Genomic DNA, 144,179 nt, shown 5'->3' on the forward strand with positions numbered 1-144,179 from the left:
GTCTAATTCTGGCATGGGAGGTGGTAGGGCAGGGACCCTGTGTGTGTGTGTGTGCGTGCGTGTGTGTGCGTGCGTGTGCGTGTGTCTAAATATCAACGTCCCCCCCAGCCAGCCAGTCTGCAGTGGGTTCACAGAGAGAGGTCTGATTGATTCACCCCTGCCAAGCATTGAAATATTATATAATCATGATTGGCATTCACGCTCAATTAGTTTTATGGTGGTGTTGCCAATTAGTTTGATTACTGTGATGACCTTATATAAATTGTTCCTTCGGGCAGGCTGCGTTGCTACTGGTTGGTAAAACCTAAGTGGTCTAACGGTCTGGAACACACATCCCCATCAATCAACTTCATTACGACAGTACTGCATTCATACTTGTGTGTCTTATGTACTGTTCATGAATCAATCTGCATGAATGTAATTTGTTATGGGGGGCGGGGGGATAAAGTTACCCCATTTATATTGTAATGTAAATGAGCCTCATGAGCCTCATATCTATATTCAAATAGAAATAGGTCACTTTATGCTCTGACTGTTCCTCTCCTTTTGGAATGTAATGTCTTGAGGTGCTCCTAATTGATCGGCTGTTGTTCTTATCCACAAGGGACATGACTTGTTATGACATCACGCACCTTTACACGGCATGACTCCTGCTCTCTATCAAAGTTGTGTACGTTTTTCTGCCTACCTCCTCCATATTAATGGGAAGAGTTTTGTATGTGTGTGTGTGTTTGTGAGTGTGTGCGTGCGTGCGTGTGTGTGTGTACGCATGTTTGTGTGTGTCTCGGGAGGGGAGGGAGAGGGGAATGGATTAAAGCGTGGTGCATGAATAGATTTTTATGCATCAAAGTGTCTGCCGGCTGTCTCCACTCCAGAGGTCAGATCAATTTGTTACCGTGGTAACTGCAGAGAGGGTCTTGCTTTCAACCCAGCGCCTTGAGCAGGCTCAGTAGTCGCATGCCGCCTCGCGCCACGGAGTGCCGGTATTCTTTGCTTTGATGGTGCAATTAGCGTGGCTGGGTGACACTTGTGTGGGGTAAACCAAATGGCACCGACAGCTTAGTGGAGGATCTATCAGGGCATAGGATCTATCAGGGCATCAACATACAGTCAAGCTGTGAAGTCCGCATGGGATACAGACATCACTATGGAGTCGAGCCCTATCTGTCTCAGGGGGAGATGGATGGAGATGCTGCCACACTGTGATTGTTAGTAACTGAGCTGCATGTGAGCAGTTATTTAGAGCATCTGTGATCTATTGCTGGAGCTCATAAAGTCATACTGATCTTCTGTGATCCGCGGAGGCAAACATTATAGGCTGAGGATTGAAATACTGCACGTTCTTTACCACAGGATTGTTCACAATGACGACAGCGGTGGCATTTGAAATACTTAGCGCTTGTATCGTATCGGCGTGCTGTTTGCTGTGCTTTCAACTGTCGGCGGTATACCTGTACATTCCTGTCATTTCTTTCATAGAAGCAAGATAAAAGTGGCCAACAGTCACAGGGTTATTCTTTCCTTGCTTTCCTCAACTGTCACTGCTGGAGCTCAATTGGACTAGACGACAGAGTGAATGGTCTAGAATGAGACCCATTGTGTCTAGAATAAGTCTGTCCCTCTTACAGCACTCACAGGTGAGAGTATACCGCTTCTTAGTCTTGGTTTCAATGAGAGTGACAGATCTACAACTCACAGTTCTATGTGAATTTGGTTCGGGTCGCCCAAAAAGTGATATGTTGCAGCCTTGAGACAATTAAGACATGGATTGTGCATGTCAAAATCAAATCAAATCAAATTGTATTTGTCACATGCGCCGAATGCAACAGGTAGACCTTACAATGAAATGCTTACTTACAAGCCCTTAACCAACAATGCTGTAATGCTGTTTTAAGAAAATAGAGTTGAAAAAATATTTACTAAATAAACTAAAGTAAAAAATGCAAAATACAACAAAAATGGGGTACCGGTTCCTGAGTCAATGTTCGGGGGAACAGGTTAGTCGAGGTAATGTGTACGTGTAGGTAAGGGTAAAGTGACTATGCATAGATAATAAACAGTGAGTAGCAGCAGTGTCAAAACAAGGGGGTGGGGGGTTGTAAAATGCAAATAGTCCGGGTGGCCATTTGATTCATTGTTCAGCAGTCTTATGGCTTAGGGGTAGAAGCTGTTAAGGAGCCTTTTGGACCTAGACTTGGCGCCCCAGTGATGTACTGGGCCGTACGCACAACCCTGTAGCGCCTTATGGTCGGATGCCGAGCAGTTGCCATACCAGGCGGTGATGCTCTCGATTGTGCCGCTGTATAACTTTTTGAGTATCTGGGGACCCATGCCAAATCTTTTCACTCTCCTGAGGGGGAAAAGGCATTGTCGTGCCCTCTTCATGACTGTGTTGGTATTTTTGGACCATGGTAGTTTGTTGGTGATGTGGACACCAAGGAACTCTTGACCCGCTCCTCTACTGCCCCGTCGATGTGAATGGGGGCGTGTTTGGCCCTCCTTTTCCGGTAGTCCACGATCATCTCCTTTGTCTTGCTCAAGTTGAGATGTTGTTGCCCTGCCAGGTCTCTCACCTCCTCCCTATAGGCTGTCTCATTGCTATCGGTGATCAGGCCTACCACCGTTGTGTTGTCAGCAAACTGAATGATGGTGTTAGAGTGGCGCTTCGCCACACAGTCGTGGGTGAACAGGAAGTACAGTAGGGGACTAAGCACGCACCCCTGAGATTCCACCGCGTTGAGGATCAGCATGGTAGATGTGTTGTTGCCTACCCTTACCACCTGGGGGGCGGCCTGCCAGGAAGTCCAGGATCCAGTTGCAGAGGGAGGTGTTTGTTCCAATGGTCCTTAGCGTAGTGATGAGCTTTGAGGGCACTATGGTGTTGAACGCTGAGCAGTAGTCAATTAGCAGCATTCTCACACAGGTGTTCCATTTGTCCAGGTGGGAAATGGCAGAGTGGAGTGTGATTGAGATTGCGCCATCTGTGCATCTGCTGGGGCGGTATGCGAATTGGAGTGGGTCTAGTTCTGTTGCACATTTTGATCCTGTAATGAGATGTTCCCTCTGGAACCCTAGCTGTGCCATGGGTTATTTCTTAAATTGCACCCTATTCCCTATATGCTTTCTATCGGCCCAGGTCAAAAGCAGTGCACTACATAGGGAAGAGGGTTCCATTTGGGACACATATTTCCTCCCAGTGGTATCCTGTGGTATCTTGACAATTCTCTGCCAGCTAATTGTCAGCTAATTTATGCTGCTTTGACATATGGATATGGATCGGAAGCTTTCACATTTTAATATCTGCTACTCTCTCTCTCTCTCTCTGTTTTTCTCTCATTCTCTCTTGGTCTTGACCCCCCCAACACCTCTCTCTCTCTCTCTCTCTCTCTCTCTCTCTCTCTCTCTCTCTCACTCTCTCACTCTCTCTCTATGCAGGAGCCACGATGTCAGCGTTTTAGAGCAAATAGTTATGCAGAAAGTTGTGAGTCATTTATTATTAAAAGCTTTTAAATCCCCAGCACATCATTCTCATTACTCATCAGCAGGTACACTGGCCAGGATTATTTTACTATCATTGTCATCAGTAGAACATTCTCACCCAGTGTCTTCTTGTTTAGAGAATGTTTCACTTCTCCATCACTCTATTCTATTGTTCTGCTTTCACTCACTCACTCACTCACTCACTCACTCACTCACTCACTCACTCACTCACTCACTCACTCACTCACTCACTTTAATAATGGGACTACAAAGGATTAATAAACTGAACATTAAGAAGGCACTCCATAAGAGTGCAATTATTTGCCAAAGATCTGAGCTTTCCTCTGAGGGTTTTATGTTTGTGGTAAAGAGTGATTCGGGGCCGACCTTTGCCTCCTAGCGGAGATGAGGCAGTGTGTCTTGGGTAAGAGGTGACCTTTGCAGAACAAATTGTAGCGTCTCAGCAGTGTGAGCTGAAAGCATTCGTGGGTGTCTGACGCCTTCCTCGGCTGAGGTGTGTGAGTGTGTGTCTGATGCTTGTGTGTGTGTGTGTTTGTGTGTCTGTGTGTGCATGTGTGTTTGTGTGTGTGTGTATGTGTGTGTATGTGTCCGTCGGTGTGTGTTTGTCTGAGGAGTGATTGTGTATGTATGTGCCCTCAGATCCTCAAAAAAGTCTACAGCTGCACCATTGAGAGCATCTTGACTGGCTGCATCACCGCTTGGTATGGCAACTGCTTGGCATCCGACTACAAGGTACCACAGAGGGTAGTGCATACGGCCCAGTACATCACTGGGCCCCGAGCTCCATGCCATCCAGGCCGTCTATACCAGGCGGTGTCAGAGGAAGGCCCTAAAAATTGTCAGACTTCAGCCATTCAATTCATAGACTGTTCTCTCTGCTACCGCATGGCAAGCAGTACCAATGCAAGTCTGAAACCTGAACAGCTTCTACCCCAAGACATAAAACTGCTAAATAGTTAACCAATTAGCTACCCGGACTATCTGCATTGACCCTTTTCGCACTAACTCTTTTGACTCATCACATACGTTGTTTCTACTGTTTGTTATCTATCCCGTTGCCTAGTCAGGCCCTCTCTCAGCCTTCTCTGTTTCTCTGTCTATCCGTCTTTCTCTCTCTCTCCTTCCCTTCCTCTCTCTTACTTGGGGGTCCATACCGTAAAAAGAAAATGTTGATTCAACGTACAAAATGTACAACGCAACCAGATGCAATAGGATCTCAAACTGGCTGCTTTACAATTGTATGTTGAATCAAGTGTTGTTTTATTTTACTAGAGCGTGCCCGGTCCAGTGGTGGGTACTGGTTGTATATGGTATTTTATGTGGCTGCAGGATGGGTAACATTTTTACTGTGAGTCACACACAGCGCTAGGCTAGCATGGCGGGCTGGATGCGACCCAAAGCTGCCTCCAATGTGGTACTGGGTCTAATGGGTAGTGTGGTGGCGTGGCGGCATGGTGTGGACTCATAGAGGGGCCTGAGACATGTCTCTAATTGCTCTCTGTGGAAAAACAGCCTCCTCAGACACACTAATGAGAGTCTAGGGAGTCAGATGCCTCTTGATGTCGGATGCTTCCCGAAGCACAAAGAACACATATTCTAATGTCTCCAAAAACAACCAGAAAACACACTTATGTGAGAGGAGTTCATTCCCGGGACCCATTACGGGAGCTCTTACTGTGTCGATAATTGGAAGGTAGGTGTATGGAGCTGCTTTTCGTCAGATCCTGTAATCAGTCAAGTATGCATAGTCACTTTGGGGGGGTACTACTCTACTCTCAACCGCTTGATTTGCATGTACTGCTATCCAGGAACTTCTTTGAGGCTTTTCACTTTTCATAGTGTTTAGGCAAGCAATCAGACAGACACGTTTGTTTTTAGAACACAGATGCTGAGGAGTTTCTTAGCGAGGAGGTACAGTACTCAATGTTTCAGATGCAGCAAACTCAAACTTCATGGCCCTAATTATTATATTTGCTAGCAGAGAGACTTCCGCTGTTTTTTTCTTTCTTGTCTCATTTGAATTTTTGTCTGAATAGCGACGGCTTGACAGTGTTAATTGTGATTGAAGATACCGATTCTGTTCAAGGCTGATGTCAGACCGATGTTAGAAAGCAGACAATAAGACTAAGCTTTCAACTCCCGACATAAAACAGAACTTTTCACTTGTCATTTAATCAAATCACATTCCATTTGTATCTCTTTTGCAAAGCCCTATTTCGTGTACACTTCACAGAGGAACCAGGTCTGAAATCCTTAAAGCAAACCAAGGACCAGGAGAGGACAGGCAGCGTCCTGTGAGGATAAACTCTGTTTGATATTTGTATGTTTTTAATGGTCAGACGATCGGTTGTCCGTTCAGGGACTGTCTGCACTTTTGTCAGTTGATGGAAATGTAGTGTTTGGAAGATTCCAATGGCACCTGTAGTGTTTTTCAGAGTTGAACTAAGGAGAGATTTAAAACCAGGACAGTGTTTGAGGCGAATAGGGAGGACTTTCGAAGAGGATGGGGCATTGTGTCATGTCTACAGTTCTAGACGGCGGAGGGTACATTAGTCTGGCTTGTTGCCCTCTAGACCTCTGAGGCTAAAATCGTACATGTGTATTCTATTCTACCCATTCGGAGTACTCCATTTGAACGTTCCAAAGTCCATTATTTTGGGGGGATTCTATTCTGACTGCTCTGATGCGGTCCATTTTATCCATATATTCAACTCTAAGTGTGCCGTCCATTCCAGTCAGGGTATTATGGCCTAAACAGAGCTATCTAATCTCATTGTAGTTCTGAAGCTACAGACCTGGACTGCAGCCCAGACAGAGAGCTGGCTGGTTGGCGGTCGGACAAACAGTCTCTCTCTCTCTTCCGCCAGGAGACTTCATTCCTACCCATCGTCTCTGTGCCCAACCTCTCTCTCTCTCTCTCTCTCTCTCTCTCTCTCTCTGTCTCTCTCTTCCTCTCCTGATCAGTCAGAAACTTATCTGCCCCACACACCCGCCCAGCCTGCCTTCACTGTCTTTACAGGTCGAATAACCCCTCCTACTTCACTGAAGGACGGCAACTTTAGAAACACAGGCAAGAGTCTTTATGAGTCCAGTAAAGTCCAAACTTCCTCCTGGACAGATGCCATAGCTAGCTTATCTGGGGAGGGGAAACGGCTGCGGTGTGATGCAGTAGCCAGTGTGATTGTAAGGAGGCTTCGTCATATAAAATAACTCCATCCAGATCCCTGGAGACCAGTGATAATAACACACGCGCAGGTAGATTTGTACAGTCGAAGACCAAAATAAGTACTTTAGATAACCATCCCGATCATATTCAGATTGAAGAAGAGCCATCACCACCTTAAGACAGTTTCAAAACACTTCTTGTGCAGATTTCCCTCTCTTTACTACACATACAGTGCCTTCGGAAAGAATTCAGACCCCTTGACTTTTTCCACATTTGGGTACATTACAGCCTTATTCGAACATTGATTAAATAGTTATTTTTCCTCATCAATCTACACACAATTCCACATAATGAAAAAAAATGAATAAAATACATATCACATTTACATAAGTATTCAGACCCTTTACTCAGTATTTTGTTGAAGCAACTTTGGCAGTGATTACAGCCTTGAGTCTTCTTGTGTATGACGCTACAATCTTGGCACAACTGTATTTGGGGAGTTACTCCCATTATTCTCTGTAGATCCTCTCAAGCTCTGTCAGGTTGAATGGGGAGCGTTACTGCACAGCTATTTTCAAGTCTCTCCAGAGATTTTCGATTGGGTTCAAGTCCAGGCTCTGCCTGGGCCACTCAGGGACATTCAGAGACTTGTCCCAAAGCCCCTCCCACGTTGTCTTGGCTGTGTGCTTAGGGTCGTTGTCCTTTTGGAAGGTGAACCTTCACCCCAGTCTGAGGTCCTGAGCACTCTGGAGCAGGTATTCATCAAGGATCTCTCTGTACTTTGCTCCATTCATCTTTGCCACGATCCTGACTAGTCTCCCAGTCCCTGCCGCTGAAAAACATCCCCACAGCATGATGCTGCCACCACCATGCTTCACCGTAGGGATGGTGCCAGGATTCCTCCAGACGTGATGTTTGGCATTCAGGCCAAAGAGTTCAATCTTGGTTTCATCAGACCACTCTACCATAAAGTCCTGATTGTTGGAGTGCTGCCAGAGTGACCATTGGGTTCTTGGTCACCTCCCTGCCCAAGGCCCTTCTCCCCTGATTGCTCAGTTTGGCCAGCTCTAGGAAGAGTCTTGGTGGTTCCAAACGTCTTCCATTTAAGAATTATGGAGGCCACAGTTTTCTTGGGGACCTTCAATGGTGCAGAAATGTTTTGGTACCCTTCCACAGATCTGGGCCTCAACACAATCCTGTCTCGGAGCTCTACGGACAATTCCTTCGACCTCATGGCTTGGTTTTTGCTCTGACATCCACTGTCAACTGTGGGACCTTATATAGACAGGTGTGTGCCTTTCCAAATCATGTCCAATCAATTGAATTTACCACAGGTGGACTCCAATGAAGTTATAGAAACATTTCAAGTATGATTAATGGAAACAGGATGCACCTGAGCTCAATTACGAGTCTAATAGGTCTGTATACTTATGTACATAAGGTATTTCTGTTTTAAAATGTTTTAATAAGCCAACATTTCTAAGAACCTGTTTTTGCTTTGTCGTTATAGGTATTGTGAGTAAATTGCTGAGGAAATGTTATTATATAATACATTTTAGAATAAGACTGTAATGTAACAAAGTGGGAGAAAAAAGGCACTGTATGTAGCAGCAGGACTGGGTACATAACAGTGAAGTCTCCTCAGAGGAGGAAGAGGACCTTTCTCAGTGAATTTCTGAGAAAAGAAATGAGTGAAACATTACAAAGGTTTTTATTTTTGAGATAAAACTATACTAAATATATTCACATGCAACCAAATAATTTATTAAAACACACTGTTTTGCAATGAAGGTCTATAGTAGCCTCAACAGCGCTCTCTAGGGTAGCACCATGGTTTAGCCGGAGGACAGCTAGTTTCCGTCCTTCTCTGGTTACATTGACTTCAATACTATCGTGTTTCAGGAGAAGACCCAGATAAAGACAGTGTCGAAGCAACAAAAGCTTATTACTAGAACAGGGGCCATGCAAAACGGTCAGTAATCCAGATCAGTCCATAAGGTACAGAACGGCAGGCAGGCTCAGGGTCAGGGCAGGTAGAATGGTTGAAACCGGGAAAACTAGAAAACAGGAACTAGAAAAAGACAGGTATGCTTGACGAACAAAATTAACTGGCAGCAGATAAACAGAGAACACTGGTATAAATACACAGGGGATAATGCGAAGATGGGCGACACTTGGAGGGGGGTGGAGACAAGCACAAAGACAGGTGAAACAGATCAGGGTGTGACAAATCCAAAACCTAGGAGGCTCGTGGTTCTCACCCCCTTCCATAGACTTACACAGTAATTATGACAACTTTCGGAGGACGTCCTCCAACCTATCAGAGCTCTTGCAGCATCAACTGACATGTTGTCCACTGAGTCAAAGGATCAGAGAATTAATCTAGAATTGAAGGCATAAGCTGAAGCTAGTTAGCACCGCAGTGCATAAAATGTTGTGAGTAGTTGAGACAATAGTTGAACAGTTTTGAACAAATGTATTTCTTCTAAAATGGGAGAGAGCGAGAAAGTGAGAGTGAGAGCGAGAGAACTAAACTTAGCAAAAAAGAAACATCCTCTCACTGACAACCGCGTTTATTTTCAGCAAACATAACATGTGTAAATATTTGTATGAACGTAACAAGATTCAACAACTGAGACATAAATTGTAGAAGTTCCACAGACATGTGACTAACTGAAATGGAATAATGTGTCCCTGAAGAAAGCAGGGTCAAAATCAAAAGTAACACTCAGTATCTGGTGTGGCCACCAGCTGCATAAAGCACTGCAGCGCATCTCCTCCTCACGGACTGCACCCGATTTGCCAGTTCTTGCTGTGAGATTGTTACCCCACTCTTCCACCAAGGCACCTGCCAGTTCCCGGACATTTCTGGGGGAATGGCCCTAGCCCTCACCCTCTGATCCAACAGGTCCCCGATGTACTCAATGGGTATTGAGATCCGGGCTCTTCACTGGTCATGGCAGAACACTGACATTCCTGTCTTGCAGGAAATCACGCACAGAACGAGCAGTATGGCTGGTGGCATTGTCATGCTGGAGGGTCATGTCAGGATGAGCCTGCAGGAAGGGTACCACATGAGGGAGGAGGATGTCTTCCCTGTAACGCACAGCGTTGAGATTGCCTGCAATGACAACCTGCTCAGTCCGATGATGCTGTGACACACACTGTAATCCGCCATCACCCCTGGTGAGACAAAACCCCGACTCATCAGTGAAGAGCATTTTTTGCCAGTCCTGTCTGGTCCAGCGCCGGTGGGTTTGTGACCATATGCGACATTGTTGCCGGTGCTGTCTGGTGAGGACTTGCGTTACAGCAGGCTACAAGCCCTCAGTCCAGCCTCCCTCAGCCAATTGCGGACAGTCTGAGCACTGATGGAGGGATTGTGCATTCCTGGTGTAACTTGGGCAGTTGTTGTTGCCATCCTGTACCTGTCCCACAGATGTGATGTTCGGATGTATTGATCCTGTGCAGGTGTTGTTACACGTGGTCTGCCGCTGCGAGGATGATCAGCTGTCCGGCCTGTCTCCCTGTAGTGCTGTCTTAGGCATCTCACAGTACGGACATTGCAATTTATTGCCCTGGCCACATCTGCAGTCCTCATGCCTCCTTGCAGTATGCCTAAGGCACGTTCACACGGATGAGCAGGGACCCTGAGCATCTTTCTTTTGATGTTTTTCAGAGTCAGTAGAAAGGCCTCTTTAGTGTCCTAAGTTTTCATAACTGTGACCTTAATTGCCTACCGTTTGTAAGCTGTTAGTGTCTTAACGACATGCATGGGAAACTGTGTTTAAGCCCTTTACAATGAAGATCTGTGAAGTTATTTGGATTTTTATGAATTATCTTTGAAAGACAGGGTCCTGAAAAAGGGACATTACTTTTTTTGCTGAGTTTAGCTATGCTTCATTTTATTTTCTTTCACTTACTTAGCTAGTGAATTCAGCTAGGTACTTTAGCCTACTTAAGCACCCGGCTCAAACAGAGAGGGATGCTATTTTAGCTAGCTGTCTATAGCTATCCAACATGGGAACTCTTCCAAGTCAAGGTAAGCTTTTGGTTTTATTAATGTATTGCCACTGGGGCCCGCCGGTGTAACTGCTAAACTGCTTGCTGACTGTACACTGTACTGCATGATTGTAATGGGTTTACTAAAGCATTAGTTTTAGTAGCTATGTTGAATATGATGTTAGCTATAATGGTAAAAAAAACGATGTAGGCTGTGTGTAGTGGTTAGAGGTTATGATACAAAGGCTTGGGTTGGAAAGGTTTTTTCGCCTTATCACAGACAGCTGATGTGTTGTGCACTGAAATCCACAAGCGAAGGGAAAAGGTAGGGGAGAGCACGTAAATGCTAGAAGGAATTATACAACAATCAAATGGATCATGCTGTTTGTATGTGGCTGCTATGAATGTCAACTGTGTTTTTGTGTAATCAGGGAGGTAATTCCTTCCATTTATTCTGTTGAAAAACGTTTCTTAAATGGAAGCAAACGGAACCAAACGGGGATAAACATACCTGAATTTGTCCAATAGAAGCTCTCGTTTGCAACTGTTGGACAAATGATTACACCCTTGACCAGCTAGATGCAGGCAAGACTGTGCAAGTTTGCGAACGACACAACAGTGGTAGGCTTGATTACCAACAACGACGAGACGGCCTACAGGGAGGAGGTGAGGGCCCTCGGAGTGTGGTGTCAGGAAAATAACCTCACACTCAACGTCAACAAAACTAAGGAGATGATTGTGGACTTCAGGAAACAGCAGAGGGAACACCCCCTATCCACATCGATGGAACAGTAGTGGAGAGGGTAGTAAGTTTTAAGTTCCTCGGCGTACACATCACAGACAAACTGAATTGGTCCACCCACACAGACAGCATCGTGAAGAAGGCGCAGCAGCGCCTCTTCAACCTCAGGAGGCTGAAGAAATTTGGCTTGTCACCAAAAGCACTCACAAACTTCTACAGATGTACAATCGAGAGCATCCTGTCGGGCTGTATCACCGCCTGGTACGGCAACTACTCCGCCCACAACCGTAAGGCTCTCCAGAAGGTAGTGAGGTCTGCACAACGCATCACCGGGGGCAAACTACCTGCCCTCCAGGACACCTACACCACCCGATGTCACAGGAAGGCCATAAAGATCATCAAGGACAACAACCACCCGAGCCACTGCCTGTTCACCCCGCTATCATCCAGAAGGTGAGGTCAGTACAGGTGCATCAAAGCTGGGACCGAGAGACTGAAAAACAGCTTCTATCTCAAGGCCATCAGACTGTTAAACAGCCACCACTAACATTGAGTGGCTGCTGCCAACACACTGACTCAACTCCAGCCACTTTAATAATGGGAATTGATGGGAAATGATGTAAAATATATCACTAGCCACTTTAAACAATGCTACCTAATATAATGTTTACTTACCCTACATTATTCATCTCATATGTATACGTATATACTGTACTCTATATCATCTACTGCATCTTTATGTAATACATGTATCACTAGCCACTTTAATTATGCCACTTTGTTTACATACTCATCTCATATGTATATACTGCACTCAATACCATCTACTGTATCTTGCCTATGCCGCTCTGTACCATCACTCATTCATATATCTTTATGTACATATTCTTTATCCCCTTACACTTGTGTCTATAAGGTAGTAGTTTTGGAATTGTTAGCTAGATTATTTGTTGGTTCTTACTGCATTGTCGGAACTAGAAGCACAAGCATTTCGCTACACTCACATTAACATCTGCTAACCATGTGTATGTGACAAATAAAATTTGATTTGATTGATTTGAATCTGTCACCTTGATTACTCAAATTTCTCTCAACTTGTGCCCCTACGCTGTAAACTTAAATTCATAGGCTAGGTTGTAGCAAACTAATGATGGGTATAGGGAACATGTTTGTATCATGTAGTAGCCTAAACGTATTGATGTTACATTGAGTTGGGTGAATGGATTATGATTGACAGCCATCCAATATGCTGTAATAGAAATAAGGCCATGCTCATAAACAATAATTGTCCTCCCTAATCTTAAACGGCACCGACAGCTACTGGTACCGAATGCATATAGGTGGTGTCTTGACAACCCCTCCAGAATAACAGTGGTTTTATTTGAATTGTATTTAACCTTTATTTAACTAGGCAAGTCAATTAAGAACAAATTGGTTAGTTCATGCATGCATGAATCTCATTGGGAAGCGTTTGATTAATCTTGGTTCCCACAACCATAGTTTATCAGTATTTTAGAGGTCATTTCTTATCTTGTAGGGCTCTACACTGAATCACAAGGGCGTATTGAGGAGAACTGGACTCTCTGTGACACTTCCATAACTCACAACCAGATTAGTTACCAGACCTCAGAAATCTGAAAAATATAAACATGACGTTATTTTCTATGTACATTTACTCCAAGATGTTCTAAAAACAGTCGGCTATGTCCTTTGTACGTGTAGTCTTCATTTTTTATTGAGGAAGCTACACTCATCCTGTTGTTTAGTGTAAACTTTACAATCATATTTTTATGTTGTAGGCAGGTTTCCAGAAGTGACAAGACATGTTAATCAGAGAAAAGGTCGCTGACCTCGGCACTGACACAATAAACACCGTGTGGAGGTAATATTATCGTGTTTTATTATGGCGTGTATAGAGGTAATATTATCATATGTGAGGAAGTTATCTTATTTCATCATGGGGTCATTGAATAAAATGATGAATGAGCATTTGATAGGGACCTTTAAACTGAATGTCAGACAGAAGTGCTTCTGTTTGCTTTTCATTATTGGACAGTCAAATTGACAGGCTTTGGGATTCGACTGGCAAGTAAATGTCATTCATTGAATTGCCGCCTGTATTCAATGTAGAATGAAGTTCTTTACAAAGTTAAACTATCTGCCTTGCCCTATCTATAAGTGTCAGTGTGCTTACATGTGTACTTTTACCTTGGTTGTATCAATGACAGGACAAGAAACAAACATTAATGTCCGTATCCAAAATCTGTCTTGCCTACTACTTATTTAAACTGCATACTGTGTACTAATCGTACTACATACTATTTAGAATGTTCTGGTTAGGAAAATGAACGCAGTAAGCAAGAAATATCAACATATTAGGCTCATCAATATTTAGAATGCCTCATCTAAATTTCACATAGTATAAAACGTTCTATTTTCGCATTCCCAAAATGCCTACTATTTAAAATGCAAGTACAGGTTTTCGGACACGGCCATTATACAGGTAAACTATCTGCCCTGATAGTTTCAGTGGGCTTGGATCTATTATCGATGGACAAAGAAAGACACTTTTGGCAATTCAACTGTATCAGGATAGATTAGAGTTAGATCTCTGCTCATTCTTTTCTCTCTTCTCTCTCCCTTTCTCTCTTTCCACCCCACACACTACATACACATACCCAGATCTTTTTATGGATCTAGAGAAGGTGTAAATGAGACTGCAGTGCATGTTTTTTTTTCTTCTTCTCTAACTGTTTTAAACAGTGGAGGATCCTCAGAGGAATCTGTGTTTGAAATTCACTACTAATGGGCCTTACATATATAATTGTATGTGTTGGGTACAGAGATGAGGTAGTTATTAAAAAATCATGTTCAACTCTATTCTTGCACAAGGAGTGAGTCCATGCAACTTATGTGACTTGTTAAACATATTTTTTTTTTATCTTTATCTTGTTTATCTTGTTGAATACTTATTGACTCAAGACATTTCAGCATTTCATTTTTTATTAATTTGTAAACATTTCTAAAAACATAATTCCACTTTGACATTATTGTGTGTAGGCCAGTGACAAAACATCTACATTTAATAAATTTTCAATTTAGGATGAAAACACAACAAAACATGGAAAAAGGTAAGGGGTGTGAATACTTTCTGAAGGCACTGTAAATAAATTTTTCATTTTCCATCAAAACAAATTGGAATAAGCAAATTATTTGATGTCTGGTCAAATAGATGGAAAAGGTGTATTAGAAAACATCTACCAGAAAATGTCTTAAAAGGTATTACCAACACATCAAAACACAATAATGTTGAAGTAAAGACCGCTGCCAACTAATATCAATACTTATATTTACTTTTGGAGAAATTGTTCTGCCAAGTGTAAGTTTAAGAAACATTGCCTTGTGCCTTCAAAATTCTGTTACCAAAAACCCACAAGATATTTTCTTATTTCTCTCCCAATGAAAGTTCACAGAAGTAAGAAGTACAGGTACTGTAGACCTATCAATTAGTTATAGTGTTTTTACTGATATAAATTTTGTTCATGAATTATTAAGTGATTATAACTCAAAATATTGTTACCAAATCATAGTAGTCACAAACCACAATTGAGTTCACAAGTTTGGACAACACAGTACAGCACAGGAAAGTACAGTAAAGAAAAGTACAGTACAGTTGTAACGATCGTCTGATGAAGAAAGATCGGACCAAAGCGCAGCGTGGTAAGTGTTCATGATTTTCATTAACACTGAACACTAGAACAAAATAACAAAGTGAGAAACAAAACCGAAACAGCCCTGTCAGGTGCAGAACACTAAACAGAAAACAACTACCCACAAAACTCAGGTGGGAAAAGGCTACCTAAGTATGGTTCCCAATCAGAGACAACGATAGACAGCTGTCCCTGATTGAGAACCATACCCAGCCAAACACAAAGAAATACAAAACATAGACAAATTAACATAGAATGCCCACCCAAATCACACCCTGACCAAACAAAAATAGAGACATAAACAGCTCTCTAAGGTCAGGGCGTGACAATAGTAGAGTACACAGTAGAGCACACTAGAATTGAGTACACTATAATGTACTGTATTGTACTGTAATCTACTGTACTGAACTCCACTGTACTGTAGTTGCCATTTTTTGTTTAATTCAACATGATTGCATTTTTATGTATTTCTAATATCCTTTAATACTTTCTGGTAGATGTTTTTTAAGACTCCTTTTCCATCTGTTTGACCAGAAATCAAAGCCTTTGCTTATTGTTGAAACATTTATTAACAGTGTCTTCACAAAGTATCCACAACCTTTGACTTTTTCCTGATTTTGTTGTGTTACCGCCTGAATTAAAAAATTATTACATGAAGATTTTACACTGGCCTAAACACAATACCCCATAATGTCAAAGTGGAATTCAAAACGAAAAGCCGAAATGTCTGGAGTCAAGTACTCAACCCCTTTGTCATGGCAAGATAAGTTCAGGAGTGCAAATGTGCTTTACAAGTCACATAATAAGTTGCATGGACTCACTCTGTGTGCAATAATAGTGTTTAACATGATTTTTGAATGACTACCTCATCTCTGTACCCCACACATTTAATTTTCTTTAAGGTCCCTCAGTCGAGCAGTGAATTTCAAACACAGATTAAACCGCAAAGACCAGTAAGGTTTTCCAATGCCTCGCAAAAAGGAGCACCTATTTGTAGATGGGTAAAAAAAAGAACCAGACATTGAATATCCCTTTGAGTATGGTGAAATTATGAATTACACTACACATGGTATAGTAATACACCCAGTCACTACAAAGATACAGGATTCCTTCCTAACTCAGTTTCCGGAAGAAGGAAACCGCTCAGGGATTTCATCAAGAATACACTTTTTTTTTGTCTTGAATACAAAGTGTTATGTTTGGGTCAAATTCAAAACAATACATCACTGAGTACCACTCTTTATATTTTCAAGCATGTTGGTGGCATCATGTTATGGGTATGCTTGTCATTGGCAAGTACTAGGGAGTTTCTTAGGATAAAAAAAGGGAATACAGCTATAAGCACAGGCAAAATCCTGGAGGAAAACCTGGTTCAGTCTGCTTTCCAACAGACACTGGGAGACAAATTCATCTTTCAGCAGGAAAATAACCTAAAACACAAGGCCAAATATACACTGGAGTTGCTTACCAAGATGACATTGGGAGTGGCCTGAGTGGCCTACCTACAGTTTTTACTTGAAAATGGCTGTCTAGCGATGATCAACAATCAACTTATTAAAAGAGCTTGAAGAAATAAAAAAATAACAATGGGCAAGTATTGTACAATCCAGGTGTGCAAAGCTCTTAGAGACTGTCATGGAAATGATAATTAAAAAGAAGAGAGACTGCAGACTATTCAAAATAAGAAATTTTATTATAAGATTTGCAAATCTGGAGCCGGGTTAACAACCCACGCAACAGTGCATTGTTAAGAGCCCCCCGAACCAGAGTTGGTTTGTCTACGTGGCAGTCTAGCAGGTGTGTGAGAGCATGGTGGGAACAAGTGATAACACCAGTTTTGTTACTCCTTTCCAGCTGACATCTAGGTGATGCTGCTCAAGCCAGCCTCTGTTCTCCTCGTATCTCCACAATGTGCCCTTGAAAGACACCAAGAAGGAACCGGATTAACCCAACTGGGGTCACCTTCATACAGCCCTTTGTCTTTGTCCGTGTGACTAAGTTGAACAGGTGCAAAGTGGGAAAATACCAGCTTCTTCTTACAAGACCTTCAAACAGACAGTGGAAATGTACAGGTTTAAGCCTCATATAGCACACGTGCATAACAGAGTTTGTAATTTTTCACCATAAGACTTACCCCCCAAAAAATTCACAGCTGTAATCGCCGCCAAAGGTGCTTCTACAAAAGTATTGACTCAGGGGTGTGAATACTTTTGCGAATTCGATATTTCTATATTTCATTTTCAATAAGTATATTTCATTTTCAATTTCAATTTCAATTTCAAATCAAATGTTATTTGTCACGTGCGCATAATACAACAGGTGAAATGCTTACTTTACAAGCCCTTAACCAAAAATGCGGTTTTAAGAAAAATAAGTGTTAATTAAGAAAGTATTTACTAAAATAAAGTGAAGTAAAAATTTAAAAAATAAAATTAAAATAAAGGCTATATACAGAGGGTACCAGTACAGAGTCAATATGCGTGGGCACAGGTTAGTCGAGGTAATATGTACATGTACGTAGAGGTCAAGTGACTATGCATAGATAATAAACAGAGACTTTGTTATTATGGGGTATTATTGTGTGTAGATGGGTGAGAATAAATAAATATATATTTAATCAATTTTGAATTCAGGCTGTAACACAACAAAATGTGGAATAAGTCAATGGATATGAATACTTTCTGAAGGCACTGTATGCACTGGTAAATCAAAATAAAAAATATATATATTATGTTTACCTTTTTTGTTGTTGTCCCACTTTACCAACCATAGTAGTAGCTAGCTAAAATAAGACCATTTCGTATCCGAAGCATGTGACAAATACAATTTGATTTGACACACACACGTGATACACAGACATACATATTATGAAGCAGTTCCTACTGAAGTAACACCCAAGCAGTGAGGATAGCATAGTAAGATATTCTACTCTGGAACCTCAGTGTGGATGATCCAAAACCAGAGGAAACATTTTATGCTTGGCTGAACCTGAGGTGAAACATCAACCTTGATTTCCTCACATGCCTTGTTCTGTAGGCTAATGTAGCAACCCCTTGTGTGGTTACTAAAAGAAAAATGATACAATTAATAGTTTTTTCAACCTGAGACTCATTGGCCTTGGCTCATTTTCTGTGAAGAACATTTTAAATGACACATTTTTATTGAGTGCACACTGTGCACCCCCCACATTTATTTTTACATACGTGGTATTTGGGTCCACTGCACAATGTTATTACAAAACATTATTTCGATACATTGTAAAAAAAAAACTGTCTTTTCCCACACTCTACCCCAGCCAGTTACAAATTGGGGGAGGGACACAACAAATAAATAGCTTTACATGTACGGCTCCTTACCACAAACAATCAGTATGGCAAAAATAATCTCTGCTCAGAGGGCCTTAGAAAATGATTTTGCAGAGAGAGAAGCTAGTGTGGAATGAGTGTCCTCCACTTTGGAAGATGAAGAATTTTCCGAATATGAGGATCATGTCTCTGTCAATTCCGAGTCTGACAGTGAGTTGCAAGAAGAGGATGAGATTGACCCTCAGCCAGCCCCAGAACAGCAAGCAGCTCATCAGCAGCCTGCAGGAGGAGAAATATGGATGTAAAAAAAAATTGAAACTGAATGGTCTTCTTGCCCAAGGAATGAGCCACCCCACATGGCTGCTAATGTGATAAGGATGCAACCAGGGCCGACGAGAATGGCGGTTACTCAAGAGCAGGACATAAAGTCTTATTTTGAACTGTTCATCCCAGATACCATCCAGAATATTATTCTAGACTCCACTAATTTGGATAGAAGGCATGTTTTTGGAGAGAGATGGACCAAACTCGTTTACATGCATACTTTGTGGTTCTTATTCTAGCTGGTGTTTTCAGAGCCAATGGGGAATCCACAGATTCCCTGTGGGATGTAGAAACTGGCAGATAACTTTTTCGTGCAACAATGTCTCTCAAAAACTTCCGCATTATTTCCAGGATTATCCGCTTCGATAACCGAGACACCAGACCAGCTCGGAGGCAGAGAGACAAGCTAGCTGCAATCAGGTCAGTGTTGGACAAGTGGGTGGACTGCCTTCCCCTGTTTTACAACCCTGGTTCCAATGTTACTGTTGATGACCAGCTTATGCCATTTAGGGGCTGCTGCCCCTTCAGGCAGTACATAGCGTCTATACCAGCAAAATATGGAATCAAGATCTGGGCTGCCTGTGATGCTGCTTCATCATATTTGTGGAACTCGCAAGTATATGCAGGTAAGCCAGATGAAGGAGCCCCTGAGAAGAACCAAGGGATGCAGGTTGTCCTTGACGTGACACAGTTCCCAAAACATCACATACAATAACTTTTTTTGCTTCACACAAGCTGGAATTGGAGCTCCTCAAGAGGAAGCTGACGATGGTAGGAAGAGTACGAAAAAACAAGCCAGAGCTCCCATCTCAGATGTTGAATACACACAACAGGCTTATCAAGTTTGCATTCACGGCCAACATGTCCCTAGTGTCCTACGTACCAAAGAAAGACAAAAATGTGATACTCATGAGTACACTGCGTAGGGATGGGAGAATCTGTGGCCAGAAACATAAAAAACTGAAATCGTAATGGATTATAATGCCACAAAAGGAGGGGTGGACAATTTAGACAAGCTGGTGACTGGCTACAGCTGCAAAAGAAGAACCTTACGCTGGCCACCTGTGTTATTCTTCAACATCTTGAACATCTCGGCATACATACAACACGTTTGTCATCTGGATGGTGTTGAACCAAGATTGGAACATAGAGAAGCCCAAGAGGAGATGGCTCTTTTTCGAGGAGCTGAGCAAGGCATTGGTAAGACCTCAAATCCAGAGGAGGCAACATATAACAAGGACCCCAGGATTGTCATTGTGTAGAGAGGTGTAGGCAGGAGGCAGTCACAGGTTTAGAACTACTGACTTCTAAACCTGTGCTCAAAATATATCTTCAGAAACAAGTGCAAAATATAAACTACTCAGGAAATAGTAGGAGAGATTCCTCTCAGGAAAACAAGTAACATTTGCAATAACTGACAAAGACAAATGGCAGAGGGTGTATATTTACAGTGATAGAGTGGGGATTGGAACCAGGTGTGTGTAATGATGACAAGACAAATCCGGGGTTGATGAGTGGACATCCCGCGCCGGAAACCCAGCAGCGCTCTTCGGGACCGTACCCCTCCCAGTCGACCAGGTACTGGAGTAGCACCCCACGATGCAGTGAGTCCAACAAGGCTGCAAACAGAGTAAGCCAGGGACCCCTCGATGTCCAAGGGAGGGGGAGGTGCGTTGTGGGGTCCCGCACCAGCCAAGGGATCAGCTGCCACCAGCCTGGGGAGAGATACATGAAATGAGGATGAGATACGGTAATTGACGGGGAGCTGTAATCTGTACATCAACTCATTGACTTTCCTCAGGACTTCAAACGGCCCCACAAACTGTGGGCTCAGCTTCCCGCAGGGCAGGCGGAGGGGAATGTCCTTCGTAGAAAGCCAGACCCTGTCACCGGGGGTGAAAGACCAGGGCCACACTGCGGTGACGATAGGCCTGTGCCTTCTGCTGGAGGGTGATGCGCTGGAGACGGGTGTGTGCGGTGTTCCATACCTCCTTGGCACGCCGGAACCAATCGTCCATAGCAGGAGCCTCGATCTGACTCCAGGGCCAGCCCACTCCCCCGGCCAGGCCTGACAGTAACTACGAAGGTACCTACTCAGTTCCTGATTTACCCTTTCCACCTTCCCATTAGATTGGGGACGGTACCCAGAGTTGAGGGTGACCGTGACCCCCAGTCGTTCCATGAAGGCCTTCCAGACACAGGAGGTGAACTGAGGACCATGGTCAGACACAATATCCTCCGGGATTCTGTAATGCCGGAAGACGTGAGAGAAGAGAGACTCTGCGGTCTGCAGGGCCATAGAGAGACCAGGCAGAGGAATCAAACGACAGGCTTTGGAAAACCGGTCCACAATGGCCAGGATTATGATATGCCCCTCCGAGGGGGGAAGGTCTGTGACAAAGTCCACGGAGAGATGGGACCAGGGTCGTTGTGTAACTGGTGGAGTTTTCCACAGGGGAGGTGTCTAGGTGTCTTGCTCTGTGCGCAGGTGGAGCAGGAAGAGCCGTAAACCCGGACGTCCCGGGCCAAGGTGGGCCACCAGTACTTGGCGGAGAGACAGTCGATAGTACGGGCTGTACCCGGGTGCCCTGGCACAGGCGCTATGTGTGCCCAGGTGAGGAGTCGGTCACGCACATCAGAGGGCACATAGATACGCCCCTCGGGACAATGGGCAGGTGAGGGCTCCTGTCGCAGGGCTCGACGGATGTCCGCGTCCACATTCTACATGACAGGAGCCACAATACAGGACAGGAGAATAATGGGCGTCACTTTCTCTCTCCGATCCTCTGTGTCATGCACCCGAGACAATGCATCGGCCTCAACGTTCTTTGATCCCAGCCGGTAGGAGAGGGTAAAGTCAAAGCTGGTGAAGAATAGGGCCCATCTGGCCTGACTCGGGTTCAACCTCTTCGCTGGTCGAATGTACTCCAAGTTCCTGTGGTCCGTCCAGACAGGGAGTGGGTGTTTAGCACCCTCCAGCCAGTGCCTCCATGCTTTCAGGACCTTCTTGACGGCCAACAACTCACAATCCCTAACGTCGTATTTCCGCTCGGCAGGAGACCGTTTCCGTGAGTAGAAGGCACATGGACGGAGTCCACGATGAAGGGCAGAGACGAGTCAGGGTGAGCCAGAACAGGTGCATTAGTAAAACGTTCCTGGAGCGCACGGAAGGCTTTGTTGGCCTCCTCAATCCAGCACAGCTGTCGAGGACCTCCCTTCAGGGGGGAGGTGAGAGGGGCCACCACTGTGCTGAAACCCCTAATGAAGCACCTGAAAAAGTTTGCAAAACCAAGGAAGCGCTGCACCTCCTTGATGTTGGATGGAACAGGCCACGACCGTACAGCACTGACCCTTTGCTCTTCCATCTCCACTCCCGCGGTGGATATCTGACAGCCCAGGAAGGAGACTGCCTGCTTAAAGAAAAGGCACTTCTCCGCCTTGGCTTACAGGTGATGCCCTATCAGCCTCTCCAAAACGGACCTGACATGAGAGACATGTTGCTCGCGTGTAGTGGAGTACACCAATATGTTGTCTATCTACACCAATACACAGCAACCCAACATGTCTCTAAACACCTCGTTAATGAATGATAGAAACACAGAGGGTGCATTTGTCAGGCCGTAGGGCATTACCATGTATTTGTAGTGCCCGGTGCTGGTGCTGAAGGCGGTCTTCCATTTATCCCCCTCTCTGACCTACACCAGGTTGTAGGCACTGCATAAAACAATTTGGTAAAGTACTTAGCACTGTGCATCTGTTCGATCACAGTGAGTATGAGAGGCAGAGGAAAATTTAACAGTAGCCGTATATAGCAGTGGCTAATTGAAGAATCTCAAATATAAAACATATTTTCACTTTTTTTGGTTACTTCATGATTCCATATGTGTTATTTCATAGTTTTGATATCTTCACTATTATTCTACAATGTAGAAAATAGTAAAAATAAAGAAAAACCCTTGGGCTGAGATCCCGCTAACGGGATCGATATGACAACAGCCAGTGAAAGTGCAGGGCGCCAAACTCAAACAACAGAAATCTCATAATGAAAATTCCTCAGACATACAAGTATTTCACACCATTTTAAAGATACACTTCTTGTTAATCCCACCACAGTGTCAGATTTCAAATAGGTTTTACGGTGAAAGCACCACAAATGATTACGTTAGGTCAGAGCCAAGTCACAGAAAAACACAGCCATTTTTCCAGCCAAAGAGAGAAGTCACAAAAATCAGAAATAGAGATAGAATTAATCACTAAGCTTTGATGATCTTCATCAGATGACACTCATAGGACTTCATGTTACACAATACATGTATGTTTTGTTCGATAAAGTTCATATTTATATAAAAAAATCTCAGTATACATTGGCGTCTTATGTTCAGTAGTTCCAAAAACATCCAGTGATTTTGCAGAGAGCCACATTAATTTACAGAAATACTGATCATAAATGTTTATGAAAATACAAGTGTTATACATGGAACTTTAGATACATTTCTCCTTAATGCAACCGCTGTGTCAGATTTCAAAAAAACTTTACGGAAAAAACAAACCATGCAATAATCTGAGTACGGCGCGCAGAGACCAAAACAACCCAAACAGATATCCGCCATGTTGGAGTCAACAGAAGTCAGAAATAACATTATAAATATTCACTTACCTTTGATGATCTTCATCAGAATGCACTCCCAGGAATCCCAGTTTGGTACAATAAATGTTATTTTGTTCGATAATGTCCAAATACCTCCTTTAGTTAGCGCGTTCAGTTCACAAATCAAAATTCATGACGCGCGTTCACTAGGAGCAGATGAAAAGTCCAAAAGTTCCGTTACAGTCCATAGAAACATGTCAAACGAAGTATAGAATCAATCTTTAGGACGTTTTTAATATAAATCTTCAATAATGTTCCAAACTGAGAATTTCTTTGTCTGTAGAAATGCAATGGAACAGAGCTCGCTCACACGTGAACAAGTGTGGTCAGTTTGTGGCTCTCTGGCAGACCTCTGACTCATTCCCCTCTCATTCGCCCCCACTTCATAGTAGAAGCATCAAACAAGGTTCTAAGACTGTTGACATCTAGTGGAAGCCTTAGGAAGTGCAACATGACCAATATCCCACTGTATCTTCAATAGGGAATGAGTTGAAAAACGACCAACCTCAGATTTCCCACTTCCTGGTTGGATTTTTTCTCAGGTTTTTGCCTGCCATATGAGTTCTGTTATGCTCACAGACATCATTCAAACAGTTTTAGAAACTTCGGAGTGTTTTCTAACTATAATATGCATATCTATCTAAATAATAATATGCATATCTTAGCTTCTGGGACTGAGTAGCAGGCAGTTTACTATGGGCACCTTATTCATCCAAGCTACTCAATACTGCCCCCAGCCATAAGAAGTTAATAAAAAAAACAATAGAGCTTTTATTGATAAATGTGATCAAGTAGAGGTAAATGGCAAATATTAACCATGTAATCTCTCTGTATTGCTTGTAATTGATATAAGTCAACATCTACGTATGAAGTATTTTTATGTAAATTGATATGACTGTATTGCTTTAAAAACTCTATGTTTTGGGTCCATCAGACCCACAAATATTGGGTGAATAACAAAAACACCACACAAGGGTTAAGCACATTACTTTGTATGACAAAGGCTGTCATACAGCAACAATTGTCACGCTCGTTTAGAGATGGATTGGACCAAGGTGCAGCGTTGGACCAAGGAACATTTACTTTTATTTAAATGACACCGAAAAAACAACAAAATACAAAAACGAACGTAAAGCTACATGCAGTGCAGAAAGCAACTACACACAAACAAGATCCCACAAACTAAAGGTGGAAAAAAGGCTGCCTACGTTTGATCCCCAATCAGAGACAACGATAGACTGCTGCCTCTGATTGGGAACCATACCCAGCCAACAAAGAAATAGAAAAACTAGAATGCCCACCCAAATCACACCCCGACCTAACGAAATAGAGAAATAAAAAGGCTCTAAGGTCAGGGCGTTACAACAATATTCATTATGTTTCCTTGCAATAAACCCGAGATTTATAGCTGGCCCTGTTGCAAACCTCTCTAGCTGTTCAATGGATTTCAAATAATGTCTATTTGTTTGGAGGTTCTGCACCAAAGAGCCACACCACTGAAGGACAAACATACTGTACATTCAGCAAATCTATGGAATTTATATCCAAATAAATGTATTAAAGGTTTTAGGAACTTTGGAAATGTGCTTGAGAGAGATGGTCATCTTCTAATGTTGTATCGATGGATAGCTAGCTAGCTTCTTAATTAAGCTTTTAATTAAAATACTGGCTTGATATCATATGATGTGGAATGGAAAGAATATTAAGCTCTATTCAAGTATAAATCCATGGAATCAAACAATTATTATTCTCTCCCCGAGGAAAGAAAATAATTATCAGCTAGAATGTTTTTCACTCAGACTACCAATTATGTGTATTGCAAGCAAAATCAATGTGAATATAAATAGAGATCTGATGACTTTTCCTGGAGTGACCCCAACATTAGAAAAAGTGAAACATCGCCTATGTTCATATTACCATGAAAGCTGTACACCACCAGGGTACAAAGATTGTCTTATAAAATAATTTACACACCACAATAACCACACACACACACACACACACACACACACACACACACACACACACACACACACACACACACACACACACACACACACACACACACACACACACACACACACACACACACACACACACACACACACACACACACAAAATTGTTTGCTAATGGGGAATGCAGTCAGAGGCTATAAAGGTGCTGCAGATGGCAGTCCCCCCCAGTTCTCTCTCTGCTGAAGACATGAGTGCACGTTTCAGTGTCCAACAGGTCGTAAATCAGATTTTTTTCAGATGTCCAGGAGGAACAAGAGAACAATGATTTAGAAGAGGAGGAGGTATCTGAAGAAGAAGATGGGGAAGAGGAAATCACCCAAGCTAAAAGAGAGACATTTTTGTCAAAGAACAGCAAAATAATATGGTCCTTGTCACCATATGACAGCCAGGGCAGGATGGCAGCACAACATGTCATAAGGATGACCCCAGGGCCCACAAGACATGCAGTTGCCCATGACCAGGACATCGCCTCAACATTCTACATGTTCATCACAACAGTAATCGAAAAAATCATCCTGGAGATTACAAGTTTGGAGGGTTTCCGTAAATGCCCATGGTTTTGCAATGAGATGTTTGACGAACAGGTGTCCACGTATTTTTGGTCATGTAGATTTACCCAGGTGACTAGAAAGGGAAAAATGTAATGTAGCACTTGAGAGTGGCTATTGTATTCCTAATACTTGTTCTTAAATAATGTATTTGTGTAGATCGGAATGAAGGTCATTCACCTTTTATTTATTTCTGGCATAGTGGTGTGGACAGAGAACCAGAGCTCTGAGCAGGACCAGTGAGTTGTGAGAGCAGTTCCCACCCAGGTAGATTGGTATCTGCAGACTAACCTGGTGGTCATCATGGATATAAAATTCCAGTACATCATACAAAACAAATTCACGTAGAACCAAATAAACATCACTGTGCTTGCTTAACAGTTCCTCATGCTCACTTACCAGGGCCGGAGTTATGGGCGGGCCCTAGGGGGCCTGGCCCGCCCTACCGTACCTCCTTGTCCGTCAAATAAAATGTTGAAATACTTATAATTTATTTGACCTAGACGCATGCCGACAGAAAGACACATCAATCTCAGATAAAGAATAGAGCGAGCAAAACAGCGTCCAGGGCTACTTATAGCATCAGCTACATATAGTAAGACAGAGGGGTGCTGTTTCACTTGCTAGTTTCAGCAGAGAGGAAGAGGCGAAGCGAGAGGGCTCACTCTCGCCAAAATCTGTCCTGAATAAGCCCAATGTGTTTCTATGGGCATAATAGGCAGACCTAAGCTTGTCACACAGATAGAACAATGAGAGAGATATTTCACTGGATGTATAAATGTGAAGCATCCACTTGGCTTTTCCACTCACTACCAAATATGGTAGCGAGAGGAAGCCCAATGGCGTGCAATGGGAGAAGATGGAACGAGATGGATTTTGTCCGACATTCTAAAAATGTTCTCATCGATGAAACATTTGCTCTCAATACAGTTTTCCATTCCCAAAACTAGAATCTGCTGTGAACAGAGTGGACAAAGTTTTGTAGACTTTACACTTCGTAAAATGTTTTTAAAAATTGCACTGTGTAGAAGTGCAAAGGCGAATTGAGTTATGGCACTCGCGTACTTCAAAGAGTAGTCGTTCCCTAACGGACATATGCAGATGCATGCTAGAATGTGCCAATAGGAAATCGCTAGCGCGTGCTTAGCGCTGCCAACCTCCTTGCTCCTTCTGCCCACTATGACTAATTTGTTCCCATTGGAAACGACAGTCTGTCTTGGTTTCGTTATAAATCTTTGCTTGTCACCCGCATCCCCACCTTTGGGACAATGACTAACATTGTTCGGGCGGAGACATGAGCATCTCCTCATACAGATCTCTGGTTTCAGCCACTTGTAAATGTGAAAGGAAAGTTGGCGGGTGCACAGTGCACTGTTCAGATACTGACTTCCCCTAAAGTAAATTGATGTTTTGCAAAAATGATATAATCACTCCTGACTAAATAAAATCATTCAAAATAATTAAAAAACAAAAAACAAATAGCTGTGGATTGTTTGAAAACCACGTGTGAATAGGCCTATGCTTATTTGGGAAGCAAGCAATTTGGTCAGGGAGTGTGGAAATAGGCCTAGCTGATTATTGAGTTGCGGCTGTCGGCGAAAAGCATCTAATATGTGTGAAGATAATGTGTCTGGAGTAGAACTTCAAATGTTGAGACAAGAAGAAGGGGAGGGGTGTGTGGTGAAGATACGGGGGTCTCTCTCCAGAATGCATGCACTCAGCTCTCCAGAAGGTGCTCCGCTAATTCTTTCACATTCATTGTTTCATTGTGTGAATCGAATAGCCTTTGACTGTTTATTGTTGATCAATTCCCCATTACATATGTAACCAGTAGGCCTAGTAAATGTACAGATAATCCCCGTCATTTGGTTACATTTATTACTCTGAATGCATGTGTTACAGTCATTCACGATTCTCATTCTCTGAGTGGAAACATTGTTTGCAGAGTTCAAAACCTGTTACATTTGTGAGAAACAAGTGTTGGTTCACTTCTTTAACCATCATTTAGGAGTTTGGTCAACAAAAAAAAACGATTGTTTTTTGTTTGGAGTGTTCCATGTGAGCAATGAGCATGTGTGTGGTTTCTCTGTTCTGAAACGTTGAGGGAGCGCTTGCGACTGAGCACGCCAACCTAGTGAGTTGAGTCAATGTTGAGCTTCACTAGCGATAGCTCAAGACGGATGGAAAGGGAAGCAGACAGGCGGAGAAGAGAGATTAATACGATTGAAAGAACCTGCATTTTCATCAGCATATTTTCTACTGTTTTTATTTGTCTGCTTTAAGCATGTATTTACTTAGTGGATGACAGAAGTTATAGGACTAGTGATGCATTGCCCTATAGCCTAGGCCAGGGTTTCCCAAACTTATTGAAATGAAACTACACCTATAAAATAATCACAACTAGCACACGGGCTGCCTATGGTCTTTATTATAACACCCATGAATAAGATTCTTGCACATGCAAGCGCGTACACACAGGAGGTCCTGTGGAGAAAACGGACCCGTCTATAGAAATCATATGCCCGTCTAACTGATTCGTTCTGGCCCCGGCCCCGTCTCTTACACGTCAACTACTGGGACTGATCTTGCAACCTCTGTCTCCCAAACACATAATGACTGATAATGACTTTAGCCAGGTACGCCACTGAAAACCCATTGGTTACACGTGCTATGCCTTACATTATACCATCCAAACAGCGTGTTCGTAGGTCAAAGTAATTATTTTAGGTGAGTCATTGATAGGGATGCTTTCTAAAGGCTACATGGGGTTTTGGCTGAGGGTGTGAGACCTCTCTCTCTCTCTCCCTCCCTCTCTCTCGCTCTCTCTCTCTCTCTCTCTCAGCTGAATAGTCCCCACAGAGCAGGGCTATACCTCGGCCTCCTAGGTGACCTTATCAACTCGCTCATATTATTCTTTCTTATGAGTTTAGCTGTCATCAGCCCAAAAACACCCTTTCTCTCCAACAGAAAAGAGACTATCAGGAATGAAGAGACAAATGGCAGGGAGTGGGGACTGTCTGCTCAGGAGCAGTGCAGAGAGGGAGAGAGGAAGATCGAGGGACTACAGCCACGTCTGAGATAAACAGCAGCCTTTTGAATGATTTCTCAGCCCACTATTTTGACACAGCATCCTGAATGTGAAATGGTTTATGAATTATGCATTCGTTCTTACAACTCCATTAGGCTTTATATATTCAACTTTAAGCAAGACACCATGAAATTATGCAGTTTAATGTAGCTTTAAAGGAGCATTTATCATGTTCAGATCATGGTGCTATGGGCTTTTTATTTCCAGGTAGGGATTTTTAGCAGGGAGAAAACACTCTAGGGACTCAGCAATGGATTCGAGCTAAATGGAGCCACAAAAGGTCACAGAATTTTAAATTGTCACAATAATCCTTTTGAAGATGGTAATTGTGGGGTGCGAGTGTTATCAGTTTTGTACGATTATACACTCTTTGGCATGCTGCAGAAAATAAAAATGTAGACACACACAGACACAACAGCTCAGGTGCCATTATATATTTGAGTCATACCAGCGTAGAAAGTTGTATCTTGTTGTGGCATCTTTGGCATCTTTCTGTCCTGCAGAAGTCAGCACTTTAAAAAAAGACGAATGAATGGCATAGCCTCATACATTTTCACTGCTATTATAGTCGATCATATTGTCAATTTCAGAGGTATTTTACAACTGATTAAGAGAAGCATATGCTGTATACTGTATATTCATTGATATGAGAAATGATGCATCCATTTCGTAGGCAAACATTCATCTATAAACTTTGTCTATTCACAGTCAGTATTCAATAGCAAACCCATCCACAAACTAACACGCTAGTGTTATGTCCCCAGGACTCCCTGGAAAACAGGGCAATTGTTACTGAGTGGACTATCTTGGCTAAACAGATAAAATAAATTGATCACTATATGATATAATGATATATGATATAATCAATTCATGGTGCTCTTATTGATTTTATAATAAGCTGAGTGGAGTCAAAAACCACAATAACAAACCGCTAATAACTCTGGGTAATTAGAGAAAATTAGGCGCCCCCATGCAGCTCCAGATCCTGTTGGACACCGAGACATTAATCACCATTAGTCTTCTCTCACACACACACACACACCCCTAGCCTCTGTGGCCCCGTGCCTGTATCAACCCCTCACCTCTCATGTAACTATGTAATACCACGCAACACTGGAGCGTCATGATGAATATCATATCACGCAGAGCGTTATACACTGTCAGAGCTTCAGAATGTTACCAAGTAGGCCATAGACTGCCAAATTCTAGCTGTCATCAACTCACAGAATTATCCCGTTAGTTACAAAAGCCTGAATGTTGGTTGCGTCTAAATATATGTGCTTTATGATGACTTATTTTTAGAGGCATAAATATGTGTGAAAAATTGCACAATTCATTATCCAATTTTTAAGCCTAATCCCCCTTCTTAGAATGATATTCTGTTGCACTGAAGAAGTGGTTTTCTAGTTTAAAGGAACGTTTTTCTAGTTTGTCTTGTTTATTTAACGCCCATGATTCTATCCCAGATGATGGGTATTTCTTATTATAGTACTATTTCCCTCTATACATAGCCCTATGACTCAACTATCCTGCTGAGCCTGTATTGGGGGCAACACAATCAGAAAAGACTGCAGCCTAGCGCCTCGTACAAATTCAGGTTGTACAACTGATATACAACACATTTGACAGAACTGTAGCAAATACAACAGATATTTTTGTGATACAACAGAGAGTTTGTCTGCAGAAAAATGGTTACACACCCATTGCGCGATGTCTCGATCAACCATTATGTAAAAACATTTGTGCAGACATACTCTCCTCTGTACTGAAAAAGTTGTGTCAAATGTGTTGTGCTTTAGTTGTGCAAATGGGAATTTATAGTAAGGTATAAGTAAAGCAGCAAACAAAGGAGCTCAGACAGTTTTCTTGTCACACTAGCCCTCTCAAGTGATCATTGGCAGTTGGCAATAACGCAAGTAGTGGAGACAAATCAATTTGCTTGTGTTGCAGGAATTCTCAACTCTCTCCAGCAGCAATTCAAGACTGAGGAAGGGAAATACAAAAGATGAGACCAACAATGCAAGGCTGGTATAGATTAAACCCGGCTATCCTGTCTTTTGGTCATTTCTTGTAGTTAAATGGATTTTTTACTCGGGGGATATACGAGAGATCACCATGATGTTACAACAGCAAGCAAATGTTGTTCTGGGTGGGGAAAGTTGCGTTCTGTGCATGGTTCTCCGCATAGTTTTGTTCTGTATTTACAAATCAGTAATCACATCATGCAGTCTGACAGTACGTTAACAGTGATTTTACACAGTGGTGGAAAAAGTATCCAATTGTAACGGCTTTGTAACTTGCCTCTGATTGAGAACCACTTCAGACAGCCATAGACTAAACTAGAACACCCCACTAGCTACAATCCCCATACATACACACCACATACAAAAACCCATGCCACACCCTGGCCTGACCAAATAAATAAAGATAAACACAAAATACTTCGACCAGGGCGTGACAGAACCCCCCCCCCCCCCCCCCTAAGGTGCGGACTCCCGAACGCACCTTAAAACAATAGGGAGGGTCCGGGTGGGCGTCTGTCCATGGTGGCGGCTCCGGCGCGGGACGTGGACCCCACTCAATCAATGTCTTAGTCCCCTCTCCTCGCGTCCTTAGATAGTCCACCCTCGCCGCCAACCATGGCCTAGTAGTCCTCACCCAGAACCCCACTGGACTGAGGAGCAGAGCGGGACTGAGGGGCAGCTCGGGACTGAGGGGCAGCTCAGGACTGAGAGGAAGCTCGGGAGTGAGAGGAAGCTCAGGAGTGAGAGGAAGCTCAGGAGTGAGAGGAAGCTCAGGAGTGAGAGGAAGCTCAGGCAGGTTGATGAATCTACCAGATCCTGGCTGACTGGCAGATCCTGGCTGACTGGCAGATCCTGGCTGACTGGCGGATCTGGCAGATCCTGGCCGACTGGCGGATCCTGGCCGACTGGCAGTTCTGGCAGATCCCGGCTGACTGGCGGATCTGGAAGAGCCTGGTTGACTGGCAGATCTGGAAGAGTCTGGTTGACTGGCAGATCTGGAAGAGTCTGGTTGACTGGCAGATCTGGAAGAGTCTGGTTGACTGGCAGATCTGGAAGAGTCTGGTTGACTGGCAGATCTGGAAGAGTCTGGTTGACTGGCAGATCTGGAAGAGTCTGGTTGACTGGCAGATCTGGAAGAGTCTGGCTGACTGGCAGATCTGGAAGAGTCTGGTTGACTGGCAGATCTGGAAGAGTCTGGCTGACTGGCAGATCTGGAAGAGTCTGGCTGACTGGCAGATCTGGAAGAGTCTGGCTGACTGGCAGTTCTGGCTGCTCCATGCTGACTGGCGGCTCTGGCTGCTCCATGCTGACTGGCGGCTCTGGCTGCTCCATGCTGACTGGCGGCTCTGGCTGTTCCATGCTGACTGGCAGCTCTGGCGGCATCCTGCAGACTGGCAGCTCTGGCGGCTCCTTGCAGACTGGCAGCTTCTTGCGGAATGGCAGCTCCTTGAAGACTGGCAGCTCAATGCAGACTGGCAGCTCCTTGCACACTGGCAGCTCCTTGTACACTGGCAGCTCCTTGCACACTGGCAGCTCCTTGCACACTGGCAGCTCCTTGCACACTGGCAGCTCTATGCACACTGGCAGCTCTATGCACACTGGCAGCTCTATGCACACTGGCAGCTCTATGCACACTGGCAGCTCCTTGCAGACTGGCAGCTCCTTGCAGACTGGCAGCTCCTTGCAGACTGGCAGTTCTGAACAGGCGGGAGACTCCGACAGCGCTGTAGAGGCGGAAGGCTCTGGCAGCGCTAAACAGGCGGGAGACTCCGGCAGCGCTGAAGAGGAGGAAGGCTCTGGCAGCGCTGAACAGGCGACGCGCACTGTAGGCCTGATGCGTGGTGCTGGCACTGGTGGTACTGGGCCGAGGACACGCACAGGAAGCCTGGTGCAGGGAGATGCTACCGGAGGGCTGGGGTGTGGAGGTGGTACTGGGTAGACCGGACCGTGCAGGCGCACTGGAGCTCTTGAGCACCGAGCCTGCCCAACCTTACCTGGTTGAATGCTCATGGTCGCCCTGCCAGTGCGGCGAGGTGGAATAGCCCGCACTGGGCTATGCAGGCGAACCGGAGACACCGAGCGCAAGGCTGGTGCCATGTAAGCCGGCCCAAGGAGACGCACTGGGGACCAGATGCGTAGAGCCGGCTTCATGGCACTTGGCTCGATGCTCACTCTAGCCCGGCCGATACACAGAGCTGGAATGTACCTCACCGGGCTATGCACCCGCACTGGAGACACCGTGCGCACCACAGCATAACATGGTGCCTGCCCGGTCTCTCTAGCCCCCCGGTAAGCACAGGGAGTTTGCGCAGGTCTCCTACCTGGCGTAGCCATACTCCCTGTTAGCCCCCCCCCCCCCCCCCCCCCAATACATTTTTGGGGCTGACTCTCGGGCTTCCGTCCGCGCCGCCGTGCTTGCTTTGCCAACTCCATTCTCCGATAACCTTCCGTGCACTGCTCCATCGAATCCCAGGCGGGCTCCGGCACTCTCCCTGGGTGGACCGCCCACCTGTCTATCTCCTCCCAAGAAGTATAGTCCATACTGTCCTCCTCTTTGGGCTGCTCCTGTTGCCTCTTCTCCTGCTGCACCTTTGGGCAGCTACACTCCCCTGGTTTAGCCCAGGGTCCTCTCCCGTCAAGGATTTCCTCCCATGTCCAGAAATCCTTATTGCGCATCTCCTCTTTTGGCTGCTCCTGCCTGTTGACACGCTTTCTTCTATCTCCTCCTCTGACGAAGAGGTGGAACAAGGATCGGACCAAAATGCAGCGTGTAGATTTCGATCCATGTTTAATGAACAAACGTAAACATGAATTAATACAAACACTACAAAACAAAAGAACGTAATGAAAGAAACGAAAACCGAAACAGCCTATACTTGTGTAAACTAACAAAGACAGGAACAAGGACACTAAGGACAATCACCCACGACAAACTCAAAGAATATGGCTGCCTAAATATGGTTCCCAATCAGAGACAACGATAAACACCTGCCTCTGATTGAGAACCACTTCAGACAGCCATAGACTAAACTAGAACACCCAACTAGCTACAATCCCCATACATACACACCACATACAAAAACCCATGCCACACCCTGGCCTGACCAAATAAATAAAGATAAACACAAAATACTTCGACCAGGGCGTGACACCAATTTTGATACTTCAGTAAAAGTATAGATACCTTAATAGAAAGTTACTCAAGTAAAAGTAAAATTCACCCAGTAAAATATTACTTGAGTAAAATGCATCATTATTTATTTCTTAATATACTGAAGTATCAAAAGTGAATGTAATTGCTAAAATATACTTAAATATCGAAAGTAAAAGTATAAGTAATGTCAATATTCCTTATATGAAGCAAAGCAGATGGCACCATTTTCTTGTTTTTAAAATGTATGGGTAGTCAAGGGCACACTCCAACACTCAGACATAATTTACAAATTATGCATTTGTGTTTAGTGAGTCTGCCAGATCAGAGGCAATGGGGATGACCAGGGATGTTATCTTGGTAAGTGCATGAATTGGACCATTTTCCTGTCCTGCCAAGCATTCAAAATGTAACGAGTACTTTTGGATGTCAGAGAAAATGTCTGGAGTAAAAAGTACATTATTTTCTTTAGGAATGTAGTGAAGTAAAAGTAAAAGTTGTCAAAAAAAGTTAAGTACTGATACACAAAAAAACTGCTTAAGTTGCACTTTACTTAAGTACTTTAAACCACAGCTTTTACACTAGGAAGCAGCATCGAATGATGAAACATAAGAAGCCATTCACTTTCAATGGAAGGAAAGCGAGGGACCATTGAGCGATGTAAGCATGGGTGAAGGAGCTGAACAGGGAGGGACTAAAGTTGGGGTACGCTGAACTTTATTCAAATATAGCGACACGAGTGAACAATCGAAGATCACCACTGGATTGGTTGACAAAGGCTGTTGATACGTAGCACTAGATAGCTTGCTTGAGGCACTACCTCCATTACCTGGCTATGTGAGGTTGTTTATTGTGTCCAAAACTGTTGGTTCGCAATAAAAATAAAAATAAATATTTTAAACAGAGGTTGTTATTTTCTGTGTATAACATTAGCAAGCAGACAACTAATCCAAACCTGGTAGCTAGATGGCTAGCAGAGGAAAACAACTCAATGATGAAACAATGCATGTCGACATGTAGACTATGGTTTATGCCAACCAAGTAGCTAGCTAAACTAGCCAGTATAGTTTATGATAACCTTGCTCAGCTCAGCAACTCATGTTTGGAACCAGCATTGGGTAAAGAAATATTTGTGTGCTGATGTAGAGACCAAATCTGCTTGTTCATTGAAAATGAGTGTTGTCTTCGCTTGCTAACATTACATGACTGACATCTGAATTCATCCCATGTGTACTGGCAAGATAGCTAATGCAATGGCTGAGACATAGATATCTACAGTAACTAGCTATCTACCACCCACTGGCTGGCAGCTTGTGGTCATTCTGTGTTCAAACGAGATAGCTGAAAAAGAACGAGAATATAACTGGAACTCTAGCCCACTAACCAGCTAGTTAGATAGGTAGTTGGGGGCTACAGATGGGCCAGCTAACATTAGCTAGCTAGCTACTGTTTTTGCATACATGCATGCTGCACAATGCCGGTGAGTGAAGTTGAAAGTTAAAATACTGTGAGATAATTGTCGCTATTTTCATAAATGGGACAAATTAGCTATATATCCAACTTTGCAATTTGAGCTAGCTGTCTGACTATGTATTTAGACCAAAATTCATACAAATACATGGTTCTGGCTGGCATAGTGCTGGCTCTGTAATAGCCATAAAAAAACACAGAAACACTTTTTAGAACCACTTCAAACAAGGTCTGTGGTCAAATAGGCTTTCCTTGATAACTGTATATATATGACTTTTACCAATATTCCCGGCTATATTTACTCTCAGATTCGAAAAAGCTTATCGGCATCAAAGTTGACATCATGCAAGACTACAAATTCCTGCAAGCTCCTGCACATCATCTCTAGCTGACACCTTTGCTGTCAGATTGCTAGTAACTAGATATATTGAACATTTTCATTTACTGGGCCATACTTTAACTAATATTTGTTGGAATGCATTTGGTCTTGTATCTTGTACAGAATACTATCCGAGTAGCAGTCAGATATTGACATTGTCCATGAATATTAGAATAGTTATTTACAAAGAAGCACATTAGCTACCAACCTACCTACAGTGCCTTGCGAAAGTATTCGGCCCCCTTGAACTTTGCGACCTTTTGCCACATTTCAGGCTTCAAACATAAAGATATAAAACTGCATTTTTTTGTGAAGAATCAACAACAAGTGGGACACAATCATGAAGTGGAACAACATTTATTGGATATTTCAAACTTTTTTAACAAATCAAAAACTGAAAAATTGGGCGTGCAAAATTATTCAGCCCCCTTAAGTTAATACTTTGTAGCGCCACCTTTTGCTGCGATTACAGCTGTAAGTCGCTTGGGGTATGTCTCTATCAGTTTTGCACATCGAGAGACTGACATTTTTTCCCATTCCTCCTTGCAAAACAGCTCGAGCTCAGTGAGGTTGGATGGAGAGCATTTGTGAACAGCAGTTTTCAGTTCTTTCCACAGATTCTCGATTGGATTCAGGTCTGGACTTTGACTTGGCCATTCTAACACCTGGATATGTTTATTTTTGAACCATTCCATTGTAGATTTTGCTTTATGTTTTGGATCATTGTCTTGTTGGAAGACAAATCTCTGTCCCAGTCTCAGGTCTTTTGCAGACTCCATCAGGTTTTCTTCCAGAATGGTCCTGTATTTGGCTCCATCCATCTTCCCATCAATTTTAACCATCTTCCCTGTCCCTGCTGAAGAAAAGCAGGCCCAAACCATGATGCTGACACAACCATGTTTGACAGTGGGGATGGTGTGTTCAGCTGTGTTGCTTTTACGCCAAACATAACGTCTTGCATTGTTGCCAAAAAGTTCAATTTTGGTTTCATCTGACCAGAGCACCTTCTTCCACATATTTGGTGTGTCTCCCAGGTGGCTTGTGGCAAACTTTAAACAACACTTTTTATGGATATCTTTAAGAAATGGCTTTCTTCTTGCCACTCTTCCATAAAGGCCAGATTTGTGCAATATACGACTGATTGTTGTCCTATGGACAGAGTCTCCCACCTCAGCTGTAGATCTCTTCAGTTCATCCAGAGTGATCATGGGCCTCTTGGCTGCATCTCTGATCAGTCTTCTCCTTGTATGAGCTGAAAGTTTAGAGGGACGGCCAGATCTTGGTAGATTTGCAGTGGTCTGATACTCCTTCCATTTCAATATTATCGCTTGCACAGTGCTCCTTGGGATGTTTAAAGCTTGGGAAATATTTTTGTATCCAAATCCGGCTTTAAACTTCTTCACAACAGTATCTCGGACCTGCCTGGTGTGTTCCTTGTTCTTCATGATGCTCTCTGCGCTTTTAACGGACTTCTGAGACTATCACAGTGCAGGTGCATTTATACGGAGACTTGATTACACACTTGTGAATTGTATTTATCATCATTAGTCATTTAGGTCAACATTGGATCATTCAGAGATCCTCACTGAACTTCTGGAGAGAGTTTGCTGCACTGAAAGTAAAGGGGCTGAATAATTTTGCACGCCCAATTTTTCAGTTTTTGATTTGTTAAAAAAGTTTGAAATATCCAATAAATGTCGTTCCACTTCAAGATTGTGTCCCACTTGTTGTTGATTCTTCACAAAAAAATACAGTTTTATATCTTTATGTTTGAAGCCTGAAATGTGGCAAAAGGTCGCAAAGTTCAAGGGGGCCGAATACTTTCGCAAGGCACTGTAGATACATGCAGCTTCTCTTTTATATGTTGACCAAGAAGACTAAATAAACTCTTGTTCAACAAAATAATGGAATGGATAGATAGAATGAGTGCTTCAATCTAGCTCTGTCATCTTCTTTCACGGAGCAAAGATGTTTAGTGATTGGGGAGAAAATGCAACCAAGGCCAAAAAAAACTGGAAATATTTTCAGTGCAAAATGACATCAGTTTGACCGGTTGTAAGGAAATAGAAAGTTGAGAAAACGACTTTCTTATATATTTTATGTGGTTGAAATACTATCAGCTTGTATGATGCCGACAGCGTCTCACGATGCAGAGACAAAGAAATCAGTTTCTCCACTCCTGTTCCCAAGTCCACATTTTCACTACATTTGGTATATTTTTTTCTGCAATAAATGCTTAAATCTGCAGGAATTATTATTAAGGCTATGTGAGAGGTTATAGACCTACAGTCAGTGTCCAGATTTCAGTTTCCATTTAACACATCTAAACAGAAGGTTACAGTTCCCTTTATGTGCCATAGGCCTATTTGAAGTCCCTTCTTGTGACTGTGGAATTTGATTTGCGCCTCACAATCATCACACATAGCACTGCTATAATCCTCTTTTACCAATTCACTTTCCCAGACATTACTTTTCTGGCCCTCCATTCTCTTTTCAACTCTCCTTTACAGCTTTTGTCTTATTGAATTAAACTTTGATTATATATTTTTTACCTCCGTGGATTGACGTTAACTTCTTCTGCCTGTTCCCAAAAGCATTATTTGACGATTGGTGTGTAGGCTATTTGGTACACATACAGTTGGCCTGAAATAAGAAAAGAAAAACCTCATTGTAGCTTACACACTACCAGTCAAAAGTTTTAGAACACCTACTCATTCAAGGGTTTTTCTTTATTTGTACTATTTTCTACATTGTAGAATAATTGTGAAGTCATCAAAACTATGAAATAACACATATGGAATCATGTAGTAACCAAAACAGTGTTAAACAAATCAAAATATATTTTATATTTGAGATTTTTCAAATAGCCACCATTTGCCTTGATGACAGCTTTGCAGTCTTGGCATTTTCTCAAATAGCTTCATGAGGTAGTCACCTGGAATACATTTCAATTAACAGGTGTGCCTTCTTAAAGGTTAATTTGTGGAATTTCTTTCCTTCTTTATGCGTTTGAGCCAATCAGTTGTGTTGTGACAAGGTAGGGGGGTATACAGAACATAGTCCTTATTATGGCAAGAACAGTTCAAATAAGCAAAGGAAACGAGTCCATCATTACTTTAAGACATGAAGGTCAGTCAATACGAAACATTTCAAGAACTTTTCTTCAAGTGCAGTCGCAAAAACCATCAAGCGCTATGATGAAACTGGCTCTCATGAGGACCACCACAGGAATGGAAGACCCAGAGTTACCTCTGCTGCAGAGGATACGTTCATTAGAGTTACCAGCCTCAGAAATTGCAGCCCAAATAAATGCTTCACAGAGTTCAAGTCACAGGCAACATCAACTGTTCAGAGGAGACTGTGTGAATCAGACCTTCACGGTCGAATTGCTGCAAAGAAACCACTACTAAAGCACACCCATGAGAAGAAGAGACTTGCTTGGGCCAAGAAACACCAGAAGTGGACATTAGACCAGTGGAAATTTGTTATTTGGTCTGGAGATTTTTGATTCCAACCGCAGTGTCTTTTTGAGACGAGGTGTGGGTGAACGGATGATCTCCGCATGTGTATTTCCCCCATAAAGCATGGAGGAGGAGGTGTTAAGGTGTGGGAGTGCTTTGCTGGTGCCACTGTCTGTGATTTATTTAGAATTCAAGGCACACTTAACCAGCATGGCTACCACAGCATTCTGCAGCTATACGCCATCCCATCTGGTTTGGGCTTAGTGGGAGTACCATTTGTTTTTTCAACAGGACAATGACCCAACACGCCTTCACGCTGTGTAAGGGCTATTTTACCAAGAATGAGAGTGATGGAGTGCTGCGTCAGATGACCTGGCCTCCACAATCCCCCGACCTCAACCAAATTAAGATGGTTTGGGATGAGTCGGACCACAGAGTGAAGGAAAAGCAACCAACAAATGCTCAGCATATGTGGGAACTCATTCAATACTGTTGGAAAAGCATTCCTGGTGAAGCTGGTTGAGAGAATGCCAAGAGTGTGGAATGCTGTCATCAAGGTCGAAGGGTGGCTATTTGAAGAATCTCAAATATGTTTTGATTTATTTAACACTTTTTTGTTCCTACATGATTCCATATGTGTTATTTCATAGTTTTGATGACTTCACTATTATTCTACAATGTAGAAAATAGTAAAAATGAAGAAAAACCCTTGAATGAGTAGGTGTTCTAAAATGTTTGACAGGAACTGCAGGTTTTGAGTCAACCCAAGCATCACTAATACAAGAATACTGGTACCGAGTCAATGTGCAGGGGTACAGGGTAGTCGAGGTAATTGTGGTAATACCCTATGTACATGTAGGAATGGGTAAAGTGACTATGCATCGATAATAAACAGAGAGTAGCACAGCAGGTGTGAAGGAGTGTGAGTGTGTGGTGTCAATATGCATGTGTGTGTGTGTTCGTGTGTGTGTGTTTGTTGGAGTGTCAGTGTGTTAGGTATTGGTGTGTGGTTAGAGTCCAGTGAGTGTACATTGAGCCTGTGCAAGAGAGTCAGTGCAAAAAAGAATAGATAAAAATAGTCCGGGGAGCCATTTGATTAACTGTTTAGCAGTCTTGTGGCTTGGGGGTGGAAGCTGTTGAGGAGCCTTTTGTCCCAGACTTGGTGCTCCATTACCGCTTGCCATACGTTAGCAGAGAGAACAATGTATGACTTGCGTGGCTGGAGTTTTTAGGGATTTCCTCTGACACCGCCTGGTATAGAGTTCCTGGATGGCAGAGTTGCTCTGCCACAGTGATGTACTGGGCCGTGTGCACTACCCTCTGTAGCGCCTTGCTGTCAGATGCCGAGCAGTTGTCATACCAAGCAGTGATCTAACCAGGGTGCTCTCAATAGTGCAGCTGTAGAACTGAGGACCAATGCCAAATATTTTCAGCCTCCTGAGGGGGACTAGGCGTTGCCGTGCCCTCCTCACGACTGTGTTGGTGTGTTTGGGCAATGATAGTTCCTTAGTGATGTGGACATCAAGGAACTTGAAGCTCTAGACCTTCTCTACTACAGTGCAATGTGAATGGAGACGTGCTCGGCCTTCCTTTTCCTGTAGTCCACTATCAGCATCTTTGTCTTGCTCACATTGAGGGAGAAGCTGTTGTCCTGGCACCACACTGGCAGGTCTCTGACCTCCTTCCTCAGGATGTCTCATCATTGTCTGTGATCAGGACTACCACCGCCATGTCGTCTGCAAACTTTATGATGGCGTTGGAGTCGTGCTTGGCCACGCAGTCGTGGGTGAACAGCCCATGTAATTGGATGTGTATAATTAAAATTTCCTCTCACATTAACAGTATGCCAGTCCTTAAAAAGTTTGAAAATTGGCTCCAATTTGAACCCCTGGATGATATATTAAAATGGCCTTGTTAAACAGGTAAGGGTTGTTTACCTCTTTTCTCCCAGATACTGGGAAAATGAGAGGCAGTCATTTGAATGATGTGTAAAGGTTCCTAAGGCTACATGATGATACTGTTTAAATTGGTCTGCAGCAGACTGTAACAGGAATTTAAATCAGAGGTGATTGAAGGCTTCAGTAGCCCCGGTAAGTAGTTTGGGGGTAGGGGTGCTGCAAAGGGGGGGGGGGGGGGGGGGGGATAATGCAGAGAGAAAAAAATTGCCTGCGCTGTAGATGTCTATATTGGTCCACTAATACAGGACCAGTAAAGGCCCAAAGGCACCACCTTTGTGATTTAGTTTTATCAAAATGTATGTCAGTGTTTACCAGCATTTGTAATTGGGGCAAAAAAGTATCTGTACAAAACAGCTAATCTGACAATACTTGTGGAATTAAAAAATACTTCCTTGATATAAGTTTTCCAGTTTCTTGATACTTTGTAAATGCAATACATTTTTACGTGAAAAGTGAAATGGTCTATTCATTCCTTTTCCATTTTAGTAGACTGTCATATCCAGAGCAATTTACAGCAGTGAGTACATACATTTTCATTTTTTTTTGTACTGGTCCCCTGTGGGAATCAAACCCACAGCCCTAACATTGCAAGTGCCATGCTCTACCAACTGAGCTACCAACTAAGCCACATCACATCAAACAAACCTCTTGATGCCTCAATGTACTCAATTACTGTATTGTGCATTGTTTTTCTCCACGGTGATGGAAAATCTAAAGGTACAAACCTAGTGGCTACCCATCATTCAGGGTAGGTGGGGCCAACCTGTTTTGATCCCCAACTTAGCTAAAGGTGCCTGTTTTTTTGTTATTTTGGCCTTCATATTTGTCACGTATCAGTTTGCAAACAATGAATATAGATATTTTTTTAAAGGAGTTATTAAAGGTGCATACAAACTTGGTCTCTATTTTGCTTTCTTGAGTAAGGCAGCTCCCACATGCAGGTGTTTCAGCCTAGCTCAGTGTTTTCTGTGGTGGTGGGACAGCCAGTGGAAAATACAGAGTGTAGTAATGTGTGTGTGGTAATGTTCCCTAGTTGTGCCATGATTGGCTCAGTGTTCTGTCATTCATGGGACCAAACTTCACTGCCAAATCTAAGGGTGGAGCTCGAAAATTCAAGCCCTTCGGGTGATGCCATAGAGTGACATTAGAAGTGCCCATCCAAGAAGGCTCAAGGTCATTGGCCACAGATAAAATTAAGTCAAATCACATTAAACAGCAGCTTTGATTGGACTGATCATGTCAACATCATACTTCAAAATCTTAGCTAGCAAGCTAGCAGTCAACATCATGAATCAAGTCGACAGTCTACCGACAAATCCTTTTTAATCTTTGTCAAATGAAGAGAAATAATGAAGAGAAATTGTAGATAAAACGTATCGGGGCTCATCGGCCATTGGACATAAATGTTAAACAACAAGTTGGAAATCGCAAATTCAACAATGAGTGGTTTGGAAGTAATCAGTGGCTAACTGCAAGAATTGCAAAGAAATCACTATCCTGCTATTCGTGGGTGTGTGGTCCCAAGTCTGGATTTAAGGGTCTATTTTCCAAGCTTTAAAGGATAAACATTCAACATTGGCAATGGTGTCAATCCAGCATGACTTCCGCAGCGCTCAAAACAACTGGAAACTCAGGAAATCTGGAAATCTGATTTCAGTTCAAGACTCCTGGGAACTCGGAGATAAACGAGCTCGGACTGTAAAAATATGTTTTGAACGGTCATCCAACTCGGAATTGAAAGTCGGGAACTCTGGCCTCTTTCTAGAGCTCCGTCCTGAAGATCACTGACATCATCATGATTCGACCGTGTTTTTTTCCCTAATTACCAGTTGTCTTGAAAGCACCATCAATCCAGAGTATGCCAGACTTTGATGACAAAGTTTGATGACAAAATTTGCCCATGAATGACCGCTGCGCCACCTTCCTGTTCAAGTGAGCACAGCACAACAAGGTGAGTCCAAAAATGTATTGCATGCTGCATAAATAATGTAATATACTGAAGCTAAGAAAGTAATACTAAGTTGTGTAGTAAGCTATTAGTAGCCCATGTGCCTAATTTCACCTAAATTCACCTTCCGTTCTGACTTGGTGCTTCACATGTAGCCTATAGCCTGTTTTAGAGAAATGTCATCATTGAATATTGTCTGCTTATATGCCTCCTTTATGTTTCCTACAGTTCTGACTTGGTTTACAGGGAGAATACTTTAAGAACGGCCCATGTTCTGAATTCTGTCGCTGTACATTTCAGAAGTGCTGAAGAAAGAGTTATATTGACAACGTTAGTCCTAGCTCGCTCATTAATATCCTCATCAACATTACGGATTGCCTCTTATCCGCTCATCGTCCACTTATGCCATAGTTTGTACATCTCAGTTATCAGTAGAAACCACTCTTAATGTAAATGTACATTACTGTATTGTACAGGCTGGTCATCTAGGTTTCAGTGCCGATTTGAGCTTGTAAATCTTGGTGGGGCAAACTGAAAATATATATTTTTAGACACAAGCCAGCAAACCCACTACACTACAGAACACAACACTAAACAATACATTAATTGCACTATAACGGTGACAAACGGTGCCCACAAACTGTTAGGGCCTACATAAAGCTGTCACAACAGCAGAGTCCCAACAGCAGGCCCAACACTTTATCACTGCTACACCTGGCTATCAGAGGAGCCTTGTTTGGTAGTGAAAGAGTTCATTCAGCCTCATTTACTGCCTTTAAAAAAAAACATAGCTGATATGGCTGACTTGCTTATTAAGTGTTTTGTAAGGATGATAAATGAATACTGCAAAAAGTGGTTGTTTTCCGTGTTATTTGATCAAGAAAAATATTTTTATTTGATGTGGATGTTTCGTGTCTTTGCCCATAACTTTGCTCCTTTTGATGTAAATGTTCGAGGACAGGGTTTTGTTCTTTCTGGATTCCATTAGGATGACAATTGCAGGGAGGAAAGGGCAACAACTCTTACAATTCCAATTATTGAGTCCTGCAAGACACTGTTCTGAATTATGCAACTCTACTTTTTTTTTGCCAAAACAGAGATGCTGAAAATGTTGGCCTGTGCTACAGAAATGTGAAAATAATATTGATTAAAAAATTAATATATATATACATACTCTTTTATATATATATATATATATATATATATATATATATATATATATATATATATATATATATATATATTTATTTTATTCTAACTTTTCAAGGGATGCTGCAGCCCTCTCAGGACTCCTACTTCCCGCGGCTATTTCAAATTTTGTCTTGTAGCAGCCAGTGTTCACAATTTATCATAGCTGTGAGATTTGAATCATTTTAAGGTGTACTGTCACCTGAAACTAATCTCCAGATAAATGGAGAGCGAACCCACTTTATGATGATATGAAAATGACTGAGGGCTTTATTTCCGGCTGCCGTTAAGTTGGCGCTACTTTCAAACGCACGTTAGTTTGCAATTTTGTAATCTTCTATCTGGCGCACAGGCATTTTCCAGCCCTAACTCCAGGTTTGGCAAATTACCTGTCTTATATAAATTCGCTCGAATATGGTGGACATATTTGAGGTGTATCCGTAAAAACATGATTTAAAGTGCTAATTTCAGGCAGTGCTGATAGGGATACTTAAGACCAACCAAAAGCCGGTTTTAGCGGTAAACGCAGTTGGTTATGGCATACATTTGTTAAGTGTATCCAGCTGTCCATATGCACATTACTGTATGTGCTTTTGGTGCCTGTATCCTTTCTATTTAGAAACATAAAAAACAAATGTTTTTTCCCATTTCGTTTTATTTGGTTAAAAACCAAGCATAGCCTGTCCTCCTCTCAATGAAGGCTTCCCCCCCCCTGCCCAATGCAATCGTGAAGTAGTTAAGACTGTCGATAAAGGGTTTGGCTCCTGAGACCATTTATAAATAAATATTAATCACCACATTTTTATTCAAATAAAAATTTGAGAGGAGTTAAACATTGAGCTGATATTCCCTTTTTATCTATGGATTGTAGCCAGGCCCACATTATTTTAGGCATGCTTGTCCATGCCCACCATGAAACGAGAGATGAGAACTTCAGTGAATATCGTTGAACCTCCTATATAGAAGTTATCTGTAACCTGTACCAATTGCTTGTTTTCCGTTTCATATGTTCCAAACCCACACTCTCTCCTTAGGTCTTCTATAACGAAAGGCTGGTTCATCGGCAGTGTGTGCCTTTTTTTATCCTGGCGAATTTATGACATCATTACATTTTGACATGTATTTATTGTCGTTGTTTATTTTATTTTATGACAACCAATCTTAGTAGAATGATTCAACTTCCTGGTTTTACGGTTACAATGTCCATGGCGTGCATGCAATGCAACTTCTGGAGATATGTGAATGCGATCTGATCTGATATATGTTCATAAAACACAGGCCTACTTGGGAGCAGTATAACGGTGAGTGGACATCCTCCCTTTCTCTTTATGTTCGGTCTTTGTCCAGTTATTTTGAAAAGTTTGGTGGTGCCATAAAACCCTCCAAAGTCTGCGTTGTTTTAAAATTATATGCCCACGGGAGAAATTATGGTGCTGTAAGTGTAAAATAGCTTGCTTAAAACAAGTTATTTCATTTTGGGCATGTCCATGCTGAGCCATAATGCAATTTACAGTAGGCCTACTGTAGCCCCTACATCAGTGAATGCTATTGAAGCCATGCAATTGCTTAAAACAAATGTGGACTGCAAATGGGTCATCTCAAGTGAAACTTCACATGTGCAGGCCGTAAAATCAAAGGCACCCCTGAAAATATAAAGTTGTTTTTGACGAAAATGAAAACATGTCAGTTTGTTACTTTCCCAAGGTTGGAGTATTAACAGGTTTAGCTGCATAAGGCATTGGTTCAAATCTACTTTCTGCCTTTAGAATTTTTCACTTCTCCCATTGACTTCCCAAACTCCCAAACCTCTGTCTGGTCTGTCGAGTCTGCTTCGCAAAGCGTTCCCGGAGGTATGGCTATGTTGGTCTTCTGGGTTTGAAAATTGTGATATCACAGTCCTCTCATCTCTGCTGCACCTGGCTTTCCATGCTTACTTTGCCTCCTGTTTTTTCCCTGCATTTTGCTTTCTGTAGCCGATATCTACACTGTAGAACTTTTCCCTGTAAAGGTACAATATTATACTGGCATCAGAGTTGCCAGCTTAATACTGTAATTTTCCTTTACAGCACAGATGCTGTCATATATTTTACTGTACTATTTTCTTTACTGTAAAATATATTACAGCATCTATGCTGCAAAACTAAATTACAGTATTAAACTGGCAACTCTGATGTCAGTATAATGTGTGCTCCCACTCCGGCCTCTAGGTCACCAGGCTGCTTGTTATGGCGCATAATGACCCTCACCTGGATTCCATCACCTCCTTAATTACCTGCCCTTTATATGTCACTCCCTTTGGTTCCTTCCCCAGGCATCATTGTTTCGGTTTCTGTTGCATGTCAAATAAAATAAAATGTTGTTAGTCACATGCACCGAATAAATTGTCAAATCACATAAAATGTTATTATTCACATGCACCGAACCGACAGTGCAGTTAAAAAAAATATGGATAAGAATAAGAGACAAATAACAAATAATTCAAGAGGAGCAGTAAAAAAATAGCAATATATTGGGGGGTGCCGGTGCAGAGTCAATATGCGGGGGCACCGGTTAGTTGAGGTAGTATGTACATGTAGGTAGAGTTAATTGAAGTGACTATGCATAGATGACAACAGAGAGTGGCAATGGTGTGGAGAGGGGACGGGGGGGTGGCAATGTGAATAGTCTCGGTAGCCATTTGACTAGATGTTCAGGAGTCCTATGGCTTGGGGGTAGAAGTTGTTTAGAAGCCTCTTTGACCTAGACTTGGCGATCCGGTACCGCTTGCCGTGTGGTAGCAGAAAGAACAGTCAATTTTCAGGCCTTTCTTGGACACCGCCTGGTATAGAGGTCCTGGATGGCAGGAAACTTGGCCCAAGTGATGCACTGGGCCGTTCGCACTAACCTCTGTAGTGCCTTGCGTTCGGAGGTTGAGCAGTTGCCATACCAGGCATTGATGCAACCAGTCTGGATGCTCTCAATGGTGCAGCTGTGGAACATTTTGAGGATCTGAGGACCCATGCCAAATCTTTTCAGTCTCCTGAGGGGGAATAGGTTTTGTCGTGCCCGCTTCACGACTGTCATGGTGTGCCTGGGCCATGTTAGTTTGTTGGTGATGTGGACGCAAAGGAACTTGAAGCTCTCAACCTGCTCCACTACAGCCCTGTCGATGAGAGTGAGGGCATGCTCGGTTCTCTTTTTCCTGTAGTCCACAATCATCTCCTTTGTCTTGATCACGTTGAGGGAGAGGTTGTTGTCCTGGCAACACACGGCCAGGTCTCTGACCTTCTCCCTATAGGCTGTCTCGTTGTTGTCGGTGATCAGGCCTACCACTGTTGTGTCATCGGCAAATATAATGATGTGCGTTGTCTGTACGTTGTTCGTGTTTCTAGTTTTGTATTATGTTTCATTTATTGATTAAATTATTCACTCCCTGAATTTGCTTCCCGACTCCCAGTGCACACGTTACGGTACCTGTCAATTATTATCTGGGTGATGTTTTTATAGGTCTCACTGCAGTATATTTACGAGCAATTTAGAGCAGACCAAAGTGGCTTGTGTTAACTAGTTAGCTAGGTTAGCTAAGAAAACATGCGGTAATTCAACGTTGGCTAGCAATAAAGATACTTAAATTGTTTATAAGGTACCTACCCAGCAGCTGCTGAAAATATTCTTCCATTTCACAGCTGCTTCACGAAGATATTTACTAAAATAGTCAGTTTCATGTTTCTCACCCGACAGCATGAGGTTGGCACCTGAAACTGATCATTTGAATCTACAGTAGGCTATTACTGTGAAGGAATACGATATGTTAGTCATTTTTACAGGAGGCTTCCAATTACAGTTAATAACAGTATTTTTCAGCATTAATGCATTCATTTACGGTATTTTACTGTGCATTCTACAGTGTTTTACTGTTGAAATGACATAAGTCTTACATTGTAACCCACAGGATCCATCACCAGGGGAAAAACAGATGAACCTCCTCACTGCAGCAGGATGTCACAGATATCATTACCTTCTATAGCCCAGGAAATCAGTCTGCAGAGCGAGAGAGAGAATGAGAGAGAGAGATATGAAAGCCATGGTACGGTACTGGTTCAGCAGAATCAGTAGTCAAATGTAGGCAGATGGTAGAATGGCCCGCCATATCAAGTCTCTGGCTGGCCCACTGCTTGTGAGGTTGTGTATGTGCATATATGTGTCTGCGTGTGTGTGTGAAATTGAGTGTGGGGGGGAATAGTGTGTGTGTGTGTGTGCGACCATGTGTTTGAGGTTGATGTTTGTATATCACAGGTCTCCAGGCCTTTCCTTTTTAGGATTTATAGCATATTGTATGGTGGCAGACAGACTATGTAAAACCCTTGTACAGTAGATAGGTATTTTTATTTCCTCTATCCCTTTGAGTAATGCCAGAAATGCAAACACATGGCATTCTTTATGTGATTTAGAGGACCTCGTAACACATCACCAGTTCCATAGATGTTCCATATAATGGCCGCATCTCTTTATGTATAAGTACAATTCCATGACCCTGTCCATCATTTCTCATCTGTATTGGTAACCAACGTTTAGGTGCCTGGATAGCTTGCCAATGGCGTTTCTCATATTTCATACCTTCTATATCTAAACAGATGTCATTCTCGTGTGCATTACTCCTCACAAAATACCTAACACCAGTAATACAATCCACTATTCTTCTGAACAGTAATTGATTGACTTCAATTCATTGTTACACCTTCTGTGTAACACATTTTCATGAGAATGCCCATCCTCTGAGCAGTGGTAGAGGAGAGTTTAATGTACTCTGGTGATATGTAATAGGGTTGACATGCATTACATATCTGTACTACATTAAACACAAAAGTAAATGAGCGAACGCCATATGATCCCCACTCCCCCGATACAGTTAGTGTGAAGACTGACAGGTTGATAGCTGAGAGATGATTACTCTAAAATTATTCAGCATGTGACTCCTCAGCTACAGTAATCAGGTTCAATGTGTTGCTCATTGACAGCACTTGCCTTTCCTTTTCTGCATTACACTTTTATTAATTAATTATTTTAGCAACCTTAGCCCTTGTTATTCAAAGTGTAGACTACAGATCAGTGTTCCATTAGTAAAATACAGTATTGTGTAGGAGACATACCAAGAAGCAATTTAACAGTTGCGTGATCAATTCTATCTAGCACTCTAAAATTACATGTTACACACTGTGTGCATGCTTTGTTTTGCATTCTCACTCATTGTCAACTGATGGGTTCTGACTTCTAAACTTTAAATATGCTTAATCAAGTAACTAAGGGATATAGGGGAATGAATGGACAGATGTCCTCGATAGCTGTGAAAAATAATCTACACTTGAACCATGCTGCTACCCCAGATTATATTCATCCTGGTCTCATAGACTAGACGTAACATAGTAAAAATATATCCGGGACACTCAAATTAATATAACATGTTACATTTGGTATGGTTACATAAGACAGAAGGTTACTTAAGGTGTAAACTAAAGTAAGGTGGTTGGTATGTAACCCAAATGTTGTGTGTTTGAATCTCATCACGGACAAATTTAGCATTTGCTTTCCACATGAACCCCTACATTCCCACAGACCCTCATTAACATTAAGCCATTCTGGAGTGGAGTTGACCGATAGGCCAGCAAAGCAAGGGAAGGGTCAACTGGTTTCTTGAGGAGGTTCTTCACCGTCTGAATGGTGCATTCCGCCTCTCCGTTGCTTTGCGGGAACTTTGGACCACTGGTGACCCTGCAGTGAAGTTGGAAAGGGGTCTTCCGGTGAACTGATGCCAATTGAATGTAAACAGGACCACAGGTACCTCATGGCAGGCGAAGATGGACTTCAGATGAACTACGACGTCTGCAGACTTTGTTAGTGACATGTTTGTGACATGTTTCCACATACCTTGAGAAGTAGTCCACCACTAGCAGGTAGGTGGTGCTTTTCAGAGTGAACAAGTCCGCTCCCAGTCTTTGCCAGGGTCTCTCAGAAAGTTGTGATGGTATGAGTGGTTCAGTATGGTTTGTGCACTCTTTGATGCATGTCGTTAAGCACAAGTTTCGTTCAGTTGTTGGCTGAGTCCAGGCCACCACTCAGCCTGTTGTGCACGTTCTCTGCACTTGACCACACTTTCATGACCCTTGTGCAGCTTAGTTAGGATGTCATTTCGTATAGCTGATGGAATGACAAGTCTTGTTCCTTTCAACAGAAGACCTTCGTGCTCTGTGAGAAAAGCGCGTTCTGCCCAGTACAGTTTTAGCGTTCCTTTACATCCGCTGAACTCCTGACACATTTCCATGTCTTTTGAGATCACGCTGTTGGCTTTGAGTTGTTCCCTCAGATTATATCTATATAGGAAACACTCAGTGGATGCTGTTCCATGATGGCATCCACATATATATTTGTGGTCTCCATGAGCTCATTTTCTGCAGCAGTAGCTATGGCTTTGCCTGGTGCACGTGACAGCGTGTCTGCAGTCCACAGGATCTTTCCAGGAACATGAGCAATCGTGTAGGAATTTCTCATAAGACTCATCCTGAAGCATTGTATTTGTGGGGGAAGGGTGTCCAAGGGTTGGTTCCCCAGAAGGCTCAGGAGCGGTTTGTGATCAGTTTCCAGCTGAAAGTGTTGACCAATGAGAAAGTCTCTAAATCTTTCACATGCCCATGTCAGCCCGAGAGCTTTTTCCACTTGAGCATATCTCTGCTCTGTCGGTGTGAGAGACCGGGAAGAAGAGGCAACAGGTCGCCAATCCTCGCTTTTCTTCTGCAGCTGTCAGGTTGGTGGGTGTAGCTGGTGTATAAAGTCAGGCGCAGGAGAGCAGAGATGAGTGAAACAACGCACTTTACTCGACAGCACAAAATAAACAATTTACAAAGTACAAAAAGAACGGTTGCCACAAAGCATGGGTGATAAACAGCACCCGGTACAAACCAGCCGGAACATACCGACCTGAACAAATAACAATCATACACAAAGACATGGGGGAAACAGAGGGTTAAATACATGACCAGTGATTGGGAAATGAAAACCAGGTGTGTGGGAAAACGAGACAAAACAAATGGAAAATGACAAATGGATCGGCGATGGCTAGAAGACCGGTGACGTCGACCGCCGAACACCACCCGAACAAGGAGCAGCATCCACTTCAGCCGAAGTCGTGACAGCAGCAGCACACCTCCTAGTCCATAGGAAGAAGCATCGGTGGACACCTTGAACTCTTTGATTGGGTCATACAGGACTAGCACAGGTGTGCTTCAGCTCTTTGAAGGCTCTGACTTGATCGGTCCCCCAGTACCAGTGGTTTTTCTTTGAGAGTAGGTTTCTGAGAGGTTTGTCCTTTTCTGCTAACTAAGGGATGAACTTTCCCAGTTGCTTCACCATTCCTAGAAAATTCCATAGCTTGCTGATGTTGGACGGCTCCACCATTTCCTTGACATCATTCGTCTTTGTTGGGTCAGGCTGTACTCCTTTGCCTGAGATAATGTGGTCCAGTAACTTTACTTCCTTCTTTGACAGGTCACATTTGTCCATGTTCAACGTTAAGCCTGCTTTTTCCATGTTCTGCATTGTGGCATGAAGTCTTGCATCATGCTCTTCCTGAGTTTGGCCCCAGACCAACACACCTTCCAGGCCTTCAGTGACCTCTGTCATCATTCTGTTCTGGAAGTGTTCGAAGTGCTGAAGCGATGCCAAAAGGCAGACGGTTGAAGTAGTAATGTCCGAAAGGTGTGGTGAATGTTGTTAGTTTAACTTGCTCCTCGACTGGCGGGATCTGCCAGAAGCCCATGTTCGCATCAAGCTAGCTGAAGATCTTCGAACAGACCCTTAGTGAGCCATGGGTCTGTTCGACAGTAGGAAGTATGTATTTTTTTCTACACACTGACTCATTGAGACTGGTGATCGACACATATCTGCACATCCCCATTCTTCTTTGAGACAACCAACATCCCGGCGCACCAGTCTGTGGGCTCCTCCACTCTGGAGACAACCTTGAACCCTAGGTCTTTCTTGACTTTTGGCAACAATCTCAGAGGAATCTGTCGTGGAGTATGGAGTGAGTAGGGCTCTGCGCCGGGTTTCAGCTTGATGGTATATGGTTGTTGTAATATGCCAAGACCGCTGAACAGCTTTGGATAGCTTTCTTTCAGTGTCTGTAAATCAATTCTGTCAAGCAACTAGCTCAACCTTTGTTTCTGGTCTGCCTAGTAAAGCTGTGTGTAGATCTCTGATGACATACACGTCCTCCAGTGTCTCCTTTTCTTTCTTTCATGGAACCACATTTGTGACGCCGATCACATCCAGCTGCGCTCTTCCTAGTCCTAGCGGAGTTTTTTTTTTGTTGCAGAGCTGGCTTGCTGGTTCCTGCAAAAATGGTGATTAAACACATTGTCTGGGATATTAGTCACATTTGCCCCAGTGTCTATTTTGAATTTCACATTTCTCTCCATCACTTGAATGTCAATCACCAATGGGTCACCTCATGCTGTTATTGTTCCTAGGAATATGCTATCATCCCCTTCTTGAACCACGTTTACGGCTCTTGATGACACACACACACACGTTGGTAATGTCCTTTTTTTACGCAGGAGTGACACACTACTTCATTAGCTGCACACCACGCTCTTGAATGTTCAGGGATTTTGCCACAGTTCTGACACTTTGACTGCTTTTTGTCATTAGCATTAACATTTTCATGGCTAGCTTTCTGACGCTGGAATTTCTGTTCCCACTGGCTGCCTTTCACCATAACTCTATCCACTGAGCATGTCTCTTTCGTTGTTAGTGTCACCTCGCAGGCAACATTGCTGATTTTTCACTTCTTCAGTTTGCCTTGCCATCTCAATGGCTCTCTCTAGCATGAGATCTTTATCTAGTTATATACGTTCTGACAGACGCATGTCTGCTAACCCAACGACTAGCCTGTCTCTAGCCCATGTGCTACATTTAGCATACAGCCGCCGGAGCCTTTTGATTTTTCTAAACCTCAAGAATGGACCAGATGGATTAGGAGGTTCGAGCTCTTTCGTCAGGCGAGTAATCTTTACACATCTACGGAGGAGAACCAGGTAAACACTCTCGTGTACTGTATGGGCAACGAAGCAGATTACATTTTGAGGGGTCTAAACCTAAACAGACTCGTGCAAAAACAGTATGTACAAATAAAAGACGGATTTCATGCATTCTTTATTGTGAAAAAGAACGTGATCTATGAGAGAGACACCTTTAAAGTGCGGATACAGGGGGAAAATGAAACAGCGGATTATTTTGTCACAGTCTTATATGCCCTAGCAGAGTATTGCAATTATAGACTTTTGCATGATGAACTAATTTGGGCCTGTATGCATGAGGATCTGTGCCCTTCCCGCTGCACCTTGCACGGGCAGCTGGCCTCTTTCCACTCCTGTCGGTGGCTGCTGCGCATCTCCCGCAACGTCTTCCATGCTGATTTGCCTCCTCGATTTTCTCCTAAAACTTTTCAACCAGTTTGCTAAACTGTGTTAGTAAATACACTTGTACTAGTTCATTTCTGACACCATGTTGTGTAATCAAACTTGTCTGTACATGAGTAAAATAACTACTAACGGTATATCTTTATGAAGGCACCTTAATTGCTAACTTGACGTTGCTTCACATTACGAGCCACGTGAGAAAGCAATGCTTTCCACATGAACCCCTACATTCCCACAGACCCTCATTAGGATATGGCCAATTAGGATGCAATATGCAAATAATACCACAAACCCTAGTTCCTAGCCTAGCTAACGTTAGCGGCCTAGCTAACCTGTCAGGGACAGGTTGAAAATGTCAGTGAAGACACTTGCCAGTTGGTCAGCGCATGCTTGGAGTACACTTCCTGGTATTCCATCTGGCCCTGCGGCCTTGTGAATGTTGACCTATTTTAAGGTCTTACTCACATCGGCTACGGAGAGCATGATCACACAGTAGTATAGACCAGCTGATGCTCTCATGCATGCTTCAGTGTTGCATGCCTCAAAGCGAGCATAGAAGTAATTTAGCTCATCTAATAGGCTCGTGTCACTGGGCAGCTCGCAGCTGTTGCCTGTAATCCATGGCTCCTGGTTGGGGTATGTACGTACAGTCACTATGGGGACGACGTCATCGATGCACTTATTGATGAAGCCAGTGACTGATGTGGTGTACTCCTCAATTCCATCGGAAGAATCCCGGAACATATTCCAGTCTGTGCCAGCAAAACAGTCCTGTAACTTAGCATCTGGGCTCCCGAGTGGTGCAGCGGCATAGTGATCTAAGGCACTGCATCTCAGTGCTTGAGGCGTCACTACAGACACCCTGGTTCAATTCCAGGCTATATCACAACCGGCCGTGATTGGGAGTCCCATAGGGCGGCGCACAATTGACCCAGCATCGTCCGGGTTTGGCCGGTGTAGGCCATCATTGTAAATAAGAATTTGTTCTTTACTGACTAGTTAAATAGAGGTTAAATAAAATAAAAAATAAAAATGTATATATATATATATACACATCTGCATCATCTAATCACTTCGGTATTGAGTGAGTCTCATAGTTTTTGCTTGTAAGCATGAATCAGGAGGATATAGTTATGGTCAGATTTGACAAATGGAGGGCGAGGGACAGCTTTGTACGTGTCTCTGTGTGTGGAGTAAAGGTGGTATTGAGTTTCTTTCCCTCTGGTTGAACATGTAACATGCTGGTAGAAAATAGGTCAAACGGATTTAAGTTTCCCTGCATTAAGGTCCCCTGCCACTAGGAGCGCCACCACTGGATGAGCATTTTCTTGTTTGCCTATGACCTTATACAGCTTGTTGAGTTCCGAGTTCACAGGTGCTTTGAAAGCGGCCTTAATGCTCAGAGGCAGTCTGGAGCCAAAACTCCTATATTGTCTGTAGCATTCGGGCACATGACAGCTCAATTAGCTGTTCAATTTCACCTACCGGCATGTCAGCTGAGCCAGGATCACAGTCAAACAGATTGGGAAGTAGGTCCCAAAGCTCTCTTCCAAGTGTTGGAGGTGAGCAGTCATCACTCATGTGGGACACTTACTGATGCTGTTTTCTATTATTTTCTTTTCATTACACAGAAAGTCAACCAAGTCTGTTTTTTTACATAAATTTTGAATAACAACAGTTCCTCTCTCAATGCGAAACATCTTTCCAACACTACCCCTCGATAACCACCAAGCCTTGGTGTGAACTAAAACATTGTCATGCTCTTATCCCATATCTCACATAGTTTGCGAACAGGCGTGTGCCCAGTGGATGTGGTTTGTTGCAGTGTACAATCGAAGTTACCTGCTGTAGTATATCTCAGAGGTCTGTGCTCAGCTTTTTTGCAGCCAATTGCTCTTGGTGTATCATACAAAGTGTCCATATGGCAGAGGGAGACACATTCATAACTAGAATGTAGAGGCCTGCCCACAGTCCCGTGATACACGGAGGCCCATCTGTGCAAAAGCCTACCATTCAATCCCATATGGAATCAGTTTTTTGTCAATCTAGCCACACAGCACACTGAACATCCCATATACTGTTTCATGCTCGGGAATCATAAGACAGAACAATATGTGACCCACTGCCTCGATTCGGTCTTATTTAGCAACGTTTTAAATGTTGTTGTTTTTTACATTGGCTAAAGGTAGAGTCTCAGAGCTAGAAAATGGTATATCATACACTGCGGTTGAGGAACAATGGAAAGTAATTCTGCTTTGAGAAAATGGCCCTTTAATGTTTTGTTACACCTACTGGAGAGCTCTTCTTGGTCTACACCCATTCAGAATCGTTCACACCCTCTTAAGCATTAGCCCCACCCGTCTCTTTTTCAGGATTCACATGTGAGGCCATGTGGTAAACACACCCTATATCAAGTTTATTTGTCACATGCACAGGATACAAAAGGTGTAAATGGTACAGTGAAATGGTCACTTGCATAGTAGCAATATCAAAAACAGAGTTTCCAGATAAAAATATTTTATACAGTGGCAAGAAAAAGTATGTGAACCCGTTGGAATTACCTGGATTTCTGCATAAATTGGTCTTACAACTTAATCTGATCTTCATCTAAGTCACAACAATAGACAAACACAGTCTGCTTAAACTAAATTACACACTAACATTTAGACGTTTTCACGTCTTTATGGAACACACAGTGTAATCATTCACAGTGCAGGGTGGAAAAAGTATGTGAACCCTTAGATTTAATAATTGGTTGACCCTCATTTGGCAGCAATCACCTCAACCAAAAGTTTTCTGTAGTTGTGGATCAGACCTGCACAATGGCCAGGAGGAATTTTGGACCATTCCTCTTTACAAAACTGTTTCAGTTCAACAATATTATTGGGGTGTCTGGTGTGACAAATGGCATGACCTCAAGAGATCATGCCACAGCATCTCAATCAGTTTGAGGTCAGGACTGTGACTGGGCCACTCCAGAAGGCGTATTTTCTTCTGTTGAAGCCATTCTGTTGTTGATTTACTTCTGTGTTTTGGGTCGTTGTCCTGTTGCGTCACCCAACTTATGTTGAGCCTCAATTGGTGGACAGACAGTCTTACATTCCCCTGCAAAATGCCTTGATAAACATGGGAATTAATTTTTCCGTCGATGATCGCAAGCTGTCCAGGCTGTGAGGCAGCAAAGCAGCCTCAAACCAATGTGCTCCCTCCACCATACTTTATAGTTGGGATGAGGTTTTGATGTTGGTGTGCTGTGCCTTTTTTCTCCACACATAGTGTTGTGTGTTCCTTCCAAACAACTCAACTTTAGTTTCATCTGTCCACAGAATTTGTGGAACATCCTGGTGCTCCTTTGTGAACTTCAAACGTGCAGCAATGTTTTTTTTTTGGACAGCAGTGGCTTGTTCCGTAGTGTCCTCGCATGAACACCATTCTTGTTTAGTGTTTTACGTATCTTAGACTCGTCAACAGAGATGTTATCATGTTCCAGAGATTTCTGTAAGTCTTTAGCTGACACTCCTGGATTCTTCTTAACCTCATTGAGCATTCTGCGCTGTGCTTTTGCAGTCATATTTTCAGGACAGCCACTCCTACGGAGAGTAGCAACAGTGCTGAACTTTCTCCATTTATAGACAATTTGTCTTACCGTTGACTGATGAACATCAATGGTTTTAGAGATACTTTTGTAACCCTTTCCGACTTTTTGCAAGTCAACAATTCGTAAGTTTAGGTCTTCTGAGACCTCTTTTGTTTGAGGCATGATTCACATCAGGAAATGCATCTTGTGAATAGCAAATACAAATTTGCAATAACCACCCCCATGCCACATCTAGCTAAGTGGATGTGTCACTATTGTCTAGACATGTTCATGAAATTCAATAGATGGCCATAATCACCCCCAGACACAACTGGCTAATTTGATGGGTCATATAATAATCCGACCGAAGTGGAGTGTTTTGTTTAGACATGTAGCTAGCTACCTACCTAACTAGCTAGCTAAACAATGAACTGACATAATCCCAACTCACACTACTACCAATACAAACATTGTCATGGCTGAAGTATGAATCTGCAGGTAGCTACAGCTAACAAACTAAGTTCAATGTTAGCTAGCTAACAATAAGCTATAACTAAGCTTATAACTAGCAACTAAGCTATAACTAGCAACTAGCAAGCTAACGTTTGCTTGCCAACTAACAGTAGGCTTTAAAACCTGTTAAGGATATGGCAGACATACGCCCCCTTTGGATAGATTGGGTACCCCTAGTAAACTGGAAAAAAAATCTGTCAAAAATTGCTAATATATGCAAATAAACATTTAAAAAAATATATATATATTATTGGATAGAAAACACTCTAAAGATTCTAAAACCGTTGGAATTATGTCTGTAAGTATAGCAGAACTCACAGGGCAGGCATTCTTCCAAACTAGTTTTTGTGGCCATGAAAGTTGGAGCAACTTTGACGTCATGGCCCCCACCCTTCCCAACCAGTTATGATTCTGGGGACACTTTCTATCTCTTCCGCTAGATGTCCTCTTTCAGTAGAGCTTTGAATCGTTCAAATCCCGCGAGAATTGACCCTATGGGAGTGAAATTAGTGCGTGCCACGAGAGAATAGGCTGTGCGTATGGGCGCGAATTGGTCCCAGCCATTCCTTTGTTCCAGCACTCAAGAGAAGGGCAGACGATGGCCGATTGAATTGAAGTTTGTTTTGCGTGTCTAAAACATCATAAAGCTTGCTTCTGCACTTAGTTTGACCTGTTTAGTCGACATATAATATGTAATTTTGAAGTTTTGATGCGCAACTTTTCCGGACCAGAGGACGTTTTGGGTGCATTTCAGCTGATGTTATTAGCAGTAGCTAATACAAAGACGCAAGACTTGAAACCAAACGATGTATTGGGTAAGTATGAAGCCTTCCAGAACATTCTGAACGAAGACCATCGAAGGTAAGGGAATATTTATGCTTAAATCTGTGTTTCTGTTGACTCCAACATTACGTAGAAATGTAGCTTGGAACTGAGCGCCGTCTCAGCATATAGAATAGTGTGCGATTTCTGTAACGTTAAAAATAAATCTAACAAAGCGGTTGCATAAAGAAGCAGTGTATCTTTCTAACTATATGTAGAACATGTATATTTAGTCAAAGTTTATGATGTCTATTTACGTTATCTTGCCGCGCTACATAGATTTCCTGCGGGCATTTTTGAGTAATTTCTGAACGTGAACTCACTGTAAATGGACATTTATGGATATAAATGGCATATTATTGAAAAAAAAAAATATGTACTGTGTAACATGTCATATTACTGTCATCTGATGAAGATTTTCAAAAGGTTAGTGAGCGATTTATTTTTTAATCCTGCGTTTGTTGATTGCATGTTTTGGCTATTCAAATGAGCTGTGTCTGGTGGTGGTTTTACATATATATGTGCTATGTTTTCGCCGTAAAACATTTTAGAAATCTGACTTGCTGGCTAGATGAACAAGGTGTTTATCTTTCATTTGAGCTATTGGACTTGTTAATGTGTGGAGGTTAAATATTTTTAAGAATACTTTTGCGTTCCATGCGCCACCGTTTCAGCTGAACGTGGGAGGGTTGATTCCCAATTGGGAACCAGTATCGTAGACAGGTTAACTTGCAATATAAACAACTTTCTGACTAAATTAGAAACGTATATCTGACTCTTACCTGTATACATGGATGAACGCTTCACGGCAGACTGGAACCATTTGTTTGTAACTACATCTTGTTTGGCTAGCGTTGTGTCAAGTCACTCCAGTTCACACTGACCATGACGTGTGCAGAAAGTAGCCCATCATTTTTTCCAGCTGATCTGTTGATTGCGCCTGCTAAATTCAGGGCATTAATGTTGTTGAGAAAAGTAGCAAAACTTTTGTAGTTCTCGATGGCTAACGTTATATCTTTAAAAAAAAGATCAGTAGAAAGCACTGTAAACACATATTGAACAGCTCACGTTATAGACAGAAGCATGCTACATCGCAGACCAATCAAAAAGTGTGTTATTAAGGCGCATGAAATTTCACAGACGGGCCAGACACATTACCAGGACGTGTACTCCGAGCATGCACTGACCAACTGGCAAGTGTCTTCACTGACATTTTCAAAGTCTCCCTGTCTGAGTCTGTAATACCAACATGTTTCAAGCAGACCACCATAGTCCCTGTGCCCAAGAACACTAAGGTAACCTGCCTAAATGACTACCGACCCGTAGCAGTCACGTCTGTAGCCATGACATGCTTTGAAAGGCTAGTCATGGCTCACATCAACACTATTATCCCTGAAACCCTAGACCCACTACAATTTGCATACCGCCCCAACAGATCCACAGATGATTCAATCTCTATTGCACTCCACACTTCCCTTTCCCACCTGGACAAAAGGAACACCTATGTGAGAATGCTATTCATTGACTACAGCTCAGCATTCAACACCATAGTGCCCTCAAAGCTCATCGCTACGCTAAGGACCCTGGGACTAAACACCTCCCTCTGCAACTGGATCCTAGACGGGCCGCCCTCAGATGATAAGGGCAGGTAACAACACATCCGCCACGCTGATCCTCAACACGGGGGCCCCTCAGGGATGCGTGCTCAGTCCCCTCCTGTACTCCCTGTTCAGTCATGACTGCAAGGCCAGGCACAATTCCAACACTATCATTAAGTTCGCTGATGACACAACAGTGTCTGATCACCGACAATGATGAGACAGCCTAAAGGGAGGAGGTCAGAGACCTGACCGTGTGGTGCAAGGACAACAACCTCTCCCTCAATGTAATCAAGACTAAGGAGATGATTGTGGACTACAGGAAAAAGAGGACAGAGCACGCCCCAATTCTCATCGACGGGGCTGTAGTGGAGCAGGTTGAGAGCTTCAAGTTCCTTGGCGTCCACATCACCAACAAACTAACATGGTCCAAGCACACCAAGACAGTCGTGAAGAGATTACAAAAAAACCTTTACCCCCTAAGGAGACTGAAAAGATTTGGCATGGGTCCTCAGATCCTCAAAAGATTCTACAGCTGCACCAACGTGAGCACCCTGACTGGTTGCATCACTGCCTGGTATGGCAACTGCTCAACCTCCGACCGCAAGGCACTACAGAGGTTAGTGCGAACGGCTTCTACCCTCAAGCCATGAGACTCCTGAACAGCTAATCAAATGGCTACCCAGACTATTTGTATTGCCTCCCCACGCTGCTGCTACTCTCTGTTATTATCTATGCATAGTCACTTTAATAATCTAATATCTGCATGTACATAATTACCACAATTTCCTCGACACCGGTGCCCCCGCACATTGACACATTGACCCCCCGCATATAGTTGTTGTTGTTTACTGCTGCTCTTTAATTACTTGCTTTTCTTATCTCTTACTTTTAAAAAAAATCTTAAAACTGCATTGTTGTTTAAGTGTTTGTAAGCAATATTTCACTGTATTCGGCGTAGGTGACAAATAACATTCGAATTGATTTGATCTAGTGGCCAACATCTACGTTTTGCTTAGAGTCATGTAAGTCAGATAATGGCCTTTCCATTGCATTTCAAAGATGATGAAAAAAAAAATAATAATAATGCAAGTTTTTGTCTTTTACCAGATCTAATGTGTTATATTCTCCTACATTAATTTCACATATCCACAAACTTCAAAGTGTTTCCTTTCAAATGTTATCAATAATATGCATATCCTTGCTTCAGGTCCTGAGCTACAGACAGTTCGATTTGGGTATGTCATTTTAGGCGAAAATTGAAAAAAAACGGTCCGATCCGTAAGAAAATTGCAATGATTTTAAGATACAAAGACGATATTATAATATATATATATATTTGTACATATATTGTTTCCCCTAAGATTTTGTAAATTCTCCCGTGATCTCATTTTCACATCAGACGATCCCACCTAGTTTGGGAGCCGCTGGTGTACGCCCACATGGGACTTGGCGCTGGTATTGGAGGCACTGTGTGCAGCCCCCATTGAGCCTCTGAAGTTGGTGGATCTGAAGATACTCTCCTACAAAACATGGCTTTGGCCACAGCTCCACATGTTATCCGTATACACTTCCTGTACTCAGTTTGTCCCGGTGGCTCTAAGGTGACGTTGTGTCCAAAAGCTTTTTCCTTTTTTGACTCCTCCTTTTTTTCTGAAGAGAAAAAGAGGTTACATGCCCTGTGTCCAGAGCAAGCTTTACCGGATACCCTGTTATGTGACCAACTTTTTTTCTGTTTTGCTAATCCAGTTTGTGGCAGGGCACTCTCTAAGCAGCATCTCTCCCACTGGATTGTGGAGGCTATCTCGTTGGCATATTTCAACAAGGGGCAAGGGCTACCTAGTCATGTACAAGCCCGCTCCATCAGGGGAATAGCAGCGTCTTGGTCGTTGTTTAAAGGGTGGACTATAGGAGATAATAGTGCTGTGGCGAGTTGGGTATCACCACACACTTTTGTGAGGTTTCGCTTGGATGTCACTGCTTTCAGTGTAGCAGTGTGCTTATGGCTGGGACAGGGGAAAGATAATAGGCTGCGTGCCGTTTGCGCAATACCCAGACTGACACATCTGGTGGGGTTAGGTGTGGGTGGTCTGCCATGGGCCTTTTCATTCAGTATCCGTTGGGGTTGGCTTGAACCGTGATTACAGTAAATTCCCCCATAGTGTGTTGTACCTCGTTTCCTTCCTTCAGGGAACAGTAGTTCTAGTCATAACGTTACGCTGTGCATGACGGTCTAATTGTTGCTATGATTGATGTTCCTTTATAGGAGAGGGAGTGGATGCAACCCGACAAAATAAATAGTGGGTGCATGCCATACCGGTAAAACATGAGCCTATCACAATAATGAAAACAAAATGCACGGACAGCAGTGGGCATTCTGACCATAATGACAATCGACAAATGTCTTTACACTTGGGTGTTTTGTGTAACAGATGTCTCTTTCCATTCACCACTGTTTGGAGGCTGGAAATATGTTGTGAGTGGATGATCGTGCGCGCCTTAGCCTAGTAAAGGAGCCCTTTTTAAGTGATTGTTTGACAATCAGATGAAAACATAATGACTGGTTGTGTTCATGCCACAATAAAAGGTCATTCATTTTCAAAGTTGAATGACAAATCTTTATGACTAGGCCCACAGAGATGCTATTAAATTAATAGGGATTTTAAATATAATTCTACGATTAGGCCCCACGGCCAGCCCGTCCATTAAGCAGGAGTAGGCAGCAGCCTAGGTCGGCATTTTCTGAGCTAAACTGACCAAGACGCACCTCCAGCAACACATAACACCTCATGTTATTCTGCCCTAATAACAATGATAACTTCTCTCACCCAGTGGCATGAGACCTATTTAGGTGAGCGCTATTGCCAACGGCAAAACGCAACATATTTAGCTTGTCCATACCCTGCGTGCCTTTACAGGTTGCCGTTGGAGAGACATAGAGCTACGGTTCTCCACCAATGCTCCATCAAATAAATGTAACATAAATAATGTGGCCTACGGTAGAAAGTGTAGCAGCCTTTGTTTTTTCTGTAGCCCATACGCTGAAGACTATGTATTACTATGTCCTGAGAGAGACACTTTAAAAATCATTGACTTATTAATAAGGTTGATGTCTGCGCACCCGCGGAAATCGAATTAGCGTAACAAAAACATTCCCATACAAATTGGTCAGTTTAAGCTAGAGATATATATTTTTTGTATTGGATGCATCCACCTATGTAACACTTACGCTTTTGCGGTGAAAAGTGACAGCGTTAGAGAGGTGTTTGTCAGACAATGAGACATCCCGGAAATTGGTCACAAAATCATCTGTAGCATCCTAATGGTTTGGCCTACAAATTATTCACAAGGGTCTTGGGACTCATCTGAAGTCGACACAGCCGATCTGCCAACTTCTTCTGCCTGTAGTATCCGAACAGTTTGGGCTACAGACTATGACCTCTCTGTGTAAAGGTGAGACTCTCACGAACATGTACCAAATAACGCATTTTTCCTGATCTTTGTTATATCACCCCGGCTTAGACAGGCCTTAGACTCTTATGGGTTAACGAGGAGAGAGAGTGCAGACGAAAGTCAACCTAAAAGGCAAGCGGGCAGACCAGCTTTTAGAGCAGCTGCAGCATAATCAAAGAGGTGGACAGCGAATGGTGCTGAAAGTAATTAATTTCAACATTGTCTTCATTTTAATTCGACTTCACTAATACCAACAGGGCTTTGTTGGAGCCTTTTTCTTCAAAAAAATAAATAAGAGGTACGCCTACCTGTTTGACACACGGAATTATGCTATCCATAGAATTGTTGGTATGGCCAAATCCTTCAATACTGTCACCATGCACTCCTTAAATACCTCAGTGTCTGGGAAGGGCCTGGTGTGTTCGGTTAAAAGCGGGGCTCAAACTGAGTGAGGGTATGCCATACCCTTTGTTACAGAAAAGGGCAAAAAGGATACCTATTGTTAGCTTCATATTTTGAAATACATTTTAAAAAGGCATCCAGAAAATATAAAGTGTTCTATAACAATGCTTAACTCTGTGATGGCTTATGCAAGAAACAAGATTTAAAATCCTGAGGATATATATGGGGATATATTGATTAGTCTCTATGACATTCTGAAGCTGAGCTGCGGCCTTCAATATTGGAGGAGCCTAAATATGGACTTTGCTATTCTGTCCCACTTTCTGGAAAGGGAAGATGTTTAAACCCAGGCACCCCCAAAAAATCTGTGCTTTTTTTCATGGCATTTGAAGATTTTGGCTTTAGCAAACACTGGTAGGATGGCCGACTGCCACCGCGAGAGCGCAGGACTTGGTATCTGAGTGGTGAAGGCGATGGACTACATGTGTGGATTGGAACACCAACCTCTTCACAAAACTGTTGTTATTTCTTCTCTTGCATGCCCCCACAGGAAAATAGAATCCCTGCAAAATACTAGAGCAACTGAAAAGATTCAGGTATTGAAGAATGGCTTTACCAAGGCCAACCTCAACGGTGGGATTTGAACCCACACCTCCACAGATTTAATAATCTAGCACTTTAGACCACTCGGCCTGACAACACATTTGTTAAATGTCTCGATAGGAAGCACATCTATTGTTGGGTTAAGCAATGGACAAGTAGCCAGCAATTGAAGCTTACATTTTTCTGCGTCGGTAGAGACTCTGTCTGGGTGGAAAAGTAACTTTTGAAAGTGCCATGCTTAGATTCATAAGGATGTCTAATATTTAATTAGTTGCAAACAAGACACTGGCTTAACATTGGAGAATATGATAATAATGCCTATTTCTCTGTCCATTCTTCCCCGAAACGTTTTTTAATTTACCACCTTTCTTTTGCTACTTTTTCAGAGTGACATGTTATCTTGATTACAAGCTGTTTTCCCCCAATCAACACACAAATAAATATTAAAAACGAATTTAATAGAGACATTGGTGATTTTATCAGTGGAACCAGATTTATCACTTCAGGATATGTTATTGACATTGAACTGATTGTATAGACAACTAACCAGATGTGTTAAAAAGTGTTTTATTTTAAGCATAGGCCTATGAATTGGGCTGCTATTACGTTCTGTTCTACTGACAATTGGCCCATGGAAATTGTATGGTGGTGCAGAAGTTGTCATACTTGGAATGTTTTGAAAGTAGTTTAATTAAATGTGTTTTTGTGGCTGTGAGCTTGAAATCAGTGATCCTGTGAGTGTTGGATTATTCATGAGGTAAAGTGTTACAGCTTTAGGCTACTGACTATGTCCCATGTGCTGGAGGGGATCTGTGTCATTAGTGAGGAGCCGACACACACACACACACACACACACACACACACACACACACACACACACACGCACACGCACACACACATACGCATACACACACGCAAACACACACACACACACACCCTGGCTTGATCACTGCCAGCCTGCCTGTGATCCCCTCAGCGGCGCAGTCTGGGACTATCACTAACCAGCCCTCTTACTTCAGTGGGGTGCTAAAGGCTGGGCACGCTAGGCTAAGACCTGGGGGTTTATGATTGTGTATTGATATAGTGGGGATTCGATGGTGGCCCCTGAGGATCACAGCCAGGTAGTGTTATCAGCCTGTATATGCTTGATGACTGATGGAAACCCAGGGGACTCAAGGCAGAGAGCCAGAGGCTGGGAGGGGTGCCTGGAGGGCTAAGTGTTGGTGCCCAGGGCACTGTCTATCACCCCAGCAATATCTGCATCTACACTGCTCAACCACAAACACACTCAGCCAACCTCAGTGTGCATCCCAAATCCCTATCACCTATATAGTGCCCTATGGGCCCTGGTCAACGTAGTGGACTATATAGGGAATAGGATGCCATTTGGGACACAGCCTCAGCTTCATGGACCAGTGATAGATATAGTTCATCACTCAAACACTGGACTGAGAGTGAATCCAAAAACTTCACTGACAACAAACAAGCTATACTGTAGTCTATTTTCAAAGCTAATAGTTTGAACATTTATACTTCATCATCATTTCATCAGCATTTCAGTAACTATAAAGCCATGTTGCTTCAATACTTTTTTCCTATCAGTTCCGCAAACAGATGGTAAATTCTGATTTGTAATTCAGCTTTTTAAGTATGTTTATTGATGCCTCCTTCTGTGGTAAAATTTGTAGTAATCTAAAATGAATGCAGAATTCACAACTCATAATATGATACTATGTAATGCTAATCCCTTATCCTTTGACCCACTGCATTATCTGATACAGTAACCCTACAGTGCCTTGCGAAAGTATTCGGCCCCCTTGAACTTTGCGACCTTTTGCCACATTTCAGGCTTCAAACATGAAGATATAAAACTGTATTTTTTTGTGAAGAATCAACAACAAGTGGGACACAATCATGAAGTGGAACGACATTTATTGGATATTTCAAACTTTTTTAACAAATCAAAAACTGAAAAATTGGGCGTGCAAAATTATTCAGCCTCCTTAAGTTAATACTTTGTAGCGCCACCTTTTGCTGCGATTAGAGCTGTAAATTGCTTGGGGTATGGCTCTATCAGTTTTGCACATCGAGAGACTGAATTTTTTTCCCATTCCTCCTTGCAAAACAGCTCGAGCTCAGTGAGGTTGGATGGAGAGCATTTGTGAACAGCAGTTTTCAGTTCTTTCCACAGATTCTCGATTGGATTCAGGTCTGGACTTTGACTTGGCCATTCTAACACCTGGATATGTTTATTTTTGAACCATTCCATTGTAGATTTTGCTTTATGTTTTGGATCATTGTCTTGTTGGAAGACAAATCTCCATCCCAGTCTCAGGTCTTTTGCAGACTGCATCAGGTTTTCTTCCAGAATGGTCCTGTATTTGGCTCCATCCATCTTCCCATCAATTTTAACCATCTTCCCTGTCCCTGCTGAAGAAAAGCAGGCCCAAACCATGATGCTGCCACCACCATGTTTGACAGTGGGGATGGTGTGTTCAGCTGTGTTGCTTTTACGCCAAACATAACGTTTTGCATTGTTGCCAAAAAGTTCAATTTTGGTTTCATCTGACCAGAGCACCTTCTTCCACATGTTTGGTGTGTCTCCCAGGTGGCTTGTGGCAAACTTTAAACAACACTTTTTATGGATATCTTTAAGAAATGGCTTTCTTCTTGCCACTCTTCCATAAAGGCCAGACTTGTGCAATGTACGACTTTACGACAATAGGATTGTTTTCCTATGGACAGAGTCTCCCACCTCAGCTGTAGATCTCTGCAGTTCATCCAGAGTGATCATGGGCCTCTTGGCTGCATCTCTGATCAGTCTTCTCCTTGTATGAGCTGAAAGTTTAGAGGGACGGCCAGGTCTTGGTAGATTTTCAGTGGTCTGATACTCCTTCCATTTCAATATTATCGCTTGCACAGTGCTCCTTGGGATGTTTAAAGCTTGGGAAATCTTTTTGTATCCAAATACGGCTTTAAACTTCTTCACAACAGTATCTCGGACCTGCCTGGTGTGTTCCTTGTTCTTCATGATGCTCTCTGCGCTTTTAACGGACCTCTGAGACTATCACAGTGCAGGTGCATTGATACGGAGACTTGATTACACACAGGATTGTATTTATCATCATTAGTCATTTAGGTCAACATTGGATCATTCAGAGATCCTCACTGAACTTCTGGAGAGAGTTTGCTGCACTGAAAGTAAAGGGGCTGAATAATTTTGCACGCCCAATTTTTCAGTTTTTGAATTGTTAAAAAGTTTGAAATATCCAATAAATGTCGTTCCACTTCATGATTGTGTCCCACTTGTTGTTGATTCTTCACAAAAAATACAGTTTTATATCTTTATGTTTGAAGCCTGAAATGTGGCAAAAGGTCGCAAAGTTCAAGGGGGCCGAATACTTTCGCAAGGCACTGTATATAAGTGTTTACCTTGTATTATATTAAGTATATACTGTATGTGTTTTCTCTGGCTGTGATGGTACTGTACAGTACAGTACAGTAAAGGGTTTTGCTTAGGGTTGACGATAGGGACAGGGTAGAACCAGGATAAGTACATGAAGCTAGGATTAGTGATAGTATATAAGCTCAACTTAATGGTAAAGGAACACTACATAGGGTGAATACAATGCCTACAGAGCTCCAGACCGTGGAAGTATAATGGCTTCCAAACAGAGGCATCACAGGGATAACAATTAAATGGCAGCTAACTGGCCAGCGCAGTTAATTAGACATACTACTATGGCCCTGTGCTTCTGGGCAAAGTAATAAGGCAGGAATACTTTATTTTCTAAATCTAAATTATGATAAGTTGGCCGAGTGCCATCTAATTTTCTAGGCCCTGGAGTCTTGGAACAATGAGTCAATACGGTAAAGCAGTTGTCTTATCTAAATCCCTGTTCATAATGTTAGCCGCCTCAATCCGTCTTGTAATTTGAGGTAAAGTTCACTTCTTTTTTTGGGTGAACTGACTATTCTATTGGTTGGAGCGTGAGGGTGAATAGAGTAGACAGACCATGCTGCTGCTGCTACTACTGCTTCTGTTTGGCTCATGTTTAATCCTGGCACATGCACAAGCACACACACACACACATCCACAATCTGGACCTTGTCAACTTTTTGGGGAAATAGTTGACATGACATGGGGCTCAGGCTCACAATTAATATTCCTGATATAATCACAACAATTTACAATGGAAACATTTGACATGAGTCTAAATATTGTTATGATTGATGTGCCTTTGTAGGAGAGGGATTGGAAACAGTGCCATTATTGGTGGACATAAGTGGAAGTAACAAGTAAAAGTGATTCTGGTACAAGGAGGTTTTAATGATAAATGGCTGAAGCAACAATAAAATAAAATGACATTTTAGCCTGGCCCCAGATCTGTTTGTGCTCTCATCTACTCCATTGTCAAGCCAAACATGTTTGGCATGACAATGAATGACAGGGAGTTGGCATGATAGTACAAAGTAAGCACTCGGGTTCAGGACATTGTATATTGGTGCAGAAGTTGTCATACTTGGAATGTTTTGAAAGTAGTTTAATTAAATGTGTTTTTGTGGCTGTGAGCTTGAAATCAGTGATCCTGTGAGTGTTGGATTATTCATGAGGTAAAGTGTTACAGCTTTAGGCTACTGACTATGTCCCATGTGCTGGAGGGGATCTGTGTCATTAGTGAGGAGCCGACACACACACACACACACACACACACACACACACACACACACACACACACACACACACACACACACACACACACACACACTCTGGATTGATCACTGCCTGTGATCCCCTCAGCGTCAGTCTGGGACTATCACTAACCATCACTCTTACTTCAGTGGCGTGCTAAGCGCTGGGCACGCTAGGCTAAGACCTGGGGGTTTATGATTGTGTATTGATATAGTGGGGATTCGATGGTGGCCCCTGAGGATCACAGCCAGGTAGTGTTATCAGCCTGTATATGCTTGATGACTGATGGAAACCCAGGGGACTCAAGGCAGAGAGCCAGAGGCTGGGAGGGGTGCCTGGAGGGCTAAGTGTTGGTGCCCAGGGCACTGTCTATCACCCCAGCCATGTCTGCATCTACACTGCTCAACCACAAACACACTCAGTCAACTTCAGGCTGCATCCCAAATCTCTATCACCTATATAGTGCCCTGTGGGTCCTGGTCAAAGTAGTGGACTGTATAGGGAATAGGATGCCGTTTGGGAGGCAGCCTCAGCTTCATGGACCAGTGATAGATATAGTTCATCACTTAAACACTGGACTGAGAGTGAGTCCATAGAGTGAGGCTATTACTGTAGGCTATTCTCCAATAAATAGTTTGCTCAGCTATACATCATCCATTTTTCATCAGCATTTGGGTAGCTATGAAGCCATGTTGCTTCAATCAGATTTCCATAATTTCTCCCTTACAGTTCCGCAAACAGGTGGTAAAATCTGATTTGAAATTCAGCTTTATAAGTATGTCTATGGATAACTGTTTTTATGTCCAAGTTCATAATTGTCACGCCCTGACCATAGTTTACTTTGTATTTTCTATGTTTTGATTGGTCAGGGTGTGATCTGAGTGGGCATTCTATGTTTCATGTCTAGTTTGTCTAGTTCTATGTTCGGCCTGATATGGTTCTCAATCAGAGGCAGGTGTTCGTCATTGTCTCTGATTGGGAACCATATTTAGGTAGCCTGGGTTTCACTGTGTGTTTGTGGGTGATTGTTCCTGTCTATGTGTTTTCACCAGATAGGCTGTTTAGGTTTTCGTTACGTTTATTGTTTTTGTAGTGTTTGTGTTTAGTGTGTTTTTTTCATTAAACATGAATTGCAATCGACACGCTGCATTTTGGTCCGACTCTCCTTCTCATACAGAAAACCGTTACAGAATCACCCACCACAAAAGGACCAAGCAGCGTGTCAACAGGCAGGAGCAGCGCGAGGAGAAGCGCAATAAGGATTTCTGGACATGGGAGGAAATCCTCGACGGGAGAGGACCCTGGGCTAAACCAGGGGAGTGTAGCCGCACTAAGGTGCAGCGGGAGAAGAAACAACAGGAACAGCCCAAGGAGGAGTACAGTATGGAGTATACTACTTGGGAGGAGATCGACAGGTGGGCGGCCGACCCAGGGAGAGTGCCGGAGCCCGCCTGGGATTCGCTGGAGCAGTGCGAGGAAGGTTACCGTAGAATGGAGGCGGTGAAAGCAGAGAGGCGCTGGTATGAGAAGGCAGCACGGCGACGCGGATGGAAGCCTGAGAGGCAGCCCCAAAAATTTCTTGGGGGGGGGCTAACAGGGAGTATGGCTATGCCAGGTAGGAGACCTGGGCAGACTCCCTGTGCTTACCGGGGGGCTAGAGAGACCGGACAGGCACCGTGTTATGCAGTGGTGCGCACGGTGTCTCCAGTGCGGGTGCATAGCCCGGTGCGGTATATTCCAGCTCCGCGTGTCTGCCGGGCTAGATTGAGCGTCGAGCCTAATGCCATGAAGCCGGCTCTACGCAGCTGTGCTCAAGAGCTCCAGTGCGCCTGCACGGTCCGGTTTTTCCAGTACCACCTCCACACCCCAGCCCTCCGGTAGCAGCTCCCCGCACCAGGCTTCCTGTGCGTGTCCTAGGCCCAGTACCACCAATGCCAGCACCACGCATCAGGCCTACAGTGCGCCTCGCCTGTCCAGCGCTGTCGGAGCCCTCCTCCTCTCCAGCGCTGTCGGAGTCTCCCGCCTGTTTAGCGCTGTTAGAGCCTTCCTTCTCTACAGCGCTGCCGGAGTCTCCCGCCTGTTCAGAACTGCCAGTTTGCAAAGAGCTGCCAGTTTGCAAAGAGCTGCCAGTTTGCAAAGAGCTGCCAGTTTGCATAGAGCTGCCAGTTAGCATAGAGCTGCCAGTTAGCATAGAGCTGCCAGTTAGCATAGAGCTGCCAGTTAGCATAGAGCTGCCAGTCTGCAAGGAGCTGCCAGTCTGCAAGGAGCTGCCAGTCTGCAAGGAGCTGCCAGTCTGCATAGAGCTGCCAGTCTGCAAGGAGCTGCCAGTCTGCAAGGAGCCGCCAGAGCTGCCTGTCTGCAGAATGCCGCCAAAGCTGCCAGTCTGCAAGGAGCCGCCAGAGCTGCCAGTCTGCAAGGAGCCGCCAGAGCTGCCAGTTAGCATGGAGCAGCCAGGGCCGCCAGTCAGTATGGAGCAGCCAGGGCCGCCAGTCAGCATGGAGCAGCCAGGGCCGCCAGTCAGCATGGAGCAGCCAGGGCCGCCAGTCAGCATGGAGCAGCCAGGGCCGCCAGTCAGCATGGAGCAGCCAGTCAGCATGGAGCAGCCAGAGCAGCCAGTCAGCATGGAGCAGCCAGAGCTGCCAGTCAGCATGGAGCAGCCAGTCAGCATGGAGCAGCCAGGGCCGCCAGTCAGCATGGAGCAGCCAGGGCCGCCAGTCAGCATGGAGCAGCCAGGGCCGCCAGTCAGCATGGAGCAGCCAGAGCAGCCAGTCAGCATGGAGCAGCCAGAGCTGCCAGTCAGCATGGAGCTGCCAGTCAGCATGGAGCAGCCAGTCAGCATGGAGCAGCCAGAGCTGCCAGTCAGCATGGAGCAGCCAGTCAGCATGGAGCAGCCAGAGCTGCCAGTCATCATGGAGCAGCCAGTCAGCATGGAGCAGCCAGAGCTGCCAGTCGACCAGACTCTCCCAGATCTGCCAGTCGACCAGACTCTTCCAGATCTACCAGTTGACCAGACTCTTCCAGATCTGCCAGTCGTCCAGACTCTTCCAGATCTGCCAGTCGTCCAGACTCTTCCAGATCTGCCAGTCGTCCAGACTCTTCCAGATCTGCCAGTCGTCCAGACTCTTCCAGATCTGCCAGTCGTCCAGACTCTTCCAGATCTGCCAGTCGTCCAGACTCTTCCAGATCTGCCAGTCGTCCAGACTCTTCCAGATCTGCCAGTCGACCAGACTCTTCCAGATCTGCCAGTCGACCAGACTCTTCCAGATCTGCCAGTCGACCAGACTCTTCCAGATCTGCCAGTCGACCAGACTCTTCCAGATCTGCCAGTCGACCAGACTCTTCCAGATCTGCCAGTCGACCAGACTCTCTCAGATCTGCCAGTCGTCCAGATTCTCCCAGATCCGCCAGTCGACCAGATTCTCCCAGATCCGCCAGTCGACCAGATTCTCCCAGATCCGCCAGTCGACCAGATTCTCCCAGATCCGCCAGTCGACCAGATTCTCCCAGATCTGCCAGTCGACCAGATTCTTCCAGATCTGCTAGTCGACCAGGATCTGATGAAACCGCCAGCCAGCCAGGTTCTGGTAGTTTCTACTACCTGCCTGGGCTTCCTCTCAGTGCTGAGCTTCTTCTCAGTGCTGAGCTTCCTCTCAGTGCTGAGCTACCCATCTGTCCCGAGTTACCTCTGTCCCGAGCTGTCCCTCTGTCCCATGTTATCATTGTGGTGGGTAACCTATTTTGGGACGTTTAGGAGGGGGATTAAAACTGTCATGGAGTGGGGTCCACGTCCAGCGCCAGAGCCGCCACCGCGGACAGATGCCCACCCAGACCCTCCCCTATAGGTTCAGGTTTTGCGGCCGGAGTCCGCACCTTGGGGGGGGGGGTACTGTCACGCCCTGACCATAGTTTACTTTGTATTTTCTATGTTTTGATTGGTCAGGGTGTGATCTGAGTGGGCATTCTATGTTTCATGTCTAGTTTGTCTAGTTCTATGTTCGGCCTGATATGGTTCTCAATCAGAGGCAGGTGTTCGTCATTGTCTCTGATTGGGAACCATATTTAGGTAGCCTGGGTTTCACTGTGTGTTTGTGGGTGATTGTTCCTGTCTATGTGTTTTCACCAGATAGGCTGTTTAGGTTTTCGTTACGTTTATTGTTTTTGTAGTGTTTGTGTTTAGTGTGTTTTTTTCATTAAACATGAATTGCAATCGACACGCTGCATTTTGGTCCGACTCTCCTTCTCATACAGAAAACCGTTACAATAATAATAATCTACAATTAATGCAGAATTCACCACTCATCATTTGATGCTATGTTATGCTAATCACTTACCCTTTGACCCACTGCATTATCTGTATTAGTGTTTCCCTTGTTTCACATTAGGTATACAGTATACTGTATATGTTTTTCCTGGCTGTGATGGTACAGTACAGTAAAGGGTTAGGATTATGGTTAGGTTTGAAGTTGAACCGGGGTGTGGACATGAAGCAAGGGTTAGGTATAAGGTTTGGGTTAGGGTCAAGGTTAGGGTTTTCGTTAAGGTTGAAGCTAGGGATAGGGTAGAACCAAGATGAGGACATGAAGCCAGGGTTGGCGTTATATAGGGCCAATTAGTGCTGTTTTTAATGGTACATGGCCTGTCTTGCCAAATAGTTTTCCCCTGCCAAATAGTATCCCCCACCGTGTCACAATGGGATTCGATGAGTTCAAGCTTTCCGTTGCTAGGGCTGTTACTAGAACTTGCAAATTTCTGACAGGCTTACGTAATGAACCAAAGCATCCGTTGCTATGCTGGTTGCTTGGCTTTATTTTACCTAGTAGCGGTCCCGAAGGGTTGAGAATTCTGGCAGTTCTAGTTCTATTTCACCTCATAAGCGCTAGCTCAGTCTGCACAAAATATTTACCTCAGAATTGCTCTCCAAGGACAGTGTTTTTGACGATGACTACCTACTGCTTCAGAGAACTGAAAGACTGGAAAGAGAACACTCTTCCTTTACCATATATTTGTCTTTATATAAGAAAATATTTTTAAACAGGAAAAATCATTTAAGCTGTTTTTAGATTGGCGTTGCTAGCTACTGTACTTATTTACATCAGCATGCCTAGTCAGCTAATTAGCTAGCCAGTTTTCTTTAGCTAATGTTAGCTAGCTAGCTACTGTAACTGGTATTGTATCTTTCTGTTAGTATATAGCTTGCACTTCATTTGCATCCCTCAAGGAGATTTTCTTTTATCTTTCATTTTTCCAACCAGGCGAAGTAATATGAAGACACCAGTGATCTCGACCAGAGGCGCAACATTCAGAGAAATTCAAAATTCAGGGTAACATTACGCAGTTAACTTCTAATAGATAACTGGACGGATTTAGCTATAAACAACCATTTTTCAACCACCATTTTCCATCTAGATAGTTGGTCATCTACATGTTGCTAGCTATACATATGTGTCGTGACTTGATTTTCATTAACCTGATGACTGTTATTTATTTAATCAACTAACTATGTTTAATTGTTACCCGAATAAATGAATAATGTAACAATTAACTCATTAGGATTTGGGGCACCACAGAATAGGTTGTTTAACGAGTTACCATCTCCCAAATTAAACTCTAGAATATATATAAGTTATATATCGATAACAGTCACTTATTAATCATTACCTCATATCAGTCTCATCATCTGAACTGTTGTAACCTTCTTGGATCTGCAAGAACCCCAGCTTTACTGATCATTCCGTAGCATACAAATTGGTTTAATTATTTATTTACTAGCAAACTAAATAGTAACACAGAATACACATGCACACTTACATGAGACAAAGGTCCCTAGTGGACTGACAAAATATGGCGGCTTCTTACAACATTACGTTAGATGGAGAGGGGGGAAGAGAGGTAGAGGCAAAGGGACATTTATCATGGATACATTCTAGGACTGTACTCACATTAATCATATACCTTGCACACGAACCACTGCCAATTTGGAAAAAAGAAACAATGAATGTATTTATGTGTTGAATGCCATTAGTTTGTGGTTTATCTCGGTGAGCCTTTCCTGTGGGACACTTGTACATCCTCTGATTGTCCACCAGTGGTCACAATGTCCTTCTTCTTAGTAGTCCGGTCTCCAATGGGCTGTTTCCTAGGAACAGCTACTTAGCCATACCCGTGATTCTGACCTCAACCGGGGCGTGGCTACTTAATGTGCAAAGGATATGATTAGAAGTTCTCTCTTAAGACTCCTAAAATCACATTCCTATCTTACCAAAAATGGTTTCATCCAGTTTCACATCATGTAGACAACATATTGGATGGAAACTTGACATATGGAAACTTGACATATAAAGGGGATGTCCTTCCTAAATTACAGTATTTGTTTCAAAATGTTTTTAATAACATCACAAAAGGAAAAGCAGTTTCCAGTTTTTGTCTGGCAAAAGTCTGTGAACAACCCCCCCCCCCTATTCTGTGGTTGAGAGAGGGCCTGGTTATTTGTCAACCATTGCTAAGCTGATCTGAGCCACTGGATCCTCACGTGTAGTCATGCCATACGTCTGTCATATTGAGGTATCTAGCTATAAGTTAAACTTGATCGATCAAATGGATAGGTATAAGCAATTATGGTAATTCCAAATGCCCTTAACTAGGTTTCTTTGCTAGACAGACAGACAGAGAGAGAGGGGGGAGAGATGAAGAAAGTGAGAAAGAAAGGATGAAATCGAGAGAGGGAGGTGGGAAGAGAGTGGAAGACAGAGAGATGGAGAGAGAGAAACAGAGAGAGAAAAACAGCAGTGAAAATTTACTTAGACCTGAGTATTTCAACAACTCGTCTCTTCCAACTTCTTAGGCAGTCACTTGTACCTACGGGGGTAGAATGGGGGGGGGGGGTGATTTTTACTAAGGAGGAGAAAGAGATGCTGAAAGAGATGCATGCTGGCCATTTCGGGGTGAAGGGCATGATTGCCGAAATCAACCTATGCGTCTTCTGACGTGGAATTGTCAAGGAGGTAGAAAGCTGGGCAAGGGAAATAACCTTTTGTTTATCAATCACATTCTATTATATCTTAAGTTATTCTGATTTCAAGAAATGTAATATCAGAGAGGACACAATGTTTAAATTTGTCACTTTGTGCTTAAAGGTTAGTACTGTCGTGCCTGCTCCCGCTCCCCCTCTCTGCCGCTTGAGGGCGCCAGACGGCGCATCATTACGCACACTTGTCACCATCATTATGCGCATCTGAGCAATATTGGACTCACCTGGATTCCATTACTTTGTTGATTGCCCCTCTATATCTCTGCCCCTCAGTTTGTTCCCTGTGTCAGTATTGATGTCGTTATGTTTTCCCCTTTCCAGATGCTGTCCTTGTTTGTTTCTTGTCTGTTATCCATTAAATGTTCAGTCCATGTACTTGCTTCTCATCTCCCAGCATCTGTCCTTACAGAATGCTGACACCACAATGTGAAGCATCAGGGAGTTTTTGTTGTTGTTTGTCTTTGTTTGTGATATCGGGTCCAGGTACCGCTGCCAGAGGAATCAAGGGTGCCTCAGCTGGCTTGTCGGGCTTCCACGCCTTAGCTGTCTCGATAGGTTTCCTTGCCTCGGTTGGCTCGGCAGGCTCCCATTCAATGTCATGCCTCAGCCGGCTCATCTGTCTCCCACGCCTCAACCTGCTCATCAGGCTGCCATCCCACGTCATGCCTCAGCCGGCTCGTCGGGCTCCCAAGCCTCAGCCTGCTCATCAGGCTCCCATCCCACATCATGCTTCAGCCGGCTCATCAGGCTCCCACGTCTCTGTCGGCTCGTCAGGCTTTCATGCTTCAGTCGACTCGTCGGGCTCCCACGCCTTCACCAGCTCGTCAGGCTCACCCAGGTGGAATGGCAGACTCGTCGGGCTCCCAAGCCTCAGCCTGCTCATCAGGCTCCCATCCCACATCATGCTTCAGCCGGCTCATCAGGCTCCCACGTCTCTGTCGGCTCGTCAGGCTTTCATGCTTCAGCCGGCTCATCAGGCTTCCACGCTTCAGTCGACTCGTCGGGCTCCCACGCCTCGGCCGGCCTGCCAGGCTCGCCCAGGTGGTCCGTCAGGCTCGCCCAGGTGGGATGGCAGACTCATTGGGCTCCCACTCTTCAACCGGTCGTCAGGCTTCCACGTTTCAGTCGACTTGTCGGGCTCCCACGCCTCGGCCGGCCTGTCAAGCTCGCCCAGGTGGGATGGCAGGTGGCGCCCCTAGGGGGGAGTACTGTTACGCCTACTCCCGCTCCCCTTGAGCGCCAGGCGGCCCATCACTACGCACACTTGTCACCATCATTTTGCGCATCTGCGCAATATTGGACTCACTTGACTCCATTACTTTGTTGATTGCCCCTCTATGTCTGTCTGCTCCTCAGTTTGTTTCCCGTGTCATCATTGATGTAATTTTGTTTTTCCCTGTCCAGACACTGTCCTTGTATGTTTCTTGTCTGTTATCCATTACAGTGGGGCAAAAAATGATTTAGTCAGCCACCAATTGTGCAAGTTCTCCCACTTAAAAAGATGAGATAGGCCTGTAATTTTCATCATAGGTACACTTCAACTATGACGGACAAAATGAGAAGAAAAAAATCCAGAAAATCACATTATAGGATTTTTAATGAATTTATTTGCAAATTATGGTGGAAAATAAGTATTTGGTGAATAACAAAAGTTTATCTCAGTACTTTGTTATATACCCTTTGTTGGCAATGCGAGCCCTCAGGAGGTATCCCATCCACCAGAGCCAGTGAGTTCAGATCAGTCTGATTCTCTGTGCTCTGAGTCGGAGGGGGACCAGCTTGATATAGGCTATAACTTCCAAAATGGATGAAAAGTACATACCTCCCATTTATAACACTGTGCTAATCCATAAAATCTTCTCACAGTAAAGTGTAACATCTCTGTCTCCTAACCTGTTCCCTTTAACTCTGCTCCTGTTCTCCAGGACGTAGGGGTTCTGCCCAACACCCAGACGTAGATCCACCTGATTGATGTCCTCCATTACCTACCACCTTCCAACTTTTCATTACATAATCTACAGCTACTGTTCTTGTCATGTTGTTGTTATTTGCTAAGAAAGTCTTATTGCTCTATCATACTGGGCACCTATGTGAGATACACAGATGACCTAAAAACACTAGCACTGCAAACACTCAGAAAAAAGCGAGCAGCAGTGCCTGGACTTGGCAGTCTCCCTCTTCAAGTCCCCCTTCTAAAACTGGTTCCCACTTGAGATTAAGTGACAGGCAGAATCTCCCACCCACACAGCAACCATCTCCTCTATATTCCACACACCAGAAGTCAGTATTTTGCCATGTGAATATACCAAAAACCAAAATGACTGTTTTTTTATGACAACCATACCAAAAAATGTGCAAAGTCTATATATTAAATTCTTAAATATTGTCAGGTTGGTTTTCACAGGTGTTTCACAAGGTGTTCATTATTGTACGTTGTAAGGTGTCTTTTGATGGTATTTATTAGTTCCACATTATCCATTAATGTATCGTAGGACCTACAATAGATACATATATATTCGACCACAAGGGTGTACTAACGAGCTATGTGAGCTAGAAAGAATTGAATATGATGATAGAGGACTACTGAAATTATACTATTTCAGTGTAGATAAGGGAAGCGCATCTTCAAAAAAAAACATGACAGCCAGTGCATGAATCAAACTGATTTGCATATGAATGTGTTACGCTCGTCGATGGAAGGATCGGACCAAGGTGCAGCGTGGTAGGCGTACATTTTAATTTATTAAATTAACACCGAAAAAACAACAAATACAAAACGAACGTCTAGTAGGGCTAAACAGCACAGTACCAAAAACAAGATCCCACAAACTACGATAGCAACGATAGCTGCCTCTGATTGGGAACCATACCCGGCCAACAAAGAAATAGAAAACATAGATTTCCCACCCTGACCTAACCAAATAGAGAATTAAAAGGATCTCTAAGGTCAGGGCGTGACAGAATGGAGTATGAATTAGCTAACTTTGTGGTCTGTAAGGTAAGTAACAATGTGTAATACAGATTACACGTTTTATTTGCTATTATCAAAACATAGCAATGTTTAAGACATGGATTTCATGTTGGATATCAGAGCGGTGGTAACTCACCAGCATTACGACCGGGAATATGACTTTCCCGAATTGGATCCTTTGTTTGTACCCCCCAGAGCAATTGAACTGATCCAAAACACTGCTGTCGGAGAAGTGATATTCGGAGTGGACTTCTAATCCGACTCGGGAGGCACGCACACCATCCATCTCTTCCGAGTATATTACTTGTTAATGCTCAGCCTCTGGATAATAAAGTAGACGAGCTCAGGACAATAATCTGCTTCCAGAGAGACATCAGAGATTGTAATTTACTGTGTTTCACAGAAACATGGCTCTCTCTGGATATACTGTCTTTGTTTATCGCGCAGACAGAAGAAAGACGGGGGTGTATGTTTCATGATTAACCACTCATGGTGTGATTGTGATAACATACAGCAGCTCAAGTCCTTTTTTTCACCCGACCTAGAATACCTCACAATCAAATGCCACCCATATTACCTCCCAAGTGAATTCTCTTCGGTTATAGTCACAGCCGTGTATATTCCCCCTCAAGTCGATACCACGATAGCCTTCAAATAACTTCACTACACTCTATGCAAACTGGAAACCACATATCCTGAGACCGCATTTATTGTAGCTGGGGATTTTAGCAAAGTAAATTTGAGGAAAACGTTATGGAATTTCCATCAACACATTGACTGTAGTTCTCGCGCTGCTAAAACACTCGAACACAGCTACTCCAACTCCCCCGCACTCCCTTCAGCAAATCTGATCACGACTCCATTTGTCTCCTCCCTTCCTATAGGCAGAAACTTAAACAGGAAGTATCCATGCTAATGACTATTCAACGCTCGTCTAACCAATTGGAATCAACGCTTCAAGATTGTTTTGATCACGTGGACTGGGACATGTTCCGGGTAGCCTCTGAGAATAAGATCGACTAATACATGGAAATGGTGTCTGTGTTTATCAGGAAGTGTAGAGGAGATGTTGTACCCACTGTGACTATTAAAACCTACCCTCACCAGAAACTGTGGATAGATGGCAGCCTTCTCGCAAAAGTGCGAACCACTGCATTTAACCATGGAAAGGTGACTGAAAATATGGCCGATTACAAACAGTGTAGTTATTCCCTCCATAATCAAACAGGCAATCAAACAGGCAAAACGTCAATATAGAGACAAAGTGGAGTCGCAATGCAAAGGCTCAGACACGAGACGTACGTGACAGGTTCTACAGACAATCACTGACTACAAAGGGAAAACCAGCCACTTCGCGGACATCGATGGCTTGCTTCTGGACAAGCTAAACACCTTCTTCGCTCGCTTTTAGGATAACACAGTGCCACCGACGCGGCCCGCTACCAAGTACTGTGGGCTCTCCTTGTCCGTGGCCGACGTAAGTAAGACATTTAAGCGTGTTAACCCTCACAAGGCTGCCAGACCAGATGGCCTCCCTAGCCGCATCATCAGGGCATGCGTAGACCAGCTGGCTGGAGTATTTACGGACATAATCAATCTCCCCTATCCCAGTCTGCCATCCCCACTTGCTTCAAGATGTCCACCATTGTTCCTGTACCCAAATAGGCAAAGGTAACTGAACTAAATGGCTGTCGCCCTGTAGCACTCACTTCTGTCATCATGAAGTGCTTTGAGAGGCTAGTTAAGGATCATATGACCTCTACCTTACCTGACACCCTAGACCCACTTCAATTTGCTTACCGCAGCCAATAGATCCACAGACGATGCAATCGCCATCGCACTAAACACTGCCCTACCCATCTGGACAAGAGGAATACCTATGTAAGAATGCTGTTCATTGACTATAGTTCAGCATTCAAGACCATAGTACCCTTCAATCTCATCATGAAGCTCGGGGCCCTGGGTCTGAAAGCCGCCCTGTGCAACTGGATCCTGCACTTCCTAATGTCCAGCTCAATCATCAAGTTCGCAGACGACACAACAGTAGTAGGCCTGGTTACCAACCATGACGAGACAGCCTACAGAGAGGAGGTGAGGGCCCTGGGAGGATGGTGCCAGGAAAATTTTCACTCACTCAATGTCGACAAAACAAAGGAGCTGATCGTTGACTTCAGGAAACAGCAGATGGAGCATGCCCCATCCACATCGACAGGAATGCAGTGGAGCAGGTGCAAAGCTTAAAGTTCCTCAGCCCACACATCACTGATGACCGAAAATCGTCCACCCACACAGAAAGTGTGGTGAAGAAGGTGAAAAAGTGCCTCTTCAACATCAAGAGGCTGAAGAAATGTGGCTTGGCACCTAAAAGCTTCACAAACTTTTACAGACGCACAGCTGAGAGCATCCTGTCGGGCTGTATCACCATCCGATATGGCAACTGCACCACCCGCAACCGCAGGGTTCTCCAGAGGGTGGTGCTGTCTGCCCAACGCATCACCGGGGGAAAACTACCTGCCCTCCAGGACACCTACAGTACCCGATGTCACAGGATGGCCAGAAAGATCATCAAGGACAACAACAACCCGAGCCATTGCCTGTTCACCTCATAATCATCCAGAAGGCGAGGTCAGTACAGGTGAATCAAAACTGTGACCAAAGAGCCTGAAAAACAGCTTCTATCTCAAGGCCATCAGACCATTAAATAGCCATCACTAGGGGGCTTCCACCCAATTAGGTAACCCTGCACATTATAGGCTTCTGCCACATACACATAGACTTGAAATCACTAGCCACTTGAATAATGGAACACTAGTCACTCTAATGATGTTTACATATTGTGAGGACAGACACTGGGAGACGAGAAGCAATTACAGGGAGTGAATATTTAATAGATAAACAGAACTGAAACAAAACAAGGACAGCATTTGGACAAGGGGAACATAACAACATTAATGCTGCCACAGGAATTAAACTGAGTTATAGACAGATAACGGAGAGGAAAGGTGTGGGAACAAGACGGCCTGGCTGAGGCGTGGGAGCCCGACAAGCCGGCTGAGGCATGGCATGGGAGCCTGCCGAGCCAACCGAGGCTAGAAAACCTCTCGAGCCAGCTGAGGCATGGAAGCCCGAGCCAGCTGAGGCATCCCTGGTTGCTTCGGCAGCGGCACCCGGACCCGACTTCATCAACCAAAAAATAAAATAAAACTCCCTGATGCTTCCAATTGTGGTGCCAGCATTTGGTGAGGACAGATGCTGGGAGACGGGAAGCAAGTACTGGGAGTGAATATTTAATAAATAACACAAAACACTGACAGTGTCTGGACAAGGGAAACATAATGATATTAATGCTGACATGGGGATCAAACTGAGGAAAAGACAGATATAGAGAAGGCAATCAATAAAGTGATTGAGTCCAATGAAGCTCTGATGTGTGTAACGATGTTGACAGGTATGCGGAATGATAGGCCGCCTTGCGCCCTCGAGCGCCAGACAGCGGGAGCAGGCGTGACACATATTTTTGCTTTACTCATCTCATATGTATGCATGTATTCTATTTTACTGTATTTTAGCCTATGCCACTACGACATTGCTCATCCTAATATTTATATATTCCATAATTCTATTATTTTACTTTTAGGTCGTATGTATTTTTTGTATATTGTTGTGAATTGTTAGATATTACTGCACTGTTGGAGCTAGCCCCCCAAGCATTCTGCTACAATAGCATATGCTAAACATGTGTATGTGACAAATAACATTTGATTTGATTCGATTTTTTAACAAGGTATCCAAAAGTACCTTGAAGTAATGTTTTCATTTTATTAGCCAAAGAAAACTTGTTTAAACAGCAAAGTTGTTGCTGCAACCTTGTTCAAATCAAATCAAATAACATTTTATTGGTCACATATGGTTAGCAGATGCAATTGCGAGTGTAGCGAAATGCTTGTGCTTCTAGTTCTGACAGTGCAGCAATATCTAACAATTCCCCATCAACTACCTAATACACACCAATCTAAGTAAAAGGATGGAAAAAGTATATATAAATATATGGATGGGCCATGACCGACCGGCATAGACGAGACGTAATAGATGGTATAAAATACAGTACATGCATCTGGTATGAGTAGTGCAAGATATGTAAACATCATTATTGAAGTGGAATTAATAAAGTGACTAGTGATCCGTTTGTTAGAGTAGCCAATGATTTCAAGTCTGTATGTAGGCAGCAGCCTCTCTGTGTTAGTGATGGATGTTTAACAGTCTGATGGCCTTGAGATAGAAGCTATTTTTCAGTCTCTCGGTCCCAGCTTTGATGCACCTGTACTGATCTCACCTTCTAGATGGTAAGCGGGGTGAACAGGCAGTGGCTCGGGTGGTTGGTGATCTTTTTGGCCTTTCTGTGACATCGAGTGCTGTAGGTATCCTGGAGGGCAGGTAGTTTCTTCACCACACTGTCTGTGTGGGTGGACCATTTCAGTTTGTCCGTGATGTGTACGCCAAGAAACTTAAAACTTTCCACCTTCTCCACTGCTGTCCCGTCGATGTGGATAGGGGGGTGCTCCCTCTGCTGTATCCTGAAGTCCACGACCATCTCCTTTGTTTTGTTGACGTTGAGTGAGAGATTGTTTTCCTGATGCCACACTCCAAGTGCCCTCACTTCTTCCCTATAGGCCGTCTCGTCTTTGTTAATGATCAAGCCTACTACTGTTGTGTCATCTGCAAACTTGATGATTGAGTTGAAGGCATGCATGGCCACACAGTCATGGGTGAACAGGGAGTACAGCAGGGGGCTGAGCACGCACCCTTGTGGGGCCCCAGTGTTGAGGATCAGCGAAATGGAGATGTTGTTTCCTACCTTCACCACCTGGGGGCTGCTCGTCAGGAAGTCCAGGACCCAATCGCACAGGGCAGGGTTGAGACCCAGGGCCTCAAGCTTGTTTGCATAGCGGTGATGAAAATAGCGTTATTTAGGATGTAATGATCTATGTAAATGTTCATCTTTGGGTCATCACAACGTTGATGCTATCCCATTGTGACACAGGAGGGGGGACCATTTTTGTTCTGGAACATTATTTGGCATTACAGGCCGGGTTTCCTGATAGTGATGGAACATAGGCTGACAAGTATTTTAACGATGCATCTTTCCTACAAAGGCCGAAGATGTAACATGCGTTTCCCAAAACACCACACAGAGAGAATGGTCGCTATGTGCATTGTTGGAGCATGTGTCGATACTAATAGGATCAAAAGAACCCAGCACTGCTCTCGGATCAGCATTCTCTATTCAAATCTTACCAGTGAAGGCTGGTGACTTGAAAAATGGAGGAGGATGGGAGACCCACGGTATAGGTGCAGAACCCACGGAGGTGACAAAGTGTGTTAAAAAATGGTCAAAGACTAATTGTTTTAACCTAAAGCATTTAATAAAGACTTTTATTGGGGAATGGGAATGAGGGATACTTACACCATTTTGGAAGGGATCACAGCAGTAATTGAATAAGGGTATGGGAAAGGGGGATACCTAGTCAGTTGTACAACTGAATGCATTCAACTAAAATGTGTCTTCCACATTTAACCCAACCCCTCTGAATCAGAGAGGTGCGGGGGGCTGCCATAATAGACATCCACGTCTTCGGCGCCCGGGGAATATTGGGTTAACTGCCTTGCTCAGGGGCAGAACGACAGATTTTTACCTTGTCAGTTCGGGGATTCGATCCAGCAACCTTTCAGTTACTGGCACAACGCTCTAACCACTATGAGGCATGAGTTGCGGTGTTCAGAGGTGTGACTTCAGTGCAGGAAGGATTTGAATGGGAAGACAAAAAAAACAACACAATACACTACACAGTTGGACAAAAGAGCTAAGAATTAGTTAGTCCAAGCAAGGAGAAAAATCATTGATGTGTAATAATGTGATTGTGTTTGTGTATGTGATTGACAGTAATGAGAGAAAATTGATAGGGGTGCTCACAGTGCTTGGAGACTGAAGCGGTAACATTCAGTGTGCCAGTGGGTGAATGGGCACATGAGACGTGGCTTCAGTTCATGTCAGGAGAGAGTTGACAATGGTAGTGGAGTGGAGTGGTCATCACCTCTTAAATCAAGGAACAAGAGGGGACTTAATACAAACAGCTGTAAATACAAACAGCAAATACATTCCATTACAGCTGCTCCATTGTAGGTTTGGACAACGAGTTTCTCTATGAAGTTAAACTCAGACATCTCAAAATTCATAAAGTCAAACAGACTGCACATCTTGCCCACTTGACACATCAAAGTAGCTAAAGTTCCTGAATAAAGCCCTGATCATCCACTTCACTGACTATAACTGACAACTGCAATCAGACTGGTGGCACCATACATAACGTTACCAATTAGTTTACCCTGACCAGATGGACAGGGCTCATATGCTGTATGCAGCTGCTCTAATTAGTAGCCTACAGTTGGTCAGACTGAAAGTCTCGTATTCATTGCATACAGCATGTCAGTATTCTAATGTTTAGGTGTAGCCTAGGCTGCTGCAACATTTATGTCATGAGTTTCTGCTTGTGTCTGTCCAGGGTGATTATATGTTATTATCTTTGCTAAATAAATACTGGAGGAAAGTGGAAAGCCTACTGGAGTGCACGCTAAAAATACGCTGCGTCAACCTCTCTCTTTAATCGGAATTTGAACGGATGATCATCAAATCAAATCAAATGTATTTATATAGCCCTTCTTACATCAGCTGATATCTCAAAGTGCTGTGCAAAAACTCAGCCTAAAACCCCAAACAGCAAGCAATGCAGGTGTAGAAGCATGGTGGCTAGGAAAAACTCCCTAGAAAGGCCAAAACCTAGGAAGAAACCTAGAGAGGAACCAGGCTATGAGGGGTGGCCAGTCCTCTTCTGGCTGTACCGGGTGGAGATTATAACAGAACATGGCCAAGATGTTCAAAAGGTTCATAGATGACCAGCATGGTCAAATAATAATAATCACAGTAGTTGTCGAGGGTGCAACTCCAGATATAACAGACTGACCCTAGCCCCCCGACAAATAAACTACTGCAGCATAAATACTGGAGGCTGAGACAGGAGGAAGCTATGATGCGATGGAAGCTATTAAATCATTCGGAATTGTTTTCGACATCCCAGAAAAGACAGTCGAAAGTTCGATATGTTCAGCAAGTAAAGCATTGTAACATGCAATGACCTCTGCAAGCTCCTTGTATTTGTCCTTGTTGGGTCCTATCGCGACGCAACTTTTTCCCAGAAGCTTGAATCTGATGTGGGCATTTATGTGCTCCCTGCTTTTGTTTTGCCGTTTAGCTCAACGATCGATGTTCTTCAGGTCACTGGACGCACCTTTCGACCAAGGCTCAGACTTTCCAAAAATCACCTTTTCATTCTTCTTCATTAAAGTCTCAGGCATCTCAGGCAGAGGTCGACCCTCACTTTTAATTCACACCTTTTCAGTGTAACCCAGAGAATGAAAGGGGTTCTTCAACAAAAAGTCCACAACATTTTCGGCAGCGTTGGCCATTCAACCATTTGGCGGAGAAAACCGCAAACTCGCTCTGGTAGCAATAGTGGCTAGCTACCGAATTTTGCCTGGCTAACTTTTACATTATTTTTAACAAATTGCACTGGACACAGAAATACATTTGTAAAACCAAGAAAACTATTTGTAATATACCTCCTACATCTCCTGGAATTTGAAAAAAACTCATTTGAATTGAATAATTTCCCAAAAATGCTCAACTACTGTGTCACTCTTCACTCTAAATTATATCCAACAATGTCACCAAGGTTCTCAAAACGTAGAGCCCCCATAATGTTCTGTGGCACAATCCCAATACAACACACTAGGTTGATTTTCTGATCCTATTTTTATGATTGGATGGACAACATGTCAATTCATACTGCAAAAGCTTTGATTGGCTGGAGGACGTCCTCCGGAAGTTGTCATCATTACCATGTACACTACCGTTCAAAAGTTTGGGGTCACTTACGACATTCCCTTGTTTTGAAAGAAAAGCACATTTTTTTGTCCATTAAAATAACATCAAATTGATCAGAAATACAGTGTAGACATTGTTAATGTTGTAAATTACTATTGTAGCTGGAAATGTCGGATTAGTAATGGTATATCTACAGAGGTCCACTATCAGCAACCATCACTCATATGTTCCAATGGCAAGTTGTGTTAGCTAATCGAAGTTTATAATTTTAAAAGGCTAATTGATCATTAGAAACCCCTTTTGAAATTATGTTAGCACTGCTGAAAACTGTTGTGCTAATTAAAGAAGCAATAAAGCTTTCCTTCTTTAGACTAGTTGAGTTTCTGGAGCATCAACATTTGTGGGTTCGATTACAGGCTCAAAATGGCCAGAAACAAAAAACTTCTGAAACTCATCAGTCTATTCTTGTTCTGAGAAATGAAGGCTATTCCACGTGAGAAATTGCCAACAGACTGAAGATCTTGTACACCGCTGTGTCCTACTCTCTTCACAGAACAGCGCAAACAGCGCAAACTACTTACGAGCCTGCTGGTGCCTACCATCGCTCAGTCAGACTGCTCTATCAAATCATAGACTTAGTTATAACATAATAACACACAGAAATACGAGCCTTAGGTCATTAATATGGTCGAATCCAGAATCCAGAAACTATCATCTCAAAATCAAGACATTTATTCTTTCAGTGAAATGCGGAACTGTTCCGTATTTTAGCTAACGGGTGGCATCCATAAGTCTAAATATTCCTGTTACATTGCACAACCTTCAATGTTATGTCATAATTATGTAAAATTCTGGCAGATTATGCCAGACTCTGCGTGCAATGAATGCAAGAGAAGTGACACAATTTTACCTGGTTAATATTGCCTGCTAACCTGGATTTATTTTAGCTAAATATGCAGGTTTAAAAATATATACTTCTGTGTATTGATTTTAAGAAAGGCATTGATGTTTATGGTTAGGTACACATTGGAGCAAGCTCAGTCCTTTTTTGCTAATGTGCACCGCATCGATTATGTGCAACTAAGGACACGCCAGATAAACTAGTAATACCATCAACCATGTGTAGTTAACTTGTGATTATGATTGATTGATTGATTGTTTTTTATAAGATAAGCTTAACGCTAGCTAGCAACTTACCTTGGCTTACCGCATTCGCATAACAGGCTCCTCGTGGAGTGCAATGAGAGGCAGGTGGTTAGAGTGTTGGACGAGTTAACTGTAAGGTTGCAAGATTGGATCCCCGAGCTGACAAGGTGAAAAACTGTCGTTCTGCCCCTGAACAAGGCAGTTAACCCACCATTCCTAGGCCATCATTGAAAATAAGAATGTGTTCTTAACTGACTTGCCTAGTTAAATAAAGATGAAATAAAGGTGTAAAAAAAAAAAATGTCCGTATCGGTGTCCAAAAATACCAATTTCCGATTGTTAGGAAAACTTGAAAACGGCCCTAATTAATCGGCCATTCCGATTAATCGATCGACCTCTAGTTTCTTTGCAGTAATTCGACCATGGAGGCCTGATACACGCAGTTTCCTCTGAACAGTTGATATTAAGATGTGTCTGTTGCTTGAACTCTGTGAAGCATTCATTTGGTATGCAATTTTTGAGGCTAGTAACTCTAATGAACTTATCTTCTGCAGCAGAGGTAACTCTGGGTCTTCTTTCCTGTGACGGTCCTCATGAGAGCCAGTTTCATCATAGCGCTTGACGGTTTTTGCGATTGCACTTGAAGAGACTTTCAAAGTTCTTGAAATTTTCCGGATTGATTGACCTTCATGTATTCAAGTAATGATGGACTGTCATTTCTCTTTGCTTATTTGAGCTGTTCTTGCCATAATCTGGACTAGGTATTTTACCAAATAGGACTATATTCTGTATACCACCCCTACCTTGTCACAACACAACTGATTGGTTAAAACACATTAGGAAGGAAAGAAATTCCACTAATTAACTTTTAACTGTTAGTTGAAATGCATTCCAGTTCAGTGGTGGAAAAAGTACCCAATTGTCATACTTGAGTAAAAGTAGAGAAACCTTAGAAAGTTACTCAAGTAAAAGTATTTGGTTGTAAATAAACTGACGTATCAAAGGTAAATGTAATTGCTAAAATATAATTAAGGATCAACAGTAAAAGTATATATAATTTCAAATTCATTCTATTAAGCAAAGCAGGCGGCACCATTTTCTTGTTTTAAAAATGTATTGATAGCCAGGGGCACACTTCAACACTCAGACATCATTTACAAAAGATGCATTATGTTTAGTGAGTCCGCCAGATGTGGGCACAAGGGATGACCATGTGTTGTCTTGATAAGTGTGTGAATTTGACCATTTTCCTGTCCTGAGCATTCAAAATGTAACAGGTACTTTTGGGTGTCAGGTAAAAAGTACATTATTTTCTTTTGGAATGTAATGAATTAAAAGTAAAAGTTGTCAAAAATATAAAGAGTATAGTTCAGATACCCCAAAAAACGAATTAAGTAGTACTTTAAAGTATTTTTACTTATGTACTTTACACCACTGTTCCAGCTGGGTGGCTACTTTGAAGAAACTCAAATTTGAAATGTATTTTGATTTGTTTAACACTTTATTTGGTTACTACATATGTGTTATTTCCTAGTTTTGATGTCTTCACTACTTTCTACAATGTAGAAAAAAGTACAAATAAAGAAAAACCTTTGAATGAGTAGGTGTGTTCAAACTTTTGACTGTTACTGTATATCGAGCAAAGTGATCTTGCGGTTTATGTTTCACCACTAATTCTGTTTTTGCATGTGATCAGGGGTGTATTCATTCCACCAATTCTGTTTAAAAATATTTCTTAAACGGAAGCAAATGGAACGAAACGGGGTGAAACATACCTGAATTTGTCCAACAGAAACTCTTGTTGACAACTGTTGGACTAATGATTACAACCAAGATCAGTTAGATGCAGGCAAAAGTGTGCACGGCTGTATTGAATGTGTCGTTATCTGTCACATTGATAACTCTAATTTCTATCAACCTGCATTGACTTCATTCGTAGGCTAGAAGGTAGCAACCTCATGATGGGTATAGGTAAAATTCCACTATGTGTCCTCCCTCATCTTAAATGGCACCGATCACAACCGATGATAACTGTGTGTGGATTGGGCTAGGGGGCAGTATTTTCACATCCTGATGAAAAGCGTGCCCAACGTAAACTGCCTGCTACTCAGGCCCAGAAGGTATGATATGCATATTATTAGTAAATTCAGATAGAAAACAATCTGAAGTTTCTAAAACTGTTTGAATAATGTCTGTGAGTATAACAGAACTGATTCGGCAGGCGAAACCCCGAGCACAATCCATCCAGGGAAAAACATTTTTGAGCTCAATGTGTGTTCTATTAGTTTTCTATGGTAATCCCTTTTTAATAGAAATATGCTTGCAGTTCCTATGGCTTCCACTAGATGTCAACCATCTTTAGAAATTAAGAAGTAGCCCTGTTCTTTCCATGTGTCACACAAAGGGACTCAAATCTTTTGGAGTGCGCAACCTGGAATGCGCTTCACTTTGTTTTCGTCCAGTATTGAGCACAATATTTCTCGTCTTAAATTTGATCGATTATTTACATTTTAGGATACATAGGTTTGGATTAGGGACGTTATTTGAAATGTTTGGACCAAGTTTACAGGTAGCTTATTAGATACTTTGTAGGTGAATTGGAACCGGTGTATTTCTGAATCAAACGCGCCAAATAAATTGACATTTTGGGGATATAATGAAGGAATTTATCGAACAAAAGGACAATGTGTGATGTTTATGGGACATTTTGGAGTGCCAATAGAAGAAGATATTCAAAGGTAAGTCATGAATTATATCATTATTACTGATTTTTTGTAGCACCTGCCTGGTTGAAATCTGATTTTCATGTGTTTGTATGTGGGCTGCTGTCCTCAGATAATCGCATGGTCTGCTTTCGCCGTAAAGCCTTTTTGAAATCTGATACTGTGGCTGTATTAACAAGAAGTTAAGCTGTATTTTGATGTATAACACTTGTATGTTTAATGAATTCTTATTATGAGTATTTCTGTTGAGTTTGGCGCACTGCAATTTCACTGGATGTTGTCAAATCAATCCCGTTCACAGGATCCGAGCGGGAATGCGGGTGAAGGGATCCCTAAGAGGTTTAAATACTGTAGTTGTAACGATTGTCGTTGGTGGAAGAAGGTGAGAACCAAGGTGCAGCGTGGTTTGTCTTCATATTTCCTTTAATAAACTGAACACTAAATACAAAAGAACAAGAGAATAAATGAAAACCGAAACAGTCCCGTATGGTGCAAACACCGAAACGGAAAACAACTACCCACAACCCATTGTGGGAAAACAGGCTGCCTAAGTATGGTTCTCATTCAGAGACAATGATTGACAGCTGCCTCTGATTGGGAACCATACCAGGCCAAACACCTAGAAATATAACACACAGAACAAAACAGAATGCCCACCCCAACTCACGCCCTGACCAAACTAAAATAGAGACATAAAAATGAACTAAGGTCAGGACGTGACAGTAGTCTTAAAAAAATCTACTTTTAAAGAAAAACAAAGACCCCCTGGAATGTGGATCCTATCGCCCAATCTCGCTTTTAAACTGTGATTACAAAATCCTAGCTAAGCTTTTAGCCATCCGTATGGAAGGCTTGCTGCACCAAGTAATACACTCTGACCAGACTGGCTTTGTGAGAAATAGGCATTTATTTTTCAATATTAGGCGCCTTATGAATATACTGTACTCCCCAGCGTCGGAGGACCCGGAGGTGGTGGTCTCACTTGATGCCGAAAAAGCGTTTGACCGCGTTGAGTGGGATTACCTAACAGCTGCCCTTTATAGATTTGGCTTTGGCCCCAAATTCATTGCGTGGATAAAGATTCTTTATTTTTCCCCCATGGCTTCGGTACGGACCAATAACTTGTCCTCTGACTATTTTCCCTTGCACCGCGGATCCAGACAGGGTTGCCCACTCTCCCCCTTGTTGTTTGCTTTGGCAATCGAGCCTCTCGCCATTGCACTACGCTCTAATGATGCCATTCAAGGCATAATCAGGGCGGGCTTAGAGCAGAAAGTCTCACTATATGCTGACGACCTCCTTTTGTTTATCTCCAACCCCGATACCTCATTGCCACGTGCCCTATCTGTTCTTAAAAAGTTTGGATCAATCTCAGGGTACAAGCTGAATCTAGGCAAGAGTGAGCTCTTTCCGGTAAACAAGGCTGCTTTAAAGTGCTCTTTCACAAGTTCTCAGTTTAGGATTGTCCGGGATCAATTCACTTACTTGGGAGTAAAAGTGACAAGGAAATATTCAAATTTGTTTCAGGAAAACTTTGTTGCTCTAGCAGACAGATTGAAACAATCTTTTACTTTTTGGAATTCGCTACCCCTTTCTCTTATCGGAAGGATTAATGTCATTAAAATGAATGTGTTGCCCAAATTTTTATATTTATTTCAATGTTTACCCATTTTTATTCCAAAATCTTTTTTTATTTCACTGGATCAAACATTCATGCATTTTATTTGGAATGGCAAGGTACCACGGATTGGTAGAAAACATTTACAGAAGCCTAGGTCATTGGGGGGTTTAGCTTTACCAAATTTTCAGACATACTACTGGGCTGCAAATTTCAGAGCCGTTCTGTACTGGCTGCAGACTGATCCTACTGGCCCTAGACCACTCTGGGCCCAGATGGAGTCTGAATCGTGTAAACCTGCAGCACTTTCTTCTGTGCTGTGCTCGTCTCTCCCAGTGTCCCTAGGCAAAAGGTGTGCCAACCCAATTGTAAAGCAGTCTCTTAAAATTTGGAATCAGTTCCGTTTAGCCTTTAGCCTCCGAGGCTTTTCTCTATCAGGCCCAATCAATCAGAACATTTTATTTCCTCCATCTTTGAATGATGGGGCTTTTGGCATTTGGCACTCACTAGGCCTTTCCTCGCTAGCCCAATTATTCTTTGATGATACATTTGCCTCTTTTTCTCAGCTGCAGGAAAAGTTCAATCTCCCCCAATCCCACTTTTTCCGCTATCTCCAGACTAGAAACTTTGTCAGGGCTAACACACCTGGATTTCCCAATAGGCCTGCGAATACTGCTATTGAGAGCATCTTGGAGCTGAACAAGCTTCCTAGAGGCGCAATTTCAGATGTATATGCAATCATTCATGACCTACAGAACCCTTCTCTGGTGCCTTTAAAGACTCGATGGGAAAAGGATTTGGGGGAGGAACTTGGGGAAGACGCCTGGGAATCTGTGCTGCGCAGGGTACACTCGTCCTCTTTTAGCACTAGACACAGCCTCATTCAATTCAAGGTGGTTCACCGTATCCACTGGTCGGGGGCCAAACTTGGAAGAATATTCTCTGATTTTGATCCTACCTGTGTCAGATGTAAGGTGGAACCAGCCACACTGTTGCATATGTTTTGGGGCTGTCATAAACTGTCAGGTTTCTGGGAATTAATATTTAAATGTTTCTCTGATATATATGACACTGTTATAGATCCGTCTCCCCTTACAGCCCTTTTTGGAGTACTGCCCATGGGTACCCCCCTATCAAGAATCCAGTCGGACACTGTTGCTTATACAACTCTTTTCGCTAGACGGCTAATACTACAGAACTGGAAGATGGCAGCTCCCCCATCGTATAAATATTGGGTGAGGGATGTGTTGTGCTCTCTGAAACTAGAAAACATTTAATTCAATTCACGTGGGAACCCCAAACTGTTTGATGAGGCTTGGGCTCCATTCCGGTCTTACTTTAAACAGTCCATCCTCTGATGGCATCCCAATTAATACTAAAATAAGTCTGTGACTTAAGGGTTGGAGGAGCTTCTCTCTGTGTTTTTGCTGGGGGGGTATTAAGGTCCATGTGCTTATTGATTGTGGTCCGCAGATGCCTTGTTCATCTTGCCCAGGCAGAGACTAAGGTGTGAGCTTGTTTTTCCCAGTTATTTTTACATTTTGTTCACGCCTACATGAATAATCATTTTTTATTTTAAAGCATTGTAAACTTTTTTTTTGTCCAGTGGATGGTCGGTCTGTGGCCATGACTCTCTGTGAGTGGTTGCATTTCTCCACCCTTATCCCTTGACTGCTTACAGGAACAATGGTGAGGTGTTTGCTCTGTCCCTGTACTATAGATTGCCCTTTAACCTCTGTAGCCTTCTGCCTGGTGTGTTTAACTTGTCTAAAGTATGGTTTCTTTAAAGCTTTTTAAAAGCTTTTTTTTTCTTTTTTTTTTTTTTTTTTTTCTTAATTTTTTTTTTTTATTTGTATTTTTTTTTTCTAGTTGAGTGTATTATTTATATTGCTTTGTCTTGTATGTGTGTGTATGTTCAAAACTTAATAAACAGAGTTTAAAAAAAAAATAAAAAAATCTACTTTAAAACAAAAGTATACACCTCACATACAGTGCCTTGCGAAAGTATTCGGCCCCCTTGAACTTTGCAAACTTTTGCCACATTTCAGGCTTCAAATATAAAGATATAAAACTGGAATTTTTTGTGAAGAATCAACAACAAGTGGGAAACAATCATGAAGTGGAACGACATTTATTGGATATTTCAAACTTTTTTTAACAAATCAAAAACTGAAAAATTGGGCGTGCAAAATTATTCAGCCCCCTTAAGTTAATACTTTGTAGCGCCACCTTTTGCTGCGATTACAGCTGTAATTCGCTTGGGGTATGTCTCTATCAGTTTTGCACATCGAGAGACTGAAATTTTTTCCCATTCCTCCTTGCAAAACAGCTCGAGCTCAGTGAGGTTGGATGGAGAGCATTTGTGAACAGCAGTTTTCAGTTCTTTCCACAGATTCTCGATTGGATTCAGGTCTGGACTTTGACTTGGCCATTCTAACACCTGGATATGTTTATTTTTGAACCATTCCATTGTAGATTTTGCTTTATGTTTTGGATCATTGTCTTGTTGGAAGACAAATCTCCGTCCCAGTCTCAGGTCTTTTGCAGACTCCATCAGGTTTTCTTCCAGAATGGTCCTGTATTTGGCTCCATCCATCTTCCCATCAATTTTAACCATCTTCCCTGTCCCTGCTGAAGAAAAGCAGGCCCAAACCATGATGCTGCCACCACCATGTTTGACAGTGGGGATGGTGTGTTCAGCTGTGTTGCTTTTACGCCAAACATAACGTTTTGCATTGTTGCCAAAAAGTTCATTTTTGGTTTCATCTGACCAGAGCACCTTCTTCCACATGTTTGGTGTGTCTCCCAGGTGGCTTGTGGCAAACTTTAAACAACACTTTTTATGGATATCTTTAAGAAATGTCTTTCTTCTTGCCACTCTTCCATAAAGGCCAGATTTGTGCAATATACGACTGATTGTTGTCCTATGGACAGAGTCTCCCACCTCAGCTGTAGATCTCTGCAGTTCATCCAGAGTGATCATGGGCCTCTTGGCTGCATCTCTGATCAGTCTTCTCCTTGTATGAGCTGAAAGTTTAGAGGGACGGCCAGGTCTTGGTAGATTTGCAGTGGTCTGATACTCCTTCCATTTCGATATTATCGCTTGCACAGTGCTCCTTGGGATGTTTAAAGCTTGGGAAATCTTTTTGTTTCCAAACCAAGCTTTAAACTTCTTCACAACAGTATCCGGGACCTGCCTGGTGTGTTCCTTGTTCTTCATGATGCTCTCTGCGCTTTTAACAGACCTCTGAGACTATCACAGTGCAGGTGCATTTATACGGAGACTTGATTACACACAGGTGGATTGTATTTATCATCATTAGTCATTTAGGTCAACATTGGATCATTCAGAGATCCTCACTGAACTTCTGGAGAGAGTTTGCTGCACTGAAAGTAAAGGGGCTGAATAATTTTGCACGCCCAATTTTTCAGTTTTTGATTTGTTAAAAAAGTTTGAAATATCCAATAAATGTCGTTCCACTTCATGATTGTGTCCCACTTGTTGTTGATTCTTCACAAAAAAATACAGTTTTATATCTTTATGTTTGAAGCCTGAAATGTGGCAAAAGGTCAAGGGGGCCGAATACTTTCGCAAGGCACTGTACATGGTTATGGTCTTAAAAAAGAAGAAAACAGCATTACCATGTCAGATACATACTTGAAAAGTATTAAATGTTGAGTTTGCATCCCAATATTAGACATAATATACATCACAGAAGACTGAAATATAACAAAACCGCTTGACATGGAAACACTGGATTTTCAGCATTTAAAAAATAATAATGTTTATTAATAACATTCAACCCATATGTGGGTGGATGACATATAGTTGAAGTTGGAAGTTTACATTCACTTATGTTGGAGTCATTAAAACTATTTTTTCAACCATTCCACAAAATTCTTGTTAACAAACTATAGTTTTGGCAAGTCGGTGAGGACATCTACTTTGTGGATGACACAAGTATTTTTCCAACAATTGTCCATCACGTTGTGGGGGTGGCAGCATCACGTTGTGGGGGTGCTCTGCTGCAGGAGGGACTGGTACACTTCACAAAATAGATGGCATCATGAGGTTGGATAACTATGTGGATATATTGAAGCAAGACATCAGTTAACATGTTAAAGCTTGGTCGAAAATGAGTCTTCCAAATGGACGATGACCCCAAGCATACTTCCAAAGTTGTGGCAAAATGGCTTAAGAACAACAAAGTCAAGGTATTGGAGTGGCCATCACAAAGCCCTGACCTTAATCCCATATAAAATGTGTGGGCAGAACTGAAAAGGCGTGTGCGAGCAAGGATTCCTACAAACCTGACTCAGTTACACCAGCTCTGTCAGGAGGAATGGGACAAAATTCACCCAACCCATTGTTGGAAGCTTGTGGAAGGCTACCGTTTGACCTAAGTTAATTTCAACGAAATGCTACCAAATACTAATTGAGTGTATGTAAACTTCTGACCCACTGGGAATGTGATGAAAGAAATTAAAGCTCTATACTATTATTCTGACATTTCACATTCTTAAAATAAAGTGGTGATCCTAACTGACGTAAAACAGGGAATTTTTACTAGGATTAAATGTCAGGAATTGTGACAAACGGAGTTTAAATGTATTTGGCTAAGGTGTATGTAAATTCTCGACTTCAACTGAATGTAACTGTTATGGTAGGATGATGGTTATTGAGTATTTAATAAATGTACCAGATCCTGTTCCCACAATCCGAAGATATCATCCAGGTATCGTTTATGAAACATGGGATGCAATGAGCATTTAGCCAAGGCTGTCAACTCCTAGTCTGCCATATAAATATTAGCATAGCCAGAGGCAAACTTTTACCCATCGCCGTCCCATGAATCTGTAAGTAGTGTTGATTATTACATTTGAAATCATTGTTTCTTAAGCCAAGTTCTAGAAGCTGAAGGAGGTGTGAGTGGTCTATCTGGATCTGGATATTACAGATTCCACTGCTGCTAAACCTGACATATCTACAGTGAATGTCACAGGTCAGGTTTTCTCCCTTGAGTGTACTACCTGATGTTGCCACTGAAGAGCCCCCTTGGGTTACTTCTAGTATCCAGGTGACCATGATTGGGCTTTTACTTTTTTTAATTATTTATTTGACCTTTATTTAACCAGGTAGGCTAGTTGAGAACAAGTTCTCATTTACAACTGCGACCTGGCCAAGATAAAGCAAAGAAGTGCGACACAAACAACAACACAGAGTTACATATGGTATAAACAAGCGTACAACACAATAGAAAAAAAATTAAGTCTATATACAGTGTGTGCAAATGGCGTGAGGTTGTAAGGCAATAAATAGGCAATAGTAGCAAGTAATTACAATTTAGCAAATTAACACAGGAGTGATAGATGTGCAGATGATGATGTGCAAGTAGAAATAGTGGTGTGAAAAAGAGCAGAAAAGTAAATAATAACAATATATGGATGAGGTAGGTTGATTGGATGGGCTATTTACAGATGGGCTATGTACAGCTGCAGTGATCGGTTAGCTGCTTGGATAGCTGATGTTTAAAGTTAGTGAGGGAAATATAAGTTTCCAGCTTCAGCGACTTGCAATTCGTTCCAGTCATTGGCAGCAGAGAACTGGAAGGAAAGGCAGCCAAAGAGGTGTTGGCTTTGGGGATGACCAGTGAGATATACCTACTGGAGCGCGTGCTACGGGTGGGTGTTGTTATCGTGACCAGTGAGCTGAGATAAGGCGGAGCTTTACCTAGCATAGACTTCTAGATGACCTGGAGCCAGTGGGTCTGGCAAGGAATATGTAGTGAGGGCCAGCCGATTAGACCATACAGGTCGCAGTGGTGGGTGTATATGGGGCTTTGGTGACAAAACGGATGGCACTGTGATAAACTGCATCCAGTTTGCTGAGTAGAGTGTTGGAGGCTATTTTGTAAATGACACCGCCAAGGTCGAGGATCGGTAGGATAGTCAGTTTTACTAGGGTATGTTTGGCAACGTGAGTGAAGGAGGCTTTGTTGTAGAATAGAAAGCCAATAATAGATTTAATTCTGGGTTGGAGATGTTTAATATGAGTCTAGAAGGAGAGTTTACAGTCTAGCCAGACACCTAGGTATTTGTAGTTGTCCACACATTCTAAGTGCGAACAGCTGAAAAGCATGCATTTAGTTTTACTAGTGTTTAGGAGCAGTTGGAGGTCACGGATGGAGTGTTGTATGGCATTGAAGCTCGTTTGGAGGTTTGTTAGCACAGTGTCCAAAGAAGGACCAGATGTATACAGAATGGTGTCGTCTGCAAGAGCGAAATTGTTGATATATACAGAGAAAAGAGTTGGCCCGAGAATTGAACCCTGTGGTACCCCCATAGAGACTGCCAGAGGTCCGGACAACAGGCCCTCCAATTTGACACATTGAACTCTGTTTGAGAAGTATTTGGTGAACCAGGCGAGGCAGTCATTTGAGAAACCAAGGCTGTTGAGTCTGCAGATAAGAATACGGTGATTGACAGAGTCGAAAGCCTTGGCCAGGTCGATGAAGATAGCTGCACAGTAAAATATTTTATCGATGGCGGTAATGATATCGTTTAATACTTTGAGCGTGGCTGAGGTAAACCCGTGACCAGCTCGGAAACGGGATTGCACAGCAGAGAAGGTACAATGGGATTCGAAATGGTCAGTGATCTGTTTGTTAACTTGGCTTTCGAAGACTTTAGAAAGGCAGGGCAGGATAGATATAGGCCTATAACAATTTAGTTCTAGTGTGTCATCCCCTTTAAAGAGGGGGATGACCGCGGCAGCTTTCCAATCTTTAGGGATCTCAGACGATACAAAAGAGAGGTTGAACAGACTGGTAATAGGAGTTGCAACAATGGCGGCGGATAATTTTAGAAAGAGAGGGTCCAGATTGTCAAGCCCAGCTGATTTGTACAGGTTCAGGTTTTGCAGCTCTTTCAGAACATCTGTTATCTAGATTTGGGTGAAGGAGAAGCTGGGGAGGCTTGGGCAAGTAGCTGCGGGTGGTGGGGTGCTGTTGGCCGGGGTTGGGGTAGCCAGGAGGAAAGCATGGCCAGCCGTAGAGAAATGCTTATTGAAATTCTCAATTATCGTGGATTTTCGGTGGTGACAGTGTTACCTAGCCTCAGTGCAGTGGGCAGCTGGGAGGAGGTGCTCTTGTTCTCCGTGGGCTTTACAGTGTCCCAAAACCTTTTGGAGTTAGAGCTACAGGATGCAAATTTCTGTTTGAAAAAGCTAGCCTTTGTTTTCCTGACTGACTGCGTGTATTGGTTCCTGACTTCCCTGAACAGTTGCATATCGCGGGGCTATCCGATGCTATTGTAGTCCACCACAGGATGTTTTTGTGCTGGTCAAGGGCAGTCAGGTCTGGAGTGAACCAAGGGCTATATCTGTTCTTAGTTCACAATTTTTTTGAAAGGGGCATGCTTATTTAAGATGGTGAGGAAATTACTTTTAAAGAATGACCAGGCATCCTCTACTGATGGGATGAGGTCAATATCCTTCCAGGATAACCGGGCCAGGTCGATTAGAAAGGCCTGTTCGCAGAAGTGTTTTAGGGATAGTTTGACAGTGATGAGGGGTGGTCGTTTGACCGCGGACCCATAGAGGATGCAGGTAATGAGGCAGTGATCACTGAGATCCTGATTGAAAACAGCAGAGGTGTATTTGGAGGGCAAGTTGGTCAGGATAATATATATGAGGGTGCCCATGTTTACAGATTTTGGGTTGTATCTGGTGAGTTCCTTGACAATTTGTGTGAGATTGAGGGCATCTAGCTTAGATTGTAAGACTGCCGGAGTGTTAAGCATATCCCAGTTTAGGTCACCTAACAGAACGAACTCTGAAGATAGATGAGGGGCAATCAATTCACATATGGTGTCCAGGGCACCGCTGGGAGCTGAGAGGGGGGGGGGGGGGGGGGGGTATTTTATAGGCAGCAACAGTGAGAGACTTATTTCTGGAGAGATTCATTTTTGAAATTAGAAGATCGAACTGTTTGGGCATAGACCTGGAAAGTGTGACAGAACTTTGCAAGCTATCTCTGCTGTAGATTGCAACTCCTCCCCCTTTGGCAGTTCTATCTTGACGGAAAATGTTGTAGTTGGGGATGGGAACCTCAGAATCTTTGGTGGCCTTCCTAAACCAGGATTCAGACACAGCAGGACATCAGGGTTGGTATAGTGTGCTAAAGCAGTGAGTAAAACAAACTTAGGGGGAGGCTTCTGATGTTAATATGCATGAAACCAAGCCTTTTTTCGGTTACAGAAGTCAACAAATGAGAGTGCCTGGGGACACGCAGGGCCTGGGTTAACCTCCACATCACCCGAGGTTCAGAGGAGGAGTAGGATGAGGGTACGGCTAAAGACTATCAAACCTGGTAGTCTAGTGCGTTGGGGACAGAGAATAAATGTTGAGTGGGACTAGGGGCTCCACAATAAACTAAAACAATGATAACTATCCTAAACAACAATATATAAGATATATAAGGCATATTGACATTTGAGATAGACATAAGGTGAGGCATAAAGCAATCACAAGCTAGCTAAGACAACAACGGGTAAGACAACAACAGCTGATCAGCTAAGATAACAACATCAGGCAAAATTGCGATGAATGAGCAGAGAGGGTCAGTTAACTACACGCAGGGCCTGAGTTCGAGGCTGGGGCAGACAGATAAACAAGAAATAAACAAAATGGAGGACAGTGATTAATGAACAGTCCAGCAGGCATCAGCTATATAACCAAGTGATCACAGGGTCCAGTGAACAGCAATAGATGAAACAGGGAAGCCGCTGGGTAATCGTTACTACCTAGCAAGCGGGAGACACAGCGTTTAAATTTAGCAGGCCGGGGCTAGTAGAAGCACCTGCTCTGACATCTGGCAAAGGCCGGTTGGGGGCACAGCGGATGGAGTTACGTCGGCAGACCAGTCGTGGTGGAACGGCGGAGCTTCGTGTCGACAAAAGGGTCCAGGCCAGTTGGCGAAAGAGGTATTGTGGTTGTAGTAATTTAGTTTGCTAGCCGGGAGATGCGCCTGGCTCGCGGCTAACTGGTACTAGCTTCGGGACATGGGAATTAGCCACTATAGACATTCGGTAGCAGCTAGCTAGCAGCGATGATCAGATGCAAAGGTCCAGAGCTTACGGCAAGGATCCGGTGGAGTAGTGGGATTGTAGCCATTTTGGGGAAGAGTGCCGGAGGCATCAGCTGTGTAGCCGAGTGATCACTGAGCGGGCTGGGAGGTGGGCCTAGCTTCGGGGCTGGGCCACTCGGTGGCAGCTAGCTAGCTGTGATGATCAGGAGTAATGGTCCAGGGCTTACGGCAGGAATCTAGCTTTGTAGTGGAGAAAACAGTCCGATACTGGCAGGCTGGCAAGTGTTATCCAGGCTAAAAGTGGCTGGAGTCTGTGCCGAAGGTAAAGGCCGCTAGCAGTGGCTGGCAATGACTAAATAGCTAGTAGCTAATTAGCTGGTTAGCTTCTCATGGCTAGCTGCTGATAGAGGCTCTGGCTAAAAGGTCTAAAAATAGCGGATCCGTATCAAATTGGGTGAGGCAGGTTACCGGAGGGTATATTTAATAAAAAAAATGGAAAAGAGATTGAAAATAAATTGAAATATTTACAGAAAAAGACTAAAAATACCAAATGTACAGGAGAGAACGACAAACCAGGTTTGCACTGCTACACCATCAACGATCAAGGCTTATTGGGATCATCTGCTGGATGACTATTTAGGTTTCTCTGTGGACTGGGCCAGTTGCTCAGGTCTCATGTTTTGTTCAGGGTCCCCTTGCTTTGTTGTTTTGCTATGAAGACCTTAAGTAAATATTCTGGATTTACCCTTAGCTCTGCCTGCTGTGTTTCTCTGCACCTGGGTCCGAGTTCATAGTGAATAGGTATGCATATGCTGGGATTGGAATGTTGTGAAGTGTGTCTATGAAATGGTATGCTAGGGTGCATTTTTGAGATGGGATTGAGGAAGTAGTCAATAAATGTGGCTGTTCGCGAGGACTCTATTGTCCCTCTAATAACTCTGACATCCATGCAAATGTAATCAAAAATCTAATCAAACACTTCACGAGAGCACATTAGCTCATGTTGCGCAACATTTCTATAGGCTATGCAATGGCCTGAGAAAACAGAGTGATGGCCTCTATTAAAAATAGGAGGACCTCATCAGCTTTCTATAGGCCAAGCCTACTATATTTATTTGCAAATTTGTGAATGATATATTATCACTTGTGAATGATGCCCAGCGTAAGGCAAGAAACAATGCCTTTTTTGCATGATTTATTCTAGTCATAATCCCACGCCTCATGTAGGCCACACAACTAAAGTGGCCAAATAACCTATTTCAAATTAAGCACATTAATCCGCTTTCCAAAGGGTGTTGAGCCTAACTAGCATACATAAGCAGCGCGTGAGTTTTCAACCATAAAAATGCACCTTTATAATAAAAGCATTAAATGCATAATCGCACTTGCGGTCACTTTTGACAATGGTGTTTTCCCTTCCCGCTAATGGATCATTCGCCCTTATAGCATACTGCCGTGTGCATATTCTTGACTTATAATGTGAAGAAATCACCTAATAGTTTATTAATATTTTAAAAAAGTAAAAAGTAAATATGGACAGTTCTTCCAAGATCTTCAATATGCACCTCGTAATTGGATTAGGACGCGCGCAGTTGCGTCCCTGATGTGTCTGTCTTCACTTGTAGCCTGTGAGAAAGACCCAATCATGTGATGGAGAGCCATGTGAGTGAGAGGTGCTTCAGAGCACGCAGCACTCAGTGAGAAGGGAATTATAATTGTTATATTTAGCCCAAGGGCACAACGGCCACTGTCCACAAAAGGCATGGATTTTCTTAGGGTGTGTTATGGCCACACGAAGGTGATGCCGCCAGGAAATTCGAAGCATTATCAAGTGCTTGTCAAATTGTGAAGGATTGACTGTGCAAAAAAGTAGAGCTCATGTCTTTCAAGCTACTCTTTGCAAATCATCAATAGTCGGGTAATGCATCCTTACAATGTTTAAAAAATCAAAACATTTAGCCCAACAGTTGTATAACAACTAAAGTTACATGAATAACTCTAAATTAAGCATATAGGAGTACCTAGACATTTTTTAACCGCTCAACACATAATAGCCACATGTGTGCACTCCCTCAAATAGTTTGGAGAAAATATATTTTAAAGTTTATTCAGCTTTATTCAATTGTATTCTTCATACTATAAAATAATGGCACGGAATTCAAAGAAAAATCTTGTCTGCTAAGTGAACTAGTGTAGCCCAACACCGTATGGCATAACTAACATCAGGACAACTCAGAGTATGCTATTCTGTTACATTTTGTTACATTGTAAGTACAAACCAAATCAAATCAAATGTTATTTGTCACGTGCGCCGAATACCTTACAGTGAAATGCTTACTTAGAAGCCCTTAACCAAGAATACAGTTTTATGAAAAATACCTAAAAAATAAATAAAGAAAAGTAATAATAATTAAAGAGTAGCGGTAAAATGAAAAAAGCGAGGCTATATACAGGTTATAACGGTACAGAGTCAATGTGTGTGGTCACCGGTTAATCGAGGTAATTGAGGTAGTATATAGATGTGGGTAGAGTTATTAAAGTGACTTATGCATAGATAATAACAGAGAGTAGCATCAGCGCAAAAGAGGAGGGGTGGGTGGGGGGTGCAATGCAAGTAAGTCTAGGTAGCCATTTGATTTGATGTTCAGTAGTTTTATTTATTTTTTATTTATTTATTTATTTAATGCGCCCCGGTACCGCTTGGCCTGCGGTAGCAGAGAGAACAGTCTATGACTAGGGTGTCTGGAGTCTTTGACAATTTTTAGGGTCATCCTCTGACATTGCCCGGTATAGAGGTCCTGGATGGCTGGAAGCTTGGCCCCAGTGATGTACTGGGCCGTACTCACTATCCTCTGTAGTGCCTGGCGGTTGGAAGCCGAGCAGTTGCCATACCAGGCAGTTATGCAACCAGTGCTCTCGATGGTGCAGCTGTATAACTTTTTTGAGGATCTGAGGACCCATGCCAAATCTTTTCAGTCTCCTGAGGGGGAATAGGTTTTGTTGTGCCCTCTTCACGACTATCATGGTGTGCTTGGACCATCTCAGTTTGTTGGAGATGTGGACACCAAGGAACTTGAAGCTCTCAACCTGCTCCACTACAGCCCCGTCGATGAGAATGGAGGCGTGCTCAGTCCTCCTTTTCCTGTAGTCCACAGTCATCTCATAGTAATTAAACATGTTATACCCTACTGGGTTTCACTTTACAATAAGTTACTTACTGCTGGGTAGGTACATGATAATTACAAGTACATCCTAGGTAACTACATAGTTCTTACATTTTACTTTATTTGGTATAGGCCTACCCTTTGAGCCATGTAATAACACAGAAATGAACATTTTGAAAATAACCAGTAGTTAATTACAGGGTGTGCATTGTTACAATTGTTGTTACCAGGTCCATAGCCTATTTACATCATTAGATCAAGATGGTATCAATCCTGGTATTATCTGTGGATTTGATGGTAGTGGCACCATGTTAAATGTAACAATGTCATTTTTTTGGTTTGAGTTAATAAACATGATAATTCACAGGTGACTTTCAAACATGTAATTACCTCACATTAGTTACAACAAGAAAGACACACACACACTTTGTCTTTCCACATTCTCTGAACACACCCTCCAGAGGGTGACATAATTGAACAAAATTGTCAGGACTATATATATCAATCTATAATGTTGTCCAACATGGTTTGCTGACAGAAAGTGGCATGGGGAGTCTTCACCTGGGCTTCACCCTGAGAGCGGGTGCCATATTACTATTTCAGTGTACTGTGGGATCCTCTTCCTGCTCAGAGGTAATGAGTGAGAATCAGTGAGCTGGTGAAGCTTGAAGGACCAAAGGATGCAGCTGACTAGCCTCTGTCCAGAGTCAGACCCATGCAGCTAGCCCATCACACACACACACACACACACACACACACACACACACACACACACACCCATCACTGCCTCTGTCCAGGCATTCTAGCCCATCACTGCATTGAAACCAATTAAATTGCTGAAAGTCAGCTCAGACCTGGACCAAAGTTCTCACCTCCACAAACAACAACAACAACAAAAACAGTATTAAAACAAGCGTTTACTTTGGACTTTGTCAACAAAGGCCAGAGACTGAAGATACAGGATAGGGAACAATACGTGTGTATGTCAAATTTAATTTGTCCTTGGCCAGGGGAAACAGAACAACATTAGGAGTTGTTGTTTTTATTCTCATTATAATGCTCTTTAAGTATTTCTCAATTTTTTTCCCACACATATTCCTGTTTGTGAATGTGGACTGGTTCATTGTGACATTAATTGACTGGTTTTCCATAATTTAGATGTTCCTGAGTCTGAACAACAAGCACGCGGAAATTAACTACAGAGTATTTTACAGACTTCCCAAAGTGATGACACGGAGCCCATAAAAGTGGCCCCCAGTGTATCAGACAGTAGTTAATTTTGCATTGTTGGTAGCAGCATTGGCTTTACTTTGCTCTTTGCGTATGAAAATGGGTTTTAGTGGTCTCGTGTGAGTCATCATTGCTTTTTGTATGCTTCTGTTTCTAATGTAATTGTGAAGTTGAATGAATTGCATAATGTAGTGTTGGGTGCCAACACTGCAGAGAAGTGAATCACAAGACCCATATATAATTCCCTCTCCTTCTGTTATTGTTGGAAAACCATTCATTAGAACCAACATCTCCATGTACTTGGAAATGGGAAATTATAATTATATAACAGAGAGAGAAAGAGAAAGACTTCATTTTAGCCAATGTCTTTCATTTTCTATCCTCACCAACTTGACAGACAGACGGCTAAGCTGGCAGGTGTACTTGTTAAAAAGGATATTGATGCCAGTCCACACAGTAGCCAGCTTTACAGATAAAGGGGGATTGGAAGTGATTCAAAAAGCCAGGGAAAATAAGAAATGATATATGCTGAAATGTTCTGTGGCATGATAACAGGTTCATCGTTAGGGCATTTTAAGGCTTTTATTTTTGTCAACGGTGATGGACAGGTGTGTCGATTTACATGAGGGACTTTGTTTCTTCGAGGACAGTCTATCTCCCTCTCCTAATCCACAGGCCAGGGGAATGAAATCACTGTTTATGGTATGGTGGAGCAGGAACGGAAGCAGGCTATTCTATAGCTATACCATCGCTGGCCTCGATGTCTGTGAGGGGTAATATTTTGTAAGATTACAGATTTGGTCTGTGTGATTGCATTGCACCGTCACCAAGGGAAATGAAGAGTGGGGGAAAAAATGGTCATCCAAAGACAAAGAGGGTAGACAAAGTATTGACTGAGACACAAACACACAAGGTTTTGACACACACACACACACGCACACACACACACACACACACACACACACACACTACACGGTTAGGGCAATAAAGGCCTCACATCACGTGTCTGCATGTAAGAAACATAGACCAGATAAATTATGGGGATAGAGGCAGGTGGAAAGCTTGTGAGTCCTTACATGGCTAGGAGATGGTAGCTGGATCAGAGAGCCACTTAGTGAGCAAGCTACATGGACCCAATGCCTCCTAAATCCATAGAAGCCTCAGGAGAACAAAGGAACTAGAAAATAAAGAATCTTCATCATTTCACCTTGAATGCGTTTCTTCAGGCTTCTTATCTCTCTCCCTCTCTCTCTTCATCTCGCTCCCTCTCTCTATGTGAGCAGCGCTGGCTGCCTGTCACTGGGCGACAATGTGGGCTGTCACAGCTTGAGTGGTGCCCACTGGAGCCTGACTGTCTGATTGTCAAAGCCTGTAGAAAAACAAGGCCCTCACTCTGGAAAAACATGGCCCTTCCTCAGCACAATCCAGCCCCATTCAGACAGCCTGTCAGACATACACTGTATGGAGCATCTACACAGTATAACACAGGGAACATTAGGTGGGGACAGAGTAATGACAAACCAACTGATCAAACAAGGACATGGAACACCATGGTAGGACAGGAAGACATTTCAACCAATGAAAGGAGTGTAGAAGGGACAGTGGGATGGTAATTTGTGGAACACCGAAGGAGACAGAGTGCAGTGCTGATGATTTGACCAATCAATCTGCTGTATGGAACATGAGTTGAGACAGACTGAAGAAAACTTGACCAATCATACCCATGCCAGAGGATAGCAGTGGAGGGAGAATGCCAATAATATATTATATCAATCAAATCCAGAACTGAAACACGCGAGAAGGCAGATTGAGGAAATGAGGAAATGCATCTAGTCAAGACATTAAATGAAACAACAGAATATGTAGTTGGACGGCACCCTCATGAAAATATCCCAAATGTTAGTGAATTTTAACATAGTAAGTCAAGTAGAGCTACAGCTTGGTATAGCTACTAAAAACTCCTCAATAAACAAATGAATCTATCTACCCATTCTGTATCTTCAAGTGAGACACTTCAGAAACACATGTCTGTGTGTGTATGTACAGTTGAAGTCGGAAGTTTACATACACCTTAGCCAAATACATTTAAACTCAGTTTTTCACAATTCCTGACGTCTTGGCTGATTTCTTTTGATTTTCCCATGATGTCAAGCAAAGAGGCACTGAGTTTGAAGGTAGGCCTTTAAATACATCCATAGGTACACCTCCAATTGACTCAAATGATGTCAATTAGCCTATCAGAAGCTTCTAAAGCCATTACATTTTCTGGAATTTTCCAAGCTGTTTAAGGGCACAGTCAACTTAGTGTATGCAAACTTCTGACCCAATGGAATTGTGACAGTGATTTATAAGTGAAATAATCTGTCTGTTAACAATTGCTGGAAAAATTACTTGTGTCATGCACAAAGTAGATGTCCTAATCAACTTGCCAAAACTATAGTTTGTTAACAAGAAATTTGTGGAGTGGTTGAAAAACAAGTTTTAACTTCCAACTTCAACTGTATGTGCTGGGGGAATACCCAAAAGTCCCAACAAGGAGAATTCTTCTTCGTGGGAACATTTCGCAGGTCCCCACAAAGACAAAGGCTATTTTATGCTCAGGGGTTAGGTTGAGGTTTAGGGTTAGGGGTTAGAAAAATGCAAGGTCCCCACAAGGATAGTAAACTATATGTGTGTGTGTGTGTTTGTGTGTGTGGTGTGTGTATGTGTGGTAAAAGTAGACATAAGACTGGCTAATGAGCAGACAAATAGCTTAAGGGCATTGTCTGAAAAGTACAAACCCTTGGCAACCAAAACTACTGTTTTAGTGCGACTTATGGATTAACACACACTGAATATAAACAATTTGATACAGCACAGCTAGCTGGAATTAATCTTGGAATTAATTATGCATTCAATTTATAATCTATCCACAAGAAAAATATCTTACTCATGACGAATGGGACGCTTTTACCTTGTAAATGTGTCACACGGCAGATGAGACAGAAAGCCAAAACCACAGAGAAAAGGATGGAACACTACAAACAAGAAAATAGACAAAAGCAGGAGGCAAACAGACATTGACAAGAGACAAGTAAACAGAAACAAAACAGAAAGGGATGAGGAGATGGGATTACATATCTTTACAAAAAGAGACGAGAGAAGGATCCATCCATTCTTCTCCTCCTGTCTCGAGATGAAGCGCTTCTCTTCTGCATCCCAAATGGCACCCTATTCACTGGCCTATATAGTGCACTAATTTCGACTAGAGTCCTATGGGCCCTGGTCAAAAAAGAGGGGCACTGTATAGGGAATAGGATACCATTTGGGACGTATGCAAGATGTCTCTATATTAATGTTTCCTATCGGGGTCGCACCTTGAGCTCTGTTATAGCTGCATCTTGTCTCATACTTCATTATGCAGATTAGCCTGTGTTAGAGGAGTCGCCATCTTGGAATTTAATTCCACCATCCTTCCCCACCACACTTAATCTTGAGCAAATCCATCAGCAGTTTTCTAAAGAGCGATGGTATCAGTGCAATCAAGCTATCGCTAAATCTTTGGTTGCTCACTCAGTCATTTGTCATGCCGCAGTGCCATATCCACTCTATAGCTCTTCTCCCTTCACCAACCTCATGATATTGGATTAGCAGCTTTTCTTAAGTAGGATTAAAAGTTTCATCGAGGAGTATTCATCAGCCAGGTGAATCAACGAGCGTCAATATTGTCCCATAGTACACTGCAAATGAAGGCATGTCATCATAAATTCCTCTGTTGTACTTTGTATACCACCATGGTATGTTGAGGTTGGACCCACTCCTTTCTCCTCAACTGAATATAGGTTGAAACAAAATCAAATTTAGCAGGATTTAGCTATCCTCTGATTGAGCAGTAACATATCCAGTTGAAGGAAAAGGGTTCTTTTCACTGGAATGCTGTCGGACACTTTCGAATGCCGAGTGGAAAAGCCATAACCTCTCATCAACCTTTGAATTAAGTGTACTGTTGTATCTTCCATGGAATGTAAATAATTTTCGTGTGATATGGAGATACTGTACGATGAGATACTCATGTCTCCGTCCTAACAATAGGATATGTTTTCCACAGAGCAGAACGGCAGTCTGTCAAGCTCCCGCCTATCCCTCTCTTTGTATTGGTGGATACATCTTGTTATTTCCATACTGTTTGGAATATTCTATGAGAGGTGTCGACTTCAAATGCCTGTACTCAATGCAGAGAGATGCTATGCTAGCCTCATGAATGTGCATAGACCGTCTCAAGTTGCCGGGATGTCACATATCCTACTTACGTATATCAGTACACTCTGTAGCAGGTTCAAGGGTGTGGGGTTTTCACATCACCAAGTTCAATTACCAAACACGAACAAGGAGCACAACTAGAATGCAAATGGGGAGCTTATTAGGGAGTTTTGCACACTGGGGGGAAATTCATCAACCATTTCACAGTCCACAATCCGTTGTCGTTTTCCGTTCCGTTCTCCAAGCATAATCCTAAAACTCGGATTCTCAGCCAAACCGATTCGGTACACAGCGGGGTTAATCAGACAGTTCAGGTCACAACGGGTAATCACACAGATATTTTGCACTCTTCTCACACTCTCCATAACAGACCCTTCCCTCTTCGTTCTCTGCCCCATTGTGCAGGCAGCTTCCTCTTTTATTCCCAAGCACTCCCTGGCTTAATGAGCGAGAGGCTCGCCTCGTTGGGGCAGGAAGTCCATATAAGGCTCGGGGGTGGAGCCAGAGGGCTGCAAGATATCTCCCTTCAATAACCACTCCCCACACCTCTCCCTGCTGTCTGCTACACACCACAACCCTCAGCTCCAACCGGGAGGGAGGGGCAGTCCAGCTCCCTAGAGCATCCCTCCTGGAGAGGACATCGGCATTTCCATGGGCTGCACCTGATCTGTAGATGACAGAGAAAGCAAAGGGCTGTAAGGATAGGAACCAGCTGGTGACGCGGGCGTTACTGTCCTTATTCCGTGACATCCAAACCAGTGTTGCATGGTCCGTTACGAGGGTGAAGTTCCGTCCCAATAAATAATATTTCAGAGTCTCCAGCACCCACTTGATTGCTAAACATTCTTTCTCCACAGTGGAATATCTTTGTTCCCGTGGCAACAGCATCAGTCTAATGTACATGACTGGGTGTTCCTCACCTTCTTGTAGCTGTGGTAGGATGGCACCCACCCCTGTTACAGACGCATCGGTCTGTACCACCAGTGGTTTGGAGAAGTCTGGGGTCACCAGCATGGGTCAGAACACAGTGCTCCCTTTAGGTCCTGGAAGGCTTTCTGCGTCTCCTCGGTCCACTTCACCTGGCCAGGCAGACGGCTCCTGGTCAGATCTGGCTAGGCAGGCAAAGTGGAGAATAAATATCCGGTAGTTTCTAGTCAACCCCACAAACGTGTGTACCTGCTTCTTAGTGAGGGGGTGGGGCCAGTCAGGAATCGTCCCCACTTTCTTCACCTGGGGTTTGACACATCCCCTCCCAATCGTGTACCCCAGGTACTCAGCCTCCCGCATGCCAGGCCAACATGAACTTGGGTTCACTGTTAGCCCCACCTCCCGTAAGGCCTGCAGTACCGCACTCACCTGGTTTAGATGTGTCTCCCACTCGCTCCCATGGATCACAATATTATCGATGTAGGCCGCCGCGTACTCACAATGGAGACGGAGACTCCAGTCCATCAACCTCTGAGAGGTGGCCGGGGCCCCATGCAGCCTGAAGGGCAGCTTCTTGTAGTGGAACAGCCCGTCTGGGGTGGTGAAAGTAGTTTTCTCCCGTGCCTTTGTCAGGAAGAGCGTGTTGATAAATCGGCGGTCCCTAGCCGTTCAAATAATTCATAAATTCGGGACATGGGGTAGACGTCGAACTTAGAGATTTAATTTACTTTTCTAAAATCATTACAGAAGCGAATGGTGCTGTCTGGTTTCGGCACCAACACTATGAGGCTGCACCACTCACTATTTGACTACTCGATTACATCAGCTTTCAACATAGTTTTTACTTCGGTCCTGACAGTCTCTCTCCTTGCTTCCGGGCCTCAACTTCACCTTTTTCCCAGGTTCGGTGATGATGCTGTGCTGTGCAAGATCGGTGTGTCCTGGTTCACTGGAGAACATATCCTGGTTCTGGCCGACCAACTCCCTCAGCTCCTTCTTCTGTGCTTTGTCCAGCTGCTCCCACAGCTGTGCTTGGCTCAGCTGTGGGAGTGTGCAAACTGCAGAACAGATGGTACAAAGGGACAACAACAACTTCATACATTCATCATTCTTCTTCACGACCTGACAGGTCAACTTCTTCTTTATAGAAAAATGGAGGTAGGCCCCCTCCATGGGCTTTCTGTCCACCATGGTCACCTGCTGGAGAGCGCTGGCCAGGTTGGGATCCTCCAATTGGGCCGTGCCGAACTGGCCCGCTAGAGACGTGGGCTCTGGCGCCACCTCATGGTCCATCAGAAACACGTCTTCCAGACTCGCCACCCCTCCCTCCAGTCTGGCTTCACCCAAGTTACCCACCAAGAAGGGCTCTGTTGATGCCTGGGGGTCCACTTCCCGGAATCCACACATCTAGGCATCCCTCCTTCTGGCGTCCCTCCCACCTCTCTGGCTTCCTCCTCATCTCTGTTTCCCTGTGTTCCCCACGTCTCTGGACATACTGGGCCATAGTTGGCGGAACATCGGGAAGGCTCCCACTGGCCCAGTGTGTTGTCCCTTTGTGGTCTGTAGATAGAGGAGTGTGGTAGGGGAGTCCTTGGTCTCACCATGTATGCACGAGATGGCCACGGTGTCAGTCAAGTTCAGGGACTGGGCAACGTCAGGTCGAATAAGGGTCACCATACTACCGAAGTCCACAAGGGCCATGGTGGAGTCCACAAGGGCCGTGGTGGAGTCCACAAGTGCCGTGGTGTCCTTTCCGTTGGCTCTTACCGGGGTGACAGGGGAAGGACCACTCTCCTTAGCCCAGCATGCCATCAGCAAACCACAGGGCCGCCTGGTGGTTACCTCACAGGCTGAGGCCGAAGGCATCTGGACATCGTGGTTTGGACAGTTCAAGGCGACGTGTCCCGGCTCGCCACACTCGTAGCATTTCCTGTTATCCAGGTTCAGGAAGGTGAGCTGGCGGTTGGTGTCCCCCCATCCTTGGCCGGAGTCCAGACATGGTCCTGCACCATTTTTTGCTCCTTCAGGCGAGTGCAGGGTTCCCCAAAGCCACCTGTTGTCCTTCCACCAGTCCCACCAGCTGATCTGCACTCTGCAGCTTAGCTTGGCTTGCTGACTTTTTAGCTTCGAACGGGAGAGAGCATGGAAATGTATCTATGACCACTTTCTCGATGGGCGTAAGCTGTAGGATCATACGCCCAAGCATGGAATCTTTGTGCCCTGCTAATCGGGGTGTAACCATACCGGCGCAGAATTTCATTTTTCAGCCCCTCGTAATGCATCGCCTGGTCAGCCATCAGATCCTGATAGGTCTTCTGTGCCGCGCCTGACAGGAAGGGTGCTAGCAGGCTGGCCCATTACTCATGGGGCCATTTCTCCCTAGCCTCCATTCTCTCGAAGGCCTTGAGGTAAGCCTCGGTATCGTCAGCCTCGGTCAGCTTCAGTATAAACCTACTGGGTTTGGGACGAGAGACTGCTGCGTCTACCGCCATGTCGGCATGGGCAGCTGTCAGCTGGCTGAGTACAGCTCGCAGGAGAGCTGTCTGCTTTTGCTGTTCCTCCAACAGCTCCTGATGCATAGCCTGCTGTGCTATGTTTGCGTCCACTAGCTGTTTCACCAATGCTTGCATTGTGCTCTGGGTCTGTTTAGTTATTGAGCTTGATTTGGACTCCACAACATGTAGCAGGTTCAAGGGTGTGGGGTTTCCACGTCACCAAGTTCAATAACCAAACAACCACAAGGAGCACAGCTAGAATGCAAATGGGAAGTTTATTAGGGAGTTTGGAACACTGGGAGAAAGGGAGGGAATTCACCAACAATTTCATAGTGCACAATCCGTTCTCGATATCCACTCCATTCTCCAGGGGTAATCCTAAAACCCGGGTCCTCAGCCAAACCGGTTCGGGGGGTAATCAGACAGTCCAGGTCACAACGGGTAATCACACAGGTATTTCTCTCTCTTTTCACACTCTCCATAACACACACTTCCCTTTCCATTCTCTGCCCCTTTGTGCAGTCCTCTTCCTCTTTTATCTCCAAGTACTCCCTAGCTTAATGAGCCAGAGGTTCGTCTCGTTGGGGCAGGAAGTCTATATAAGGCTCGTGGGTGGGGCCAAGATATCTCCCTTCATTCACCACTCCCCTCACCATTCACCACTCCCCTCACCTCTCCCTGCCATCTGCCACAACTTGTAACAACCTAAGCATCACAAAACTTAAATTAGATCAAATAAGCCTCACAAACAAGCCATTCATTTGTTTTAAAACCAAATTCATCACACACACAACAAAATACGCCACCTGGTGTAGGAGACAAATTTTGGGACAAGTTACCCCTCTCGTTTCGCCTCTTCATCTCTGGTGTTAGGAAATTAATCATTTTTTAACACAGTAGCAAAATAATATATTGTGGTAAAGAATTAGATACCTGAATGTGAAATTGATAAACAAAAAGTGCCCAAATTATAAATATTCAAACAAGTGAGCATCATTTACGATTAAAAAAAAAAAAATGTTTTACCACTAAGCAGATTCAAATGAGGTTGCACACTTATTACAGTAGGTACACACTCCCATCAGTGACAGGATGAATTATGGGATTTTTTTATTCATTATTGCACATTAGCATGTATTTCCATATATTAGTATTGAGTGCAGCGTGGCGTGGAGGTGAAGGGGGACTAGTGGAACAACAGGAAGGAGCATGCTCTACCAGAGCCTCTGGGCCTTAGTGTGTCACAGGGTGATGTGCTTCTACACCTGCATTGCTTGCCGTTTGGGGTTTTAGGCTGGGTTTCTGTACAGCACTTTATGACATCAGCTGATATAAGAAGGGCTTCATAAATAAATTTGATTGATTGATTTGATTGACTACTTTCAAATGTAGTGTACGTACAACCAATGCAGACATTTGAAGTCAAAACATAAAACAACGATAAAACAACAAGAGCATTCATCAGTGTGCGGTATATGTTCTCTATTTCATGGGTAACAAAGGGAACCAATGTAGTTCCAAGAAAAACAGTGACAGGGAGAAAACTTTCAGAGCAATTCTGGTTATGACAAGGAAACAAAGATAAATGACACAAAAACAAAAGGTTTTGGAGCACCTTAAATTACATTTTGGGATTTTTTTTAAAACTCAGTTGCGTCATTCATTGAATCAGATGGCTCATTCATCACAAAACGGACTGATATTGCCAACTACTTTAATGATTTTTTAATTGGCTAGATTAGCTAACTTAGGTATGAAATGCCAGCAACAAACGGTGTCACTACATATCCAAGTATATCTGACCAAATTATGAAAGACAAGCATTGTGATTTTGAATTCTGTAATGTGAGTGTGGAAGAGGTGAAAAAATTATTGTTGGGTAGCCTAGTGGTTAGAGCGTTGGACTAGTAACTGGAAGGTTTCAAGTTCAAACCCCTGAGCTGACAAGGTACAAATCTGTCGTTCTGCCCCTGAACAGGAAGTTAACCCACTGTTCCTAGGCCGTCATTGAAAATAAGAATGTGTTCTTAACTGACTTGCCTAGTTAAATAAAGGTAAAATAAAAAAATAAAAAACAATGAAAGGCCATCAGGTCTGACAACTTGGATGGAAAATTACTGAGGATAATAGTGGACAATATTGCCACTCCTATTTGCCATATTTTCAAATTAAGCCTACAGTACTAGAAAGTGTGCAAAAGTAATTCCGCTAACCAAGATGAGTAAAGCCCCCTTTATTGGCTCAAAAATCTGACCAAACAGCCTGTTACCAAAAAATGGTGTTTGACCAGATATAATGCTATTTTACAGTAAACAACTTGACAACAGTTGTACAATTATTTTTGTAATTTTTATTTCACCTTTATTTAACTAAGCAAGTCAGTTTACAATAACGGCCTACCACAGCCAAACCCTAACCTGGACGACGCTGGGCCAATTGTGCACCGCCCTATGGGACTCCCAATCATGGCCAGGTTGTGATACAGCCTGGAATTGAACCAGGGTCTGTAGTGACACCTCTAGCACAGAGATGCCGTGCCTTCGACCGCTGAGCCACTCTGGACATTCAACAAGCATAGCACTTGACTGATGATTCGCTGAGAGAAATTTGTGAAAAAAAGATTGTAGGGGCTGTTTTGTTAGATTTCAGTTTGGCTTTTGACATTATCGATCACAGTCTGCTGCTGGAAAAACGTATGTGTTATGGAATTACACCCCCTGCTATATCGTGGCAAAAGAGTTCTGTCTAACAGAACACAAAGGGTGTTCTTTAATGGGTGTTCTTTAATTTTCAAATCAAATCAAATTTTATTCGTCACATGCTCCAAATACAACAGGACCTTACAGTGAAATGCTTACTTACAAGCCCCGAACCAACAATGCAGTTTAAGAACAAGAATAAGAAATAAAAGGAACAAGTAATTAATAAAGAGCAGCAGGAAAATAACAATAGTGAGACTGTATACAGGGGGTACCGGTACAGAGTCAATGTGCGGGGGCACCAGTTAGTCAAAATAATTGAGGTAATATGTACATGTAGGTAGAATTATTAAAGTGACTATGCATAGATAATAACAGAGAGTAGCAGCAGCGTAAAAGAGGGGGTGGGGGGGGGCAATGCAAATAGTCTGGGTAGCCATTTGATTAGATGTTCAGGAGTTATGGCTTGAGGGTAGAAGCTGTTTAGAAGCCTCTTGGACCTAGACTTGGCACGCCGGTACCGATTGCCGGTCAGGAGCAGAGAGAACAGACTAGGGTGGCTGGAGTCATTGACAATTTTTAGGGCCTTCCTCTGACACCGCCTGGTATAGAGGTCCTGGCAGGAAGCTTGGCCCCAGTGATGTACTGGGTCGTGCGCTTGTGGTCAGAGGTCGGGCAGCTGCCATACCAGGCAGTAATGCAACCAGCCAGGATGCTCTCAATGGTGCAGCTGTAGAACCTTTTGAGGATCTGAGGACCCATGCCAAATCTTTTCAGTCTCCTGAGGGGGAATAGGTTTTGTTGTACCCTCTTCATGACTGTCTCGGTGTGCTTGGACCATGTTAGTTTGTTGGCGATGTGGACACCAAGGAACTTGAAGCTCTCAACCTGCTCCACTGGAGCTCGATGGGTGACGATGAGAATGGGGGCGTGCTCGGTCCTCATTTTCCTGTAGTTGTCACGCCCTGACCTTAGATATCCCTGTTTTTCTATATATTTTGGTTAGGTCAGGGTGTGGCTAGAGTGCGTACTCTAGTTTTGATCATCTAGGGTTTTTTGTATTTCTATGTTGGCCTGACATGGTTCCCAATCAGAGACAGCTGTTTATCGTTGTCTCTGATTGGGGATCATATTTAGGTCGCCATTTTTCCTCTTTTGGGTTTGTGGGATCATGTCTACATTTAGTTGCCTGAGTGCACAACAGTAGCTTCACGTTTCGTTTGGTTGTTTGTTGTTTTTGTTCAGTGAGTTTCGGATTATTAAAATTATGTGGAACTCTACTCACGCTGTGCCTTGGTCTCATCATTACGACGAACGTGACAGTAGTCCACAATCATCTCCTTTGTCTTGATCACGTTGAGGTAGAGGTTGTTGTCCTGGCACCACATGGCCAGGTCTCTGAACTCCTCCCTATAGGCTGTCTCGTCATTGTCAGTGATCAGGCCTGCCACTGTTATGTCATCGGCAAACTTAATGATGGCGTTGGACTCGTGCCTGACCGTGCAGTCATGAGTGAACAGGGAGTACAGGAGGGGACTGAGCACGCATCCCTGAGGGGCCCATGTGTTGAGGATCAGTGTGGCGGACGTGTTGTTACCTTCCCTTACCACCTGGGGGTGGCCCGTCAGGAAGTCCAGGATCCAGTTGCAGAGAGAGGTGTTTAGTCCTAGGGTCCTTAACCTATTGGGGGTAAAAGCTGCTTTGAAGCCTTTTGGGACCTAGACTTGGCACTCCCAGGTTGTGAGCTTTGAGAGCACTACGGTGTTGAACGCTGAGCTGTAGTCAATGAATAGCATTCTCACATAGGTGTTCCTTTTGTCCGGGTGGGAAAGGGCAGTGTGGATTGCAATAGAGATTTCATCATCTGTGGAGCTGTTAGGGCGGTATGCAAATTGGAGTGGGTCTAGGGTTTCTGGGATAATGGTGTTGATGTGAGCCATGACCAGCCTTTCAATGCACTTCATGGCTACAGGCGTGAGTTCTACGGGTCAGCAGTCATTTAGGCAGGTTACCTTAGTGTTCTTGGGCACAGGGAATATGTTGGCCTGCTTAAAACATGTTGGAATTACAGATTCGGACAGGGAGAAGTTGAAAATGTCAGTGAAGACACTTGCCAGTTGGTTAGTGCATGCTCACAGTACGCGTCCTGGTAATCCGTCTGGCCATGCGGCATTGTGAATGTTGACCTGTTTCAAGGTCTTGCTCACATCGGCTGTGGAGAGCGTGATCACACAATCGCCCAGAACAGCTGGTGCTCTCATGCATGTTTCAGTGTTATTTGCCATGAAGCGAACATAGAAGTAGTTTATCTTGTCTGGTAGACTTGTGTCACTGGGCAGCTCTCAGCTGTGCTTCCCTTTGCTTCCATTAGTCACCCAGATTAAATAATATTTGAGTCAAAGTGTAAATGTATTTGTTTTGAAATATTATTAATTATCAAAAGTCAATGTAATAAAATATTTTTTTAAGTAAAAGTATAAATCATTTAAAATTCCTTATATTAAGTAAAACAGTTGGCACAATTGTTCGTGTTTATTATAATTTATGGAACACTCCAACACTCAAACATCATTCAGAAATAAAGCATTTGTATTTAATCAGTTACCAGATCAGAGGCATTAGGGATGACCAGGGATATTTTCTTGATAAGTGTGTGAATTGGACCATTTCAGTCCAATTCACACGTACATTTGGGTCTCAGGGGAAATGTATGGAGTAAAATGTACATACTTTTCTTTAGGAATGTAGTGAAGTAAAAGTTGTGAAAAATATAAATACTAGAGTACAGATACCCTAAAAACTACTAAGTAGTACTTTAAAGTATTTTTATTTAACTGTTGTGTAGGCTTAACCTTTACTCCCCTTGTCCTAAGGGTAAAAAATGACCCGTCTACACTAAAGCCCTAAAATAAAGCAGCTTAATTTAATTTTAAACCCCAAATCTGTGTTGCATGAAGAAACAACCTGTCATTCATCAGAAACCTTGTGCATATCTTGGTTTTTCCTCTTCACAATGCAGTAAGACTGCATTTAATCAGTGGACACCACTCGTTTTTATTACAACATGTAACACTCTCACCAGGCTTGAATTTGACTCTCACGATATTAACTTACGTAGAGTATCTCAACAGCATGGGATGTTAGGTGAGAATGACATCTCCAATTAGAATCCCTATTGTAAACTATCTAGGGTGATGACAAATAGTGTATTAACTTCAGATGGAATGATTGTAGATTTTTGTTATTGTATAATGATATACTTTCCCATGCATTAAATGAAATTGAAACAGGAAATGACTCCACCAAGGCAACATACATAAGGTTCAAGATGTGTATTATTACATTTTCAATGCATCGCATCAAAATAAATGAAAATAATAAACTCCAATGAGTCGTGCACAACCCATGTCCAAATGATTTCAAGCTTGCTTAACCAGTTGGCGCGCGTTGGAGTGCAAAAGAAATGACGACACACATAAAGTCCCGAAGCACCCCACCGTTGTGGTAACTCATTACTCGTAGATATTCCCTCAGTAAAGTATGGCATTTCCTTGCAGGTTTCCTCACAAGAGCCACAGCAAGCACAGCTATCAATGCAGACAGTACTCTTTAGCAGTAACCGATATCCCATGGGAAGATGAACTCATTCATCTTCCCCAAGCAATTCTCTCTCATTGTCACACAATGCTAGGCTAACCTCAAGGCTGTCAAATATCTCCACGATGAGATGGTAGCTTCAGTCTTACTAAGTCTTTCTTAACAAAATTATAACAACTCTTCTAAAATAGAATCGGTATTTCCCTTCAAAACTCGGGAGGTATTGGTTTTGTTCTATTTTTATTGTCTTCTTTTGCAATTCTTTTTCACCAACAGTCAGAATGTAATGTCCATCCTTTTCTCAACGTCTCTCTCTCTCTTTTTCCCCCAGGCCTCCCGTTAACCAGGTCAACTCTCCCATTGGCCACAGCTTAACAAGCAACCTTATTGGTCAAAACTTAAACTTAAAAGTTAACCAACCTATTCACTTATACATTAAATAAATATTTATTCAAAATAAACATATTAAGATTACAATTCGGGAGCAATTCAATCACCTTTTACATATAATACCAACTAATTATATCAAATAAACTCAATACTTGGTTCTAATAAGAATAAACTTACTACTTGGTTCTAACAAGGGTATTACAAACACACCTGTCATAATTGTTTTCTTTACTAATGTAGAGCTTTATTATTATTATTATTATTTTTGCAAAAGTTACTGCATAGGTGTAAAAAAAAAATTTTGTATAGCCTACGAAAGTAGCAGAAATGTGCAGAAAGTAGTTTTGAATGTATTTTATTGAAGGGAAATAGTATTTTTTGGCAACATAGTGATATATTCTTATATACTGTACAATGAGGAATTCAACTACAAAATACTAGTCTTCTCCCAGTTTTTGAACCATTGCCCACACACACAAGGTGTATAAACCACAACAATAAATAAGAGTAAAATAAGATAACAGCTACAAAATAAAAATGTGAAGAACATAAATCAATCAACTTTAATTAGCACATGCAGGACAGTATGCAAGTGTGTGTGCATGGACTTTGCAGATATATTTCTCACGTGCAGCACATAGTATTTGTTTTACAGTCCTTCTTTGGGGGCTGAATTGGCATCTCCTCCACTTGCCTGCCCCAGCTGCAGCCTCAGGTGGATCAGGACAAAATGCAGCCCCCTGAACAGCTTTCACAAATGCTGCAGAGGCTGCTGTGCAGGGGAGGCGCTCCCTTCTTTGAATGTGTGGGGTTACAAGTGCCTTTCCCAGCTGCTCCAGGAACACCCTCCTCTTGTTCCGCTTATCAGGCATTCCGGTAGGGTTGATCTTGTTCCATATCATGACGGCATTGTATGAGGAAACATCAATGATGTTATGGAAGATGACCAGGGGCCAGCGGCCAGTCATCCTCCTGCAGCTGTAAGTTCCGATCACCTTCTCCAGGTTGTCCACGCCTCCTTTGTGGTTGTAGTTCCGGATGATGGCTGGCTTCCTGTCCTTACGATCACTGATCTCAGCCATTTTGTGCAGTGTGCTCAGAAGGACCACATTCTTGTTCCTCTTTGGGAGGTAAGAAACTAGAGTGGTGGTGGGGGTGAAGGCAAACATTGATGAGAAGGCCTCTCTCCCCCTTGTTGCGAGGAGTGCAGGGGGGAGCTCAGGCTTGTTCTTTCTAACTGTGCCAACCATGGTGATCTTCCTCTTCAGGTGCTGTTCGCTGAGTTCAACGAATTGTCACACATGACATTGTGCCCCCTCAGTCCATCTGTCACATCAAGCACAACCCTCATCCCCTGTTTGTTCTCCGGGCCTCCACTGGTTGGCTTCCCTGTGTAGACTTGCATCTTCCAAGCGTACCTGGACTGTGCATCACAGGCCACCCATATCTTGATGCCATAAATATGTCTGGTGTGATGAACATGTAGAATGTTGAGGTGATGTCCTGGGCATGGGAAACTGCATGTCTTGTGGGCCCTGGGGTCATCCTTATGACATTTTGTGCTGTCATCCTGCCCTGGTTGTCATGTGGTGACAAGGACCACGTTATTTTGCTGTTCTTTGACAAAAATGTCTCTCATTCAGCTTTGGGGATTTCTTCTTTATCTGAAGATGATGCATCGTACTCTGGCTCCCTATCTTCTTCTTCAGATATCTCTACGACCTGTTGTGCATGGAAACGTGCACTGATGGCTTCAGCAGAGGGGACTGTCATCTGCAGCACCTTTATAGCCTCCCATTAGTAAACAATGTTTTCAAGAAATTAGTATTTTGTCTGAAATGTTTATTTTGTCTGTGAACTTAAGTCATGTGTGGGGTCGTGGAGTGGAGATAATGCACATGTACAAGAACGTTTCAGTTTTGTCTGAGTTCAGTAGCACACAATCTAATTTTCCCATTCTCTGTGTGTGTGTGTGTGTGTGTGTAAATTATTTTACAACTGCCGGGTCAAAAATCACCCTAAGACAATCTTTGTACCATGGTGGTATACAGCTTTCATGGAAATATGAACGATGTTTCACTTTTTCTAATGTTGGGGTCACTCTAGGAAAAGTAATCAAATTTCAAGTTGAAAAAATGTCATTAAGGTGGTTTTCTCTGCTGTTAAACATAGTGGCGTGTAATTTCTTACCCTTAAGACAACACGAGGGTTAGGTACTTTACACCACTGCTGTACACAGAGAGCTAACATCAATAATATGCATGTCAACCTCTCCTGGCTCAAAGTGAAGAAGAGATTGACTTCATCTATAAGGGCACAAGGCGAAACCCAAATGCAGACACAGGAGGCGGATGGGAGAGCGCCAATACTTATTATAACAAAGGGAGTAGGCAAAGGCAGGTCGGGGACAGGCGAGAGTTCATAAACCAGGTCAGAGTCCAAACAGTACCAGACGATAGGCAGTCTCAAGGTCAGGCCAGGCAGGGGTCAGAAATCAGAACCGAGCCCAGAACAGTACAAGGGAATAGGCAGGCTGGCAGTCAGAACAGGCAGAGTGGTCAGGCAGGCGGGTTCAGAGTCAGGACAGGCGGGTTCGGAGTCAGGACAGACAAGGGTCGAAATCAGGAGGACTAGAAACAAACAGACTGGGAAAAATAGGAGCAAGGAAAAAATGCTGGTTGACTTGGCAAACAAGAGAAACTGACACAGAGAGACAGGAAACACAGGGATATATACATCGGGCATAATAAGCGACACCTGGAGGGGGTGGAGACAATCACAAGGACAGGTGAACCAGATCAGGGTGTGACATCATCACTACTTGTATTTATGAGAGGTATTGACATGTTTAATGCACCAAGCTGTCTGTTTGAACTACTGGAGCACAGCTCGGACATCCATGCATACCCCACAAGACATGCAACAACAGGTCTCTTCACAGTCCCCAAGTCCAGAACATGGGAGGCGCACAGTACTACATATAGCCATGACTACATGGAATTCTATTTGTCATCAAATAACTGATGCATGCAGGAAAATTAGATTTAAAAAACAGATATAAATACATCTTATTGAACAGCAGGGACTGTGAAGCAACACAAACATAGGCACACACACAATAACACACAATAACATACACAAACTTACACATGTATTTTCTATTGTAGATATGTGATAGTGGTGGAGTAGGGGCCTGAGGTCACACAGTGTGTTGTGAAATCTGTGAATATATTGTAATGTTTTTAAAATTGTATAACTGCCTTCATTTTGTTGGACCCCAGGAAGAGTAGCTGCTGCCTTGGCTAATGGGTGTCCAAAATAACTATGTGTTTTACTATGTGATAACTAATGACAGGAGCATACTTTACAACGACTTCTGGACCTAAGGGGGTGACAAGGTGAACTAACACAGTTAAATGTAAAACACTGACAGGAAGAAGATACTTTGCTAATATGGAAACCATATGATTTAAAGGCTACTTGGGGAATGTCTGGTTATAATAGCTTCGTAAACATGTTATTACTATGCAGGAGGCTTAAAAAGCAACATCACTATAACAGGTTTATAAATGTGTTATTACTGTGTAATAACTAACACCCTGAGTAGGTAGTCCCATATGCTGTCCCAGGTTGTAAAATACTCCAGTCATCAAACTGATGATAGAGTCAATGTCCATTCAAAACATTGCTAATCTCCGCCCCAGGTAGAAGACATGCTGTTTTAAATAGCTACAGTAATTGTTTGTGTTTCTGTAACTGAACAATAATTTTGCACAACGAGGACACGGCAGGTAGACTAGTGGTTAGAGCCTTGGGCCAGTAACCGGAAGGTTGCTGGATGGAAACCCTGAGCTGACAACGTAAAAATATGTCATTCTTCCCGTGAGAAATGCAGTTAAACCACTGTTCTCTGGGCGCCGAAGACGTGAATGTCGATTAAGGCAGCCCCCCGCACCTCTCTGATTCAGAGGGGTTGGGTTAAATGTGGAAGACCCATTTCAGTCGAATACATTCAGTTGGAGAACTGACAAGGTTTTCCCCTTTCACAATAACATTGCTATCCTCATGGTGAACGACTCCAGCATTTTCGGAGTCGACTTCGATTCCTGCTATCAGAGCACTTGGAGTCGACTCTTTCTCGAATCTGACTCCAATTTGACAAAACTGACCAAGATATTCTTAAATTAGCTACAGCTGCAATGTCAGAGTGTGTTCACACACACAAATTAACTGGGTGATTAGCATTGCACATGTGTCCCGATTCAGGAAACTAGGCATATTTTGCAAGGTACGACTTCACAGGAAAGCCGTTTGAACGTAAAAAATATTGTTTTTATCAAAATGTGCTTTTTTGGCAGAAATGCCTTCTTAAAAATGTGAATTTCATGTGCCTTAATAACAGACTTGTATGCCATCTGTAAATATGAAAAAAAAAAAAAAATTACGAGCCTTGTTGGTTAAGCCACAGAAAACGTCAGCAACCTTCCCACTAGTCATGATCGGCTGAGATAATGAGTGGGTTGGACATGCCGAGAGAGGAGTTCGGATTAGTCTGCCATATAGAATTTGAGCTGGTAATTTGTGTTGGTAATCCTGTCGGACACAGTTTTTTATATATATTGTGGGGTGGCACTGCGTAAGTGTTGCTCTCCACTTTCTGGAGGATCAAGTTTTGAAATCAGTGGAATTAGAGTATGACAGCTAAAGAGATGGAGAAAACACCTGTCTCTGGATTACATCTTCAACCATGGCATGGCATTTGTGACAGCGAGACGCGTCCATCATGCATGATGATGTATACAAGTAAGATAGTCTAGCGTTAGCTAGCTACATTTTCAGATTTTACACATTTGTAATTTTGACAGAAAGTTGTTTAATTTCAAGCTAAAGTGTACTGTTAGCTAGCTAGCTAACGTTAGCTGGCTGGCTTCCTAGCTGACGTTATTATTTGTATCCCAGAGCTGTTTGCTTTTCTAAGTAAAGCCTAATGTTAGCTAGCTAACATGGTACCTGGTTGGTTAGCTCCCAGCATATTCATGCAGGGTAGTAATGACATGATTTGGCACTGTGTTCATTGTGATATGCAGCTTTTCAGGGAAGCTAGAAACCATTATACCCAGGCAGTTAGAAAAGCCAAGGCTAGCTTTTTCAAGCAGAAATTTGCTTCCTGCAACAATAACTCAAAAAAGTTCTGGGACACTGTAAAGTCCATGGAGAATAAGAACACCTCCTCCCAGCTGCCCACTGCACTGAAGATAGGAAACACTGTCACCACTGATAAATCCACTATAATTGAGAATTTCAATAAGCATTTTTCTACGGCTGGCCATGCTTTCCACCTGGCTACCCCTACCCCGGTCAACAGCACTGCACCCCCCAAAGCAACTTGCCCAAGCCTTCCCCATTTCTCCATCTCCCAAATCCAGTCAGCTGATGTTCTGAAAGAGCTGCAAAATCTGGACCCCTACAAATCAGCCGGGCTAGACAATCTGGACCCTTTCTTTCTAAAATTATCTGCCAAAATTGTTGCTACCCCTATTACTAGCTTGTTCAACCTCTCTTTCGTGTCGTCTGAGATTCCCAAAGACTGGAAAGCAGCTGCGGTCATCCCCCTCTTCAAAGGGGGGGACACTCTTGACCCAAACTGCTACAGACCTATATCTATCCTACCCTGCCTTTCTAAGGTCTTCGAAAGCCAAGTCAACAAACAGATTACCCACCATTTCGAATCTCACCATACCCTCTCTGCTATGCAATCTGGTTTCAGAGCTGGTCATGGGTGCACCTCAGCCACTCTCAAGGTCCTAAACGATATCTTAACCGCCATCGATAAGAAACATTACTGTGCAGCCGTATTCATTGATCTGGCCAAGGCTTTCGACTCTGTCAATCACCACATCCTCATTGGCAGACTCGACAGCCTTGGTTTCTCAAAAGATTGCCTCGCCTGGTTCACCAACTACAGTGCCTTGCGAAAGTATTCGGCCCCCTTGAACTTTGCGACCTTTAGCCACATTTCAGGCTTCAAACATAAAGATATAAAACTGTATTTTTTTGTGAAGAATCAACAACAAGTGGGACACAATCATGAAGTGGAACGACATTTATTGGATATTTCAAACATTTTTTAACATCAAAAACTGAGAAATTGGGCTAAGATCAAGAGCAAGATCGACTGCATTTCTCGCGGGATCCTCAAAGTGGTGCGATGTCGTCATCGGCCACGTCACAGTCAGCGGCTGCTGGACTGAAGAATGCGCTTCGTTTTAATTGGACAGGAAAGGAACATTTGATAGAGAGAGTTCGTTTTGGAAAGGAAGTGCTGTTTGGACCTCTACGCCTGACAGCAGACGATGTGCACTGCCTGCAACAGAACACACCCGAGAAGTTCTACGATGTGTCGTTCTACACCATCACCCGGCTGGAGGAAGTAAGGGGGCTCTTCCGTGCGAACGCGACAGCACCCTCCCTCGTGGATTTTAAAGTTGAGTCCATGTGCAGGCACAATATGAGGGTGCTAACGGTGCATGTGTTCAACCCCTGGGTCACTGAAGAAACGTTAGTGTGCTACCTCAGCCGGTATGTGACCATCTTGCCAGGAGTGAGAGACATTAAGGACGCCCTAGGCATCTGGACAGGGAAGAGGCAGTTTCGTGTGCTGCTAAAGGAGGACGAGAGCGGCCATGATGAATACCGCCATCCTCCCGCTTCGTTTTCCATCAGTGCTGACAGGGGCTACCTCATGTATGCTGGACAGCCTCGTTTCTGCAGGAAGTGTAGCACGTACGGGCACCTTGCGGATGCCTGCACACAGACAAGGTGCAGAAACTGTGGAATTATTGGACATACAATGAGGGATTGCACCGTGCCAAAGCGCTGCAGTCAGAGGACCACCTGTTCCGTCACTGCCAGAAGGCAGTCCCCTCTTAAGCCAGAGCGGTGAGCGGGAAAAGAGCGCAGAGCGGGAAAAGACCAGATGAGGGTTGTGGATGAGATAGTGATGGAGAGAGAACTGCTAGAGTCAGAGGAGAGCGGGAGTGAGACGCCATCATCATCTCACGAGGAGAGAGGAGAAGCGGACAGAAGTTGGAATAAGCAAGTGGAGGAGGAGAAGGGAGAGCCCACCGCGCCCGCGGCTACCGAGAGCTGGACAACGGTGAGAGAGAGGAGAAAGTGCTCGGTGAAAAGGAAGCAGATACGCCCTGTTTCCCCACTCATCCGCTTGGAGGCAACGGAGAAGTCCGCTTTGGGGGGGAATCGCTTCAGTTGTTTCGAAAGCGGGAAGTCTGAGGAGAAAAGCGAGGGAAACCTGGGCAGCGCAGAGGAGACTCTGCTATCCCTGTCAGGCGCGGCCTCCATCGAGAGCAGCGGTCTGGCACCCAGTGGGGTTCCAGCACCCACGCAGATGGAGGGGGAGCATGAAGAGGAGGACAGTGTTTTCCCGACCCCTATCTTGGTGGACAGTCCTCAGACTGGAGACCATCGTTTCCCAGACAGGCCGCCAAATGAGTTAATGTACTTAAAGTGAGTTTGGAAAATAATGTCATAATTAGATAGTTGTCTTTTTCACTCTTTACCTCATGTCGTCTATCATTAACCTAGCTAGCATCAATGTTAGAGGGCTTAGGAACCCAGTTAAAAGGGCGACTGTTTTTTCCCATTTGTCCTCCATTCGCTTCTCTGTGTGTTTTTTACAAGAAGTACATTTAAAAGATCAAAATGACGTGGAGAGGTTTACGCGGGAATGGGTTCAGGGAGAGTCGAGGTGGAGTGTCGGAGGGGTGCATTCTACAGGGGTTGGTGTTCTATGTGGGAATAGGGATTTAAAAATAGTAGGAAGTTTTTCGGCAGTACACGGGAGGGTTTTCATAGTAGATATCGATTGGAAGGGTAAATGTTTTAGATTTATTAATGTATATGCACCATCGACACCCAAGGAAAGGAGGGAAATGCTAACGCTATTTTTATCGGCCATGACAAACAGACATGACAAACAGACAGGTGTTTATGGGGGGAGATTTTAATGTGTCATAATGTGTCATATGACCGAGGTAATCTAGGCGGGCATCTTGTAAAAAGTCTTATAGGTAAATATAATTTAGTTGATACTTATAGAATGGCGCATGCGGATGATCCCGGTTTCACTTGGGGAAACAGCAGGGGCTCGAGGAGCCGAATAGATTATCTGTTTGTTCTGCGTTACACCGGTTTTTTATTCGGACCACAGTTGCCTGTCTGTGACAGTAGAATTAAAAACAATTGAATTTGGAAAAGGGTATTGGAAAATTAATAACGGCATTTTACATGACAAAACTTTTGGGACAAGATTTAGGTATTTTTTCCAGGGCTGTGTAGCTATGAAACCTTTTTATTCCACTGTAATAGAGTGGTGGGAGAGCACAAAACAGGAAGTTTGGAAAAGAATACAATTTGAAATAGATAAGGGGGGCATTGCATCAGTAAAACAGAGATGGAAAGGGATTTACCCGTCATTGTAAATGTGTTTATAACCGATATATAATTGTATTACATAGGTACAATTGAAATGTAATCTAAGCCTTTGTAGATATTTGATATACACAGTTTTATCCAGAGTGCATTTTGGCATATGTATATATTTTTATTTATAGAATTGTTTGTATTGTTTTTGGAGATTGTTAGAGGCATGTTCATCTTGAATATAGGCCAATAATACTGGTCAGGTTCTGCAGAACAGCACTTTTTTTAGGAGTTTTGATATTCTTATATTGTTACGGTACTTGTTGATACTGTTTGTAAGTATCCCTGTTATGTACAACGTTATGCACTGAATTTGTATTTGAATGTGAAATGAAAATAAAAATTATTTCCCCCCCCCCCCAAAAAAAAAAAAAAATCTCATCTTATTCATTTAAATGTTTATTGTATGTGTCACGCCCTGGCCATAGAGAGGCTTGTATTCTCTATTTTGGTCAGGCCAGGGTGTGACTAGCGTGTGCATTCTAGTTTCTTTATTTCTATGTTTTCTATTTCTTTGTCTTTGGCTGAGTGTGGTTCCCAATCAGAGGCAGCTGTCTATCGTTGTCTCTGATTGGGAATCAAACTTAGGTAGCCTTTTCCCCCACCTGTGTTTTGTGGGTAGTTGTTTTCTGTATAGTTTATTTGCCTTACAGAACTGTTCATTTTTCACTTTGTTAGTTTGTTTGAGTGTTTTGATCAATAAATATCATGAACACTTACCACGCTGCGCTTTGGTCCATGCCTTCCGAGGAGAGACGTAACAGTATGTGTTTCCATGGGCACCCTTTTCCTTTAACCTCTCTGGGATATGGGAGACGCTAGCGTCCCACCTGGCCAAAAGCCAGTGAAAATGCAGAGCGCCAAATTCAAATAAATTACTATAAAAATCAAACTTTCATGAAATCATGTAAGATCTAAGATACCAAATTAAAGCTACACTTGTTGTGAATCCAGCCAACATGTCAGATTTCAAAAAGGCTTTTCGGCGAAAGCAAACGATGCTATTATCTGAGGATAGGACCTCCATAAACAAAGAGAGAAAGCATATTTCAACCCTGCAGGCGCGACATAAAACGCAGAAATAAAAATATAAATCATGCCTTCCCTTTGACGAGCTTCTTTGGTTGGCACTCCAATATGTCCCATAAACATCACAAATGGTCCTTTTGTTCGATCAATTCCGTCCATATATGTCCAAAATGTCCATTTATTTGGCGCGTTTGATCCAGAAAAACACTGGTTCCAACTTGCGCAACGTGACTAAAAAATATCTCAAAAGTTACCTGTAAACTTTACCAAAACATTTAAAACTACTTTAGGTATTTTTTTTACGTAAATACAGCAAGAAAACAAACTGACGCTACCTTTCTGGTCATGTGCCTCTATCTAACAGTACACTTGAAGTTACCCTCGTTTTGAACAGGGCTACTTCTTCATTACACAAAGGAAAAACCTCAACCAATTTCTAAAGACTGGGGACATCCAGTGGAAGCGGTAGGAACTGCAAGAAGGTCCCTTAGAAATCTGGATTCCCAATGAAACCTCATTGAAAAGAGAGTAACCTTGAAAAAAAACAACTTTTTTTTAGTACAAGTAATAACTATTCTCATTACAGCCCCCTTTGTACCTGTTTTCCTGTCATGTGTTGCCTGGTAATGAAAGATCAGTAACTCAATGCATACTTTAGTCCAAACTGTTGGCAGTGTGTAGACTCAGAAGTGCTAAAAGTCACTGTCGTATTGCACGCCCTTGCCACTCTTTCTCCAGCCGGTTAGGGAGGGCTTTGAGGTTTACACACAGTGTTTGTGATCAAATTATCCCTACCATGCATTAAAAGACACAATCTGACATCACCTTCCATGATAACTCCTTTATTCTACTGGCTAATTCCCAGAAGAGTTACCAGATCATTAAGTTATCGCCTTAGCCCCTCCTAGAATCCCACACTCCATAAATCCCAATCTGGTAAAATTTGTTGAAACAAAAACAAAAAATGAAATAATCAATACATATCACAATCCATTTGGTGTAACTATCATCCCTTGTTAACATATATTTATATATATATATGTATTTATATGTAAATATATATTTACCCAAAGACCATGACCCCAGGGAACTGGTAATTTTCCCTTTGAACACGTGATTCAAAAACAACATGTTAAATAAAAAATAAGCATATTCGAATAACTAGTCAGCTTAGATTACAACTCTTTATAATTTCCTAACGAAATAATAGAATTTCAAAGTAATGGTACGATTTGAATAGAGATGGGTGTTTTTCATTCATTTTATAATTGAATCCCACCTGTTTCGATCATTTCTAATGAGATTGATCAGGTCTCATAGGAAAGTAATCAACACCATTAAAATATTTCCTCTCCCTCTTCTTTCCCTGACCTTCCGAAACCATATAAATACATTTCAAAAACATTTCTAGCCTTCTGCATACCCAATTTGAAACTGAATTGAAAAGACACCATCCAAAATAAATCCCACAGTGTCAACACCACTAACCCATACTCAACCAGTAAATAAATGGTGTGTGCGTGCTGGTGTATGTGTGTGTTAAACCATATGTCAAAAATCAACAGAAAGGGCCAGGCCTTCCCATGCTTCATTAGGCATGCACTACTCTTAGTCACAATACACACTCATATGATATTATATGATTGGTCTCTCACTGTCATAATCATGTACAAATATTCTGGTATTGTTAATAGACCAATCTCCAAACAAAACATTTAATATCTATTTCACCTTAGATTGTTCCTGTTAACCATTCTAAATGTAATACTTTTTCCTGTTGCAAATGTAGTCAAATTATCAGCTGAATAAATCAGTGATATTTGATCCTAGGCATCAAATAAAAAGTTGTTTTAGACATGGTCACCTATGTCTCTCTTAATTAACAAACACACTGTATTGGACTTCCATTTTTTCCTGGAAGCAAGAATTCTGTTCAAGACCCATCAGATAATATACAGTGTTCCATTAAGTGGAATTGACCCCATTTTAAAATAAACAATTTCAGAGCCCCTTTCCAGTAATCCTATCAGTTTAACCTGTTGCATTAGTTTAGTAAAATACAAAACTGTTGTTTAACAAATGTATAACCTACAAAAAGTTGGTGCTGTCTAATCAGCTTGGCAGTCAATACTTATTTCATTCTACTTATGTCACGCCCTGACCATAGCTAAACAGAAAGCTGTTTATTCTCTATATTGATTGGGGAGTGATAGTGACTAGGGTGGGTCATCTAGGTTAATTGTATTTCTATGGTGGCCTGATATGGTTCCCAATCAGAGGCAGCTGTTTATCGTTGTCTCTTTTTGCGGATCCTATCTAGGTAGCCATTTTTCCCCATTGTGTTTGTGGGATCTTGTCTACAGTTAGATGCCTGTGTGCACACCAGTAGCTTCACGTTTTGTTTGTGCTTTATTGTTTTTGTTTTAGGCAGCTCCAAAACATGTTTTTGGAGGGGCACACGGGGAGATTGGCGGAGTCAGGGTTTAGACCTGAGCCAACTCCCAGTGATTACCGTGGGGAGCGTGTGACCGGTCAGGCACCATGTTATGCGTTGATGCGCACTGTGTCTCCAGTGCGCATTCTCAACCCAGTGCATTCTATGCCAGCTCCTCGCACTTGCCGTGTGAAAGGGAGCATCCAGCCAGGACGGGTTGTGCCGGCTCAGCGCTCCTGGTCTCCAGTTCTTCTCCTCGGTCCAGGATATACTGCGCTGGCTCTACGCACTGTATCACCAGTGCGCCTTCACAACCCAGTGCGTTCTGTGCCAGCGCCCTGCACTTGCCGGGCTAAAGTGAGCATCCAGCCAGGACGGGTTGTGCCAGCTCTACACTCCAGACCTCCAGTGTGCCTCCACGGCCCAGTATATCATGTGCCGGCCATACGTACTGTGTCTCCAGTACGCCTCCACAGTCCAGTACGTCCTGTGCCTCCTCTCCGCACTCACCCGGAGGTGCGTGTCATCAGCCCGGTGCCACCTGTACCGGTCCCACGCATCAGGCCTCCAGTGCGCCTCCAGAGTCCAGTATGACAGATGTCTCTTCCCCGCACTCGTCCTGAGGTGCGTGTCATCAGCCCGGTGCCACCTGGACCGGTCTCATGCATCATGCCTCCACAGTCCAGAGCTTCCGGCGACAGTTCCCAGTCCAGAGCTTCCGGCGACAGTTCCCAGTCCAGAGCTTCCGCCGACAGTTCCCAGTCCAGAGCTTCCGGCGACAGTTCCCAGTCCAGAGCTTCCGGCGACATTTCCCAGTCCAGAGTTTCCGGTGACGTTTCACAGTCCGGAACCTCCAACGACGGTCCACAGTCCGGAACCTCCAACGATGGTCCACGGTCCGGAACCTCCTGAGACGGTCTACGGTCCGGAGCATCCAGCGACGGTCGGCGGTCCGGAGCCTTCAGCAGGGGTTCTCATTCCAGAGCCTCCTGCGACAATCCACGGTCCGGTTCCTCCGGCGACGATCCACGGTCCGGTTCCTCCGCCGATGATCCCCGCACCAGAGTCGCCATGGAGGAAGACGTATCTGCGAGCGGAGTGGGTACTTCACCCCGCACCGGAGCTGCCCCCGACGGTAGATGCCCACCCGAACCCTCTCCTATTGAGACCACACTTTTGGGGGAGGGTACTGTCACGTCCTGACCATAGAAAGCTAGGTCATCTAGGTGAACTGAATCAGAGTTTGTTCTGACACTAGAATAGGGAGTATTGCTGATCTGCCATCAGCTGTTTAAACAAACTGGGCTGTCACTGGAAATAGCTGCGTTTGTCCCGAGAATCCTATAGTTTTTACATATTTGTCCGACATGGGGAGATGAGAGGCATAATTTGGATTTACACATGTGTAAGTGGCTCCAGTATCTATCATCATGGGTGTACCTCTGTTCTCTATTTGAACCTGCAGCATAAGTTCTTGATCAGCTCTCATGGATATCATTGAAAACTGACCCTCCCCTGTAGGATTCTCTGGGCCTCCCTAGTATCCCTGATTAGTCCTCGCCCATGGGTTCACAGGACCCTGTGGTTGTCTCTGATTGTTTTGCCAACCGTCACAATGTTCATAAACTGACTAAAACATTTCAAGTTCATTTTAGGTTTAGTAACCTCTTTGCTAATTATTTTACCACTCCCTTTTATAATCCACTCCTATTTACTATTTTCCAAGGTAGGGCTATCCACTTCCCCGGACTATAATGAATTAGTCACGGCACTTAATACCTTGTATTAGGACCTATACTATAATGTCTGCACATTTACTGGATAATGCAGATGAGTTAATGTCTTCTTCCAGTATAGCGCCTCAAATATCACTATTATTGATAACCCACATTACCAAAACCATTCACATTGTCTTCCTATTTTCACATAATCTTTCATAACAGTTCAACTTTTCTGGATTCCTTCCTGCACCTTGCTCAGTCTTCCCTGTCATTTCCAGTTCCTTTTCTTTTAACTAAGAGGGCACAGGGAGAGTCTCCTTATCTTTCACCTCTATTTCTCTCTTTATTTCCACAACTCCAAACACCAGGGGGTATTACCCAGTTATCTCCGCACCGCCAAGCGTCTCAATTCCAGGCAAGCTAGGTGGGCCCTGATTTTCACCCGGTTTAACTTCTCCCTCTCCTACTGATCAGGACACAAGAACATCAAGCCGGATGCGTTGTTACGCTGCTATAGCCCCGTGGCTACACCCTCGTACCCTGAGAGCATACTTCCCACCTCGTGTCTGGTAACGACACTCAGCTGGGGAATAGGGAAGCAGGTCCGTGAGGGGCAGCGTTCCAGGCCGAAACCCGGGGGGAGGCCCAAATAACCGGGGGGAGGCCCAGATAACTGGTTGTTTGTCCCTGATGCTGTCTGCTCCTCGGTCCTGGTGTGGGCCCACTCCTTCAGGCTTGCCTGTCACCTGGGCTCCCACGGACCCTTGCCTTTGTGCGGAAACGCCTCTGCGTTCGTCACCGCCTGCACCATCTGTGTGCAGAACATGGCTCCTCGGCAAGCTCCGGCTGGTCTTCGTCAACCACTGCCTGTCCCTCATCGTCCCTGGTCTCACATATCCCTGGGCTTCGTCACGGGTATTCCCCCGTCTGATGGCAACTCCGCCATCCTGACAGTAGTGGACCGGTTTACCAAAGCCACCCACTTCATTCCTCTCACCAAGCTACCCTCTGCCTAAGAGATGACCCAGCTCATGGTACAGCATGTCTTCCGGATCCATGGACCCCCGGTGGACATGGTCTCCGACCGGAGTCCTCAGTTCTCGTCACGGAACTGAAAGGCGATCTTCACGTTCATTGAGTCGTCGGCCAGCCTGTCCTCCGTGTTTCCACCCGCAGTCCAACGGAGCAAACCAACTGGAGACGACTCTTCGCTGCCTTGTCTCCGCCAACCCCACCTCTTGGATCCAGCAACTCGTGTAGGTTGAATACACCCGCAACACCCTCCCCTGCTCTGCCACTGGGCTCTCGCCTTTTGAGTGTTCCTTGGGGTATCAGCCCCTGCTCTTCCTGGAGCAAGAGGAAGAGGTCGGCATACCCTTGGCCCAGATGTTTGTCCGTTGCTGTTGCCATAGAGATACCACCTCCAGGTATCGACGACAAGCGGACTGCCACTGGACCCTGACTCCCCAGTATCATCTTGGGCAGAGGGTATGGCTGTCCACTCGTGACCTGCCCCTCCAGGTGGAGTCCCACAAACTTTCCCCCCGCTTTATCGGCCCTTTCACCATCTCCAAGATCATTAGCCCCTCGAATGATCGTCTTCTGTTGCCCAGTACCCTCCATAATCATCCCACTTTTCATCTGTCTAGGATTAAATATATGTCTCACAGCCCTTTGTCTCCTGCATCCTGATGATTCGACTTCAGGGCAGGGGATTCCAGTACCTGGTTGACTGGGAGGGTTATGTACCAGAGGAGAGGAGCTGGGTTCCCACTAGGGACATCCTGGACCCAGGCCTCATCGCTGATTTCCAACGCTGGCACCCCGGTCAACCAGGTATGCGCCCAGGTAGGACGCCAGGTGGTGCACTTAGAGGGGGGTGGGTACTGTCACACCCTGATCTTTTTCACCTGTCTTTGTGCTTCTCTCCTCCCCCTCCAGGTGTCGCCCATCTTCCTCTTTTTGTCTGTTGCCAGTTCGTCTTGTCTTGTCAGGTCTTACCAGATTGTTTTCCCATCTCCCTGCTGTCTCAAGTTCTGTTCCCTAGTTTCCCTGGTTCTGACCATTCTGTCTGCTTTGAACCCGAGCTTGCCTGCCGTTCTCTACCTGCCTTTGACCTGCCTTTTGCCTTCTCCCTGTTTGGGTCAATAAACATCTGTCTGTATCTGGGTCTTATCCTGAGTTCTGATACACCTTCATCAATAGGTTCTACCAGATCTTCCTCACATTTTTGTTTTACATGTTTTGTGTCATCAGAAAATGTCTCTATTAACCCTTGATACAGTTTTGAAATCAACTTTGGAGGTTTGCTAGACTTCCTTAAAATAGCATCTGGCTTGTCTAGTGTTTGCTACACAGAGAAAATAAAGTGTTATATTTGCAAAAATTCACCTCACCTTCGTCACAGACTGATCTTCCCTCTGTCACACTTACTTCCGCTCCCCCGCTCAGGTGCTCGACGTTGCCGGTCTACTAAACACCAGCACTGGCAATCATCATTACACACACCTGATCACGATCATTACGCACACCTGCACTTCATCATTACCTTGATTACGCTCCCTTTATTTAGTTATCATTAAATACTCACCTGCTGAAACTGCTTCCTGTATCCCATCGTCTCCGTAAGAGAATACTGCCTCAAAACAATGAAAGAAATCTGCCCAGGTCAACGATTCCCGTCTGTCCCTCCAGGACAAGTATGATGGGATTTCATCCAAATGCCATGGCTCCCTACTCCATTGCTCCCTCTATTTCGTCAACAGAACGAGAGGTCCAAGGTTGCCGCTGTCATTTCCCTGCTGATTGTACGGGCATTGGAGTGGGCTACTGCCATCTGGGAGAGAGGAGAGGAGGAGCTGGATTCCTACGAGAGGTTTTCTGTTCAGGGTGGTCTTCGAACATCCACCGGAGGGCAGAAAGGGAGGTGAGAGACGCCTCCAACTCCAGCAGGGTGCCCAGACCACTGCAGAGTACACCCTTGCCTTCCAGACCGTGGCAGCCTCCAGTGTATAGAATGAGCTGGTGCTCCGCTTCCTATTCTGTAGAGTACTGCGCAAGGAAGTCCAGATGGATTTGGCATGTCCCGCGATGACAACCTTTCCTTGGATGCGCTCAACGCATTGGCCATCCTTCTGGACAACCTTCTTCGGGAACGCCGATGACCCCCAAGCCTCTCGCCCTCCTCCTTTGGCCGTCCTGAGGCAGAGCCTGAACCCATGGAGGTAGGGGCCACACACCTCTCCACGGCAGTGCGGCGTCACAGGAGACAGCTGGGGCTCTGTGCCTATTAAGGCCAGGAGGGGCACCAGCTTCAGCAGTGTCCTAATCGGCCAAAACCGGGGTCCACGGGAGCAGAGGGGCGGCCCTTTGACTGTCCCTCTCCCGAGGTAGGCGTGAGGATTCTATTCTCATCACTTTCCACCAAATTGTTCCTGGTTTCTATTTCACTGGCTGGATGTCCCTTGTGTTGTCTCTACAGCTCTAGTGGACTCCAGTGCCGCAGGGAATTCTATTGACCACGTCCCCACCTCCTCCTTGAATATAACCTCATATCTACTCCCTTTCCACTTCAATCCCTGGATAATTATCCATTGGATTCCGGCACAATCACACACATCACTGCAACACTCACCATCACCATGGGAACCATGCACCAAGAAAGCCTTCCCTTCCTCATCATCACCACGAGAAAGCCTTCCCTTCCTCACCATCACCACACCGGTACACAAAGTCATCCTCGGTCTCCCATGGCTCCAACTGCATGACCCCACCATCTCCTGGTCGAGGAAGAAAATCACCGCCTGGGCACCCAGATTCCAGAGGAACTGCTTTCCTTACCCATTGGTTCCAAGTCAGTTGAGAGTCCTGTGGTTACCCTCCAGCCTGAAATTCCAGAGTTTTACCAGGATCTCCAGGAGGTTTTCTCCAAGACCCGCACCACCTGTCTCTCTCCTAATCGACCGCGGGACTGTGCCGTCGGCCTGCATGCAGACTCTGCGCCTCCACACAGCAGCATCTACCCTGTCGGTGGCTGAAACTGAGGCCATGGAGGACTACATCCAGGAATCTCTCCAACAGGGTTTAATTCGCACATCCACCTCCCCTCAGTCGACAGGCTTCTTTTTCGTGGCCAAAAAGGTTGGAAGCTTATGTCTGTGCATCGACTACAGAGGTCTCAATTACAGCACCACTAAGTTACGTTACTCTCTTCCGTTACTCTCTTCCGTTGGTGCCGGCCACAATCGAACAGCTCCACAGGGCCTGTTTTAATTACTGCTTTTTGCCTACAACCTGATCCTCATCTGGAAGACAGCGTTTAACACAATGTCTATACACTATGAGTACTTGGTAATGCCTTATGGTTTAACTTCTTATGGGACGATAGCATCCCACCTGGCCAACATCCGGTGAAATTGCAGAGCGCGAAATTCAAACTACAGTATTATAAATATTTAACTTTCATAAAATCGCAAATGTAATACATCAAAATAAAGCTTAACTTCTTGTTAATCCAGCCGCGGTGTCAGATTTCAAAAAGGCTTTACGGCGAAAGCAAACCACGCAATTATCTGAGGACAGCGCCCCGCATACAAACACATGAAAAACATATTTCAACCAGGTAGGTGCGACACGAAAGTCAGAAATAGCGATATAAAAAATGCCTTACCTTTGAAGATCTTTTTCTGTTGGCACTCCAAAAGGTCCCAGTTACATCACAAATGGTCCTTTTGTTCTGTAATGTCCTTCTTTATATCCATAAAAACTCAGTTTAGCTGACGCGCTTCAGTCAATAATCCACCCAGTTTCCCTCCATCAAAATGCATACAAAATGAATCCCAAACGTTACTAATAAACTTTTCCAAACAAGTCAAACAACGTTTATAATCAAACTTTACCGGAGACAAATACCTTGGACGCTTGGAAACACGCTTGGAAACACTACAGCCAAAATGGGAGCCACCTAGAAAAACTACCATTTCTGGCTAATTTTCCCAAAAACCTGCCTGAAACTCTTTCTAAAGACTGACATCTAGTGGAAGTCCTAGGAACTGAAATATGAGAGGACTTGGCCTTATAATTCAAGTGATATCCATTGAAAATAGAGGTAGGCTGAAATAGTTGCTTTTTGGGATGGTTTTGTCTTCGGGATTTTGCCTCCAATATCAGCTCTGTTATACTCACCGACATACTGTCATTTGAACAGATTTAGAAACGTTAGAGTGTTTTCTAACCAAAATCTACCAATTATATGCATATGCTAACTTCTGGGCCTGAGTAACAGGCAGTTTACTTTGGGCACGCTTTTCATCTGGATGTCAAAATACTGCCCCCTACCCAAGAGAGGTTAACCAATGCTCCGTCGGTGTTCCAGGCATTCGTGAATGAGGTGTTCTGTGAACATGCTCGGGCGCCAGGTGGTTGTGTATATTGAAGACATCCTGGTCTACTCGACTACCTTGGAGGATCACATCGCCCACGTCTGAGTAGTCCTGGGACACCTCCTGGAGAACCGCCTGTATATAAAAGCAGAGAAGTGCCACTTCCATCAGGTCGATGTATCTTTCTTGAGATACCGGATCAAACCACAGTGAGTGGAGATGGATGAGAGCAAGGTCAAAGCAGTCAGGTCATGACCAGTCCCAACCATCTTAAAGGGGCTACAACTCCTACCACCGCTTAATTAAAAACTTCAGCTCCATCGCCTCTCATCTCTCTTCTCAAAGGTGGTCACCATAGGTTGGTGTGGAGTCCTGCAGCCAATGAGGCCTTCCACCTACGAAAGGGGCGTTTCACCTCCGCCCCATTGCTGAAACACCCAGATCCTTTGTTGCCCTTCGTGGTGGAGGTGGACACTTCAGAACTGGGCTCAGAAGTGGGTGTGGGGGCCGTCCTGTCCCAAAGGCAAGGTCATTCACAGGAATGTTATCCATGTGCATACTACTCAAAGAAACTGTCTCTTACAGAGAGGAACTATGACGGCTAAGACTGGGAGCTACTGGCGGTGAGGTTGGCCTTAGAGGAGTGGAGACACTAGCTGAAAGGTGCATTTCTCATCTTCACCGACCATCGGAACCTGGAGAACATACGGACAGCGAGGCGCCTGAATCCGCGCCAAGCAAGGCTCCAGCAAGCCGCCCGCCGCCAGAGGGAGCAGGCAGATTGCCACCGCAGTGAGGCATCTGGCTCTCCACAAGGAACCTCCCGCTCCTGATATTCATAACATGAGGCATGATAAAGAATTACCTTGTTGTACATTTATACATGATATTATCCAAGAATAGAATCAATGGTTCAATAGTTGAAACGGCCAATATTCCCAGATTCCAGACTATAGCTTGAAGCTTAAGCTGCTGTCCTGTAGCTACTGCATCTCGACCGATCAATTAGAGATGGAACTTTGTATCATTCACTGATATTGTTAATATACTGAGCCCTGTGGACTGGCCTTCCCTGGCAGTCTAACCCTGCTGGGACCCCTGTCACCACCTGCTAAAGCAAGATGAGTGGGACCTGCACGTCCTGACAGATCACTGCAGCGCAGTCAGCATTTCTTATGCTGCGGGCGAGAGCGGGCAGTTACACAGACAATGTTGGGATTAAAATATTTTTGTTGTCCCAGAGGTTATTTGGAAACGGTCCTCTTTTTGATTTGTATGTGTTAGTCTTTCCATTGTATTAAAAGTGCATATTTCTCGCATTATTCACACACTCAGAATTCGCTGCTTCAATTTCAGAAGCCTACCTCTACTAGTTGGACGTGAGAGTTCAAGTGCCCCAAGTAAACTCAGCAACAACAAAATAACGTCCCTTTTTCAGGACCCTGTCTTTCAAAGATATCTCATAAAAATGTAAATAACTTCACAGATCTTCATTGTAAAGGGTTTAATTCAACACTGTTTCCCATGCCAGTTCAATGAACCATAAACAATTAATGTGGAACGGTCGTTAAGACACTAACAGCTTACAGACCAGATACTGACTGTTATATTAGATGTTGACCCCCCTTTTGTTCAGGGAAACATGATTCCATTTCTGTTAGTCACATGTCTGTGGAACTTGTTCAAGTTTATGTCTCAGTTGTTGAATCTTATGTTCATACAAATATTTACACATGTTAAGTTTGCTGAAAATAAACGCAGTTGACAGTGAGAAGACGTTTCTTTTTTTGCTGAGTTTATGTGTGGTGTTATTGAAATACAGTAGGCTGCCTACATACGCGGAAAATCACGTGGCAGTTAACTTAAATATGAAATTAACTTGAATGTGATTTTATTACAGTGTCTGTAAATAAATATTGATAATAGAAAGTGAAGGGCACTCAACCAACACAAGTCAAAGTTCTTAAAAAATGCAATCATTGAAAAGGAAAAGGCACAAGGATACGTACTACCTAAATAGGCCTATTATTAGGCTATAGTTTACTACATTGCCTAGAAATAGGCCTAAATATTAATCACCCATTATTTCGCCACCTGAAAATCTTCCCACTCCTAAAAGGTATGCTGTAAAAATAGCTCAATAGGAAGTGCAAGTCTCTCCAACTCTGCTCTCTTCAAACTACATCTAGCATATTGGCTGATACAACCCAAGTAATACAATATAAGGACCATGTGAGAATCTCAGGTAATTTAACCTATTTCTTAAGTTATTTTTGCGCATTTGATATTGCATATAAATTGGTGGGACCATACGCCTAAAATAGCATTGCGGGACTATGGTTGGATTTGGGACCGAGTTGGAAAGAAAGCCAGCAGGTGCGGGCAAGTGCTGGATGAAGAAATCGGCCCCCCACAGACCTTTACTGTGCATTTGGGAGAAATTATGTACATATATGGAGGAACATAAATACTGTAAAACAAGAGAGAGATACATTTATAGAGTGCATTTGCCATTCTGGTAAAAATGCATTGTCTATTGTATAGGAGAGAAGAACAGAGGAGGCCATAGATGTATAGTCTGCTGATCTTAGACAACCACATGAGAGAAGGCGACACGTAGGCGCCTGGGACAGCTGGACATACACAGTTCAGAGGGATATACAAAGGAGGGGGTCAGCCAAATGACCAACTGATGGATTATAGACTCACATATTCTTAGGACATGGAGATGCTGAAGGAATGACCGGGGAGACACATAGTCTGCTGATCCGAGATAAAAGACACACATTGAGCTTCAGTGCCTTGCGAAAGTATTCGGCCCCCTTGAACTTTGCGACCTTTTGCCACATTTCAGGCTTCAAACATAAAGATATAAAACTGTACTTTTTTGTGAAGAATCAACAACAAGTGGGACACAATCATGAACATCATGACATTTATTGAATATTTCAAACTTTTTTAACAATTCAAAAATTGAAAAATTGGGCGTGCAAAATTATTCAGCCCCTTTACTTTCAGTGCAGCAAACTCTCTCCAGAAGTTCAGTGAGGATCTCTGAATGATCCAATGTTGACCTAAATGACTAATGATGATAAATACAATCCACCTGTGTGTAATCAAGTCTCCGTATAAATGCACCTGCACTGTGATAGTCTCAGAGGTCCGTTAAAAGCGCAGAGAGCATCATGAAGAACAAGGAACACACCAGGCAGGTCCGAGATACTGTTGTGAAGAAGTTTAAAGCCGGATTTGGATACAACAAGATTTCCCAAGCTTTAAACATCCCAAGGAGCACTGTGCAAGCGATAATATTGAAATGGAAGGAGTATCAGACCACTGCAAATCTACCAAGACCTGGCCGTCCCTCTAAACTTTCAGCTTATACAAGGAGAAGACTGATCAGAGATGCAGCCAAGAGGCCCATGATCACTCTGGATGAACTGCAGAGATCTACAGCTGAGGTGGGAGACTCTGTCCATAGGACAACAATCAGTCGTATATTGCACAAATCTGGCCTTTATGGAAGAGTGGCAAGAAGAAAGCCATTTCTTAAAGATATCCATAAAAAGTGTCGTTTAAAGTTTGCCACAAGCCACCTGGGAGACACACCAAACATGTGGAAGAAGGTGCTCTGGTCAGATGAAACAAAATTGAACTTTTTGGCAACAATGCAAAACGTTATGTTTGGCGTAAAAGCAACACAGCTCATCACCCTGAACACACCATACCCACTGTCAAACATGGTGGTGGCAGCATCATGGTTTGGGCCTGCTTTTCTTCAGCAGGGACAGGGAAGATGGTTAAAATTGATGGGAAGATGGATGGAGCCAAATACAGGACCATTCTGGAAGAAAACCTGATGGAGTCTGCAAAAGACCTGAGACTGGGACGGAGATTTGTCTTCCAACAAGATAATGATCCAAAACATGAAGCAAAATCTACAATGGAATGCTTCAAAAATAAACATATCCAGGTGTTTGAATGGCCAAGTCAAAGTCCAGACCTGAATCCAATCGAGAATCTGTGGAAAGAACTGAAAACTGCTGTTCACAAATGCTCTCCATCCAACCTCACTGAGCTCGAGCTGTTTTGCAAGGAGGAATGGGAAAAATGTCAGTCTCT

Source organism: Oncorhynchus mykiss, chromosome 5, assembly GCF_013265735.2.
Source record: "Oncorhynchus mykiss isolate Arlee chromosome 5, USDA_OmykA_1.1, whole genome shotgun sequence".
Classification (NCBI taxonomy): Eukaryota; Metazoa; Chordata; class Actinopteri; order Salmoniformes; family Salmonidae; genus Oncorhynchus; species Oncorhynchus mykiss.